The 143,026-nt window shown below is 46.1% G+C and overlaps 4 protein-coding genes, 1 long non-coding RNA gene and 1 pseudogene across 12 annotated transcripts in view; 2 read left to right on the plus strand and 4 right to left on the minus strand.

The window, feature by feature from the left end:
- Nucleotides 1-2,823: 2,823 nt before the first annotated feature.
- Nucleotides 2,824-3,768, minus strand: LOC309852083 (olfactory receptor-like protein DTMT; the record flags this gene model as incomplete). The annotated part of the gene is made up of 1 exon (XM_082708315.1): nucleotides 2,824-3,768. The coding sequence occupies one exon, from the start codon at nucleotides 3,766-3,768 to the stop codon at nucleotides 2,824-2,826; it is 945 nt and encodes a 314-aa protein (XP_082564441.1).
- A 5,917-nt stretch (nucleotides 3,769-9,685) lies between these two features.
- Nucleotides 9,686-36,796, minus strand: LOC309851081 (spermatogenesis-associated protein 22-like). Of its 4 annotated transcripts, none has more exons than XM_082705853.1 (10): nucleotides 36,726-36,796; nucleotides 35,023-35,441; nucleotides 23,102-23,215; nucleotides 21,202-21,330; nucleotides 19,296-19,356; nucleotides 19,069-19,164; nucleotides 16,059-16,392; nucleotides 13,604-13,733; nucleotides 13,063-13,160; nucleotides 9,686-9,925 (listed from the first exon to the last, which is right to left on the minus strand). In XM_082705853.1, the coding sequence occupies exons 3-10, from the start codon at nucleotides 23,142-23,144 to the stop codon at nucleotides 9,734-9,736; spliced, it is 1,083 nt and encodes a 360-aa protein (XP_082561979.1). In that variant the 5' UTR covers nucleotides 23,145-23,215; nucleotides 35,023-35,441; nucleotides 36,726-36,796; the 3' UTR covers nucleotides 9,686-9,733. The 4 variants fall into 4 exon arrangements, with proteins under 4 accessions (XP_082561979.1, XP_082561980.1, XP_082561978.1 ...); XM_082705854.1 differs by lacking the exons at nucleotides 35,023-35,441; nucleotides 36,726-36,796 and adding exons at nucleotides 23,318-23,503; nucleotides 24,590-24,660; XM_082705852.1 differs by lacking the exons at nucleotides 35,023-35,441; nucleotides 36,726-36,796 and adding an exon at nucleotides 24,596-24,681.
- On the plus strand, nucleotides 29,292-44,637 carry LOC309852221 (aspartoacylase-like; annotated as a pseudogene). The gene is made up of 4 exons (XR_014316596.1): nucleotides 29,292-29,674; nucleotides 33,047-33,241; nucleotides 39,526-39,666; nucleotides 43,157-44,637. The product of XR_014316596.1 is annotated as an aspartoacylase-like (transcript).
- A 5,685-nt stretch (nucleotides 44,638-50,322) lies between these two features.
- Nucleotides 50,323-68,412, minus strand: LOC309852222 (transient receptor potential cation channel subfamily V member 3-like; the record flags this gene model as incomplete). The annotated part of the gene is made up of 14 exons (XM_082708521.1): nucleotides 50,323-50,510; nucleotides 50,815-50,894; nucleotides 52,032-52,144; nucleotides 53,185-53,579; nucleotides 54,770-54,789; nucleotides 54,897-54,970; nucleotides 56,804-56,905; nucleotides 57,514-57,675; nucleotides 58,597-58,773; nucleotides 60,872-61,152; nucleotides 62,777-62,917; nucleotides 67,145-67,321; nucleotides 68,065-68,219; nucleotides 68,270-68,412. The coding sequence occupies 14 exons, from the start codon at nucleotides 68,410-68,412 to the stop codon at nucleotides 50,416-50,418; spliced, it is 2,115 nt and encodes a 704-aa protein (XP_082564647.1). The 3' UTR covers nucleotides 50,323-50,415.
- A 12,992-nt stretch (nucleotides 68,413-81,404) lies between these two features.
- On the minus strand, nucleotides 81,405-94,348 carry LOC309851085 (transient receptor potential cation channel subfamily V member 1-like). Of its 3 annotated transcripts, XM_082705860.1 has the most exons (5): nucleotides 94,212-94,348; nucleotides 91,144-91,466; nucleotides 89,584-89,711; nucleotides 88,921-89,036; nucleotides 81,405-82,312 (listed from the first exon to the last, which is right to left on the minus strand). In XM_082705860.1, exons 1-5 carry the CDS (start codon nucleotides 94,276-94,278, stop codon nucleotides 82,152-82,154), a joined length of 795 nt encoding a protein of 264 aa, XP_082561986.1. In that variant the 5' UTR covers nucleotides 94,279-94,348; the 3' UTR covers nucleotides 81,405-82,151. The 3 variants fall into 3 exon arrangements, with proteins under 3 accessions (XP_082561986.1, XP_082561985.1, XP_082561987.1); XM_082705859.1 differs by lacking the exon at nucleotides 94,212-94,348 and having other exon boundaries at nucleotides 91,144-91,795; XM_082705861.1 differs by lacking the exons at nucleotides 81,405-82,312; nucleotides 94,212-94,348 and adding an exon at nucleotides 86,330-86,396 and having other exon boundaries at nucleotides 91,144-91,802.
- A 45,214-nt stretch (nucleotides 94,349-139,562) lies between these two features.
- The window catches only part of LOC309851093, a 15,450-nt gene continuing 11,986 nt past the window's right edge, over nucleotides 139,563-143,026 (plus strand). Inside the window, exons 1-2 of one of the 2 annotated variants that reach the window (XR_014304626.1) lie at nucleotides 139,563-139,712; nucleotides 142,350-142,433. This is a non-coding gene — a long non-coding RNA (uncharacterized lncRNA). Of the gene's footprint in view, nucleotides 139,713-141,684; nucleotides 142,434-143,026 lie in introns of those variants that run through there. The other variant, XR_014304627.1, reaches the window with a different exon arrangement.

Below are 143,026 nucleotides of genomic sequence, written 5' to 3' on the forward strand. Positions count from 1 at the left end.
AAGGTTAAAAGACAGAATGATGTGAACTGTGTTTGGGAAGAAGTAGGTAAAAATCTGCATTCAATGATGAAAATCCAGTTTATCAGAGGTAAGCAGAGGGGCAAGATGCTTGAGTTTTAGTCAATATTGACCTGGGAGATCAGGGTATTATTTAAAGCAGAGTTGTAGTTTAAAAAAAAAAGCACATGACATATTAGTTGTTTAACAACTGGAGACAGAAAGATCAATTAAAGGCTTAAAAATAATGCTTCTTCAGTCACCTGGGAATAACAAAGAGAAAGACCTTGTTGGCAGGTCACTGAGACCCCCTTTTGCAGTGCAACTACATAACTCCACTTCTTTTATGTATTGAACCATTATTATGTCATTTTATTTAATTTGTGTATTTTTATTATATTCAATTAGCCAACATATAGTACATCATTCATTTTTGATGCAGTGTTCAACGATTCATTAGTTGTGCATAACACCCAGTGCACATCACAACATGTGCCCTCCTTAATATCCATCACCTGGTTACCCCTTCTCCCCAACCCTCTCCCTTCTGTAACCCTAATTTGGTTCCCAGAGTCCAGAGTCTCTCATGGTTTGTTTCCCTCTCTGATTTCTTCCCATTCAGAGCTCCCTCACTGCCCACATGATTCTCCATGCTATTCCTTATGTTCCACATACAAAGTGAAACCATATGATAATTGTCTTTCTCTGCTTGGCTGATTTCACCCAGCATAATCATCTCCAGTTCCACCCATGTTGATGCAAATGGTAGGCATTCATCCTTTCTGATGGCTGAGTAGTATTCTATTGTATATATGAACCACATCTTCTTTATCCATTCATCTGTTGAAGGACATCTCAGTTCCTTCCTCAGTTTGGATATTGTGGACATCACTGCTATGAAAAATGGGGTTCATATACCCCTTCTTTTTTACTACATCTATATCTTTGGGGAAAATACCTAGTAGGGGAATTGTTGGGTTGTAAGGTAGCTCTATTTTTAACATCTTGAGGAACCTCCATACTGCTTTGCAGAGTGGACATGCCAGCTTGCATTACCACCAATAGCATAAGAGGGTTCCCCTTTCTTCTCCACAGCCTTGCCAACATTTGTTGTTTACTCTCTTATTAATTTTTGCCATTTTAACTGGTGTAAGGTGGTATCTCACTGTGGTTTTGATTTGTATTTCCCTGATGGTGAGTGATGTTGAACATTTTTTCATGTGTCTGTTAGCCATTCGTATGTTTTCTTTGGAGAAGGGTCTGTTCATGTCTTCTGCCCCATTTCTTGACTGAATTTTTTTCAGGTGTTGAGTTTGACAAATGACATTACAGATAAAGGGCTGGTACCCAAGATCTATAAAGAACTTATCATGGCTAACAGACACACGAAAAAATCACTACAACATCACTAACCATCCGGGAAATACAAATAAAAACCACAATCACATACCACCTTACACCAGTTAAAATGGCAAAAATTAACAAGATACCAGCCCTTTATTTCTAATGTCATTTGCAAATATCTTCTCCCATTCCATAGATTACCTTAGTTTTGTTGACTCTTTCTTTTGCTGTGCAGAAGCTTTTTATCTTGACGAAATCCCAAAAGTTCTTTTTTGCTTTTGTTTCCCTTGCCTTTAAAGAGGTGTCTTGAAAGAAATTGCTGTGGCCAATGTCAAAGAGGTTACTGGCTATGTTCTCCTCTAGGATTTTGATGGATTCCATCTCACATCAAAGTCTTTCATCCATTCTGAGTTTATCTTTATGTATAGTGTAATAGAATGGTCCAGTTTCATTCTTCTGTGGCTGTACAATTTCCCCAGCACCATTTATTGAAGAGACTGTCTTTTTTTGCATTGGATATTCATTCCTGGTATGTCAAAGATTAGTTGACCACAGAGTTGAGAGTCCATTCCTGGTATCATAAAAACCATCTATGAAAAGCCCACAGTGAAAATCTCTCAGATTTTCCTTAAGTTCAGGAACACCACAGGGATGCCCACTCTCACCACATTTGTTCAACACATTACTAGAACTCCTAGCATCAGCAATCAGACAACAAAAAAGAAATAAAAGGCATTAAAATTGGCAAAGAAAAATTCAAACTCTCTCTCTTCACAGATGACATGATACTTTATGTGGAAAATCCAAAGATTCCACCTCAAAATTACTAGAACTCATAGAGCAATTCAGCAATGTGGCAGGATACAAAATCAATGCACAGAAATCAGCTGCATTTCTGTATGCTAACAATGTAACTGAAGAAAGAGAAATTAAAGAATCAATTCCATTTAAAATCGCACCGAAACCATAAGATACCTAGGAATAAACCTAGCCAAAGAGGTATATACAGTAGAAACTACAGATGACTTATGAAAGAAATTGAGAAAGACACAAAGAGATGAAAAAACTTTCCATGTTCATGGATTAGAAAAATAAACATTATTAAAATGTCTATGCTGCCCAAAGCAATGTACACTTTCAGTGGAATCCCTATCAAAATACAATCAACATTTTTCACAGAGCTGGAACAAACAATCCTAAAATTTATATGGAAACAGTAAGACCTCAAATTGCCAGAGGAATGTTGAAAAACAAAACCAAGGCTGGGGGCATCACAGTCCCAGACCTCAAGCTATATTACAAAGCTGTGATCATCAAGACAGCATGGTATTGGCACAAAAACAGACACGTAGATCAATGGAACAGAATAGTATGTCATTTAAACAGAAAATGTCATAGTGAAAAAAGGCCTGGGTCAATATTCTGATATTAATAACAATGTATCTACTTGATAAAACAATGTAAAAGTCCCTGGCTTTACCATTATACAGGCAAGGTAATTTTTTTCTTGAAAAGAACTCTTCCCAGGGCCCCCTTCATGTCCCTGTTCCTTAGGCTGTAGATGAAGGGGTTCAGCATGGGGGTGACCACAGTGTACATCATGGCCATGACAGTTTCCTTAACAGTAGAATTATTAGTTGATGGGCACAAGTAGAGACCAATAACTGTCCCATAGAAGAGAGACACCACAGAGAGGTGGGAGCCACAGGTGGAGAAGGCTTTGTGAATACCCCTAGCAGAAGGGACCTTGAGGATGGAGGACACAATCCGTGCATAAGACATGATAATGAGCAGGAATGGGATGACAAGAATGAGCCCTCCCATGATAAATATCACCAATTCATTAACTCGAGTGTCAGAGCAGGCCAGCTTCAGCAGAGCAGACATATCACAAAAAAAGTGGGGGACTTTGTTTTCTGCACAAAACCACAATCTGGCCATGAGCAGAGTGTGTAACATAGCATGGAACATGGTCAGCACCCAGGACAGCACCACCAGTGAGAGACAGAGCTTGGGGCTCATAAGGCTGGTGTAGTGCAGGGGGAAGCAGATGGCCACATAGCGGTCATAGGCCATGGCCACCAGAAGGAAGCTCTCTAGATCTGCAAAAAACAGGAAGAAGTACATCTGGGTCAAGCAGCCAGCATAGGTAATGGAGGAGACTTGGCCCTGCATGGTTTGTAACAACTTGGGAATGGTCACAGAAGAGAAGCAGATATCAGAGAAAGACAAATTGCTGAGAAACAAATACATGGCCGTGTGGAGGTGGGAGTCCAGGCGAATCAGGATGATGATGATAAGATTACCTAGGATAGTGGTAACATACATGGCCAGGAACAGGGCATAGAATAAGTCTCGCTGATCTGGATCAATGGGCAGGCCCAGGAGGACAAATTCTGAGATGACAGTTTGATTCTTTCTTGTCATGCTCTGTGTCCAGTATCTTTTGTCCATTATAAACCTGAATAAAAATGAACAATTTCTATGATACAAGATAAGTTGTTCTGCAATAATTGATTTCACTCTCATTATCCAGAACAGCATTCTGTAACCACAATATAACAAATCACTAAATCCAATCACTTTCAGACTTTTTTCATTTCTCACTCCTTACCATTTAACAATGGTTGTTAAAATGTCAAATGGTTGACTCTTCCCTCTCTTCTGAAACACTCTTATCTCTTATCTTCTGTGTGATAATCCTGGTTTTCAGCCCTTCATTCTCAGTAACTGTGATTGGTGTCCTCTATAACGGTATCAAATGTATCGGTGTTTTCTTGGGCCTTTCCCTAAATACTGTTCTCTTATAACACCACATATACAGCCCTAAAAGAATGGCTTATTCCCATGGCATAAATTACCATCTAAATCTCATTGATAAATCTCTATCACCTCAGAACCTATATCATCAATTGCGTAGTGATTATCTCTTCATATACAATCACAAGCATCTTTGGTTCAGCAGATCACAAATAAAACTCATGATCTCACCCTGCGCCCATCCCAACCTGTACCTCTACATCTCTCACGTAAAAGAAATCCAGGCACAGGTCATACACATGAGAGTTTTCTTTCCTTCCATGCTCTCTCATCCTCAATATCCAATCTGTCAACACACCCTAAAGATTCAGCTACATTAAACCTCTTTCTCATTCATCCATTCCTTATCTCAACCTTCACTCTCCTGACTGGGCTGACATCATGTCTTGTCATGAACAACCTCTTTTCTTCTTGCTTCCACACTTGAACATTTTCTCCTTCTGGACACCTAAGTGGCTCTGTCCATTAAGCATCGGCCTTCAGCTCAGGTCATGATCCCAGAGTCCCAGGACTGAATCCCACATCAGGCTCCCCACTCAGTGGGGTGTCTTCTTCTCCTTCTGACCTCCCTAACTCATGCCCTGTCTCTTTCACTCTCACAAATAAATCTTTATGAAAAACAATCTGAGGGGTTCGAAGTGGTGGGGGAGTGGGAGGTTGGGGGGACCAGGTGGTGGGTATTGGAAAGGGCATGGATTGCATGGAGCACTGGGTGTGGTACAAAAACAATGAATACTGTTATGCTCAAAATAAATAAAATTTTAAAAAATGTTAAAATAAATCAAATCAAATCAAATAAATTGGAGGTGGAAATAAATAAATAAATCTTTTAAAAAACAAACAACAACAAAAAAACACTCTCTCCTTCAATATCCTTCATTAATACTGTGGCATTCTAAGATGAAAATCTGAATCATCATTCTCCCTAACATCTTCATGGAATTCTCATTGCTCTTAAGATAAAAGTCAAGGGATACCTGGATGGCTCAGTCAGTTAAGCATCCACCTTTGGCTCAGGTCATTATCCCAGAGTCCTGGGATTGAGTACTGCATCAGGCTCCTTGCTCTGCAGGGAGCCTGGTTCTCCCTCTGCCTCTCCCACCTGCCCATTCTCTTTTTCATACTCTCTCTCAAATAGATAAAATCTCATTTTAAAAAGATAAAAAGCAAAATTCCTCTCAAAGGAACTGCACAAAAGATGCTTCAACAACTTGCTGACTTCCACAGCTTCACCTAGCCCCATAATGACACTCACATTCACCTCTCCAGAAATGCTGGGCTTGAAAGGCACAATTTCTTGCCACCAGTCTTTTCTACTTGTTGTTACCCCTGCCTAGCATCTTCCTCTCTCTGCTCCCTCCTCACCTGGTTTGTTCCTACTTACCCTTCAGCATATTATATGTCATTTACTCAGCTGTATCTCTCCTGGCCCCCTTCCCCAGACCAATAAGAACCTGCTACTATGTTTTCCAGGCATCCCATACTTGCCCCTCAAGCACTGAATGCCTAGGAGATTGGTTACAGCTGTTCTCCCTATTGGATGGTAAACATGCAGGAGAGGCCACGTCTGCCTTCATGACTGCAGAAGTGTCAGCACCTGGCACAGTGCCTCGATATAGCACTGTGTTATGTCCCATAAATATCCATTGGCTGTGCTTCAGGCTGAGACATGCATTCCTTCAACCTTAGAGACAGCAAACTCCTATTAGAATATTTACTTCTACTAAATCATCTTAGAACAAAAATTAATAACTTTCAACACTTTATTATAGAATTGCCTGACATAACCTTGTTACTCATGGAAAATTTGAACTTCAACTATGCTGCTCTTTAACCAAAATAGCTGACCCAGTATACATCCACACCGTCACTATTTCCTTTTGCTGTATCCACAAGATTCAGTGATATTGCTGTAAAAAAAAAAAATGAACCTGATGGATCTCAAGATTTAGTAACTTGGGGGTAAAAGGAAGAAATACAGGTAATTTCTGGATTTGAGATCTTATATAGCAATATTTATGAATATTATTATTAAAAAAAGACAAAATGTAACTGGTGAACTGATGTAACTGGTTTAACAGGTTACACCAGTGTAGCCAGTTATGTAACCATATGATGGTGTAACATCAGACAAAATATTTCTAGGGAAGTCTCAGGAGGCAGGGAGATGAAGAAGAGGAGGATTATCATACCTGAAGAACCTATCCTGCAGAATGTCATACAACATGGAAAAACAAGACTCTTGGATTAGAAGGACCCTAATGGATCAGCTCATTCACCCTTTGCCCAACCTACCCAGTATGCCTGAGGGTGACACCGGCACACTAACTTAAGGTCCTGTTTCCCTTTGTTTACTAAGACATGTTAGTGCCAGCTTTTGTAGTCATCACCTGTGTCTGCAACATCCCTTCTCAAATCTCCCATTCTATACATCCCTGGGCCTAAGGGGCCCTGGATCCCAGAGGAGTCTAGATCCTAAAGGAACTCATTAAAGACACAGAAATTACCCAGGACCCTTGCGACAAATGCTCTGAGTCCTGGAGCAGTGACTGATTACATCACTGATCATACCTCACTAATCTTTGGGGGAAGGTAGGGAAGGAGAGAAGTTCATAATATGGATGCTTAATCATTCCCTGTTTAGGGAATGGACAGTAGTCCCATGGGGCTGGAGCCTTCCTTTTGGAAGGTGAAGGAGGATGCTTGGAGAAGCCATAGAAAGGAATAGGGACAAGGCTATGAATTCCTAAAATATCTTACAGCGTAAAAGGCTTTATTGCGGGCAAGAAATCGTCATCAGTGGTCTTTGAAGAAAGTGCCATGAAAGACGTATGTTGGAAAAATTCCCAGGGTGGCATCACCTCTCACTACAACCCAGTTTCTCATAAACATACTCAAGGGGAGAGATAAACCTGCAGCTAATAAAGATTAGATCCCTAAAACCCAATCATATGCAGATGCATAGGAAGTACTGGAATAAAAGGTAACTCTCCCAGATCATTTCAATTTTTCCTCATGCAGTGATGGAAAAGAAACCCAGATTTTCATTCCATTGAGGTATGTTTAGCTTCTTACATCTGTAGGAAACCTTAATAGCACCCTGCCACCACTATCCGCATGTGTCAGATTACCTCCTAGTTTCCAGTTGTTTCTTACTCTGTATTGGTCATAAGGCCATAGCTAATATTTATAACTCCTTCTTCCATATTTCCTCTATCTGTATCACTGTAGCTACATGGTTTCTTTACATTCAACTTTCATTCCTTGCGAGTCCAAATCCTCAGTGTTGATGTCTTTATTGGGTCACTATGGTTTTCCATTATCTTTTACTAAGTAGTACTCTAAAGAACCTCCTGGATATCAGGCATGGTCTTTCCTCATTGTGTAGAGAAATCCAATTTTCTATTGTTAATTTAGATTTAATGACTCCAGACAGTATCATAGCTCCTTTCTTTGCCTGTTGATTCATTAACACAAATAAACGTAAAATGGCCAAGTGGCAGTCTCAGCTTCCCATAGAATAGAACCATTAAAGCAATCCTGGTAGAAATATTCTTTAGGAGATGTACCAGAAACTTCTTGTGCAGCACTTCAGATTCCCTCAGACATCTTTGATTCCAGCTACAGCTGCAGTAACCAGTTCTGCAGACTTTAACCAGCTTCACAGAGATATAATCTAACTATATTACTTCAGGCCTGCTCCACCTGATTATTGCATCTTGTCATAGGGTTTTTCTGCTTCCACAGGGTAGAATATCACAGGTAGCCAGTTTAATACTGATAATACTGATGTCAGGGAATCCAGGACCCATGTGTCAACCCTTAAAAAAAAACAAGTGGTGGGAGCTAAGGAATATACACTTCCCATTTTCACTACGCTGGACAGTTCTATGATGCATTTCAACAAGCCTTATTCACCAGTAGTGGTCAACTTAATAAGCCACCCCACCCCACTTATTGGTTGTCCTTTCTTCATTATTTATACCCTTCTGTCTCTTCCTGTGAGATAACAGTACCAAAAAAATACTAGCAAATAATAAGATTTTGTTTGCATTTTGAGCAACCCAGACTATAACAGAAAGTAAGATCACTAAACCAGAAGCCTAAAATTGTCGGGGTGGGAAGCAAAATTTTGTGAGGTCATCACTTGGTGTAATAATGACAAAAGTCAGTCCTGCTACCACCTCTTGATTCCCAGACCCATATATCATGGCTATGGGAGAAGTAGCACCATGTGTGGGTTCCTGGTTCATATTCCATAGAAGTATACACCAATCTTTTTGGGATGTGATATCCCAACTGGCATCACAACTTTGGTATAAGGCAGTAACTGTGAAGCCAGACAAGAACTTGCTATCATCCTCCTTCCATGTACCTTCCAAGGGATTTCTCCATCATAATTGATTGCTTTTGAAGCTGGAGACTATTACTCCCCTCCACTTATTCGTTTTATAGAGTGGTGAGCAATTGCGATCTTAAACATGAGGGCAGGGAGAGGAGGTAGGGAGGAAAGACCAGAGTGCAGATGCATTTTAGAAGGACAGATACAGGAAAATAGAGAATTAAGTGTAAATTATATATAAATATACAAATATATATTACATATGCACACTAAATATTTGAAATAATTAAATAAACTGCATAGACAGTTCTTACATAATTCTTTTTTTAATCTAGTATCTATTTTATTAGTATTTTTGGAAATCTATTTAAGACCAGTATTTTCTTTTTTTTTTTTTTTCCTGCTTACATTTTTTTAAAATTTCTTTTCAGCATAACAGTGCCCCAAGGCACCTCTTGATACACCCCTCCCTTCAAAGACATCTTCCCAAGGGCTCCAGCCTGCCTGATCTCTGCCTGTCCCTGTCTCCTCCAGGGGTCTGTCTTGTCTGAGCAGCTCCCTTTGATCTGTTAGGTCTTTATCTCAGGAGCTTTCACACCTGCTGACACAGACCTCCTCTGTCTCTGGCCTCCTCTGGAGTCCTTGCCTTTGATGCTGTATCTCTATGTTCTCTACCACCCTCTTTCTTTTTTTTTTTTTTTAATTTTTTATTTCTTTTCAGCGTATTCATTGTTTTTGCACCACACCCAGTGTTCCATGCAATACGAATTCTCCCTAATACCCACCACCTTGTTCCCCCAACCTCCTACCCCCTCCCTTCAAGACCCTCAGGTTGTTTTTCAGAGTCCATAGTCTTTCATGGTTTACCTCTCCTTCCAAGTAACAGTACTGATAGTGGGCACCCTTGTCTTATTCCTGATTTTAGTGGAAATGTCCCTATATTTTCCCATTAAGCTTGATGTTGGCTTTTGGGCTGACTCAAATATATTATTATATCATGTTAAATAAGCATCTATTCCTACTATTTTGAGGATTTTTACCTAGAAATCGTTGTTTAATTTTAGCAAATGTACCATTTTCATTAAAAAAAAAAACTCCACATTTAAAAAGATTGAAATGCTTTAATCAACAAATGAACTACAAAAAACAGCAGCTATAAGTATGGAGATGATCATTTAAACAATAAGAAAATGCATTAAATTATAATATTTAAACTTCCCTTATTACTATTTAAATTTCATTCATTGTATCAGTATAATATTTCATCTCAGCATCTACAATTTTAACAAAGGCTTGGAAAGTTTTTTGTTCAGAAACAGATGCTGGTCTAACAGAAACACATTTGAAAATATTTTTTTTCTGGTCATAGTTTCCAACACACCTATGAACTCGGCCTCTAGTCAGTCTTGGAAGTTCACGATCCTGTTTTTTAAAAAATAAATATCAAAGAAGTTATTATTTACTTCATCTGAATTTCAGTTTTTTAAAAAACTAATCATATGACCAACTAAATATGAATCACCCCCAAAAGCTGTAATTCCCTCAACCTGATTTAGGGCCCCACTGCCTGTAAGACCAAGATAGCTAGGCATATATGGGTGTCCTGCCACAGAAGAAAGACATTCACTTGAGTAGGGCTTCTTACAAGCTGGTAAACTATTGGTCTTAAAAGACTGAATAACTCCCAATGTAATGGCACATGAATTATTCACTTTATTAGACTGCTAGAGTTCCACTTCCAATAAACAGCAGATCAGGTAGTTCAGACCAACTCTCTAGCTAAGAACAACTCAAATAGGTGAATGAAATATTTTTAAATCTCCTCATAGACATTAGAGAGCTACCAATGCAGTGAGGGAATAGAAAGACTCCCATCTGGGAAAAGACAGAAGTCCAAAGTGGGGCTTGACATTTAGGAATGTTTCCCCTTGAGATTATCTGTCAAGAACAGCCAAGGCAGTTGAGAGTCTAAGAAACTGAGCAGAGGTTTTGACAGTCTCCTAGGACTGGGAGAGAAAAAAAGGAATCAGAGGCTCCCAAGGAAAAGAGATTCTGGTCACCATTCTCACTCTCACCCTTGGCCTAGGGTTGGTACCCAAAAGGGCTACACCTTTCATGGGACTAGTAAAATGGAAAAAGACCAGCAAGCATCAAATCTTCTGAATCATTAATTAAAGGTGAGTATTCTGGAATTCCCTTCACCAAATGGTCATAAAAAACACTAGGTATAAAAGGTAGCATTGATAATTGCTAAAAAGGCTTTATTAAAAAGCAGAATTTCTGTTCCTCAACAGCCATCACTATAAAAAGCAGGGCCCCGTGTGGCTCAGTCATTAAGCATCTGCCTTCAGCTTGGGTCATGATCAAGCCTGGCATCGAGCCCCATTCGGGCTCCCTACTTGGCGGGAAGCCTGCTTCTCCCTCTCTCAGTCCCCTGCCTGTATTTCCTCTCTCACTGTGTCTCTGTCAAATAAATAAATACATCTTTAAAAAAAAAATAAAAGACTGAAAAAGCAAACTATGGAGTATGAGAAAAAATTTGCAATACAAATAATGGACAAAAAATTGTACCCAAAATAGTCACACACAAAAAACCTCTGATAAATCAATAAGGATAAAACAATAATTCAATAGAAAAGAGCAAGAGGCCTGAAAAGACTTTACAGAAGAAGGTGTCTAGGTGGCCAGTAAACATACAAGGTGTTCAACCTCATTAGTTATCAGGAACTGCAGAAAAGTTAAGGTAGCACTAAAAACCTACATAGCTGAAATAAAAAAGACTGACAGTACTAAGTGTTGATAAGAATGCAGAAAAACTTAATTTGTCTACACTGATTGTGAGATATATAAGTACAAACCTTTGGAAAATTCTTTGGTAAATAACTACTATATTGGAACATACACATGAACTATGATGCAGTGATTTTACTTCTAGGTATATGCTCAACAGAAATATGTGTATATGCACAAGAGATATATACAAGACTATTCATAGAATATTATTCATAACAGCAAAAAATCTGGAAACTTGGATATCACCAACAGTAGAATAGAAAGCTAAATTGTTTTACAACAGAATATTGTACATGGAAATATAAATAAATAGACTATAGCTACACAAAATATCAGATGAATCTTACAAACATTGTGTTGAGGGACAGACTTTAAAGACATACCATATAATACTATTTACATAAGGTACAAAACTAAACAGATTTATTTTGTGATATTAAAAATCAGCATAGTAGTTCCTTTTATGTAGGAGAGAGGAGGTAGAGAATGGGAGGAGACACAGGATGCATGGAGTGACAGCAATGTTCTTTTTCTTAGCCTTGGTAATGTCCACTTTGTGATATGTCATAGGCACATCACAGAACTGTACAATTATGATTTGTATACTTTTAGGTATATGTTCTACTTCAATAAAAGATTGTTTTTAAGATTCTATTCATTTATTCATGAGAAACAGAGAAAGAGGAGGCAGAGGGAGAAGCAGAATCCCAGCTTGAGCAGGAAGCCTGATGCGGAACTCAATCCCAGGACCCCGGGACCATGACCTGGGCCGAAGGCAGATGCCCAACCAAGTGAGCCACCCAGGTGCCCTCAATAAAAGATTTTTAAACTTAACAGACTAGAGAAAAATAAGCATTAAAGATATTATAGAAATTAGTAATATAATCACTTTTTTTCATCTACTATGTGTCAGAAAATGTACATTCATATATTTTATTATCTAATCTCCAAAACAACCTTTCAGTAGGAATTGTCTTCCCATTTTACAGATTAAAAAAAACTCAGGGAAATTAAGCAGCTTACTCAAGGTCATAAAGCTAGTAAATAGTGGGGTAAAAATTGGAATCCAAATCTGATTTCAGAATTAATACCAAACTCTTCTACAAAGTATGTAAGTTTTACAAAATCTCCAGCCTCCTTTGTCACCTGCAGCCTTATTTGTCACCAAGAATCTTTCCTAAATCCCAGCCCACTCCCTGCCTTCCTCCAACTTCAGAACCACTGTCCTTCCACACTCTGTTGATTATCCATGCTCTCAGCTTTATGTCCTTGCATATGCTGCCCTCTTACCTAAGAATTCATTCCTCCCACCTCCCACACACTTTGGCTTCATTTATTACTCTTTATTTATTATTATTATTATTATTTATTACTCTTTAAACATGTAAGATAAGTTACTACATTCTTGAAAAGTCTTTCTCTGATCTGCGCCATCCTGTCTATTTTATAGCACACTGTACATACCTCTACCTACCACTTATACCACAATGTAATATTTATGTACCTCTTTCTATCTGAGAAAGAGAAAGAGCTGTTTAGCACCTGTATTCTACTTTGTATCCCTTGCATCTAGTACAGCACCTGGCACACAGTAGGTTATCTCTATTAGCTGAACAAATAAACTTTAAAGTCAGAATTAGAACCAAACAAAATGTTGAAAGTAATACCATATTGTTAACAGAATTTCTACTATGACGGAAATGTAGCCAGCCTTTGTATGTTTGGTTGGCACAAGCTCTGCAAAGAATATTTAAACAAATACTCACTATTTCATAAAATACACAAGGCAGAGTGTTTTTCCCATCTCTCATAAGGAAGGTCTTTGAATAATATGGACCAGGTGTAACAGCTGAATCGAGAACAGCTAAGCAACATTAAAATAGGGGAGAAAATCAGTGCTGGTAAAATGCAAATAAAATTTAACAGTGGGAACTAGTATTTAAATAACTATTCCTACACAAAGCTCTTCTAGTTTTATTTATACAATAATACAGACTACATCTTAAGCGGGAACCATATCTCTGAAACTGTTAAATATTAAGGAAAACTAAATTTCTGGCCCTATTCAACTCAGGAGTTAAGACAGAGCCTCTGTAACAATCTTTCCCGTTTTAACATTATGAATCAGAAGAATACTATCAAAAATAACTAAATACGTCTTAAGTCACACAAATCAATAACAAATTTAAGAAATGAAGAAAATCCTAATAAACCTTAATATCCCTTTCCAAATTTTACTTTTAAAATCCCCTAGGTATTCCTATAGACCTTTAAATATATTGTCCAAATAGTTTGAGGTTTACCTACCCAATATTTCAAAAAGAAGTACAGTTTTCTGTGCACGTTCACGCCAGTACTTCATGCTTTCAATAACTGCAGATATAATTCTTAAAGAATTATCTTTTTCCTTGAGCTTTAACTGAAAAAATGGCCTTTCCTTTTGAAAAATAAAAACATAGCATTAGAAAACCCTTTTTTTTTTTTACACTTATCTTAGCCAAAAGGCTGAGAAGCTATTCATTTTTTTTTTCCTTGTCATACTCCTTCACTTTCCATGTAAAGATCCTAGGTCCTTATGTATAGAATATATAAGAAAATATTGAAAATTTTAGTAGTTACTCCCTTAAATTAAAGACATCATTAGCAGTTTATAGGAGGAGAAACTAGGATATACTTGAAGACAATAAACCAAGAAGAAAATTATTTGTATGAACATTCACGCACTCATTTATTTATTCACTGAATATTTTTAGAGCTTTGTGTGCCAATCCTCTGATAAACACAGGTGCATAGAACACAGTTCCTTTCCCTAATGTGTTCACACTCTAACAGGGGAGCCAAACACACTCACTCGTTCATTCCAAAAGTACTTACTGGCATTTACTATGTGCCAAACACAGCTAATGAGGAACCACCACTGAACAAAACAGACAAGATACCTCACCAATATTGCCCTCTAATGGAGTATTAAGAAAATAAACAAATAAATACATAATAGAATGTCAGGAATTAATATATCCTATGAATTCAAGAAAAACAGAGTAAGGATAAAGAGAAATAGGAATTATTATTTTAAATAGGTTGTTAAGTGAGGGTGGAGGTAACAACAAAATATAAAGGCCCTAAGATGAGAATGTATTTGGCATTTTTAAAAATCAACTAAGAATAAAGTACGTCAAGTACTAATTTCAGGGGGCAAGAGGGTACTTTCCATTGTGAGGGTGGCAGTACATCAAAGAACACTTGATGGAACTTTTTTTTCTAACTACAGTTACCTTCCCTCCTCCTCCCCTTCCTAACCAAGATACGAATACCTCCCATAGAGAGCTACTGCCATAATGAACAATTGTTACTAAGGTAACTATCATTCTTTTGTACAAGGAAATATAAGGTTGAAAGCCACTGTGATATATGCTACATTAGTCAGATTTCTAGCAAAAAAAAAAAAAAATACCCCAATTGTTGAAAAGACTTCTTAACAGGTGTATGAGCAAAACAAACAGGGTACTGAAGCCCTCGAGACTAACAACAATAAGAGACTTCTATTATTCTTGGGCTGAAAAAACAAGGGAAAGAAATAAAATTATCACACCTGTGAAAGCTGGACTCATGGAAGAGCTGTACCATTTGGGGACAGCTACTGCCCACAATACAACATTTAAACAGGGAGAAAACAGGAAAACCCAACCTCTCTCTCTCCCTTCTGATTTCCTGCCAGTGACTCCCATTGGCTGACCCCTAACAAGAGCTAGCCTGGGGACTTCAGGAAGCTATACTACATAGGACAACTCAGCCTTCCAGAGCACCAAGTGTGGAGAGTAAAGAATCTTTTCTTTTTTTCAATTAATTAATTAATTAATTTTAAATTTTTTCAGCATAACAGTATTCATTATTTTTGCACCACACCCAGTGCTCCATGCAATCCATGCCCTCTCCAATACCCACCACCTGGTTCCCCCACCTCCCACACCCGCCCCTTCAAAACCCTCAGAGTGTTGGGCCAGGGTACAAGGAAAGGAAGGTAGTGAACAACCAGCACACAAAATATAGAAGATATTTACAAAGAACAATTAGAGCAAAGGGTGGTGAGAGGAGGAAGTAAGGCTGATGTATAGATATAGGGAAAAAAATAAACCAAAGCAGAGTCATATTAGAGTGCATATCCTGTTGAGAATTGTGAAAGGTCTGAAATGGCTAGTATATATTTGTAGATTATAGAGTATGAAGCTGGAAAAGTAAAATAAACTCTGGCTTGAAGTCCAAATCTAACCTGTTGTCTGTTTTTGTAAGCTTTTATTGGAACACAGCCAAGTCTATTATTTATGTATTGTCTATGGTTGCTTTCAAACTACAATGGTAGAGCTAAGTGGTATACTTGAGACAATATGACTTTAAAGTAAAAAAATATTTACTATCTGGCCCTTTAAAAAAAGAGTTTGCTGACCTCTTACAAAAAATTAGACTGACACATAAGGAACTGGGAGAAATTTCTGTAAGTAATGGATAAACTCTCATCATCTCAATAATGAGTCAACAGTGAGATTCAGAACCCGTAGGACACTTTAAGGCAACTATGAAAAGGAACAGTCATTCATAATCACAAAGAAAATATTTTGAAACCTTCACCTACACCAGGGACCAGGTATTTGTGTTAATCATGTAATGCATGCCATGAGATTGATTTTTAAATGCTCTTATCTCTGTAATTTAAGTATTTATCTCATATTTTTAAATGTAAATGATCCATATTATTAAAGTTCACCTTAAGACTACTTTTTTCTGGAATATCATCCAACACTTTCTTCTTAAATAAACTTTGTTGAAAACTTGGTTTAAATGCCTGTAAAGCACTGCTTTTGTCTAGACCTCTCATTGTGGAGCCAGGTATTTCTGACGAATGTGTTTGTCTGAGTACTTTGGCTTCTCTTTGGTGAGTTAAGTTAGGAGGTTCTGATATTCTTAATTGTTTCCCTTGCTGAGCTCCCCAACAGGAATTTATTCCATCATTTGCCACCAGGTTTGTTCTTTTGCATTGAGGCCTAACATCATTTCTGTCCGATGGTTTCCAGCTGGTATTTTTGCTGCCATCCTTGTAGCTGTAATAGATATTTTAAAATTAATATTGGTTTTTTGTTTCTATATACATCTTCTTTTAAAAAATTAATAGTGAAAAATTATGATTTATAAAGTACTTTGTAACTATTGACTAGTTGGAACATCCAAATACATTATCACAACAACTCTACAATAGATCATACCTCTCTTTTTAGGTGATGAAACCGAGGAAGTAACTTGCCTGAAGTTATACAGCAAGTTATTGTCAATCTGGAACCCAGAGAATCCTAGTCTCGCAACTCAGAGCTTAGTGTTATAAAGTATATTTTTTAAACTATAGGCTTTCATTTGACAGTGGTTGTCTCTGAGTGGTAAGATTCTGAGGATATTTGCCTGCTTCTTTATGCATTTATTTTTTAAATTTTCTACAATAAAATTTTAACAAGTTATGGCTTATAGGTGATTTTAAATCACAAGGAGAATAAATACAAGCAGTGTAGATAACTTTGATTAGAAATTTTATTTCTGGGTAATTTTCCTGAAACTATCACTGGTATTACAAGGGGGCAAATAATACAACTCATCCCTTATTAGAGAAAATAATAGAGGTTCCACAGTGACCAGGCACAAGTCCAGATTGTATGGGGCCTGAAGCTTGTTAATGTGGGCAGCCTTCTTAAGTAAATTGGGTGCAAAATTAGGTATGAAAATAAGGACAGGAGAAATCATGAATAATTTCAAACCTTTAAAAGTTGATAAATCTCACAAACTTCAAAATATCCAGAAAAAAAATTACTTGTATTTTTATTAATTAACTGTCTGATACACCTCTTTAAAATTTTTCCTACATTCACCACCTCTTCATATGACAGCAATTTTATTTTCAGTAGAGAGAACAGAAACCAAACTTCGCCTTTCTCCTCTCATGGCTATAAAAATTATGTTTATTATTCAATTTAGAAAAGCTTCTTTGTTTCACAACTCCTTATTTTTTTTTAAGATTTTATTTATTTATTTGACAGACAAGTAGGCAGAGAGGCAGGCAGAGAGAGAGGAGGAAGCCGACTCCCTGCTGAGCAGAGAGCCCAATATGGAGCATGATCCCAGGATCCGAACCAAGGGCAGAGGCTTTAACCCACTGAGCCACCCAAACACCCCTCACAGCTCCTTATTGATAATGCATTTTAACTTCTTCCCACATTTTTGTCTAGGAGGCGCTCCTGGCCTGGGAACAAGCCCTGGAAGGACCACAGTCCTTTGACCTTCCTGACTGAGCCCACACAAGGATGCTGCTTCAGCAGCCAATCTAGCTCGGCCACGTCCTCAAATCCCAACCAGACCATGAAAGGTACTAAAGCTGTAGTGGCTTCTAAAAAGGGAAGGGTAGTGTCTGCTTTGGATCCTTCTCTTTGGATCTAGGTGTTCAATGAGATCCCAAGAACAAGCTGTTAACGGGGGCTACATGGATGTGAAGATAAAGCAGAGATTCTAAACCTAAGCAGAGAACCAGAGCTTCAGCAGATTGTCAGCCACCTACCTGGGTTTTCAAATGGTTTTTGCTCCTGGATTATCTGTTGTTATAGTCCAACTGTCTGATAGATTATCTATGATTTCAAATTGGAATATCTAATACTGACTGCCTGTCCATATTACAATGTTACCTAATTCTCAAATGCCAGTCAGAAGGCATTTTCTTACAGCATCTGCAGCTGAAACTGTGCCTCTGAGGACGATCTCAAACCACTGAATGGCCTAGGTAATAAGCCCTGGTTCTAAAGAATGTAACTAACTGGTTCTGAGGAAACCAGCATGAGCAAAACTAATTTTAAAATATATATATTGTTTTGATGTACTTATTAAGTATTTTATTAATGTTTCTCCCCTTTAAAAAATATGGTATCTCGAATAAAAGTGAAGGTAAGATTAACTTTACAGGATTGCTGTAAGGATTATTAAAATAATGTACCATAGCACTAAACAAGACTGATAGAAGATATATGTTTGATGTTGTTTCTCTAATATTTTGTTCTCAAAATTATTTCCTTCGGTAGTTACTAGTTACTCAAGAATACTAAAATCCAACCTAACAAATAACCCATGTCCTTTCCCTAACTATTTATTTTTTCATCCTATTTAGGGATTAAACTTAGACTCTTACAGCAATAATCCAGGAGCATTCTCACCATCTTCCTTAACGGTCATCTTCATTTCCTGAGAACCTACCACTGTTTATGTACACACATTTTGGTCATCATCTTTCTTTCTTACTCTGTTCTGTTTATGGAGCTGACTGTCTTACTACGGTGAAATTCACCATTCTATTTGGTTGGCAATTCCTAAATATATCCAACACTAAAATACAGTTATTCCTGACTCTTTACCTACTGCCAATTAGATTATTAATGATCTGTAGCATGATGACAAATATAGGCAGAAATTTCAATGTAACGTGAAGAACGCTTTGGAAACATATTCACTGACAAATCTGCCCATTTTTAAAAAATTTGCCTATTTTTAAAGTCTTATATAGCATTTGTAAACTTCTTTTATAAAACGTAGCTAATACTGCTATGGGGTTAGTTACTATTTAGCTTAAAAATTTCCTAAATGTAATTTTGCCTGAGGAAGGAAGAGGAGAGGAAGGAAGAGGGAATGGAGGAGAGAAAAAGAGGGGAAGGAGAAGGGATAGAAAAAAGAGAAATCTTAAGTAAACTCACCTCCAGTGACTCTTGCTTCTTTCAGTATTTAATTGAATAGACTTAGACACAGAATCTTGACTTCTCAGAGGATGAGAAACTGAATGTGGTATTTGCCTTTCAAAGAAATAGGTCTTATTAAATATTAACAGTTTGTTTCCAAACTGAGAAATGTAAAATATACAATGAAGAATAACACCAGTCAGTAACAGACACATATAGTCAGTGGTATATATTTTTCCACCTACCCTGTGTTCACTGTTTTCACTGAAGGAGGAAACTCTGGATTCACAGCTTCCCAAGCCCAATCTCAAAAGATACAAATAGCATAGACAAAAGTAAGATATGTATCATTTTTAAAAAATAATCACTTCATATTTATTTAATAGGTGGAAAACTAAAAGCCTAGAGAAGAAAAGGACTTGGAAGATATGGGTATGTTCTTCAAACAGCACTTTATTGTGGAATTTGTCACAGTCTGCCTTATTAATTTTCATAGATGTCTTCCTTTCTCATTATATTTTAAACAAAGGTAGTAGTTTAATCTGTATCTTTTCCATGATCAGTTCTAGTGTAGTACCTTGTACTTTGTAGCATGAATTTAGTGTAATCAATGTTTCTTCAATTTTTTTGAACCCAACCCACAGCAAAAAGTACATCATAGCCCAGAATATATGCACACACACACACACGTACACACATGCATGGTGTACATGAGAGAGAGAGAGAGACAAAGGAGAGAGAACATAACAAAACTGAAATATCAATTTGTATCCTTACCATGTGTGATGCTCCTTGACATTTTCTATTCTACTCTATTCTCTTCTATTTCCTTCTTTAAAGATTGTTTCCCATCCAAACTAATGGATCAAGATGAAAATTTGAAAAACACTGATCTAGCGATATCTCTTACCCAATATAAGAATCATATTACATCTCTGACAGATTTTAATCCTGCTCAGAGCTTGGACAGTTCAGTATTTCAGGAGGATGAACATTTCCCTATGGAGGACTACATTCATGCTATTTATAAAAATACTTTAAATGTCAGAGAATTTTTTTAGATGGCAGACGATGATCAGATAAATGCCAATTTATGCACATCCATATGGATTTTTTCTTTTGTCAATAAAAATGAAAATAATATAAAATTCCTACTTTGAATTCCTCAAATGTGGAAGAAAAGAAAATAATTATAGATTTACAAGCAGACAAAGGCCTGGAGGGGTGAGGGAGAGAGAGGAAGGGAGAGAAATTTTAAAATTCTAGTTGCAAAATATCTTATTAAAGATTTTTAAGGTATCCTCAAAAATATATAAATGTATACAATCAGCATATACCAAGTATATTTCAGAATACCTGCCTGTCCGTGCCTTTTTCTGAAGAGGAATAAAAAGTCAGCAAACATTAAGACCTCTCAGCACCCACCACCACAGCTAACTGTTGCAGAGATGAGAGGCCTAATCATAAAGCTAAACCAGAATTTTAGTGACCTTACTTAAAAAGATGTGCTGAACCAAAGGCTGTCTTTAGAATTTAATCAAAAGATACAGAAGGCAGTCAACAGTGGACTCTGGGAACTAGAAGTAAAAGGCTATGTTAACTTCCAGCAAAGATAATTTAGTTCATGGGCTGGTTGAAGTTATAAGGAAGCCAACTGGATGAGAGAAATAAAGTAACAAATGAAGAGAAGCAAAAATGCTCAGAAGAGAAAAAAGCCAAGCAGTAGAAATTTTAGGCTTCTATCCTTCCTAAAGTCTAAATTTTCTCCCATTTTTCCTGTGTTCATGTGTACACAGATCCCAATTCCTGAGGCAACTTGAGTTTCACCACTCTTTATCACCACATGCCTAAGTTACAATATCCATAGATCTTGAAAAAGAAAAAAACAAATCTTTACAATGTGGGTTACAACTTCATTAGAACAAAGGCTTCAGATCTAAGATACTCCATTTAAATGCTAAGCCACCCTTGTAGACAAGGAAACTCAAACTACTGTACTGGAATGTTCAGAAAGAGCCAAGTAATCCCTATATTTGGATAGGGGAAAGAAGAAAAAAATAAACTTTCTATTTCCATTGTAATAAAATTAAAATGTTAATTTTCGATCATCTTAATTCCTATTTTTTTTAAATTTTCACCATATTTCCTTACCTGGTGGTAAAGGAGGGAAATCATAACTGTCAGAAGCAGTACTGCTACTTGGATCATTTGTAAGTGGATTGGATGTTAATGGCTGTCTATTCCTCTTCTTCTGATTGAACAATGGTACAGGCAAACAGCCTAAATTGAATGTACCAATAAATTAGTACATAATAGGCAGATAGATCTAGTTATAGAATAATTGTGTATAATAACAACTTTGATTTGTCTACTTCTATATGTTAATTTTATACTTATTACAGATCTATTTCTGTATCTTTGCATTGATTTTTACATTCTTTTTAAGGTCCCAAATAACCTCATTTGTCTCTATTAAAAACTCCTTTCCTGTTCTACATTAACTCTGATTTAATTTCACTTGTTTGGAAGTAATTCCCATCTCCTTCCTCACCCCCCAACCCTTTCTAAATCCACTTTTTGTTTTCCTTATTTCCTTTCTGTGCTTCTTATTACCATGCCAACTGGAGGGGGGCCCTTCAAATACAATAGAGGTGAGGGAGAACCAAACTCTGACCCATGCTTTCCAAAACCCTAACCACTCTTTGGACTGTGACAGCACACCCTTTAGGGCCATAGTTCTCCAACTTTAGTCTGACTAAGATTTACATGGAATTTTCCTTAACACGCCAGTTCCTAGACCCCACTCTCATGGATTTTATTTCAACAGATTTAGTTTGGAATCCAAAACTCTGAATTTTAAAATGCACTCCAGGTGTCTGTAATGCATATTTTCTGGGATCATTTTCTGAATGCTTAAAGTGATAATATTCAATCCACATGAGGATAAATAAATATTACGTCCAAGCCCTCTAGCTGGGAGGCCTGGGATCTCAAGTCAAGCCAAAAGTCAGAATTTATAAACACTAAAACTAGAAGGGATCTCAGACAAAAAGGGATCTGAAAAGCTTGCCTAGATAGGGCCCAAGGTTCCTAAATCTCAGTTCAGATTATCTTGCCACTAGAACATACCCTAGCTGATCTATCAACACGTATACTATGGAGAAAATATAGACTCTATGATAACTGTATGACAAAAGGCTGGGAAAATTATGTGAGCTCTGAAATCAGACTGCCTGAGTTTGAATCACAACTTCCAAGTATAAATTTGGGCAATTTCCTTAACTCATTCTGCTATTATGACATACACAGAGAAGGCGGGAAATATAGTAATTAAGAGCATGAACACTAGAGCCAGATTCCTAGGTCCAAATGCTGGCTCTGCCACTTCATTAATTACTTACTTAACCTCTCGGTGCCTAAGTTTCTCATCTGGAAAACAGGAATGATAATTATAATGCCTATCCCAGAGGGCTGGTGTAAGGAGTAAATAAATTAATACATATAATTAAATGCTAGAATACAGTACAGCTATCATAAATCACTATTACTGTCTTCACTGTGCATTATCACTACACTCCTGGTTCTCTTCATCCTTATCCTCTATCCTTTTACTAACTAATAAATCAGGAAAGCAGAAACGGTAGGGGAAGTTGTTAGGGAGATAGAAATATTTTAAATAAGAAAGTCACAAATACAAATAGAAATAAATCTATTTCTATGTTTTCAGCTTAAAAGTGAACAACAACTCAAGCACATAAAGTTTGTAGAAAGAATGCTAGGGTAAATCCAGGAATGTTTCATTTTACTCCTACCTCTGCCACTGAAAGTTTTGACTAAGTTATTTCATTTCCTTGGACCTAAAAAGTAAAGAGGCTAGACTATATGTTCTTTACCTAAAAGTAAGGAGGCTAGACTATATGTTCAATCTTTTTTAAAAGTTCCTTCCAAAATGTCCCATCTATAAACTTCACAAGGTTTACATGGTATATAAAGATATACAAAATTTAAAATAAAAATTCAATAAATAAAATTGAATATAATTGTTCAATACCTGCTGTACTTCGAGTTGAATTTTCACTTAGGTTTCTCTTCATTTTTTTCAATATCAAAGTCTGTAACGTTTCTTCAGCATTCCAAATTTACAAATGAAGTTGTTTGACTAAATCTTCACAGAAAGAAATTTGCAACTCAAATTGTATCAACAAAAAAAATCAAATTCTCAGCCTAGTAATTACTGAAATTAGGATTTAACACTATGATTTCAAACCTGATAAGGGAATCACTTTACAACACCTTTTCTTCCTGCATAAGAATTTGTAACAATCTGCTTTTCCAACTGTGTTTGAAATTGGTTAGGACTAAGGTGGCTATACCGCTCTTCCTAAACATGCACGGATTTTCACACACTCTACATAATGTATTCTAGGGCCAAGGACTCATAATAGCAACAGTTCTGAAACAAATTTATAAAGAGGGAAATGGACTACAACACTGACAAACTGGTATGCTTACAAGGCAACCAAAGAAACAAAAACAATTGAACTAACCGCATGAGAACAAGCTCTATCTCACTTTAAAACACTGTGGAGATCACTTGCTTTGGCCATTAATTTGAGACCCTGTATTATATAATATCAAAGACTAAAGCCACAAAATCCAGAATAATTATAACGGTAAGTTTCTATTCAGTGTCTACATAACTCCAACAAGTGAAAGAAGGTTTTTTGTTCTTTCTTCTACAACAAAGTATGTTGTAAATTTTTCCAGGTTTAGCGTCCTAATATATTTCAATCCCAATTGAATTCAACAAACACTTACCTATTACATGAAAAGGCAAAACACAAATGTAAACAACGTAATTTCTGTTCCTAAACTCGCTATCCAATGAGGAAAACAGACATGAATACAACAATGTAAATCGTACTGAGATAAACAGGAATGTCCAAATACCACTTATAGAAATAAAACTTGGGAAACATTAAGTGCAGAGACGGTTTCTGCTTTGTTTCCACATCCAGGGCTTGAAGCCGGATATAGCAAGCCCTTTGGAAAACATTCTTGAGGTCATTCTAGGAAGAAAAAGAGAGGTTGTGCGACTTTTTCTCCTCACAGAAATACCAAGGGAACTCACACACTGAACCAGAGAGGGGCTTACAAGGGCTATCACATTTCCGAATACCACGCAAACAAAATCAGCATCCTCCCCCCAGACCATGGAGTCGGGAACACCGAGTTGCTCGACCCTAACTTCTAACTGGACCCCGACGGCGGTTGACAGCGTTGATGAGCAAAAAGTATGTCCAATGTACACACGCACGCACACGCGCACACGCACCCTCCCCCCAGTTCCCCCCGCCAAAGCCCACTGTCTCGTCTCAAATGGCGACCAGGAGGCCCTATTATGGCTCCTCCTAGGCGGCCCAGTCAGAGGTAAGTTCTCTTCCAACGACCTCTACTGATCTGGGGACGGGGGGAGTTTGGTAACTAGGGATAATACAGTCTTTCCCTTCTTGACCCTCCAGCCAACACGACACGCAACTTCAACCTTCAGGTTCCTACGCCTCGAAAAACCGTCGTCTTCGGCCTGTTGCCTCCCGCGACACACTCCAGTCAGCTACCGCCCACTTCCCGGCCTCCGAAAAAGCGCGAGAAGTCGAGCTTGACGCAGACGCGCCGCCACCCGCGCCTCCAATTGCGCAGGCGCAGAGGTTAGCTGTGTTTGGGTTGTTGGTGCAAATGGTGTCCTCTGGCCCGTGGGCGATGAGAAGGACACATGCTCACTATCTTGGGAAGGAGAACGTTAACGCACCTCCCACTCACGTGGGGTACGTAGCACAGGAATGGCTGTAGGGACACACCTGTTTCTGTTCACTGCTGAGGTGTACCCAGGACTGGTGGCCCAACACACCCCCACCCCCACGCGCACGTATATTTTAGGTTCTAGACATCAATTTGTAAGATGCTGGGAGTTCACTTAGAAGTAACTCAAAGGCCACAGGCCTCAAAACCAGGTCATAGGGTTTGTTTCAACTCCCTTGGTCATAGCTGGGAATTAAAGTCGCTTGGCAGCCAGTGGGAGAGCTGAGGCTGGTTTGAAAAGAGGGCCCTGCAAATCCAAGTGGAGTCAGTAAGGTTGGGCCTGTGCTGTGCAAGCTCGGTGGAGAACTAGCACTTGAGACCGGGGGGAGGAAACGGGATGGTGCAGTGAGGGGCTCTGACCCTCACAGGATAGACGGTCCCTGCCTGGCCTCTGGTCTTGGGCAAGTTATTGACCTCCTCTAAACCTACATTTCGCTTCCCAATATAACTATTTAATTAACTGTCCTCAAAGTATTAAAATAGAGAATGAACAGTCCTGGCACACAGTAAATACTCAATAAACGTTAGCTTTAATTGGGTAACAGTTGCTATTTACTGAATGTTTACTAGAGGCCAGAAATAGTAATCCTAGCTCCACTTGGAGTCCAAGACATGTTTTGTTGTTAGTATAACTTCTGACCATTTGAAGACTGGGATAGGTGAACAGAAATGTGCTGAGGGTCTAGAGATGAAGGGAAGGTTATTGGTACAGGCCTAGGACTATGAAACCATGTGACATGTACAGTTGACCCTTGAACAGCACAGGTTTGAACCATGCAGGTCTAGTTACACATTTTTTTTTTAAGATTTTATTTATTTATTTGACAGAGACACAGCAAGAGAGGGAACACAAGCAGAGGGAGTGGGAGAGAGAGAAGCAGGCTTCCCACCAAGCAGGGAGCCTGAGGTGGGGCTTGATCCCAAGAGCCTGGGATCATGACCTGAGCTGAAGGGAGATGCCCAAGGACTGAACTACACAGGAGCCCCTATATATGGATTTTTTTAGAGTATGATATTGTACATGTATTTTCTCTGCCATGATTTTCTTAATAACATTTTCTTTTCTTGAGCTTACTTTGTTGTAAGGAGACAGTATATGATACATACACAAAATATGTGTTAATTGTCTCTTGTTAAGGCTTCCAGTCAGCAGTAGTCTATTAGTAATTTAAGTTGTTGGGGAGTCAGAAGTTATACACGGATTTTCAACTGCTTGGAGGTCAACACCCCTAACCCCTGTGTTGTTGGAGGGCCAACTCTTGTAAGATTAAGTCAGAAGAAGAATGAGGGGCACCTGGGTGGCTCAGTTGATTAAGGCACGGACTCTTGATTTTGGCTCTTGCCATGATCTCAGGGTTGTGAGATAGAGCCCTACATCAGGCTCCCCACTAGGTGTGGAACATGCATATGAGTCTCTCTCTCCTTCTCTCTCTGCCCCTCTCCCTCCTTTAAAAAAAAAAAAGAAGAAGTATGAATGCCAAACTAAGGAATAACTTTGAAGGAATAGTGTCTTCATTTAATCTGAAAAAGATTTCATACAATAAAATGTTTGAAAAGATTTGTGAGTTGTCAGGGTTCCAAAAAAGAGACCTTTAAAAATGACTAAAAGCTTTGGGGAAACCGATTTTTACCTTACAAACACACACACACACACACACACACACACACACACATCCCACACACACCCCAAAAATGGATTTCAAATTAAAAACAAATACTTTAAACCCACTATGAGCAACATGTGTGTTACGTCTGTCAGGACTACTGACATGGTCAATGTGGAATCTTTACTAGCAGTGTATAAATTACCTATATTATACTGATCTTGTTTTGGCTACATTGATTTGTTTTCATCTGGAAAGTTGGTCAGAATGCGTGACAGCAAGAGGGCCACAAAGGAAGGAAAAAATTTAAATAGTGAGAGTAGTTTGATTAATTACATGACTGCTGAACAACTGCATTATGAATGAGATAACTTCCTTGTAATATTGGAGAGAAGACCCTCCTTGTCCTCCAGTCATACTATTTTGTAAACAACAACTTAAATGTGTCTCCTACAAAATTTTTTGCATGCATTTATTGGATGACCAAGACTATGAAAAATTTATTCTCACTTTGTTTTATACTACATTATTTTACTAATAAATCAGGCACCATCACCCCTACAAAACATTTGTAGTGCTGGAAATTACTAGGCTTATTCTTTTAAATACTTCCGAACATTAAATATTCAACCTAATAGTGAGATGGTGATGACTAGAAAGGGTTCCACTTTGTATATCATCAGTTCTTTGAATTTTCAAAAAAGAATTAGACTAATAAAAATTTTTAGATTGTAGAGTTCAAAAATTGGGTGTGCTTTGGGAAACAGGGAGTTAAAAATCTTTCGGAAGTTAACTTGGTATAAGAGTATGAAAAGCCTCTGTTGCTCTAGTTCTAAGGAAATGCTCTCCTTTTTTTTCTAATAAAGCTTTCCGCAGAAGACGAACTGTACACAATAAACAAGGTAAGTATAGGACGGAATTGCTGTAATTCTTTAACTCTCAAAAAAGTTATTCATTTTGACATGTAACGGAAACTTCATTTGTGAACGTTAAATGTGCTTCAAAGTGTTGATCTATTAAAATTCCATAAAACAAGCCTCGAAATGCCAGTCATTTGTGCCAGCTACGAGTAACTAACCAAGGCAGCATTTCCAGAGAGACTAGGGCAAAGGACAGAACTAACCACAATCAGCAGAAAAGAAAGAAAAACATAACCAAGTGTTAATAATTCACCATAGTTACAACGCTTAAAACAAAAGTAAACAATACAACTATCATTTGTTAACATTTAGGCTTGTTTTCAGAATCTCTACACTGAAGTGTTCTGTGTAAGTTGATGTGGATAGAAAATTAAAGGCTACAGAGGCATTTTCTTAGGTTAGAATGGAAATTTTAATGTGTAAATTTGGATTTCATTATTTTGCTTTCTCTAGCTCTGTATTACAATTTTTTAAAGGAAGAACATAGGTATTAGTTTGTTAAATATTATGAAACAGTCACATTTTATATTCTTCAACATGTGTTTTGTTTATATGCTTGTTGTTTCCTGAGCACACTGTAGTAACTGCTTATGTGAATTCCAAAAGAACAAAATTAGAACTTTGGGAAAGTCCAAAAATAACAGGAAGCACCCTGTTCTGTAAAAAACACTGGGCTTACAATCAGAAAACTTGGGTCCCAGCTCGATTTTGTCCTGGTAGCTGAGGGACTTTTTCTTTAACACTGCAATGGGAATGTCAATACTTCACCCACCCTATCTTGAAAAGTGAATATATGAATAAACTGAGATAACATGTGGGAAATTTCATTATAAATCAAACTTTTCTTTGGTTGTAATGAATTTCTCTTGTTGTACTCCTATCAAACAATGTGGCATTACCAGTACATAATATTTCCAGTACTTGAACGTATTTGCCTTTCTGGATGATTGAACATGAAATCAAATCTGATTTGGTTCAGAGTCATTTTTCCAAAGGAATGTAATCATCTTAGTTCTGGATAGTTTCCCCTAATAAGGCCGCCTATTGAGTAACACATTCCAATGAAAAGTCTGTGCTGCCAGTAAGTTAGACTGTGTATTACAATAAACTCCTAATTTAGTTAGTATATATAGCATGCCATCAAGACATTTTCAAGCATTACAAAGACTTGAAAATTACCCCCAGTTGCTTTTCCTTTAGAATTAAGGCAAAAAATGAGGATGATTCCTAAAGAAATAGATGGAATTATCAAAAGCTCAATCAGAAAGAAATAAAAGCATACTTCAAAGTAGCTTTTTAAGTCCCAGGGATCATTTATTTGGTTCTTGTGTTTCTGACCATGAAAAAGCTACTGAAAGAATACTATTTCAGTAGAGGAGAAGGTCTCTTAGGATCTGTCTGTCTTTGGCTGTTTTTGGAAGTGAGATTCAAATGTCCTCCGATGATGAAATGGATTTAAACTTATTTCAGAGTAGAAATGTTTTCAAATGTGAGTGGAAACATAAATATAAAATAATAGCATGCATATTATGAGCCACTTCTTTTTTTATATATATTTTTAAATTCTTCATATTTTTAAGAATTAGAAAAATATAAACTATTTTTACTATCACAAGTAATTGTAGAAGCACCAATAGGTGACCTTCTAGCTGAAAGAAAAACAGAATTTTTGTATTAGTATGAGATGCTAATTTATTATTGCATTTAGATTGACTGACAATGTAAGGGAGTCAGAAGTTAAACAGTTGTGTCTAGTTAATCTCTGCATATTTTAATCCAAATATGGTAAAGGGCAGGGCTAAAGAAGGGAGTGTCCCTATAATAAACAGGGCTCTGAACTTATAACAGAATATTAAATTATACTCCACTCAGGAGAACTCTGCACTTTGCACTTTGGTTAAAGTCTCATTTAAATTTAAATTTCTAAACTTTTCTTAAGAAATTAAGTTTTATTTGATCTCCTCTTTTCTGAATTGCAGAAATCAGATAAAACTACTTGATAAACATGACTTCTTGTCATGTTACTAAAGATCCTATAAAAAAGGTTGCTATCTTTGGAGGAACTCATGGGAATGAGTTAACAGGAGTATTTCTAGTCAAGCACTGGCTGGAGAATGGCACTGAGATTCAGAGAACAGGGCTGGAAGTAAAACCATTTATTACCAACCCAAGAGCAGTGAAGAAATGTACCAGATATGTTGACTGTGACCTGAATCGAGCTTTTGACCCTGAAAATCTTGGGTAAGACTGTATTTTGTGTTGTATGCATGGGAACATGTATGGGTGTGTGTGTGTGTATGAAAAGTGGTACATGTGAGAGAATATATATGTGTAGCACATGATATACAAATCCGTACATATAATTGCTGTTATGAATAAGATCACTTTCACTTTTAATCATACTATACTATGAATTTCTCTGTGACCTAAACTGGGCATTCACATGCTCTCTTATAAACTTTTGAAAGCATCAGGCTGTTCTTAACTGATTTTCTTTTTAAATGCATTCTGTAAAGACTGAGACAAAAAAATAACAATGGTTTTTATTTTTAAGCCATATCTTTAAAGAAACAGATTTAATGGTCTTAAAATTTATTAGTGTTTGGCCACTACACTTGCATACATATTTGTTAGTTTTCTAGGTGGTCGCCACTATGTGTTTATACCACTATGTTTATGGTAGTACATAAAGTTCTAGTCAAGAATATTGTAACATTTCAATTAATATTTAATGAAAAATGTGAATAAATGCCCATCATCAAAAAAAAAAAAAAAAAGATCAGGCCACCCTGTGAAATGAGGAGTAGATGTACTGGCTTCAGTGGAGGATCACTGAGAGTTAAAGATACTTCACCTGCATGTTCTGAATTTAAATTGCAACTGGCTTATAATACATTGCACACAATATAAAATAATAATACTCTAGGTATTAGTTATGATACATAATATAAATAATAAGTATTTGCCTTTGTTTACATCTTTGTAGGTCCTAGTGTAGATATAGATATATAAGCCTCTTAGTATGATTTGCTTCTTATCACTTTCTTTTATTTACCTAAAAATATTATTAAACACCTACTCTTTATGGGGCACTGTGCCAGGTACCGTGGGAGTACAAAGCTATGTACAAAATGTTTTTGCCAACATCAAGTAAGAAGACTACTAAGATAGAAGACATGCAAAGGAACAACAAATACAGCACTGATTTATGTACTCATTTTCTAATAAAGACTAAATTCAGTTTAGACTTTCTTAAATTTAATCTCACAGTCAACCAAAAGATGGTTATGACTTTTAGTTCAAGTATGCCTCATTTTATGAAATAGATATTTTCTTTTTTTTAAGGTTTTTTTTTTTTTTTTTTGACAAAGAGATAGCATAAGTAGGCAGAGCAGCAGGGAGAGGGAGAAGCAGGCTCTCCCTGAGCCTTAACCAACTGAGTCACCCAGGAGCCCCAAGAAATAGATATTTTCTAGGGAAAATTATAATTACTTATGTTCTGTGAATCAAATAATATTTTTTACTGGCATATATTTTAATTTCAGGAATACTTTATCTTCATGACTGAGCTTATGTTGATACAAATAAGGTTTATCTAGTCACCTAAAATAGCTTTTAACTAACTCTTATAAGAATTTGTTGAAGAATAACTCTTTTAGGCAACTTCTCAAATAACTCTGAAATGAACAGGGGTGAGTCTTCTTCTTATGACCACTCGATAGTGTACATTTTCAATGAGAGCAGTCTTTTAAATTAAATTCATTTTCTAGTTCTTATACTTGAATACTCTTCAGAGGCTAGACAGTTCTCTGTCAGGGTGGTTATAAAACTTATAGATAAGCTAATTACATTCTCCAGTCTTCCCGCTCCCAAATCTGTTCCTTTTCCTGTATTTACCCTCTCAGTGATGTCACCAATACCCACCAAATCCCCTATGGAAATCAACTTGGAACCTTCCCCATGGAAGGAACCTTCCCCTTCCTCAAGCCCCTTGTCTAGTAAGTCACTAAATCTTCCCATTTATTCAAGTATTGAATATTTTGCAAATCTAATCTTCCTCTGCATTCTCACTTCCTTAGTTTATTTCTTCTGTGGACAGTGAAAGTAGCCTCGTAAAGAATCTCAGCATCTAGCCCTACTCCAGTCCTTCCTGCTATTCACTCATAGGGATCAACCTGATTGGCAAATCATTTTTTTTTTAAAGATTTTATTTATTTACTTGACAGATCACAAGTAGGCAGAGAGGCAGGCAGGGGGCGGGGAAGCAGGCTCCCTGCTGAGCACAGAGCCGATGCGGGGCTGGATCCCAGGACCCTGAGATCATGACCTGAGCCAAAGAAATAGTCATTTAATGTTGTCATATTTCTTGAGCTTCCTAAAACTAGAATTGGGCTACTTAAACTACACCAATTTAAACTGACTCTTGATTGAAGCTTAGGTCATGATCTCAGCATTCTGGGATAAATCCCCACATCAGGCTCCATGCTCAGAAAGTCTGTGTGAGATTCTCTTTTTCCCTCTTTCTCTGCTCCTCCACCCTAAAATAAATAAATAAATCTTTAAAAAAATGCTTATCTATCCAATAGGAACTGTGTTTGGCTGCATATAAAAACCTGAAAACTGGCTTAAATAAATGTTTTCTTTTTCACAAATAAGTGAAGAGGTGGGCAGTCCAGCAATGGTTGCAGTGGTTCAATAATATCATTAGTGTCACAGGTCTCTTCTGTCTTCCCACTGTACCATCCTTACTATGAAGCTTTTGTCCTCATAATTTTGGTTTATGGTCAAAAATGGCTGCTTCGTTTTTGACTGCTTGATTACATTTCAGGCAGAAATTACCCAGGTTCAAACTGTAGGTCCCTTGATGATACCAACAAAAATAGTCAGGGAACAGAAATAGATGGAATTACAGAGAAGTGGTTGAATTAAACCATTGTTTAATGAGGAATAATAAACTTACATCATCATCCTGTACAGTAAGAAAAAAAAAAAAGTATCCTAAAGAGTAAGAGGAGATAGAGACTCATTTGAGAATTCAATAAAAACTCATCCCAGAAAAAAACATATATATGCATATACCTGCAAAATTTTGCATTTTCTTAGAGCTTAACAGATGTTGTAAAGCTTGCTGTAGACCACTAGTGGTTCCCTGATCTCTATCCCTAATTAGATAACATGATCACCTAAGTTTGACTGTTTTTGTGCACTAGAAAATCAGTGAGAGGAAGAAGAAATTTAATGTGTGTTTAATGGTGTAGCCCCATAAAATAGCCCAGTGCACATAACTTTTTAAAAACTGTTGGTTAAATTAATGAATAAATTTTGTTCAACATTGAAGTCAGATGGTAAATTCTTTTTGAAATGTCTTTTCTGGGATCAGCCACATAAATCAACTATTATTTGTGAGCAGACCAGTGCACCATTACATAAAATCAAATGGAGGAAAATAAGGAATTTTTTTATTTATGAAGTTTTCAGGTAAGTTCCACTTCCCTTACAGATTTTTCATATTAAAGGTTTGGCAACTGTTTCCTTATATACTATGTTCTTATTAGATATTTATGTTATCTTGGTCACAGATGATGTTAATCTTTTTCTTTCTGCTAATAACAGCAAAACAATGTCAAAGGATTTGCCATATGAAGTGAGAAGGGCTCAAGAAATAAATCATTTGTTTGGCCCAAAAGACAATGAAGATTCCTATGACATTATTTTTGACCTTCACAACAGTACGTCTAACATGGATGCACTCTTATTCTTGAAGATTCCAGAAATGACTTTTTAATTCAGATGTTTCATTATATTAAGGTAATGTTAATGTTATTAATTTATATGTTAGTATAGTTCCTGTACTTTTAAGCCAGTTATTGGTATAAGACAACCAGAAAAGGATCAGGAGATGAGGGAGTGTCCAAGAGAGAGGAGGGAATGAGAAGGACACTAGAATAGAGACAGTGTTGACAAGCAGGAGAAAAGGTGAGGAAATGAGTAAAATAATAAATACAGTGAATAAAATAATGAGACCGTTGTAGATACATGTGTCTATAAAATTATAAATCTTTTATCCAGACAGCCACCAAGTCATAGGCTATTTGGTAAAATTAATACCAACGTTTAAATTGGTGTGGTTGAAGTAGTTCAATTCTAGTTTTAGGAAGCTCAAGAAATAGTCATTTAATGTTGACTAAAGGTCAGTGTTAAAAGGAGTGGCTCTTTTTATTTCTGCCTTTGTCTGCATTTGATTCAGATACCCCAGCACACATCTGTTCTTCTAGTACTTGATAAAGTTAATCATTTTTTTTTGTCAACCCTGTAGCCCTTTCAGTTAATAATTCTTTTATTCCTTTAATAAAACCTATCTTTCTTAACTAGTTTTACTGTAACTTGACCTAGTTATTAGTTTAATAACCAGGAAAAGTCGATGCCAGATCTTGAGGAAGAAAATTACCAGTTTACAAGGCAAGTAGCACCATTGAACCTTTCATATGGTCCTCAGTCTACCCTATCCTTGCTGTCCCAGAGCAGTTGATTCTAACAGACCAAGAGTGCTCGGGGATTCAATGTTCTTTAGGGAATCTACTCAGATAAGCCTATCCCAAATCTCAGAGTTTTACTTAAAGTTAATCATTTTAAGGCTCAGAAATTTACAGGATGAAAAATTCAGCAATCCAGTGCCTATAGCTAGAGAATTGCTAAACCACAGCAACACCAGAAATAATAACCTCTAATAATAAACTCTCTGTGTAATGGGTACTCTTCCTTCCAGAGTGCTAGTATGATCTAGCGAAAGAGTTTGACGCACAGAGCCGGGAGAACCTAGGTTTATAAGTGTCTTTTTTTTTTTTTTTTTGACAGATAGAGATCACAAGCAGGCAGAGAGGCAGGCAGAGAGAGAGAGAAGAAAGCAGGCTCTCTGCTCAGCAGAGAGCCCAATGCGGGGCTGGATCCTAGGACCCTGGGATCATGACCAGAGCCAAAGGCAGAGGCTTTAACCCACTGAGCCACCCAGGCGCCCCAGAACCTAAGTTTATAATCCTTGCTTTCTTACTCACTAACCTTGGACAAGATACCCCACTCCCAAAACTGTGCTTTCCTTGTTGTATAAAATGGGCATGACAGCAACACTTACCCATATGGCTGTTAAAGCCTTAAATGAGAAGTATTTAAGTATTTAAAGCATTTACCCTCAAACCTAGCATACAGTAAAGAATAATTGTTATTTTCATTTCCCTTGAGTTTTTGATAATAAGTAGATAGTAGTTCTGGATGGAGATCATAATGGAGCAATTCTTTAATACTTATCGAAGGGAGAGTCGAATGCTCTGGTTGCCAAGTGTAGAAGCAGCATGGCTGACATTGTCATCAAAACCTGGAGGAATTTCTTGAATTCTCACTCAGATAAGTGGAGGTGGGGGAAGTCACCCAACATCTACACAGACCTGGACTGTAGGGGTGGAAACAGAATTCATTATGTGATCAAAACAAAGCTAAATAGTAACTGTAGCCAATGGTTTATCGATCTTATTGAATCTTTCAAAAAACCAGCTTCTAGTTTCATTGATATGTTCTACTGTATCTGTGCTTCCTACCTCATTGATCTCAGCTCAAATCTTGATTATTTCCCTTCTTATGTGTGGAGTTGCTTTGACTTGTTGTTGATTCTCCAGTTCTTCAAGGTGTAGAGACAGCTGGTGTGTTCTGGATTTTTCAGTTTTTTTGAGGGAGAGTTGGATGGCTATGTGTTTCCCCCTTAGGACCACCTTTGCTGTATCCCATACGTTTTGGACTGAAGTGTCTTCATTCTCATTGGTTTCCATGAATTGTTTAAGTTCTTCTTAGATCTCCTGGTTGATCCAAGCATTCTTAAGCAAGGTGGTCTTTAGCTTCCAGGTGGTTGAGTTTTTTCCGAACTTTTACTTGTGATTGAGCTCAAGTTTCAAAGCATTGTGATCTGAGAATGTGCAGGGAATAATCTCAGTCTTTTGGTATCGGTTGACCATTGGCCACACTAATCCAAAAGAAAAGAGAGATATCCCAAATTCATAAAATTGTGAATGAAAAGGAAGAGATCACAACTAACACCAAGGAAGTAGAAGCAATCATCAGAAGTTATTATCAACAGTTATATGCCAATAAGCCAAGCAACCAAGATGAAATGGATGCATTCCTGGAAAACTATAAACTCCCAAAATTGAACCAGAAAGAAATTGACAACCTGAATAGACCAATAATTAGTAATAATTAAATGGGGCTGGTGGTAGGGTGATATATGGAACTCCACTATTTACTCATTTATTTGGTAAACCTAAAACTGCAGCAAAAAAAAGTCTTATGAGTTACTAAAATTACTTAAAAATAATTTTTTTCTTTCAAAAGAATATTTTTTAAATTTAAGTTCAGTTAGCAAACATATAGAACATCATTAGTTTTAAATGTAGTGTTCACCAGTTATCCCAACACTTCACACCCCTCCCTTCTGCAACCCTAGGTTTGTTTCCTGGAGGGAGTCAGGAATCTCTCATGGATTGTCTCCCTCTCTGATTTTCTTTAAAATTTAAAAATAAAGTATAATTAAAACCAAAGAGACCTGAAACTAATATAACACTGTATATTAATTATCCTGGAATTAAAATTTTAAAAACTTAATAAAATTTGAAAAACTTTTGGGGCACCTAGGTGGCTCAGTGGGTTAAAGCCTCTGCCTTCAGCTCAGGTCATGATCCCAGGGTCCTGGGATCGAGCCCTGCATCAGGCTCTCTGCTTGGCGGGGCGCCTGCCTCCCACCCCCCTCTCTCTGCCTGCCTCTCTGCGTACTTGTGATCTCTGTCTGTCAAATAAATAAATAAAATCTTCACTTGATCTTAGCCAAAATGCCGAGAAGCGATAAATAAATAAATAAAATCTTTAAAAATTTTTTTTAAATTTTTAAATATTCCTAAAAGAAAGAGAGATAAAATCCTATGGAAATAACTATTCCAGAAGGCTGAATTGAAACTATTGTGGAGTTGGTCATTATAGTGACAAGCCTGGAGAATAATAGTTCAGTGTCGTGGGGGATATAATGCCTTAATGTCAGATTGTGCATCCTACTTCAATCACAGGAATTTCTTTTCTGCTTACGAATCCTTTGACTCCAAAGTCATAAAGACTGAAAATCAGATTTTTACCACCTCTGTCTGAGGACAGGGTCAATAGCATTGAATGGACCTGATATTGGGAAGGTCACCACTAATTTACAAGACACCCTTCCAATAATAAGTGTGGGACTGCAGTACATTAAGAAATGATGTACCAGGTAGAAGGCCACAAACCTGAGCGAAGAAACATGGTTTCCAAATCAGAGTCCACAGAATCCGACTCCAGGGGTGGGAGTCTCCTAGCCGCCCAGTCGCTCTGGGACAGTTCAAGGACAGTTGCTCCAGAGTAGTTCGACTGTTTTATTGCTCTTCCATGTAACATTTCACTTGAGGAAAAGATTCTACAGTTCAGAAATGTTAAACCACTATAACTTTTTAGTTTGGTGGATTTTTAACTAACATGGAAAGAGCACAATTACCCAAAGAATTCTGACAAAGAGATAACCAACCACCTAGAGAAAAATCTCTAGAAATGTGCAGAAGAGCTCCGTCCTTGACCCTGTGCTACTCAAAATTGTCAGTAAGTTGGATAAAGATAGATGTGACATGCTTATATATAAATGAAAGGTGGCAGGAAGCTTTCAGGAAAATATTTGGGGTCAGAAGGTAGATCCAAAAAGTTCTGACAATCTTTAACAATTGTCTGAAGCAAATGCTTTAAGTTAAATACATTACAGGTACAAAGTTTGCTTTTATGTTAAAAAAAAAAAATCCAGGAGGTGATGTTCTCTCTCCTGCATTGAATAAACACCACTTGGGGAACTGTGAATAAATTCTGAGTCCATATTAGTGGTTAGCCAAGGAGTAAATTAAGAATGCTAAAAGGTTTGAAAACCAAAATAAGAGTAATCCCTGAGACACACACAGAACTTGAGTTTACAAAGTACCTTCACATAGAACCTCATGAATGTGACCACATAGGAGTAGTGAATAAGAGCATTTAGATCAGCAAAAGAAGACTTTATATTGGAGTTTTAGAAGTGTTATATTGGAAAGCAATTAGACTTGTTTTCTGTGACTGAGGGCAGAGTAGAATCAGGGGGATAGAGTTACCTACAGACATAAATTTCTAATTAACAACACTGGCCACACTTTGTGAAGCTGTCCGAGCTAGACTAAGATGACCACCAGTGGGCCAGAAAGAGATGGAGAATACTCAAGCACTGATGAAGTTAGGCATTTGAGCCTCCTTCAGACTCTGAGATTCAAAGTAGCAAAAACATGCTACTTTATTTTTACCACTTTTTCCTTTACTCCCAATGGACCTTCTGCTTTAAAGAGAGGACACCTGATAAGCTTCCATCTTCCCCTGAAAGGTGGGGTAGATTGTAAAAATGGCCACAAATTCTTTCCTTCTCTGCATCCATGTTCTTACAATGTGCTTTTTTAGATCCTTCTACCAAGAAATGAAGTCTATTTCCCTACCTCCTGAATCTTACATGTTTTGTGCCACAGAAGAAATTTGAAAGGGACTTGCCCTCTGGGGGTTGCTCTCTTGCTCCCCTTGCCAGTATGTGGATCAGCCTGGCCTAGTCTCTTAAATAATGGGAGATTATGAGGCAGAGAACTCAGACACCCTAGCTCTAGCCAATAGGCCTGTCGAATGCCAGACATGAGAGTAAGACCATCTTAGATCATCCAGCCCCCAGCTGACCTGCCAGCTTGCCACAAACACATGAGCAAGCCAGTCAGAAATCAGCAAGCCATGGGGTGCCTGGGTGGCTCAGTGGGCTAAAGCCTCTGCCTTTGGCTTAGGTCATGATCCCAGGGTCCTGGGATCAAGCCCCACATCGGGCTCTCTGCTCAGCAGAGAGCCTGCTTCCTCCTATCTCTCTCTCTCTGCCTGCCTCTCTGCCTACTTGTGATCTCTGTCTGTCAAATAAATAAATAAAATCTTTAAAAAAAAAAAAAGAAATCAGCAAGCCAGCCTAAACCAGACAAACTGCTCAAACAACCCACAGAGTCATGACTAAATTGAAGGTCCTTGTATGACACCATTGCGTTTGGAATGGTGTGTTAACCATTGTGTGTTAAGCAGCAAAAACTAACTGATACAGAAATGATCACAGGTTACCACCTTCCAACCCTGGCTGCACTTTCTGCTCTAAAGACAAAAGAAGGTTTTTCTTTGAGTTGCAACCATAGTGCACTCTGAGCCCTATGTTGGATGAAACTTCATCCTGTTTACTCAGGGTTGCCTGGTATACGTGTACACTACTTCTTTTCCAAGTTTCTGGGCTGTTTGATGTTGCTGCATCTTTGGAAGGAGGACCCCACTGTTGGCAGGTTGCCTGTTTCCCTGTGTCTCACAGTACTATTTAAAAGAAGGGCCTCAATGCTGAAGTCATCTGACCTGCTGGAAGTCCTCCTGAGGTTGTGTGATCAGAGAATGTCAAAGCTGGAAGGAACCTCCAAGATTAGATCATTCAAAATCTGCATTTGACAGGTGAAGAAAGTGACCCTCAAGAAGTTAAGTTTCTTGCTCAAGATTACACAGCTGGATTAAAGCCTGGGTGTCTTGACTTCCATCCCGGGCCCTTTTTCTCCCACACTGGCTTCTCAAGTCCTGTTATCTACTTCTATCCATTAGTGTCTTTATGGACAATATACCAATAGGAGTAGTTGGAGAACTTCTTTTGGTCAGATGTTGTTTATGAATATCCTTAACTAAAATGGTAGGTTCTTGTAACTGTCTTCATTTTTTGGTTGTTGTTGTTTTTCCTTTTTTTTCCAAGAGGCATTTTTAGGGGGTGGCTAGGTGGCTCAGTGGGTTAAAGCCTCTGCCTTCAGCTCAGGTCATGATCCCAGCCACGGTCCTGGGATCGAGCCCCGCATCAGGCTCTCTGCTCAGCAGGGAGCCTGCTTCCTCTACTCTCTGCCTGCCTGCCTACTTGTGATCTCTGTCTGTCAAATAAATAAATAAAATCTTTAAAAAAAAAAAAGAGGCATTTTTAGTCGTCAAATATACATATTGTTTTCACCATAGGGAAAGAATTTCCTCCATGTGCTATTGAAGTCTATAAAATAATGGAAAAAGTTGATTATCCCAGGAATGAAAATGGAGATATTGCTGCTATTATCCACCCTAAACTGCAGGTAACATTTGCTGTTTCTTTAAAGTATTCAAAATAATGATGCTCCACCTTCCGATAGAACTTTATAGTTTATAAACCATTTTACATCCTGTTCTCAAAAACCCTACAGTATAGGTAGGGTATTCAAACCTTCATTCAGTACATATTTACTGAGTAGATCCGTGCTGGCTCTGGGGGTACACAAATACTTTTGTGGTATTTACAAACCAGATATACTAAATGCTAAACTGTGGTTTAGAAATCAAGATAACCAGATGCTATAACAGAATAATGATGTAGGGAGGAAGGGGTCAGGCAAGGCCTCTCAGGGAAGGTGAAATTCCTGCCCAAGTGCAATGGGCAGGAATCAGTGTATCTGTTTTAACTTAAGAAAACAGGTTCACACAGCCTTCCACTTACGGAATGGATAAGTCACAGGGTAAAAGGCAGAACACAGGGAATATGGTCGATGCTGTTGTAATAGCATTGTACTCTGACAGATAGTAGCTACGCTTGGGGTAGGCATAGTATAAAGTATAAACTATGCTGTGCTCCTAAAACTAGTATAACGCTGTGTGTCAACTACATTCAAAAAAATTTTTTTAAAGAAAACAGAGGCTCAGAAGTTAGATCTTCCCCACAGTCTGTAGCTCTCCGTGGCAGATCTAGAACTAATGTTCTTTGCAGTTTGATCACATTGCTGCCACCTCCCTGCACTCCGTACTGAATAAGTTAGAGCAAAGCATTCAAATTTCTTCCTTCGCAATGTTTTCGGCCACATTCTTCACTCTCCTCAGAACCCTAGTATCTGTTCCTTGTCTGGCTTGATCAATTATGGCATAGTTAAGGGGGAAAAAAGGCTCTTCAGAGAGTTGAAAGCTGGGATAGGCAAGAAAAAGGTAGAAAAAAGGAGGAACAAAGATTCCAAAAAGCTAAAACGTCCATTCCCATTGTGAGTACCCTACTCACCCTTAGACATCAGAGATGGAGGAGACCTGGTGGATTACCTAATGTGGGGCTTTCAGCTCTGGCTACACATTGTCTTGAGAGCTTTTGAAAAATAATGATGCCAGGATCCCACTCAGATAATCTGATCTTGTTGGCCTGAGTAATCAAGTGGAGAACCACTGATCCAGTTCAGATTCCTATTTAATGACCCTAATACTAGTCATCCAGACTTACAACTTAAAAAGTAGCCTGCCCCAAAATACAAATAATTGGAACAAATTGTGCTGAGTGCCTTTGTGTGATCCAGGTAGACAGCAGAAGGAACCTTGGGCAGTGATTTAAAGGAAAGAAAAATAAAGAGTGAGGGAGAAAGAGGAAGTCCTACAGATAACAAAAATAGCAAGTCCAGAAACAGAGGCCAAGATGTTGATGTCCTAACTGACTACAACACAGGATTTTTTAAAGAACTTTTATTCCTCGGGGATCCTTGAATAGTACAAAAATCATCATGGGGAAGCCGAGAAGTGAGGCAGAGAATAGTTAACAAACAGGGTTAGTGGTAGGTGTTGAAAGGAAGGTTAGTGTTGTTCTCTGATGGCTCTGTATCCTACAAGGAAAAGTGATTCATTAATTATTGCAGAAAATATATTTGAATGACTAAGCCTATTCTGGGCCCTGAGATTCAAGATAGACAAAGTCCCCCACGGAGCGTCCATACCAAGCAAGGGAAAACACACCATGAATAAGTAAACAATACATAAGCCAGTTCATTTCAAATTGTAATGAGTACTATAAAAGAAACAAACAGAATAATAGAGGCTAGCAGATGGTTCCTATTAGATGAAATGGTCTGAAAGAGCCATCTCTGAGATGACGGCATTGAAGCTGGATTATGGACCACGAGAAGTCAACCACATGAAAAACAAGTCCAAAGGCCCTGGGGCTGGAAGAAACTTGGAGTGTTTGACGACCAGCAAGACCAGTGTCAGTGTAGAGTAGGGGGTGAACAGAGAGGACAGTAGGTCCTGGAGCTAGAGACACAGTCCAGGTTTTATGCTAAGAGTGATGGTTCTTAATCAGGATGTTTGCTGGAGTGACCTCAAGTGTGTACCCCCAAATTCTGGGAGCCCATTACAAAAGCATCAACACAGTGCTTCTCAAACTTAGACCACAGGAGGCGTTCCTGGGCGACCCAGTGGGTTGAGCGTCTCTGCCTTCGGCTAAGGTCTTGATCTCAGACTTCTGGGATCGAGTGCCATGTCAGGTTCCCTGCTCAGTTGGGAGTCTGCTTCTCCCTCTGCCTGCTGCTCCCCCAGTGCTTTCTCTCTCTGTCAAATAAATAAATAAAATCTTAAACAAAACAAAACTTAGGCCACAGTAGAATCACCTGAGGAGCTTTGAAAAATCTTGATTCCCAGGTCCCATCCTCGGAGATTCTGATTAAATTCATCAAGGTGGGCACCGGATATCAGTTAGGCTCACCAGGTGATTTTCCCCTGGCTCCAGTCTGGGTAGCCCTGCCTGACCTTAGCATCACTTGCAGGTGTGGCAAAGCAGCTGTGTCACTTGTTCCAGAGGCACATCTCTGGCTGCAAATCACTGGTCCAGAGCAACTTTTCACACGCTGTCCCACAGAGTCACCTGGGGCTTTGAAAAACAAAACCAGCCAGCAGGGAACTCTAAATAGTGAAGTGAGGGAAGGGGGTGATGGAATCATGCACCTTCATTCCACATTCTGTGCTAACCTGACTCTCTACTGTATACATCCCAACACATAGAACAGTGCATAAAAATGAGTAAGTTTTACTCTCTGTAGATTTTGAAATAACTGTTTTTAAATTAATGGCACCTGGGCCCCACCCTTGAAATTGTAGTTTTATGTATCTGTAGTTTTAAAATCTGCATTTTAACAAAATCCATACACCACCTGCAAACATGTCAAAGTTTGGGAAGAACTGGCTTAGGGTTCCTGTGGTGTGACAGCATTGGGGTTTGAGGGCTCAGAGGTCCAGATCCCTGGTGTGGGACATTTCAGATAACTCAGTTTTTACCACGGAATACGCTCACCTTATCCTAGATTTGCCCAGCCCACCCCCACTGTCTGTGCTCGAAGCCCATCCAAGTAGAATCCTTTCGCAGGCAGGCACAATGGTACCATTTTCACATCCCCAGCAGTATAATGTCCAGCATACTGAAGGGTCTTAATGGTATTTCCTAAATTTTGCTGAACAGGTAGAATATACACTTAGAGAGACACATGTTATTTCTGTCCTTTCATACTCTAAATCTCCTTGGCAACATTCAAGACAAACTTGGTATTGAGGCAAACTCTAATTATATGTATCAGTTATAAAAATTAAATGCGAACTCCTAAAACTGCAGCCCAAAGTAATGGTTCGGCCTCAGTTTAGTGAGATCATGGTGTGCTTCCTAACACATCTGTCCGGTATCTCCTTATTTATACGGTGCTGCAATCTGTTAGCTGTCTAGAGCCCAGCTTAAACCTTTAAAAACAAGGGAAAAAATCAAATGTAACTTATGTTATTTTAATTTTTTCCTGAGAGGATCAAGACTGGAAACCGCTGCACCCTGGGGATCCTGTGTTTTTAACTCTTGACGGACAGATAATTCCATTGGGCGGAGACGATACTGTGTACCCAGTGTTTGTAAATGAAGCTGCATATTATGAAAAGAGAGAAGCTTTCGCAAAGACAACCAAACTAACACTCAGTGCAAAGAGTATTCGCTCCTCTTTACATTAGGAATCACTTCTAACCCCCTGTGTACAGTATCTCTACCAGTCTGTAAGCTCTTGAAGGGCCGGATCGTGCCTTCTTCAGCTTCATACCTGTAGCACCTAGTCCAGTGCCTTGCACACAGTGGGCATTGAGGCAGATTTTCTGAATGAATGAATTATGAGTATCTTTAAAAGTATCATATTGCATAGGGAGCTTATTCAAAGAGGTGCATTTCTTATTTCTGCATAGCTCCTTATATATTACACTTGGATAGTTTAAGATTCTGAATAAAACCACCTTTAAATTCACATTTCAAAATTGAAATGGATATTATCTTAAAAAGTTATTAATTTGAGCATAGAATTAAACGTGTTTTCAATAATGTATAAATGCTACTAGAAACTAATGATGCAGACTTGGCTATTTTTAAATTTTTCACATTTGAATTAATGATAATATATTAAGTATCCCATCTGTAAAGTTTACCAATAGTTGTGATATACATAGGAGGTTTTTAATTGCTCTTTTGAAGATGAAATGTGAACAAGAAATGAGGGCTGATTAGAAACTGAATGGACCTCTGTCCACAGAAAGACAGTAACCCCCACACAGCATCGCTGCTCTCACATGGTTGCTTGTTCCGCGCTGACCTCCGGGAGTGGGGAGCCTCCTCCAGACATCTCACAAGCCCCTTGGGAAGCTAACATCCCTTCCCAAACTTGGGAAAATCTGGAAGAGGCATACTCCTCCAACTGTCCCTTCTCAGTTTGAAGGAATGCACTTGCCTTTGTCCCCAGCCAACACGTGAGGAAGTCTTAGGGCTCCTACAGCATAGGTGGTGAAGACAGAAATAGCAGAGGGCAGTGGACCCTAGTGGAAATGTGACCCAAACTCATGTCTCTGATCAAATGCGTTCTTTCAAGAAAGCGCCCATGACTGAAGTGCCCAAATCCCTCTCCTCTCTTGATTTTTCTCCTCAAAGTTCTCCCTCTCCCTCCAGCCCCTACAGGAACTGCGCCTGTCTCCTCTCTTAGGCCCCCACAGCCAAGTTAAAAAGAGTTTTTATCCTATGATTTGGACCCAAATGAACCCATGTTTATGGTTGCAAATATATGTACCAAAACCATACTAATATTATTGGAAACAAAGATATCTCATTCTTCCAGAGCAAACCCCATTAAGCCAATTTCAGTTTCATATTCAGTGTTTTATAAAGTGCAAGTAAACTGTTTCTAAATTTTTCAGCACCAATATTTTTGTACTTTGGCAAAATGATTTGTATTGAAATAAACTCTCTTCCTTCTGAATTCTGAAGTAAAAATTCAATTTATCAACGAGCTTTCATACATAACAAGTTTTACCAATCTTCCTTCCCCCACTGTGAAAATGCCTTCTGTTTTATGTCCGAGTCCAGTTTTTCTGGGTCAGTTTTTTCCAGATGTAAATGTTGACGAGAGTCCTTTAACTCTTCCATCAAATTTTAGTCACCTATAAAATTTTACCAATGCAAAGTCTTATTTATTCTGACTCAGTATTTACTGAATTCAGAGTTTCTAAATTCGATGTGATTTTTTCAAAATCTGAAGCATAGTGCTGTTTGGTTTTAGCCACTTTCAGTTTTGTTCTGTTTTGATTATTTCTAACAGTGTGCGCACTCAGTTTTTGCATTTGTAAAATGGGGGTGATCATAATAGTGTCCCTCTCTCGGAATTATTATAGAGGATAAGTGAGCTGATACAGACAAGTACGCAGCACAGTGCCCAACACAGAATAACAAGTTATTCAAGTTCAAATTCCTAATACAAGAGGCCTTTTATGATGTATTGTTCTCTCCCCCACAACCTCTCTAGATGTCTTTCAGGTCCTCTCTGTTCTAGCCCGTTTCACATTGTTCTGTTCCTGTCCGCCCTCACACAGACGGGTCCTTGCACTCAGAATTCTCTCCCTCCTTCCTCTACCCCTCACCCCCGTCGGCCCTCACTCTAGCTAATTCCTCCTCTTCCTTCAAAATGCCCCTTAACTCTCCTTTCATCTTAAAGGCTTTTTGGCCTGCCCCTTTGCCCCCCTCTGCTTTCATCCCATCTTGAAGACTTTACCGATATCTCTTCCAGTGTCTGCAATCTGTAAGTGCCCAGTAGCGTTTAGTCGCCTGAGTGTGCTTAAACATCCCTTCTCTACTGAAGTGTCTTCATATCCCACCAAGGTCCTGGCCTTCTTTCCTTCTCTCCCAGCCACTCCCCGAGTATGCCCATCACTCTCAATTGGAATTCACTTCATTGTACACTCTTCAGACATTACTGTGTCCCACAGGATGGCGGGGAGAACACATACCCTTTTAAGCCTGCAACCCCATCGCAAAAACAGAGGAATGTTCAGATTTCATCATTCCTCTCTGTAAAGTCTTAGTAGCTTCCTCTAAGCTTGATATGAAAGCTGAACATGTCCTATGTTCTCTGGCCTCTGCCTACCTCTCCAGCCCTATTTCATGTCACTTGTCCCTTTGTTCCCAGCAGATTGGCCCCACAGATTCCTCCAGCTGCATCAGGCTCCCTAGCACCTTAAGGTCTTTGCCCACATTGCTCCCTCTTCTAGAAACCCCTCCCACCCACACACTCCCTTTTCCTGGATAAGAAGTATTCTTAAATGTGACCCAGGCTAGGCTAGCACGACGGACTAGCACTAACTAGTAAACCTCAGAGAACCTGGACCCATGGCCCAAGAAAAAAACATTGTGACCTTTACATATCATTCCATGTCTCTCCAAGTCTCCGTTTCTCCACTTGTTAAATGGGGATATAACACTCATCAAACCTATAACACTGTGTTATTAAGAAAACCAGTGTGACAGGAAAAGCTTTATAAATAGGAAATATATCATCCTAAAGGCTTAAGTTGCAAAACACCTTTTGGAAGGTAACTTTGTACAATGTTGAGAACCATAAAACTGTTCATATCCATTGCCCTAGACATCCCACTCCCAGAATATATCCTATTAAGCGGGGTTTCCACCCTGTTTCTATCAGTCCACCCAGAACATTCCCATGGACAGCACATTCCTAGATTAGAAACTGAAGCTTATTTGAGTTAGGATGTAGATTACGTACAATTCCCATTTCTTTGCCATTCAAGAAGACACGTCCCAGTGAAGGATGCTGCTCTAGGAGTTATTTGGATTAAGTTAATAATCTACCCAAATGCAGCTGATCACTGATTAATAAATTGTTTGCAAGTTCTGCAACCCATCAAGACACAGCAGTGTCTTGGCATTCAAGTTAAAAACTGCCATCCTTATGAAATAACAAGAGAATTTTACAAATGACTTTACATATGAGTTGGCCAGTAATGATAGTAATATCAGTACCTCCTCACAAAGGTCCTGTGAAGTGGACAGAAGGGATTTATACTTTCTGATCTCTACGTGGAGCCATGGTTTTATAGCCACACTAAATAAATTGATAGGCAGCAGGACATGGTAGACAGAGCACTGCTTGGGGGTCATGAAAGCCTGAACCGCTGACATTTTCTGGCTGTGATACTTTGGGCATGTCATTTCAACTCCCTTAGTCCCTCTTTACTCAAACTGGTTCTAGAGTTGTTGCATGGTTCAGCTAGAGTATTGGACATCAATACACTGTGAGATGTAAATGCTGTTCCAAGGTGACCTGTCTCACAGTGTGCTGACTCTGTCCCTGAGTTGAGATCAGTATTTCAGGTCTTTCCTTTTGCCTTAAATTAAGCAACACTCTAGGATTCCTAGTTGGACTTCATAGTAGCATACGTAAGATAAAAGATAAACTACAATCATAGCAAGGCAAAATAAATATTTATTAGAAATCATGAAAGCATTTCTTCAATGGCACTAAAATGTTCTTACTCTATTTATGATTTCTTAATTAAACACAGATTTTCACACACACACAACACTAAGAACAAGTATGTGGATTAAAATTGACAAGGATTAGGCACATTCAATAAGAACAAGCTGTTAATTCTATGTTTGGAACCAAGATCACAGTATAAACATGTAAATCAGTGCAAAACTCAAGTATGGCTTACAGGCCAGGAATAAGGACCATCCACCTGGGCCCCGCCCAGAGCAAAAGGACACAGTTAAACCAGGCCTTGAGGAAGGAAAGGAACTTCAATAATACTGGGCTCTCTCAGGCAGGAGCCTTCTAAGAGCTTAATTACTTCACAGTAATTCACACCTTCTGCTACATCCCAGAGAGGAAGGTAAGCAGCATTTTTATTCCAGGTGCATTCATCACATAATGTGTAGAATAAAAGATTCCCCCTGAGGCAGTTTAGCCAAAGGAAAACTCCTAGCCAAAACCATTATCTGAGCATGGGGGATTCCATCCCTGGAAAAATGCCTATCCCTTAAATTACTGAAATGTAAATCCTGAAGTTTTAAGAAGTCCTGATATGCCAGTGGATTCGGTGTGATGTGGGGTGTGTGTGTGTGTGTGTGTGTGTGTGTGTGTATATGGTTTGTGCACACCTGTGTGCACACTTGAGTTTTAAACCTGTCCTGGGGATCACTGGGACAATGTAGACTGTCAACATGAATCATCTGAGCAAAATCCCTTAGGCCCCTGAAGGCAGGCTCAATATTACTGAATAACTATGTTGAAACTGTCCTGGGAGAAACCTGTGGCCCAGGAGCCAGAGCACTCTGGCTCCAGCAGTTCTGATGTGACTTCCCACATGGCTGTATGGCTTTAAGCAAGTCCACTTTCTTTTCTGGTCTTTAGTTTCCAGGTATAAAATAAGGGAACTGATTCTTTCAAACCAATGATCTTTGACTCATTGCTTCCTTTCGCCTTGGTAAGCCCACCCAGACTCGGATGACCTTGGCTGAAAGTCTTTCAGGGATGAATACGGTACAGACAATGCCCCGCCAACAAATTCCATCCAGATCCACAGATAACAGCTCTTCAGATGCGTGAGAGGAAGAAGGTCCCATTATTGATTTCCATTCGCCTCACCCCGCAGTCCTTGTTCAAGTGGGAAATGGAGAGCTGTGCAACTTCATCCATTCCTATCCAAATCAAAACAATCCTGGAGTTCCCAGATCATGGCACCATGGATCCCAATGGCTGCCCTTCAGACCAGGACATCTGCTCTGGATATTCACAAGTAGGGAACTCCAGACACGGGATGCTGACCTCCAGGCTAAAAGGACCTCACAGTCCATCTGACTGTGATCCTTAACAACATGCCTAATGAGTTCTGCTTAAACATCTCCCAATATCTGGAGCATTTGCTAGACTGGACGGAACCAAAATCTTTGTCCTTGAAATTTCCTTTGGCACTGTTTCTGCCCATCGGGAACACAGGTGCTCTTCCTGCCTCCAGGACAACCCTTCTCCCTCAATCATCTGTTTCCAGAGAACAGACCTCATCCCTGCTACCCCTGCTCACACTAGAGCTTGATCTGAGCACCACGGCTTAGAGCCCTGGTCAGCTTCAGCTGGGAGTACGGGGGCTGCAGCGAAGTGTGCAGGCCTCAGGCTCATCCTAGACCCACCCCACCTCTCTCATCCCCGGCTCATCAGGGACACAAAGGCCAAGTGTCCACTCACCCAGGGAAGCTGGCACACAGAGCAGCCCAGAGTGGAGAGAAGGGCCCAGAGTGGCCCAGAGTGCTTGGCTCACACTCCTCAGTTTGCCAGTTTCACTAGCCAATTGCCAAGTTGTCTAAAAGGCCAAATTTATTTTTACGCCCTTTAAAATTTAAACTCGTGGTCAATACCTTGATAATCCCGCCTCTAAAAACTCTCACATGAATCCTGACCGGATTCCCAAGGCAGAGCAGATTTTATAGTTGTTTAAGTTCCAGTAATCTGGAAGAAGTCTTCCATTCCCACTTCACCTCTGCCTCAGACTGACTCTGTGTAATTTCAGGGGGAGAAAAATCAGAGGATGAGGCTTTGAAAAGAAGCCCTATGTTTTGGCAAACACTCCTTTCTCACACTCTCTCTCTTCAGCCTCAAAATTCACAGTTAACAAAAACACTTAATACCAGAGCATTCTGGGTATTTGGTTAAATTCCTCCAATAAGAAGTACTGATATATAATAGTAACCTCTGAGATTTAAGACCATGGAAACAGAGCAGCTGCTGTTTCTGTATCAGAAGAAGCCCCGCTCCCAGCTGGGAGGCATGCATGACCGCAGGGCCAGAGCGAGGACAAGAGCCAAGCTCTTCCACCCAGGTCACAGCAGCCCACACAGGCCCTGCCTGGCATGTCTCATGTGGACTTTTGTGTCCATAAAGAAAAGCTTTTTGTCCCTGCTCTGGCCACGCTGAGGCCAAGTATATAATACTTATATCCAGCCCCAAATCCCCCAATCTGTTTCTCAGCTTTTAAAATCACATACTTCATCTGAAGTAACTTTCATTCAAAACTGAAATGTTTTTTCTCTATTGAAAATAAAAACCCTGTGTTAATTACTCTACTAAAAATGTCTCTTAGTTTGAGACAGTTCGAGCCTTGGGGTACCAAGGCACTCATTCCAAGGGTAGTTTCCTGTTCCCGGAAGGGTCCGGAAGGGCATTTCCAGAGCTCAGTCCCTTCGACCCTCAGGACGTCTGACTTAGTTCAGTCCTGTTTGTTCTGGGATGGGATAGGATCAAGAATGGCTTAAATTCAGGAGACCCAGTCCCAGTAAGGGAGACAGTGGGAAGTGAGGGCTGGGGCTGGCGGCTGTCGAGGAGATGTTGGCAGGAAGGAAGTTCTGCTCCTCAGGCCTCTGCCCCTTCCCCGCCACCCCTTTCTCCCAGCCAAGCTGTCCTGCAGTTGGTGAGCTCAGGCCTTCGCCCTGGTTTCAAGGACTCCTAGCCATGGGTTTACACAATCCCTTTGCTGAGTAAATAAATAAATAAATAAATAATCCAGGGTGTTTCCCATTCAAACAGACTGACAGCTGCCTCTTAGCTCAGCTACCACTTGGCATGAGGTTGCTTTCCACTTCTGGGCATGCAGTGCAAGGCCACGTTCTGCTGTAGGCCCTTAGCTCAGAGTCCAGGACCCAGACTGCAGCGTCAGACAGCCCAGGCTCACAGCAGCTCTGGATTTTGCTTCTACACCAAAGTTTCTGGAAACTCATCTATTTCATCAAATGCGTTGAGGGTGGTTTTGCTGTTGCTTCTGGAAGAATCTTGGATTTTGCCAAAATCTGCTTTCAAAACAAAACAAAACAAAACAAAACAAAACACCAAAATCACTATTTTAGCAAGGTGGTGCTCTGTAATGTGGGATTCCATGTCTAGCACACCACCTCATTCTTTTATCCCCACCTGATTGTTAAAAGTTATTCCTGCCAGGGATATAAAATGTCACAGCTGAAAGGGGCCTGAGAACCCATTTAATTCAACCTCCTATTTTGCAGATGGGGAAAATCAGGGCCCTCAGACAGCAGTTTGCCCATGGTCACGTGGTCAGACAGGCATGGCCAGCACACTTTGAGACAGCAATGGTACCTGTCCATCTCACGGGCCCCGGGTCTTCGTTGAGGAAGGAGACATGTGTTTTCCATTCAGTCCACTTCACCTCATTGATCCTGCAAGTGTGCGGTAATCATTCTCACTTCTCAACTGCACCTCATTATATGCAAACAACTAGCATGACATTTGGAGTGGTCTAAATAGCTCCCTTTCTTTCCATCCCACCGATCTGGGACTCCCACCTCACATTCTGTCATTCAGCAGTTTTGGGGTTTAAAACTCCCCATCTTCCCAGCCCTCAGGGATCAGTCCCCTCCCAGTGTGTGGGGCCCAGAAACTCAGAGAGGTGTCAAGGGGACATTTTCAGACCACAACAGCTGTGCCTTACTGCCGAGAGGCAGTTTATGGGGAAGGAGGGGCAGAGGGCCGAGGCTGAGATGTGACAGTGTGAGGATTAAACTTATAGAAGTTTAGAAGCTTAAGGTTCAACTAGAGTTAAGGTTGCACTAGGAGAATGCAGTTAGGGTTCAGATCCCAATAAGAGTGGGCAGAGTCTAAGGTGCTAGATTGCAACAGAGTCAGTGGTTTGGCTGAAGTTCGCATTCAGGGAGCAGCTCTAGAATCAGGGGCTGAACATTAGAGATATTCGTCAGGGTAAGCGTTATAGAGCTGGAAACAATGGTTTCCACAGCGTGGGACTTTCAGTCAGAGAAGCTGGGCACGGTGAGGTAGACATGGAAGGCATCCATTAGGTCAGGCAGTCAGCCAGAGGATAAAGTAGCCTCATCATCAGAAAAGTCGGTCGTGGCACATGCAGGTACTTTTTAAAAACGAAAAAGTTTGATATCTGTCCCAAGTAGCTGTCTCAGTCTCCAGTCACCCATGACAAACATGGCTCAGGTCGCCTGGTGTTCCATGAACCCACACAGGCTAGAGAAAAGGACAGAGATTGCTGGCTCGGCCAATCTTTCCTAAACAAGAGAGTGGACCGGCAGAGGCCACGGAGGCAGCTGCACGGGCAGAGACGGGAGCGGCCACCAGCAGTCTCCTTCCCTCTCCCTGCAGAAATTGGAGAAGCTTTGTCCCAGTGCTAACAACCATATAGGAACAAATTCCATGTTCTAAGGAGGCCAGAACCGACTGCAGGTGTGGTTTGGGAAACAAAGAACAGCACCATTTCTCTGACATTCACTGACTCCTCTCTCTTCAGCCCCCCAGAGACACCCACCAAGAGACCCCTTTCCCTTTGTTACCGCAAACACAGCCGGAAATCTTCCTCTGCTACTTTACATAGCTCCCCCATCCGGAATCTGCTCCTCAGCCACTCTGGTAACATCTTCTCAAACTCCAAAATCGTCCTGGCTCTCTGGGGACATACATGAGCCTATGCACATCAATGAGAAGCGGCCCAGGAACACAGCTCTGTATGAGTGTGCAGACACCCCCGCACACACACACATGCACACACACACACACACACCCCACCAAAGAGCCAGCTTCACCTCCAACTGGAAGCTTAATGCACAGATCCAAAGGGTCCAGCTAATCTACAGAATTCAAAAATGAAAAACCAGTAAGTTAGGAAAAGGTATTCAAATTACTTTAAACACAACATAAACTCTGTTTCTGGAAGTCCAGGAGCTTCCTAACTGAAAATGTTAGGATCCTGGGATCCCACGGTGAAGAGAGGTGCTGACATCGTGTAATCTTACCTGCATGCCTGGCTTGGAATCCCCTCACCGTTTAACTATCACTAATTTGTCAGATCTCTCCTGAATGGAATCAACAATCCAATTAAGAAGACCCTAATAATTAGAAACTTCCTCGTGACAAAGCAAAGCTTTTCTCCCTGTCATTGCCCAGGTACCTCAGTTCTGCCATCTGGGGCCACAGAAGGAAGCTGTCCCTTCACAAGTAGCTCCACAGATACCTGAAGAAACTCTTAACTTTTTCAACCCTAGTCCCAATACCATTTCTTGTGAGGCACAGTTTCCAAGTCCTCTCCTAAGCCTGGTAACCTGCTCTGGACCATCCTGTGGGTTACTGTCCTCAGTGTGTAAGACCCCCCAGCATGTAAGGAATGTTGCAGCCAGGATGGAGGAGTGCAGAATTGTCACCTCCATTGTCCTATGCCGCATACTCCTCTTAATGCAATCAAAGGTCACATTTCAACATCCACACATCACACCAGATTCTGAGCAGATCATGCCTTTAAGCCTGAGTTTTTCTCACCTGTGCTGCTATCCAGTCATACTGCATGGACCCTAGACTAAGATCTCCCCAAACCTGGCCAACCACAGGGAGCTGATGCAGATTCCCAGGTCCCTGGTATAGACAGCTGTCCATACAACGTGCTGAATGGAGTCCCCAGGAAGACCCTCATAGCAGGCGCCCTGCCAGGCTCACCTGTAGACGCCAGATGCGCTCACTCTCCTTGGAGACATTCTCCACGGTTTCTCCCATCAGGGCGATGAGCATGTTGAGGAGGAGGACGAAGGTGAGGATGACGTAAGTGATAAGCAGGAACAGAAAGAGGATGGGGTACTTGGAGTTCTGCTGTATGTTCAGGTCACCCAGACCAATGGTGAGCTTGAAGAGTTCCAGAACAGCATCACTGAAGCTGCCGTAGGAGCTGCAGTCCTTATTGTCACTGGGACACTTCTCAATCAGCGAGGCCAGGGCTGGGAGGACAGAAGAGGGTGTTCTCCTCTGGTGCTCTGGCTGCTTAATTACCCAACAGGCTCCTGCACACTTGCATGTACGTGCACGCCCCTCCCCCACACACCATGCAGGCCTACAGCCTCAGTGTGCACACACCCCCGCACACACTTTTAGGTTATATACATTTTAAAGTACAACATATAACAAACACACTGGGCCAGCATCAACTCCTAAACATCACTACATCATCAGTGATGCAGACATGTAGATAAAAAGCTCCATTGCTTAGAACATCAGACGGTCTCCATGATTATAAAATATCCAATGAGTTAAAGTTAGGACACCGGCAACCTTGCTTTTCATGTGCAGTGAAAAGCAAATGATTGGGTGATCGATGCATTCTAAACTGAAGTGAGGAAGCACGATGTATCCCTCCTTAACAAAACACCTAAGAAGCTGAAAAGCAGGGCAATGCATTGGTCCCTTTTGTCTGTACTAAAGCCAGTGGCTGAATAAACAAATGCTTCACTGGAATTCTCGTATTTTCTCAAAGGTGGAAGACTCCCATGAGGGAGATATCATGGGGTCCAGCTACTCACTGCAGTATCTGGGCACCCCACTTGCCCACAGGGATGAAGAATTCCATGTATGCCTCTAGAAGGCAGGTGCATACATAATAAACACCTAGGTATTTGGAAACACTGGGCCAAGATTTAAGGTCCTATAGACCCAGCCTCCCTAATACTCTGAGGCAGGACTTTGGTGGGATCTGCAGAGCCGAAGAGCCCAACATACTTCATTCCAGACTGCAAGTCCCATTTCCTTTGCATGGCAGCAATGTTGAATCAGCCTCTGTTCCTTGAGAGACAGGAGTCCAATAAGCCTCTGATGTCAGCTCGTGACCTCATTCAGAGAGGCTGCTGAGCTGGGCTCCCTGGCCCCATGGTAACCACCCCTGCTCTAGCATAAGGTGAAGATGACGGGGTCACTGGGGCTGGCTCAGACACCACCGAGGCTTGGTGTGAACTTGAGTAACTCATTTCCCTGCTCTGGCCTTTGGCTTTTGTGCCTATGGATGAGACTTGATGATTTCTCTAGTGCTTTCCAGCCCCGATCTGCCAGAGTCCAAGATGGCAACCTCTAGACCCCACAAAACTAGGAGGAACTGGCCCAGACCATCTCTTCCTAAAGAAGTAAACCACTACTAAGCCTCTTCCTGCCTTCTCTGCCACACCTGCCAGGGTGGAGACAGTCATCACTGCAACCTGATGGTGGGCACTGTGCTAGGCTCTTCTGGTCCTCTCCATGGGTGTCCATGGGCTTCTCTCACACGAGACTATGGCCAAATGACTGGGACATGGTAACATGGAAGTGTGGTTCCAGAGGACACAGCGGCCACCATACAGGACTTCGGCCCTGCCTGTGCAGTGGTGACCAAATGGGGCAGACCTACTTACAAGACAAAGTGAAACCAGGCATCAGAGAGAATGGACTGCAGATCTGAGGGTCTCAGCAGGAAGATCGCGATGCCCTGAGGCCAAAAAGGAAAGAAAAGCTGCACCCCCGCATGCCTCTCACTGGAGGATCTGAGGAAGGCAGTGTTTCCTCGGGACTGAGACTCGGTGAGGGGGAGGGCATGAAGGCCAAGCTAGAGCCCGGGTGAGAAATACCGAAGGGGACCTATGCCCGGGAGCAGAGGCATCCCAGGGTAGGAGTGGGTGTACCCCCAAATCCTCTCACACCTCTCACTCCCCCCACCTTATCCTCACCCAGACGCTGCAAAGCAGCACAGTCACACAGTTCCCTGCCATTGCCCAGACACAGCCTAGCTTCTAAAGCCAAAAACAAGAAACAACAGGTGTTGGTGAGGATGTGGGAAAAAAGGAACCCTCTTGCACTGTTGGTGGGAGTGCAGACTGGGGCAGCCACTGTGGAAGACAGTGTGCAGTTTCCTCTAAAGTTAAAAACAGAAATATCATCCAGTAATCGCTCTACTGCGTATCTACCCAAACAATACAAAAACACAAAATCAAAAAGATACATGCATCCTCATATTTACGGCAGCATTATTTATAATAGCCAAACTATGGAAGCAGCCCAAGTGTCCCCTGATAGATGAACAAATAAGGAAGATGGGACATATATACAATGTAATATTACTCAGCCATAAAAAAGAATGAAATTTTGCCATTTTCAATGACATGGGTGGGGCTAGAGAGCATTATGATAAGTGATAGAAGTTAGAGAAAAACAAATGCCGTATGATTTCACTTACATGTGAAATTTAAGAAAAGAAACAAATGAGCAAAGTGAAAAAATCGAGACCGGGGCACCTGGCTGGCTCAGTTGGTAGAGCATGTGAAACTTGATCTCGGGGTTGTGAGTTCGAGCCCCCCATTGGGTGTAGAGCTTACTTTTAAAAAAAAGAAAAAATAGAGACAAAGCAAGAAACAGACTCTTAACTATGGAGAACAAACTGATGGTGGCCAGAGGGAGGAGGGGAGGGCCTGGGGGAAACTAGGTAAAGGGCATTATGAGTACACTTGTGGTGCGTACTGAGTCTTGTACAGAACTGCTGAATCACTATATTGTACAAAGGAAACTAACATAACACTCTAAGTTAACTACACTGAATTAAAACTAAAAATTTTAATTAAAAGACAAAAAAAGATATGGATTAGTTCTCCTGCCTCTGAGCCCTTTAATGCTGCTCCCCCTGCCCACTCGGTAATGACCTTCTCTCCAGTGCCCTCGTGCCAAATCCTGCCCTTGCAGACTAAATACCATCTCTGCTTTCATGCTTTCCCTCCCTGTCCTCTCCCCAGGTAAAAGTCATCTCTCTTCCTCTGAGTGCTGGTCTGAACCCCACACAGGGCCCTTTACACCATCCGTTTTAGGATCCAGATGTTTGTGCCCATCTGAAATCCCCCACAAGACTGTGAGGTTAAAGAGCACCAACTCCCTCTCTCCCTCTCACCTCCCCCAGGGCTCCACGTATAGCAGGTGTTCAAAATATACCTGTCGATTCCTTGTTTGGGTGGTTGACAAGGGACTGACTGATAAACCCAGAGGAAGGGCTGGGTCAGGGAGAGAAGTGACCGAATGTGTGGATGGAGGGACAGGAGGACGGGTCACTGAGTGGCTGGGAGGGTAGATGGCTGATAGAGGGATCGAGGGGTGGACAGATAAAGCAGGTGGGACAGGCCTGCCTAAGAAACTAATTTCGGATCTACAAAATCTAAAGCTTAGAAAGGAAGTACTCCTCAGAACCCCCCCTCCCCATAGTCAGGCAGAGGAGGGTGCATTAAAGCCAGGCCTGTGGTCACTCTGCCTTGCCTTGCAAGGGGCTTAGTGGGCCACTCACCTCTTTCACAGAAATGCACATGGCCCAGATGAGCACGAACATCCTTCCTAACAGCTGCAGCCACCCCATCTTGTGCGTCAGGGCCAAGGGGTGCGGGAGGGCCTGGGAAGAAGGGAAGGAATGGATGGGAGCAAGACGGGGACTTAGGAAGGCCCCTCTGCCTGTAGGGTTCACGCTCAGGTGCCAAGACCACTAGTTGAGTTGGAGGCCAACGCGAAGCCCAAGCTCGGTACAATGGGAGACAAGGAACGGCAGCTCTGTGCCCCTGTCCCCACCCACAGTTGGATCCAGAACTCAACAGTCCAATCCATGCTAACGACCGCTCACACCTCATGGCATTTGTTCATTCCAGAACCCATTCATATCCAGACACTTAGAGGACACTCAAAGCTAAACCTCTGCCCCGTGTCATGAATGGAAAATTGAGACCCACAGTGGGGGAGTCCCCCCTCCCATTTCTGTGACCCTCATGGCAGAAACACCCAATGAGCTCTAGATTTAGGTGGAGCCTGGGTCTTCCAACCTTCCAGATTTCCCCACAATTGCTGAGGACCAGAGACGTATTCAATTCCCTGGAAGTTGTGAAGGATAACAACTGGGGAACGCCGTGCAAATGTCATTCTGGGCCTGTTTCCTCATCTGCACATGGGACTCTGCAAGCTCTTGGAGCTCTGACCACTTCACCCGCCTCCCTCCAGGGGCCCACGTACCTCCTCTTCCCGGGGCCGGTAATAGGAGACTAGAGTCAGGGTGATGTTGTAGAAGAAATAAAAGCAGAATGACAAGAAGAACATGTACTTGGCAAACTTCTTCCACTTCATATGCAGCAGCGTGTGCAAGGAGGGCTCCAGGGTCAGCATCTCATGCCGGTTCTGGGGGTAGAACACCACCCCCACTTTCAAAGGGCCCTCGTTCCAAAAGGGAGCTCTGAGTCAGTACCACCCCTGGCAGAAGGGGCCAATCATTCTGTCCCATGAGCTGGTTTGGCTGGAAATGTGGGGAGAGTCATTTCTGGCTCCTGTAGCTCCTTCCCAGTGCCCCCAGGCAGCTCCCAAACCCCACAGGAGCTGGGCTTCCAGTGGGAGGACCCACTGCTCAGTGGGGAGCAAGACCCGCAAGGGGGAAGGGCCATGGCTGGAACCAACTTGGCCCCTTCACTGTGTAACCTTAGGAAAACCCCCAGTACTCCCAGGGCCTCGATTTCCTCATCTACAAAACTGAAATCAACTAAATTGTCCTACCAACCAGTAGGCTGTGAGGGTTCAGGGAGACCACAGACGAGGCAGGCTCCAGTAAGCATGGCTCTTGGTAACACGGGGATGATGATGGTCTAATCTGCTGCCTCAATTCCCTCCCAAAAACTGAAAACCTCTCACTGCTGATCCTCTCACTTCCCCTCCAGCTTCAGTGATCTTCGCCCCAGTCCTTGCCTCCTCCAGGAAGGCCTCCCTGATTGCTGCAGCTGTGCCTTCTCTGTGGGTAGGGGAGATTATAGAACCATCAGGGAAGAGAAAGAGAAACAAGATGGAGAAGATCAACAGGAATCATCCCACCCGCCATCTCACACTGCCCAGGATTCTGGGGCCAGGAGACACCCACCACAGAAGTTTATAACGCAAGGTTAGCTAGGAACAAGTAAACACAGCACCGGCCCTAGCCCTGCTCTTTCTGTGTTGACTCTCCCCACCAAGGTAACGAACTGGAGGACTACAGACATGTCCAGCTAGTGCCGTAGGTCTTCCCATTTGGCCTGAGGCCCAGCCCCTCGTCCCCAGCCCCCCTGAGAGACCCACATCAAGGTTGGTGTTGTAGACGATGATTTCCAGCACCGAGTTGTCTGTCGTAGTGTCCACGTTGGTGAGGTCGTAAAGTGAGGACGACACAGGCCCATATGCCCAGTCCGTGAACTTCCTGGACAGACTCCGGAGTGGCTTTTCCTTGATCTCACGACTGAGGATATACTTCAAGATCTGGGGACAGAAAGAGGAACAGCCATTGAACAGGGCCGGGAAGATGTTCCCACCTGGATGGATTGAGCCCCCCTCTGCACCTGCCACCGTAAGCCCCCAGCTCGGCTTCTACTGCAGAACCCGTGTGAACCTCACTGCCTTGCCTAGTTCACCAGGGACGGAGAATACAAGGGACAAAAGGTGCAGAGGCCCTTTGCAGGGTGCAGAAAGCTGCACAGTAAGATCATAAAACCTTGTACCAGTTGGGGACCCCATTCAGTGAAGCATCTGAGAACTGACAATTTTCAGAAATAATTTCTATTTGACCTGGATGGGAGAAGAAACTAGAAGTTTTTCCAGCTTCCCTAGCCTGGTCAAGACCATTCCAGCTGAGGCTCACTGTGGGCCATACAAGATGCCAGCCTGGCAGAGAGGCCTGAGAAATCCACTCTCCAGGTGACCCTCAAACTCTGGTGCACAGTAGAGTCACTTAGGGACACTCGACAATCCCACAGCACTGACTAATTCAGTCCAAAGCTCTGTAGGTGGGACCCAGATATCTATGTTTTGTAAAGCTCCATGGGCAGTTCCAAAGTGCAGGCAAGGTGGAGAGCCACTGCTCTCCAGTTCACTCCTTTCCAAAACTGGGGCCGGAGCTTCCTGGGGCACCAAACCAAGACCCAGGAAGAGGGTTCTGTTCGGGAGAACAGTGTCAGAGCCCTGGTTTCACACCACCCAGTGGGGTTCCCATCTCATCTCATATGGGAGCCTTGTCCTCACAGTCCAGGCAGAGAGCCTCCAGACACAGGGCCAGTCTCCCCATCCTGGGCCCCAGCCTCAAAGAGCCCCAAGGAACAGTCTGTGTCTAAGCATCTCTGCACCCTCCACTCCCAGCATAGTGGCCAACTTGGGCAGCATCCAGAAAGGTTTTCCAAAGAACACTGAATGAAGAAGAGAGAGGGCCAGGAATGGGGGTGTCCCTTCCCCAGGACTGGCCACGGGGGAGCACATTATCCTCTAGAGAGTCAAATGGTCACAGGGCCATGTTCCAAGCACCACAGCGCATGCCACAGCAGCTATCAGGAAGCTCTGCTTGCAACCCTCATCTGACGCTCTTCAAAGCCCCCCACAAACCGTGTTCCTGGGGGAGGGTAGGAGACGGTAGGGAGGGTGGGAAGGCACACAATTTCTCCTTTGTCAAAGCCAATCTCCAACCCTTCCTTCCCCCACAAGAGAATGAAAAGGTCCCTTGTGGTCCCCAGCCCTGACCACTGACACTGGGCCCAAGGCCCTCAAGGCCCCCGCCTCCCCTGTCAGCTGCCCTGAGGCGGACACAGCTGTGATTGTTCAATAGCCCCCTGCACCCACCCAGTCCTCTCACAGCCTCCCAGGAGCCTCAGTCCACTCCTAGGGCTTGGACACATGGAGGCTGAAGAGCAAGCTACGCCGGGCCTTACCCTCGGGCCCACCTGAGTCCTGACCTTGATCTCAGACCCAGCTGTGACTCCAGGCACCCACAGCGATGGGAGCCCGCCTCAACCCAAGTCTTCACCAAGGTTAAGCCTTGAGCTCCTCAGCCACTCCACACAGGGCACAAAGGGCCACAAACCACCACACTTCCTGCTGGGGACCTGGCTCAGAGTTTCAACATGACAGACAGAGAGAGGTCTCTCCAGACTCAGGCAGCTCACTGGCTCTGGAGGCAGAGCCGGCATTCTGGGGCTCCTAGCCTCCTGAGAGAGGCTGAAGGCCCTGAGGGTCTTCAGACATAGCTTTGGCTTGTGTGCCTGCCTCACCACACAGGAATCCTCTGTCACAAAGCCTGTGAGGTCCCACATCACCACAGCCTTCAAGTTCCCCCACTCTGACCCCAGATGGGAATCCCAGAGCAAGGCACAGAAATACAGAGTGTCAGGGACTAAAGTCCAGAGGGGGCTCCCATGTGACATATTTCTGTGTGGTCACTCAGAACAAACCCACCCCAGGCCACAAATGTACTTCCTAGACTTCAGGCTGACCTTTCCCAGGCCACGGTACAATCTGTGGGGTCCCCAGAAAGGCCAAAGCACCGGCCAGGAGCCTCCCTGCCCTCCTTCCCGCCCCCCACCCCGGGCCCTACCTCGGCCTTGCCCATCTTGGCAGCCAGCTGCAGTGGCGTGAGCCCGTCCTTGTTGTGCATGGTCTCCAGCTCCCACGTCCCGCTCCTCAGCAGGATCATGTCGTACATGCGCTTCACAAAGTCGTTCTGTGTCTTGAAGTCCTCAGCCACTGTCACCAACGCGTGTAGGATGTTGTTTCCCCGTGAGTCCTGCGAGGTGATGTCAGTCTGCTCATTCTCCATCAGCAGCTGCACAATCTCAGGCTGGTTGGTACACGCCGCCAGAGCCAGTGGGGTCTCGCCTGGGGCAGTAGGGAGCACTGGACCTCAGTTCTCTCCTAGACCTGCCCGGTTTCCGCAAGCCCTAGGACTGAGGCCCACGTCCCCAGTAACCCGGGCCTCCCTGTAATTCCCGCCATCTTCTGCCTTGTACGGGAAGAGTGGGGAGACCAAAGCTGGATCACTGCCATTATCTCCTAACTGATCTCCCTACTTCCATCCCAGGCCTCCATCACTATCCCCAGCATAGTAGCCAGACTGATCCTAGTGACACAAAAGACTCACCTCACCCAGAATAAAAGCCCGGTTCCCAGCAAAAGACCACAGGCCCTGCATGTTCAGACATCACTTCCTCTCTTACCCCACTCACTCCTCTCTGTCCACAGTGGCCTTGGTCCTCTTCCTAGAACATGCCAAGGCATTTTTTCCTACCTCAGGGCCTTTGCAGAGGCTGTTCCCCTCGCTTGTAGTACTGTTTCTCAGCATCTGCCTTGGGCATCTCCACACTTCTACCAAGTCTTCACTCAAACATCACCTTTTTAATGAGTCACCCTAACTGCACTATTTAAAAATTAAAATCCACTTCCCTGCACTGGAACTCCTGACCCCCTTTCCCTGACTTGTTGTTTATATTTTCATAGCACTTATCATTTTCTAAGATATTACATAGTGTTATTATGTTTATTATTGATCATTTTCCTCCAGTCTAGAACATAAGTTCCATGAGGATGGGAATCTTTGTTTCATTCACCGATACATTTCAAACACCTAGAACGGTGCCAGGTGTGTATAGTAAGTGATCAATAAACGTTTTTTTAAGAAAAGAGAAGGCAGGTGACTCATACATGGTCACACAGCAAACCTGGGATGGAACTAGGACCGGACAGGAGGTCTCCAACTGTTTCCCTTTCAATCTCCATTCTGTTCCCTCTCTTCATCCCACGTGACAGACATTTCCCAACACTGGTTCCAATAGGGTCTAATGTTGGACAATGGACTGTACAAGACCCTGTCCTTATGGCTGCTCAGACCCAGCTAGTCCTACAGATAAATACCAACCAAAGAAACAAAAAAACACCCAGAAGAGTAAACAGGTCAGTGGTTGCAGCCAAGGGCTGGAGTGGGTAAAGGGGTTGACAAATTTGTGGGGGCAAAGTTTCTGGTGTGATGGGACTATTTATACCCTGCCCTCATGGTGGTGGTTAGTCAACTGTATACATTTGTGGGGCTGAACAGAACTATCCATTAAAACGGGTGAATTTCACTATATCTAAATTATGCATTACAATCTTTTTTTTCTACCCAGAGTATCCTAACCCCAATTCCTTTTGAACTCCCTCATTTGTCAGTCAGGGAATCTTCCTCTCTGACTCTTGACTGCGTGTTTGCAGTCCTGGAAAGCATTGGGCGCAAGGGCAGAGGCAAAGCTGAGTCTGCTCACGTGGGTGCCCACTCGCGCCCCCTCCCCAGTTCAGAAGGCTCTATCCCAGCGGCCTCCCCGGGCACTGTCCCTCTGGGCCTGGGGCGGGTCCACTGGTCCACGTGCCGAGCGGGCAGAAACCGGCAGTGGGGGCTCCAGGCCAGCCCACCAGCACCTACGGGGACGGGGGTGGGTCGGGAAGGCCGGAAGGGGCGGGCAGCACCCACCAAAGTAGAAGCCCTCGTGTAGGTACTTGGGGTTGAAGAAGACCCCCCTGGCGTGGGCATTGACGTCGGCGCCCGCCACGATGAGCAGCGCGGTGATGTCTCCCTGCCGCCGCTCGATGGCGATGTTCAGCGCCGTCTGCCCTGCGAACGGAGTGGGGAGGGAGGAAGGGGGCGCTCAGCGGCTGGGCCCTGGGGGACAGACCCTCCCTGGCCCCCGAACTCCCCGCCGAGCGACAGCAAAATACTAGCTGCCTTCCTGCTCCATGCTCCAGTGAGACTTCAGTGCTACCTTACTGGGAGTCGCAAGGGCTGGGGGACCTGGGGCGGGGCGGGCCGGGGCGGGTGGGGGGCAATGGAGACTGCTTAAGCCAGGTTAGAACTTTATCCTAAGTGCTGTGGGAAGTCACAAGTCATTGAAGCAGGCAAGGGACACGACCAGAGTTTTGAGTTTTGCACATGTGTATTTTCGGATCACTCTAGATGCAGAATTGGAGGATGCATTAGAAGGAGCCCAGACTTGGCAGGAACCGCCACTTCAGTGGAGAAAGAGATGATGAGAGCCAGAGACCCATGGGAGAAAGTGTCCTCAGAATGGCCTGTGGGGGCTGGGGAAGAAGGAATGACTGGCCTAGGAGCTGGGAGAGTGGTGCCACAATGACTGAGGAACAGAACAGGAGAAAGCAGCGGGAAGGGGCTGGAGGGACATTAACCCAGATGGTGGAGTCTGTGGACTCTCCAGATGGAAGGCTCTGAAAGGCTGGGGCAGGGGATAGGTCTAGGAATGTCCCACCAGAAACAGCATTTTCCAAAGAGCTGCCACCATTCCATATACAAAAATAAATTCCTGGTGGATTAAAGAAGTAAGCGTTTAAAAAAAACAAAAATTCATTGATAACTAATCTTTTCATAAGGAAGAACTTCTTAAGCAAAACCCAAAAATGCAGAAACAACCACAAAGAAAAAACTAACATGTTGGCTCACAAAGAAAAAAATTTAAGGTTTCCGTAATTCAGAAGACATCGTAAAGAAAGTTAAAAGGCCAGTGATAGGCTGGGGAAAATATCTGAGACATAAATAGACAGTAGGTTTTGTAAAGTTCCTAATATATTAAGACCACTTACAAATCAACAGACAAACAACTTAAAAGAAAACTGAGAAAAAATTAACAAACACCTCACAGAGAAGAAAATACACATGGCCAAAAAAGAAAGTGAAACATGATTGGAATCACTGATAATTGAGAAAATGAAGTTAGAATCTAGCAAGTTAACACTTTTCTACTTTTCACTGACTAGATTGGCAAAACAAAACAAAAAACAAAGCAGAACCAAACAAAAATAATAATTTCCAGTGTTCGCGAAAGGTGAGAGAATGAGGGAATGAATACTTGGTATTTCGAGGAGAATAAACTAGTATCTTTTAGAAGCAAATCTGACAATTATCATTACAAATTTTAATGTGCATGCCTTTGAACACAGAAAATCCAATTCAAAATTTTCCTAAAACATGTGCCCTGAGCATGGGGTCATATGCAAGAATATGTACTGTGATATTTTCATAGTGAAAATTGAAGGAAAAAAAAAATATATATATATATATATGCATATATATATCAACAGGGGAATACAGAAATTAACCACAGGATAGCCACACTCAGACTAGGCAGGAAAAAAGGAGGCAGACTCGCATATTCTGGGATGAGAAAGTGTTTAAAGCATAGAGTTTTAAAAAAAAATGCAAGGTTTAAAACAATACAAACAGTATACTATTGTTCTATGTTAAATAGATACATGAATAAACAAGCATGTTTCTATGTTCACGTGTACACATGTGTAAAAAGCCTAGGAAAGTCCTCAAGGTGTACACAACATAGTTATTTCTAGAGAGGAGACTGGAAAAACGGCCAAAGGGGTTTGTTTTAACTTAATTAAATACTTGAATTTTTTATGTTCTAAGGGTATTTATTTATTTTTAAATTTTAAAAAAGATTTTATTTATTTATTTATTTAGAGTGTGTGCAGGGAGAGGGGCAGAGGGACAGAGAGACTCTCCAGCAGACTCCCTGCTGAGCCTAGAGCCCAATGTGGGACTTGATCTCATGACCCTGAGGTCAAGACCTGAGCAGATGTCAGTTGCTTAACTGACTGAGCTACCTAGGAGCGCCTTAATGGGTTTTTAAAATCTGGAAATGTAGGTCCTTCAGGTCTGGAAAATATTTTTGTATAACTCCTTTGACCATGGACTCCCTTCCATTTTCTCTATTCTATATTTCTTCTGTTGGGCTTCCTAGGTAGATCTTTTGCTATCCTTATTTTTTTTTATGCTCTCTTTTGCATACCTTATTTATTTATTTATTTATCTATCTATCTATCTATTTATTTATTTATTTCCTTTCTCAAAGGTTTCCTTGACTCTATCTTCCAAACCCTCCTGTTGGCTACTTTATTTCTGCTGCCATATTTTCTTTCTTTTTATTTGAATGTTTTACAATGAAACTCTATTCATGTGTTATTTATGTAATTAAAAATAATTATGCTGAATGGATATATTGATGGATATAAAATCACTCATTATATTAATCTCAAATGCATGTTTAAAATTTTTAATAATAATTTTTAGTTGAATACATTGCTTTAAAAAAGGCAAATTTCTGAAGGCGTTTAACAAAATGTTAAAAATAATATTTTAAAAGTTGCTTTTGGATCCTCTTAGCAGCATAGGAAGGAAATATTAGCCCCTGACAGATGGAGGAACGAGACTCAGAAAGGCAAAGTAACGTGCCCAAAGTGAGGAAAAATGACTCCCACTCCCCATGGTGTTGTAGCCCCTCAGCCCCCAGTGGCGGGGAGCACCCACCCAGACACTGGAGGGAAGGTATGAGCAGATACCATCAGAGAGAATGGGGAGTTGGCTTCTGAGAAGTCAGAAATAAATGGCTCTTCCCACCATGCAGAGAGAGTGCTCACAGCCCCCAACAAGGCCACCAGCAAAAGACAAAGTCATGAAAGAAGGAAGTGATAAGGGAAGGCTAAGAAAGAAAAAAGGAATTGCAGCCAGGGCAGCAACGCCTTAATAGTAACCTTCATTTATTCACTCATTTAAAAACCATTTATTAAGGACCTCTTATATGAGACACCAAGGGGCCCAGGGAATTCACTATGGGCAAGACAGACTCCATCCCTGGCCTCAAGGGATTTCTATAACATGCTTCTAGAAAGAGGTGTAAGTGTCTATATACTGACAAGAAGAAAGAAGGGGAGAGAAAGGGACTGAAAGGGGGGAAGAATCAAGACAGGCAAGCTTGAGGCACTGACCTAAAACTCTTTGGCTAAGGACTAGTATCAGCTCCCTAGTGACAGGCTGAGAACATTATACACAGCTCATCTAGTTTCTCTCTTTCCTTTGGCTACCAGGGAGCTCAGCGTGCAGTTCAGCACTCAGCTATAGCCATCTTCCCTGGATTCCCTCTCTTCCAAGGAACGGTGTTAGTTTTCACAATCCTTTACTTTTTCTTGAATATAACAAAAATGCTTGTGAACATCTGGAGTATAAATAAATAAATATTTTAAAATGACTTCTTCCCATGAGAAAAGTTGAGGGCCCAAGACAGACCATCCCCTGCAAAGAGCAATGTTCAGCACCCCTTGGCATGTCAGCAAGATAGCATCTGGTCATTCCTGAGCTCATCATGTTTGCACCTTATTAGAGATGAACAGGATGTTTACTGAGTCCAAAAACTCCAGTGAGGGCATACCTTACTGATTGTTCACAACAGATTTGCTGGGCAGGGAAACATTATCCCAAATTTGGTCTTCTGCCCCTTTCTAGTCCACTTAACAGAGAAGCCACAAAATTGAGACCCAAATGAGTGATAATGATGATGGTGAGTCTGACAGGTGTGTGGGCCTCGCCCAGCTATCCGACAGCATCTCTGGCCGGCTTCCCATTGCCCTAATAGGCCAAACTCGTTCCCATCTTGGGCTTCAGCCCTTGCCCTGCTCCCAGTCTTCCCCATCATGCCAGCCTCAGGTCAAATGTTCCCTCCCTGCGGACCCACTCTAAAGCTGCCCATACCCAGTCACTTCAGATCATCTTCCTAGCGTTTTCCATCTAAAATTACTTTATTTAAAGCAGTGGCCTGCATCTGTCTTGTTCGTCACTGCACCCCAGTGCTGAAAACAAGGCCTGCCTGGCCTGTGGTGGGCACTCGAATCGCTCTACAGATCCAAGGATGGAGGCGGAGAGAGCCTGCTATGTGGTACTGAAGCACACTTCGTGCTTTGGGTCCACAGGGACAGTGGGGGGCTCCGCATGGCTTGGTTCCCACCCCACCCCATGTCCACATGGCACCTCCCACAAGTAGCATACCTTCGTAGGCCTCCTCTGTGTATGCAGCATTGATGAACCTGTCCAGGATGTCATTCTCCTCCGCAAAAGCCAGCAGGATCCGCACAATCTCCTTGGTGTTGGGGTTGATGTTTAACAAGGCCTTCATCAGGCAGGTCTTCCCCGTGTCAGAGGCCGTCAGCTTGTGCATGAGGAAGTCTGCAGGCAGGGTCATGGGGTGAGCTGCGGGAGGGGCCCTGGCTGCCCCCAGGCCTCCCAGCCCTGAGCAGGGGGGGCCAGGATGTGGGGGCTGCAGTCACCCATGCTGTGCCCTCCACTGGCCTCCTGGAGCCTGTGCTACCTGCTCCCCTCCTCCCTCTCCAACTCTTCCCCCCGTGAGGCCTTCTGCTCTCTGCCTTCTGCACCTGCTACTTGGAGGGGGAAATCTCACCCACTGCATGTCTTCCCACTGTCCACCTCAGTGCTGACACCCGAAATCTCCAGCCTGCCACCTCCTGGCAGCCTGCAAATAAAGCTTATCACCTCCCTCTAACAAGCTACTCCCAGTCCCCCAGACAACGTGGGCCCCACCAGCCAGCAAGACGCCAAAGGCACTACCTGGGAATGCTCCCTTTCGCTCACTCCCTTTGTCCTTGGCTCCAGACCAGATCCCCTGCTGAGGAGCTGGTCACCTTCCCCCGGGTCTGCTGCTGTGATCCCGCATTGCCTGAATAGTGCCCTTCTCCAGTTTTACACCCGCCCTCCATGCAGTAGCCAGACATGACCTTCGCCTGTCTAAGCCCTTCTGTGGCTCCCCAATGCCCTCAGAGTCAGGTTCAAAGTCCCCAGCCCAACCTTCTGGGCTCCTCACATGCCCCCCTCATGGGTTGTTGTGGGGAAAGGTGCACAGCAGGAGGCAAGCCCCCAGCCCCACACTCTCTCTGCTAGAGCCAGGCACTGACCAGCCACGTCCAGGCCACGACGCCGTTTGCAAAGTTCCTGCAGCTCCCCCAGCAGCTCCAGCAGCTCCTCCACGCAGCCCTCTGACACGGCTGCAAAGATGCGCTGCTTCAGCCGCTTTTTCCTCCGCCTCTGCTCTTCCTTGGCCAGGTTTGCACTGAGGCCAGAAAGTATCTCCAGTTCACCACATGGGTGCCACCAACCTACTCTCCCCCTCCTCCTGCCAGGGCCGCTGTGCCTGCACAGAGCTGCACCACAGCCGGGTCCATGGCCCCAGACACCACAGCCGCAGCTCCACAGCCAGTCACCAGGCCCCAGACGTCTTCCATCAGCGCCCCGGGCCCTGGCATCCGTGTTGCCCCCTGCAGGCTTCCCTCTGAATCCAAATGCAATCACAGTTTTTCAAACTATATATTTGGATACACATAGCAAAGATGACTAGAAAGGACAAATAATAGTGATTATCTTAAAAAATATGAGATGAAAGGAAGGAAAATCCCACTTTCATCTTTGGCAGTGTTTGAATTCTTAAACTCTGTCTCTCCCTGCCCCCACACTCCAAAGAGATAGCCATGGCAATGCGTATTTTTTTGTCTGTATGTGTTCTTGCAAAATGCACATGGTGTTTCATGGTTTGGGTGCATGTATTTTTAATTCACTTGTATGGGACTGTGTTACAGTTCTCGCTCTGCTGCAGACTGTTGTCTGAATATTTTATAATGAATGGGTAATACTTCTTAGAGTTTATGAAATGTAATTCTCCCCCCACAAAAGAAAATTCCTACATGCCACAGCCATGGGCCCAGACATTTGTCCCAGCCCCAGGAATGGAGGCTGCTTTCTCTTCCCTGGGTTGTGATGCCCGTGCCTCTGTCACCCACCTGGTGGACACAGAGGGTGGAAGGGAATGGCCAGGCTTACCTGGGGCTGTTGGGATTGGACGGGGTCTCTGTCACATCGTCCTGAGGAGACTGTGGTGAGTCCATGTCATCACAGTTCCCAGAGAGGCTGTGGGGGAGTGGGGAAGGAAGAGAGAGAGACAAGTTTAAAAGAGAGAGACAACCAGGCCTGGCCATTAGGCCCCGAGTGAGTCACTGCCCGTACTGGACTGGAGTAGGGGCAGGCATGGGGGCCAGTACTCACCACTGCCGGATGTTGGAGTCCATAGGCTTGGAGAAGACCGGGAGAGAAGCCTTGGAGACAGTGGGGTTGGGATCGAACCCTTCTATCTCCAGGAAGAAGTGTGCACTATGGGGATACCCAAACAAGGCCATTAGAGTGGGACAGGGACTGTCCACCCACATGCCCTCCACCCTGAGAGTGACCTGCCACATAGCACACTCCCTCTTGGCTGGCTCCACACTAGGCTCCATCCCTCATGGCTTCGCTCAAGCCGTGCAGCTGCCCTCTCAAATGGGTACCATCCCAATTATCCACGCTTGACAGGTGGGCGTGTGGAGGCTCTGAGGTGAAGCTACTTGCCCAAGCTCACACAGCAAGCAGGTGGCAGAGCTTGGATTCGAAGCTGGGTCTGGGTGACTCTTGTCACTAAAAATACCGGGAGACGAGTCCAGGGTTCTCTGCTGGGGTGGCCTAGCATCTGAGGGGGACTTTCCTGTCTGCAGCTTCCCCCAGGTGCGAGGACTCACCAGAGATGGGGGACATGATAACAAGAGCTACAATTCCCCGTCATCTCCCGCAATAGCCCCTCTGGCCTCAGGTCTGAAGAAGAGCCCTTGCAGGAGGCAGTCCCTCGATGCTGACATCGACAAAGGCCTTTCCTGGCTGCCAGGGCATATTCGACCCCCTTTGATCATCTCTTATACAGTTGTGTCAGCACAGAAAACAGACCTAGAGCTAAGAGAGCACGTAAAAGTTCAGAGGACAAGACTAAGAATCCTCGTCAAGAAGGAAAACTCAGGAGACCACTTTGGACAGTGGACATGAGAAGTAGAGGGCAAGTGAAGGGCACACTTTCTCCCAGGCCTGGAAGAGAGTTGTGGGCCCAGGGCCTGTGACCTGACGAAGTCCCAGGGAAGGGGACAGACTCTGGCCGCTCAGAGGCGAGACACACATCCAAGATATGACTCCCGAGCCAGACACCCACAAACAGAGACAGGCATGCTCACAGAACCCACAATCACACACTCAGGGACAAGCCCTCCCATGACAACCAGGATGATGAGCACCAGGACAAGGGCCAGTTGCTGCGATACCCGCCACCCCGTGGCTGCTGCCACGTACCTGCTGGCCCTGTGACCTGGCCTGGGAGAGTGGCCTCCTGACCAGCTGCTCTTTCTCCTAAGTGCTTTTGCTGCCTGTTTCCTTCCCACGCCCAGGAGGATCGACATGCCCCCTCCCTTTCTCGTAAGACCACCGAAGAGCTCCCAAAGTACAGTTCCAGCCGTGTCAAGTTCAGAAGGGTAGCAGGGAAAGGACTTGGCCCCATTCTGTAAATGAGGGAACTAAGGCCCAGGATGGAGCAGCAGATCACCATGGATACCCTTTTACCCCAAGGATAGAAGCCACGTTGGTCAGAGAACTGACTCGTGATTCCAGGCTCACAGTTTATACCATTATCCGTGCTGCTCTCCTCTCGGCCCTCTGGACCTTCTTCCAGCCAAACTGGTTCTAGGGATTAGCTGAAAGTGGATACTGCCCAACATAGCCCACTTCCCCAGATGGGCAGGCATGAGCGAGTCCTGGGTATTCCAGGGTCTTCTAGGGTCTTCTGGGACTTTCCCAGGCAAGACCCGGGGCTCCCTCTCCTCTCCTCCAGAAACAGACGAGACTGGAAGTCTCAGAACCAGTCCAGAACTGGGGCATAATTGGGGTGGGGAGGCGGCACTGACTGGCACATTGGCCCTCACCCTCCTGTCTTCCGCCCATCAAGAGGAACTTTCTGATCTGAACTAAAATCAAATCCTTCTTCCAAAAGAGAAGTACACCCCTGACTGGGAGCCCAAAACCTGGGTTCTAGTCTGGCTTTGCCTCAGCCTCTGCCTCCTGTGTGACCCGAGGATGGAGAGTGGTTGGGCCAGATGATCTGGACTCTGCAGCCAGGACTGCTCTAAATCATCCACAAATGGACTGTGTAGCTAAAGTGGGCATCAGAGGTCATCCAGTTGGATCAGCACTCCCAGCATCCCTGAAGTGCCCCAGAAATGCCACCCTAAAGCTATTCTTACTTGTCTAGTCTCCTTGGTATACATCTACTTAACAAATATTTATTGAGCACTTACCGTATGCCCAACACTGTTCTGGGAGATGGGGATTAGATGGTGCACAGATGAGCAAAAAACCATTTGAAGAGCTATTGTTCTGGTGGACTGTTCAGAACTGGTCCCAAGGATTGGACCAGGGACCAGGGCATAGCACAATGAGGTCATTGCTTTCCCTGCTCCAGATAACACACCCGACCTTCAACTATAAGATCCTCAATGGGAGGAAATACACTTGCAGTGTCCTTAATTCTCCAGAACCCAATACTTGTTCCGACACTTGGAAGACTTAACTGAACAGGGGAGTAGAAAATGGATAGATAATGTGTAAAAGGAAGGGAAAATGGCTCATCAGATAGATGGACAGATAAGTTGGAGGGATGAATAAGATGGTTAGAAGGCTGGATGGATGCATGAACGGCTGAGGAATGAGTAGTTGGGTGGGCAGATTGGCAGATAGATACAGAGGTGGGTGGAATGACCCAATAGACTGACAAATGAGTATAAACCTCAGGTGACTCCTACTGGGCTCTCTGTTGCCCAAAGCTCTCATCTTTTTCTCAGCCTTTCCCAAGAAGTTGAGGAAGGGTCCTTTGCCTTTCCTCCAACTCCTCTCCTTCTCAAGGTCTCCTCCCAGAGTCCATAGGGGGCCCCCAGGGTGGACCAAAAACCAAATCATGGCAGCATCTATCTATTCCAGGCCTGGAAACCAAAGGGACAGAGGGAGTGGAGGAAATGTATTCTCATCTTACCACAAAGTGTCCTCATTTGTGCTGAGGGACTGTGCTGAGCCCCCAGGACACTTACTCATCAGTTCACCCACTCTGTCTCTGTTGCACCGACCCACCTACTTAACTCAAAAACTACTAATATGCTCCATGTAGGAAATGTGGGAAACGGGAAGGAAGAGATGACCCTTCCAGGAACCTTGTCCTCCGAGACAAGGGAAAATCCCCAGAAGCAGGGAGAGCAGGTAGAAGAAAAGCTTCTACGGCAGAAGGTGAGGACTACGTCAGAGGAAGTCTTCAGTGGCTAGGAAGGAGAGGGGTGAAAGTCAGACTGGAAAGATCCCTGACCGTGAGCAAGGACCCAATTCCTGGGACAAGGAGCTGTAGACCATGACAGTCCATCCCACACACGCCCTAATTGCCACTGCACATACCACATTTCACCTGCCACAGTGACAGATGGTGATGTCTTGGCCATGTGACAGCCTGGCTTCTAACCCGCAGCATATGCCGTTTGTTTATTCCTACCTTTGATCCAGACCAAAGGACACCTCACGAGTGTTGTTAACTCAGGTGAGCACATAGCTCTCCACCATCTCTCCTTCATTTCTGTCCCTTTGAAGACGGTGAACTATCCCCTGAGCATCTCCGGGGCTGGGAAGGAGGCTGTGTGACCAGCTACTTTGTACCCAAAATTGTCCAAGTGCTCTTATCTCCAAAAGGCCAGCTCCTCCATAACCTTCATAAGCCCATGTCTACCTCAGGGCATTTGCCTTGCTCAGGATTCAGGAAAGACGCCACAGTGGCAGCTGCTCATGAGAAATAGCATGATGGCTCAGGAAAAGCTCCGAGTCCAAAAATCTCTCCCTACTTAGATTACTTGGTATCTTCAGTCCCACCATTACTACAGATTTCCTTACTGGTCAGACTGGCCTTCTTTATTTACATTGAATTTTTTCTTTTCTTTTCCTTTCCTATCTAGGCTGAGTCCTATACTCAGTTTTGAGGGAGATGCTCAAACCTTCAGGGAGAAGTAGGCACTTGAGGGTCCACAAGGAGCCCTTGGGTAGAAGGTGCTACTGCTTCATGAGATGAAGTTCACATCTCACACCCAGCCCATTGGCTGTGTGAGGTAGAGCTAAGTATGAGGCTAAGTTCATGAACAGGGAAAGGCTCAGAAAAGGCAGCTTGACTGTGGGAAGATCCTGGGATTTTCCTGAAGCCGTGTTCACCATCTTTCCCTGAGGTCCAAAGCTCCCCTAGGAATGGGAGAAGGCAGGGAAAGGGAAAGAGAGGCAGGAGGGTGGTGCTTCATGGCTTGGATCTGGAATCTCTGCCCTTATCTAGACAACTAAGGCTGCCCCCATAGCCCCAGGTCTGCCCAGTTTTCTCTCCTGCACTCCAGGATGGAGCCTCCGCCTGCACGTTCCTCGGGCACTTCTCAGACGACATTCACACCTGAACCTGGCTTGTCTCTCCTCATCTTGCTCCTCCTCTGACGTGCTCATGTCAGAGATGGCCCCATCAACCCTCCCATTAAATGAAGGGGATGTCTCTTGTTTTCCCTTGTCCCTCCCTTCTCATAGTTGATCCTGCAGACCCCATGATCCTGATAAACTTCTGACCTGACCCCCTCTTCCCCATCCCTGGTCACCCAGGTTCAGACCTTACCAGCTGTCACTCAAGCTTCCCAAGAGCCTCCTTGTCATCTTCTTGCTCCCAGTCTCCCCTCTAATCCATCATCCACATAGATCACCCAGACTATCCTTTCCAAAATGCAAATCTCACCATGCCCTCTATCTCACATAAAATCCCTCTGTGGCTCCTGACTGCCCTCAGGTTTGTCCGAACTCTTTAACCAACCCCCAAGACCCAGCCCCCATGGGACTCATGTTCTCCAAGATTCTACCACCCATCCAGCACTTCAGTTACACATTTGCTCACTGGTCCCTGCCCCAAGCCTCCATCTGGGGATGCCGCTGCCCTTCCTCTCCACCTGCCATTACCCACGTTAAACCAACTCATCCAGGAAGTGCCCTGAGAAGGCCCACAGTCTTCTCAGATCCCTTCTCAGAAGTTGGGACACATCTCACATTCTTCTGGGTGCCCTTCTCACAAGACTGTGAGTAGGGAGGGGTATTCTTTCTCTCTGTGTCTCAGCCTCCCCAGCCTGGGCCCTGGTGCACAGAAAACTTCAGTAATTATTACTCAAAAACAACAGACAGAAGGGAAATCACCATTCTCACCTCTGGCCCAAGCAGGGGCTGGGGCTGGGGCCAGAGGAGGCAGGGCAAAGAAGCTAAATCACATCCGGGCCACCAAGGTCCAGTGAAGACACAGCTTGTGGTGAGGAGGGCCATTTGGGCTGAAAGGGGTTGGGCAACTGTCACGGAAGCAGCTCAGGCGCCAGAGATGACCCTGGAGAAACACTCCCGCGCTTTGCTTCCTCCACATCCCCAGCTGGGAAGTAGTCGTAACCATCCCAGTCCTAGTCAGCTCCCAGGGGCCCCTTGGAGTGACAATAACAATGACCGTGATGAAGATGGAGCTCCAAGTAACAAAAACACCATCAGCACGTGTGTGCAGGATGCCAACTGCCTGCCGACAACCCCAGCAAACCATCACCCTATGAGGAGATGCCTTTGCTTCTTGCCCGTTACACAGGTGGTGTTTAAGAGCTTGAACACCCTGGATGGGAAATTTGATGGGAGGGGAAAGCAGTTGGCGTATGTGAAAAAAGCATTCATTTGGGGATCCGGGTTGCCTGGAATGTCCATGCCTCTTTCTCCTCCTTGTCTCAAGGATGGCTCCAGGGATCCCTTGCATCCCCGAGAAGCCCTCCTGAATATTACTGCCTCAGCACCTCTGATCCCTTCAAGGAGGCCTCCCTGATTCTTCCCATTGCACTGGCTTCCCTAGCTCAGTCCCTGAATATGTAGGGCTATTTCCCCACCCTCCCCCATTTATACCTAGCCGGATACCAGGTCACCCCAGATGAGACAGTCTTGTGTCAACCCCAGGCAAGGGCTGCCTGAGGATGGGCATCAGAATCCCTCTTGTGCCCTCACAACACAGTGCCGAAGCCTGCCCGTCCTACCTCTTCTTGGTGGGGGTGATCTCTGCTGGCCTCTTCTCCTGCAGGACGGCAGGGTTCCCACTGGAGACAGCAGCTCTTCTGCCCATGTCTTTTGAGAACTCTAAGGGGACCTTAGAGGTCTCTGTGTAGAGGAAGGACAATCTGGGCAGAGGGGACAGCCTGAGCAAAGACCACAGGTCAAGAAAGATAGCAAGTGGCAAGAGCTGGTGTGGCTGCAGAGCCCGGGGAGTTCTAGGGACCACTGATGTGAGAGGCTCCAAAAGCAAGGGGGGCCATGTTATGAGGGCCTGAAACACCAGAGAGGAGTTGTAGCTGGTCCCAAGGGCAGCGGGCATGGGAGGGTTTACACAGAAGACAGACATGTTAGCGATAGCAGACTATGAAGGATGAAGAAGACTAGCACATGGAGCTAGGTGTGAGCTAGCTGGCAGAAGGCCACTGTGGGGGCGGTATATGCCAGCAGCCATGGAGAAGGGTGGGCTGGCCATATAGGATAAGATGGACAGGACCAAGGGTTCGTGGATAAGAGGTGACTCTGCAGTCAACAGGGGGCCATCCTCAGCTTGAGCAGCCCTCAGAGAACACCCTCAGGGTCCTGGAGATAGGAACAAGGGACAGAGTTCCTCTAAGAAGAGCCTAGCTAGGCGGAGTAGAGCTGGGGCCACTGGTAATCCTGGCCCAGATAGGAAAGCTTCCTGGAAAAAGTATCCAGAGCCGTTCGTTATCAGATGGCAGTGAGGTTTGGAAATGGGACAGCTGCCCTCCCCAAAGTCAGCAGCCCTGGGAGAGGAGGAGTTATCCAGGGGAAGGCTTTGGCCTTGGAATGCAGGGAACTTGAGGTCAGAGAGATGAAGTCTCCTACCGAGAAAGAATCATGAGCATGTAGGTCCCTGACTGTATCCGCAGTCACAGGATGAGGAAGGGTGGGCTTTAACTCCTTCCTCAGCCAGGACTGGTCTATGGACAGATAAGGCTCAAAGGCCGAGCTAAACCGAGACTGAGGCAGGGGGTTGAGAGGGTGGTGGAGGGCATGTCTCTTACCCTGGGCCTCTGTTTTCCCTTCTGATGAATGAGCTGAAAGGACCCCAGGACCCTAGAGCGCTCACCCATGACATCCAGCCGCTCCATCCTCCCAGCACTGGGCCCATGAGTTGGGGCAGCCATGGGGAAGCTGGGGCAGGAGAGGGTCAAGAAAACTCTGGGCTGGAGCTATAATTAGTGGAGATAATTAGCTCCCTGAGTCACCCCATAAACTCAGGATTCTCACCTGTGGGACTCTCTCACTGCCTTGCCTTCCCTCCCTGGGTTTGGCCTTCCTCACCGGAGAAGTGCTCCCAAGCCGTGATACTGACTGAATGGCCTTTCCCGGGAGACAGGCCAGACCTGGGGCCCACAGGGAGCCCCTGGAGCTGCGGGCTCTTCCTCTGTGAGGTGCCTGGGCCTTGTCTCTCTCAGGCTCTGGGGGCTACCTCATCTCATCCCGAACGCCCCCCCTCACTTTCCTGCACTGGAGAGCCACATCCCGGGGTCCACTAGTGGTGACAAGAGTCTCGCCTTTGCCCCTAGGTGGTTGTGAGCCCTTCCCCCTCCCAAGATCTCCAAACCTCAGGGAAGTTTCTTGGGTCCATCAGAACCTGGGCTCTGCACTTACTTCCCAGGCCAAGAGCTCACACCTCACTTTGTTTCTCCTGCTAGAAATCCAAGCTTCTTCCCAACCCCTCTCCCAAGGCCTGTCAGCAAAGGGCAGATGCGACCTAAAGGACCCCTTGGGTTCTCACTCCGGGGTCCCCTAGGACCTTGGAGAGTGCTGGCTGCCATGTGTGGTGAGGACTCCCCTGATGAGGTCTGGGTGGTGGTGGCTGCCTTTGCTCTGAGATCATCGCATGTCCTGGGCCCAGGGACCCCCGGAGGGACTGCGGCTGAGGCGGCGGGAGGCTCTCATCCTAGGCAGAGAGAGGGTTGAAATGAGGCGTCAGAGGCAGAACTGGCTGGGCCACCCGCCCTAGGCGTCATGCAGGCCACACCCACCAGCCTAGCTGCAGCGCCTGCCCACCCACACGCCCTGCCTGAGTCACCCCACATCCACACAGCAGCCCAGCCTAGGAGAAGGCAGGGGAGGCAACAGGTGCCAAGGCCAAAGTTTTGGTCCCAACTCTTTTCTCTCTTGTAGTTGATGCTTCCCATCAAGGGCCTCAGTTTCCCCAACTGGGAAATGGGAATTACAACTACTTTCCAAGGATGCTGTGAAGAGTCAAAGAGAACATGTTGGGGGGAGAGCCTCATGAATGGTCAAGGGCTCTGCCCTGAGCCCTGGGAGGAAAGGCCACAGCTGAGCACGGGCTCGGTCGATCCTAGGGTAGCCAGGACCAAAACTTGGTATCTGTCCTTCAAAGTCTGGGATCAGATCCTTGTAGAGACAAAGGAAGTCCCCATTCAAAGACTACCAGCAGGGGCACCTGGGTGGCTCAGTTGGTTAAGCGTCTGCCTTCGTCTCAGGACATGATCCTGGAGTCCCAGGATCAAGTCCCAAATCAGGCTCTCCGCTGAGCAGGAAGTCTGCTTCTCCCTCTGGCCCTGCCCCCCCAACCCCCCGCCCCATGTTGTCTCACTCTCTCCCTCTTTCATTCTCTCTCTCTCTCAAATAAGTAAGTAAAATCTTTAAAGACAAAACAAAACACCACTTACCACCAGAAACTATTCACTTCAGACCTTGGTGTCAGACAACCTCACCCCTCTCTGGCTCTATGATCTTGAGCAAGTCATTTCTCCCATTTCCTGTCTGTGAAATGTGCATAATAAATCCACTTTGCAGGGACACCTGGGTGGCTCAGTCAGTGAAGCGTCTGCCTTTGGCTCAGGTCGTGATCCCAGCGTCCTGGGATTAAGTCCCACATCAGGGTCCCTGCTCAGTGAAGAGCCTGCTCCCTCTGCCTGCCACTCCCCCCACTTGTACTCTCACTCCCTCTTCCTGACAAATAAATAAAAATCTTAAAAAAAAAAAAAAACCTTAAATCAATCAATCAATCTGCCTTGCAGAATTATGTGAGAAAACACATAGAATGGACTTCAACAAGACCCAGAGGACAGAAAGAACTCAATAAACAGCAACAGTCATTAATTCTGACTGGTTTTGTCATCCCAGTCCCCTCCCCCAGCAACCACCTGGGCCACCTGCCTCCAGGCCAGATGTTGGGGAATATTCTACACCCTCCCTCCTCAAGCAGGCCAAGGCTGTGTAGGGGGCGGAGCGAGGCTGGGGCAGCCCTGACTGTCTCTTGTCACTCAGGAATCGCACACCTGTCCCCTTGGGCAGACAGGATTGGGAGGGAGCAGGAAGTCTTGCTGACAGAGAGGGCGCCCATGACTGACGCAGCAGGGATTTCCCCAGCTGCCCTCTGGGGCCAGTCACTCCATCCCTCATCACCACAACCTTCCAGCCTGGGCAGAGGCCAGCGGCAGACTCAGTCCTCTGACCATAGGGCAGCAGGACCTATGCCAGTAAGGGACAGGAAACCTGGCTTCAGGACCAACAAATGTGGGCTGCTTTGGTGGTTTTACATCAAGTGGTCCTGAAGTTCCCACAAACATTGCCTGAAACTCCATCATGATAGCTTGACCTTGGATCAATCATAGCCTTCCTTCTAATACTCAATTAATTTCCCCTTCTGAATCAGCCCCTTGTCCCTCTTAGCTCTACTTCTCGTGGCCTCAGAACGCTAGGGACGTGGCTGTTGTCAAATTTCAGCATTTACATTTTGCCTGGTGTTGGCACTTTTTCTCAAAGGCCAGGCTGGAACCTCTCTAAAAGACCCCTGTCCCCACCCAAAGTCCCACACTGTGCCCGGCAGGGAGTTTGCTGTTTGTGAGATCAGGGACCAGATCGCAGCAGTCAGAGCCACTACCCACCCCCCACCCTGCTCCTACCCCAAATACAAGGAAACAGCAGCTCCTGCCCCTTGAGCTGGCCGACCTTCAATCCCATTTAATGCAGCACATCGTGGGATCCCACAGTAGGATACAAGGCAGACAAGCAAGGACCAGCACAGGATTCAGTACTGGAGAAAGTGGTCTCCACCCTCAAGAAACTGTGGGCCACACAGGACACAGGCTCAGGCAAGAACCATAACCCCACTCAGCAAGTTGTAAGGACAAAAAGGGCTTGGGTCACTGAGGAGGAAGGAAATCTGGCCCATGGGGCAGTGGGGGATGGGCTCAGGGAAGGGAGAGCATTGGGGCTACACTGGGAATGAGGGAGGACCTTGTACACGGGGAGAGCAGCAGGAGCAGAACTGGGAGGCAAAAGATCCTGGCACATTCAAGGAACCATGACGAGCTTGGGTGAATGATGCACAGCCTCAGTGGAGTGTCAGACAGGAGCTATGAGTCGGGCCACAAGCCACTGAGTCAGCTCTGACCTTTTCATCACAGGAGGCTGCACCCGTCCAGCTTTATGGGGTGCAGGGCCCTGTTGAAGATGCTCGTACCCATGTGGTCAGGGAGGGAAGTGCCCCAGCTCAACCGAGTCAGCACCTCAAACCAAAGGCAGCATCTTGGCCAGCGGATCCCCTGCCCACACTTGCCAGGGCCGCAGATGAGCTTGATACCCACCCTGTGTTTGGGGCCCACATGGCACAGTGGCAGGAGTGTGGATCCAGGAGTCCGGCCTCCTCCTGCCAAGCCTGGAGCCCCATAGAAGCCAGCATTGCCCGCTCAGCCCTGGCCGCCACATGGGTGACTTCCAGTGCTTGGTCACAGCTGCACCAGTGCCTGGGCACCCAGGAGGACAGACCAACTGGCCTCCAGCGTCCAGCTCCTCTTTCCCTGGAGCAGCCATGGGCCCTGCTGTGCCCACCCTTCCTCCGTGACCTCAGCTCCTTCTGTGACCATGCAGAAAACAGGAGTTTAAATTAAAAGACAACAGTGACAGGAGGAACCATCTAAATGGGCTGTTTTGGGGAAGCAAAATGTCAAGGGCAGATGCAGCCTGGGGCCTGGAAGGGATGTGGCAGGGAGAGGGAAAGGGCAGCTTCTACACTTTCCTGCCCCAAGCCTGCTTCCCAGAGGCCCAAATTTTAGGCAGCCCCTACACATCTGCCAGCATACCCTACATGGCCCCCATCTCACCAGACCTTCTGCCCTGGACTATAAAACACCCCCAAAGTACGTACTAGACAGGAGTCGAGAGCACCCTTACCTCCTCCCCACACCTCCCAGGCCTTGCAGATATCAGACCCTGGTGGCAGGTGCACAAGCTCTCCCTTCAAGAAGGAGGAGTAAGAGAAGTGGTCTCTGTGGGACGAGTGCATGCAGGGATGGGCCAACACCTTGATCTGCCCCAGGAAACACTCCACGTAGTGCAGTGAACAAGGAGGGAAGCCTGGGAGCCAGGCAGATCTCCATCAACACTCTCAGGCCTGAGCAGATCCCCCCAGACTGTGGTCAAGAGAGGCTGTCTGCGTCCTGGCAGGTCACAGCTCACCCCAGGCTAGGAGAGCTGAGCAGCCTCCCCACCTGGGATTCTGGTTTGTGGCTCCTCCTGCCTCCACGTGTTGGAGGGAGGGACATGGGGACAAAGGAAGCTAAAGAGACAATGACAGATACAAAAGAGAAAAGAATGGGCTAATTACATGTGTGTCCTTCTTTAAAGAACATGGGTTTAGGGGCCCTTGGGTGGCTCAGTGGGTCAAAGCCTCTGCCTTCGGCTCAGGTCATGATCTCATAGTCCTGGGATAGAGCCCCGCATTGCGGGAGGGGGGCGTCCCTGCTCAGCGGGGAGCCTGCTTCTCCCTCTCTCTTCCTGAATCTCTGCCTACTTGTGATCTTTCTCTCTGTTAAATAAATGAATAAAATCTTTAAAAAAATAAAAAAAGAACACGGGTTTACACAAAAGATTATACTCACTCATTTTAGAAAAGAACAACCACAAGATTCCTTCCAGCTCAGGTTAAGTCTGAAAGTTGATCTAATCTGCAGAAACTTGCAAATATCTGACATCTACATGACATCTCCTAGGAAGGCCTCCAGGAAAAGAGAGGGGTGCCAGGCCCACAACAGGAAGCAAAAAGCCCTCACATCTCTGCTCCCCAGGGAGGGACTGGAATGCCCCTAGCCCATTCTATTCTCTGCCAGATAGCCTTGTGCCACAGTTAAGTTCCAGGCTTTGGAGTCAGACCCAGGCAATGCTGTTTACTGGCTGTGTAACCTTACTAACTGTCCCAGCCTCAATAGCAACACGCACACACACACACACACCCCATAGCCAACTAGCTATGGCACAAAGTTCACACTGGATGTGATATTTGTTTATTTATTTATTTATGTGATGAGTGACAGGATGCATGGAGGTGGAAGTAGGACCACTGCGGGGGAGTAGGACTACAGTTGTTACAAATGGAAGACCATGAAAAAATTCTTGCCACATGCTTTTAAGACACGTGCTGTACTTTCATCTGGACAGCAAAAGAGTTCTGTTTGGGGGGACCATGATGTATCACATAGAACGAGGAAGTCACTCTGGCAAAACCTGATTCTGGCAGAGCTGGAAAGAGGGCCAGCCTTCCCCCACCTTCTCTGAGATATAAATGACACCCCCCTCAGCCCACTCTGTTTCGGAGGAGGTATTAAACACAACACAGAGAACAGCTGCAGCAGTTTACATCAAAGGACATGTTTTGTTTTGTTCCAAGAGGTGTTTTCCTGGGCCTCATTTACATTCACTCCTAGTCATATAAAATAAAACAATGGCATCACATATGTCCACACGAGATTCATCATTCATGATACCTAACGAAGTTAGTAAAAATATGAGAGCAAAATAATTTCCTGGTGGAAGACTCCCTTGGGGACAGTGAGGCTGGATGACTAGCTCTCCCCATGCACCCAACAATGCTTCCCGTAGCTTGTGCAGAGCAGGGGAGGAAAGTGCCTGGGCAGGCACAGGCCAAGCCAGGCTGCTGAGAGGGCCCTGTTGTTCCCTCCACAGTGAGATATTCTGAGGCCCAACAGTGTTAGGAGTACCCTAGAGGGGTCCCTCACTTTTCCCCTCAAGCAACAGGATCCTTGAAGACCTCAGCATCTTCTGGCTTGAGGGACCCTGCAAAGTGTCTCAGATGAACTTCCTCTGGTTGAGCAGAGGGCCTTTCTCTTGTACTTGCATCTCTTAAAAGGGGAACCAGGGCAAAGTTCTTCCAGTTTCTTCCTGAAACTAAAGGGTAAAACATCATTACTGCCTTGGATGCAGCACGCAGAAATAAACACTTATTTGTTGGCCTTACCAACTTGTAGTTCTCTTAAAGGAGACCCAGACATTTTGGTCCTTCCTGAGACACAGGGATAGCTGCCATTTCCTCTTCCCTTGCCTGCTTAAGGAGCCTCTTCCACTCTGGAAAATCCTAAATCCTCTTCCTTCCCCTCACCCTGACTTGCAGGGACCTCATCAGAGTCTATTGCTTGCCTTTCCCAGTCTCCATCTCCTCCCTGCCCACATGGGAGGGAGGACAGATCTCCACAGAGCAACACTGTGGTCAGCCCCATGGTGGCTCCACATCAGGTTAGCTGTAGGCTGATGAACCAGCCAGAGAATCAGGATCTGGGGACCAGGACCCACCAGAGCATAGCATATTGGGAACAATGCCAAAGAAAACATGGTGACATTAGGTCTTAAATGGGGCTCTACTGTGTGCACAGGGAGCTCCTAAAGAGAATCCAGCTGTCACTCCCAAGGCCCCTCCAGCTTCCCAGCCACCTAGGCAAACTGACAACCAAGAGGGAAAGCTGTACATGTTTCCCTCCCACAGCCAAGCCCTCTGGTTGGCCACCCTGGGTCTAATCTCTCTAGAAAACCAGCCTCGATTCTACCTTCTATACCTCCTACCCTCAGGCCGTAATTCAGGTTCCTCTGCTGGTGTCTAACACTGACCTCATGTGAAAGGCATCAGGAACATGGGAAGCTAGGCCCACCATGACCACTCCAGCCAAATTCTCCAGGTCTTGGTGTTTACCCCAGCCTGCAGGCTGATGTTGGCCTGCTCCCAAGCATCACCTGCTAGATAAGAACCCAGGCATTGAAGCAGGACTTCATGGGGGTATAGGCCAGGTCTCACTGAGACACAATCTTCTGGCTGGATCAGTGTTGGCAACATGCAGCCTCAGAGACTGCTTGGCCCAGCCCTAGCTCAAAAGCCCTGAAAGGAGGCACAGGGCTCCCCATGCCCACTTCCCACAGCCCTGATGCCAAGACTCTCTCAAGTGTTCCCCCCAGCTCAGCTATTAACTGCTTTCCTCCCTGGCCTTTCTATCATGTATTCCTTTGCCCCTTCCCAATCATATACACTCTGTAGGTAGGAAAGTTCCTTGTTATCTGAATTGTATGACTATTCATTACTAAAGTGTACACTCCTACAAAGTTGTACCAAAAAATCAAAATCCTCAGGAAATATTCACTAATTCATTATAAATGTGAAATCAGGAAACCTCCAACCACCTCCTACCCCAATCCAAGTAACAAGAATGTGTATATCCCCGCTACTTCAACAATATCTTTGTTAATACACAGTGAATGTGCAATGTTATAAACAGCCAACAATGTCTTGCAAACACAATGCAAGTTAACCACAAAGTACAACAGCAAATCTTTAAAAGATGGGAGGTTTCATGAAGTCAATAAGATTGATATTGGAAGACTGCTCAAATTATAGGCAAAATCATCTTTGAATGGCTCTGTGGTAAAGTTAGATCAATAACAATTGTAGAGATAATCAATAAGTACTATGGCATGACACAGGAAGTGCCTCTAATGAAACTAGTGTGAAAATCACAGGATTGCAGAAAGCTCTTGATAAAAAAGATGTCTACTTCTACCCTGATGGAGTATGTAGTGCTGAGCTACCCACACTGCTGTAAACAACCATAAAGCAGGAAAAAATATTTGCAGTAAATGTTTTCAGGCATAGGATACAGACTGAAAACTGCAGTTGCTGAGAAAAAGTGAAATCCACAAACGGAGCCCCATGATTTCCCTGATGGTTTGCATAGGGACAATTTCTCTGACTGTGGTGTAGTGAGCTGGAGTCTAAGCAGACCATGGCAGTACCTCTGAACTAAGGAAGAAGAGATTGGGGTTTTAGACAGCTGAAGCAGCTAGAATCTGTGAGACAGGGCACAGAAGAAGAGGAAAAAGAGAGATGTGATGGTGGAGGTCTAGAAGTCTCTGGGCTGGGGGCTGGAGTGTACTTGTATAATGTGAGACTGCATAAGGCTTACCAGGCACTATAGGGCTGACAGTGGGATAGAAACACTGGAAGCTGAGCAGTACTCAGTGGGGAGACCTCCTTAATACCTTTTTTCTACTCTGAGGATCAAGTTAAAACACAGAAATGCCCTACTTACTCTACATGCCCTAGAGTAAGGTCTACCCAAGACCCACCCTAACAAAGCCTAAAACCAAGTCCTGGCAAGAACTTCAGTGGAAACAGTTTGGAGGTTGAGTCCCACAAGTTTGATGGAATTGGAAAATACCTTGGCATTTCACAGATCTATCATTATAAAGTTTAAAACTAAGTCTGCACAAGTTCAGGGTGATTCGCTGAATAATTGAACTGCCAACTAAAACAAAAATTTAATCAGGGGTCTCTAAAATATATTATCCACAATGCCCAGTTGACAATTAAAAGTTACTAGACATGCAAAGAGACAGGGAAATGTGACTCACAGTAAGGAGGGAGAAAAAACAGTCAATGGAAACTGTCCCCAAGATGGCCCAGATGGGGGCACCTGGGTGGCTCAGTGGGTTAAGCCACTGCCTTCAGCTCAGGTCATGGTCTCAGGGTCCTGGGATCGAGTCCCACATCGGGCTCTCTACTCCGCAGGGAGCCTGCTTCCCCCTCTCTCTCTGCCTGCTGCTCTGCCTACTTGTGATCTCTCTCTCTCTCTCTCTCTCTGTGTCAAATAAATAAATAAAATATTTTTTTAAAAAAGATGGCCCAGATGTAGTTGGCAGAGAATTTAAATTAACTATTGTTTATATGTTTAAAAAAAATTAAAAAAAAACAAAGGAAAATAGGATCTTGGTGACAGACCAGCTAGAGAATCTTAGGAAGGAAATGAAAATCATTTCAAAAAAAAAAAAAATAGAAACTTGAAAACCAAATAGCATAATACTTGAAATATAATAGTCACTGGATGAGCTTAATCATAGTTTGCAGATGGCTGAGGATAGGATCAGTGAACTTGAAGACAGAACAATAAAATTCTCAAATTTGAGAAATAGAAAAAAAGATCAAGTAAAAATAAAGCCTCAGAAACCTGTGGGACAATATCAAACTACCTAAAATACATGTAGGGATGGGATAGCTGGGTGGCTCAGTAGATTAAGCCTCTGCCTTCAGCTCAGGTCATGGTCTCAGGGTCCTGGGATTGAGCCCTGCATCAGGCTCCCTGCCTGCCTCTCTGCCTACTTGTGATCTCTCTCTGTGTGTCAAATAAATAAATAAAATCTAAAAAATTAAAATACCACCCAGGTGTGGGGCACCTGGATGGCTCAGACGCTTGAGCATCCGACTCTTGATTTCAACTCATGTCATGATCTTGGGGTCCTGGGATAGAGTCCTGTGTCAGGCTCTGCACTCAGCAGGGAGTCTGCTTGAGGTTCTCTTTCTCTTGCTCCTTTTGTCCCTCCCCCTGCTCTCTCCTTCCCTCTCTCTTTCTCTCTCAAATAAATAAAGTTAAATAAAATAAAATATATATTATTAGAGTCCCCCCCAAAGTAGATAGGGACAATGAAGCAAAATATATGTAGAGACTCTGATGTACAGATCCAAGAATTGCAGGTGAATCTTAAACAGGATAAACCAAAAAAACAAATCAAAGCACGTTTTACTCAAACTGCTGAAAACCTAAGATGAAGAGAATATTTTGAAAGCAGCCAAAAAGAAAAAGACAAATTACATACAGGAATGCAAATAATGAGCAACTTCTCATCAGAAACAATGGAGGCCAGAGACAGTGGAGAAAAAGTTAATGTTGGAAATTTTTTTTAAAAATAGGGAAAAAAATTTGTTAACCCAGAATTCTGTATCCAGTGAAAATATCCTTCAAACATGAGACTGAAATTCACATTTTCAAGTAAACAAAAGCTGATATCAAACTAATTGACAGGAATAGAAATTAGACAAGTAGTTACCTGGGATGGGGAGGTCAAAACTGATTACAAAGAGGCATTAGGGTACTTCCTGGCATGATGGAAATGTTCTATACGTTGAGTGGGTGGTGGTTCCCTGAGTAGATATTTCCTGAAACTTACCAAACTATACATTTAAAATGCGTGCATTTTACTGTATGTAAATCATATCTCAATAAAGTTGATTTTAAGTTTTTAAAATAAAAAAAGAGTCTATGAAGCAATATCAAATATGAAAGATGCAGTATCATTCTATCAGGCAAACTGATCTGAAAATAGTGCCCTTTCTCCCATCCTACCAAAGAAAAACCCCAAACAGTCAACATCTGGTTCATTTCTTTGTTCAAGAATTACCAGCAAAATGGTAAAGTAGGTAGTTCCCAAAACTTAGACCACCACAAAAATATCAAAAAACAAACAAACAAACAAACAGACAGAAACCTTGGAACCAATATTGTCACAACTCTGGGAAACAGTCCAAGGTTTATAGCAAAAAAGAAAATCATGAATCAATTAAAAAAAATCAACATGGAAATGGTTGAGAACTAAAACTATAGAACTCTTATAAAAAAATAGGGAAAAATCTTCAAGACATTGGATTTGGCAATAATTTCTTACATATTACACTAAAAGAATAGGTAAAAAAGAAAAGAATAGATAAACTGGGCTTCATCAAAAAAAAAAAAAACTTTTATATCAAAGAACAACTCAGAGAATCGAAGAAAACACTGGCAGATGGTATACCTGACAAAGGATTAATATCCAAAATGTATAAAGAACTTCTATAACTCAACAACAACAAAACAAATTTTTAAATGGGCAGATTGCTTGAATAACCATTTCTCCAAAGAGTACCTATAATGACAAATGAGCATTTGGAAAGATATCCAAATAATTAGTCATTAGGGAAATGCAAATCAAAACCACAATAAGATACAACCGCACATCCATTAGGATCGCTACAACCACCACCACCACAACAAAAACCCACGAAACAGCAAGTGTTGGTGAGGATGTGGAACCCTCATGTTTTGCTGGTGGGAATGTACAGAAACGCAGCCACTTTAGAAAACATTCTGGCAGTTCCTTAAAAAAGTTAAACACAGAATTACCATAGGATCCAGCAGTTTCATTTCTATCCAAAGAACTGAAGCATCTGACTCTTGATTTCAGCTCAGGTCTTGACCTCAGAGTCATGAGACTGAGCCCCACATCCACACTGGGTGTGGAGTCTGCTTAAGATTCTCTCTCTCATACTTGTTAGGTTTAAAACTATGGACTGGGAATCTTCATGTTCCTACATTTCAGCAATAAACTATAAGCCATACTTTTGTACAGAATAGACTAAAAAAATTCATGAGAAGCCTGAAAAAAAAAAAAAAGATTTTCTCTCTTCCTCTTCCCCACACCCCCTTTCTGCCTCTCTATTAATTAATTAATTAATTAATTAAACACCTGAAAGCCAGAAGTCAAACAGAATTATGTCCACCAATGGTCACAATAGCCAAAAAGTGGACACAGTCCTTATGTTGATTGAAAAGATGAATGGGTAAATAAAATGTGGTATATACCTACATGGGATATTATTGACCTAGAAACAAAAGGTGTGTTCCACTTATACCAGGTACCTACCCTAGGCAAAAGAGACAGAGACAGAGACAGAGACAAAGAGACAGAGACAGAAAGCAGAACAGAGGTTACCAGGGGGTGGGGGAAGGAAGAAATAGGAGTAATCATTCAATAGGTAGAAATAGCTTTCTATTTCCAGAACATTTTCATTATTTCAAACAGGAAATCTGTATCATTCAATAGGTACAGAGTTCCTGTTTGAAATAATGAAAATGCTCTGGAAATAGAAAGCGGTGAAGGTTTTATTACACTGTGGACACAATTAACACCCATGAATTATACACTTTAAAATGGTTTAAAATGGCAACTTTTGTATTACACATATTTTACCACAATTTTCTAAAAGCTAAAAATGAAGAATTAGTGCACAATTATAACTCAAAATCTGTTCAGTACAAACCACATTTGCTTCATTTTTAAATAAATGTCCTCAATTAGACCTATAATTTAACAAGTACTATTAAATGTTTACCATTAACTGTTAAAAGGACTTTTTTTTTTCCTGGTAGTGACTTTCTGCAGAGCATTTCTGCTCAAGGTATATATACCCTTTAGTCTTCCCATTCTTCCTCTGCCTGCCTGGTTGTGTTCATGCAAGGTGAGTTTTTGCCTGTACCTGCTTGTGTCCCTAAGAGTCACACAGCTGAACATAGACACTGGGTGTGAGGATTGAGAAGAGGAGACAGGGCAGCCCACAAGGCCAGCTGTCCCAGATGGCTGTATGTGGGATCAACTGCTTCCACTGAGGCACTTGAGGACAGATGCCTGGGGCAGGGTACTGGCAGAGCTGGTGAACATGGCCATGTGGCACAGTCAGCTGTGCGGGAATGCGTGAGAGTACAAAAGAGTGCCTGTGACAGAGCATATGCAGGTGCTTGACCCTTGGTGCTGTTCCAGAATCCAGGCTGTGGGGTGAAGAAGGCCTTCAAGGAGCAAGGAACCCCAAGGCTTCACTTGCCCAACATCAGGCTCCCTCCATGTCACAGCATACTTCCCTCATGCCTCACCTCTGCCTGACCACAGGGAGAAGCTCAGGGTGCGCTTGATGCCCTCACAGTTGCCTGGGTCTTCATTGATGATACCTAAATTGGTGTTCCAGGTGGTCCAGTTGACCTCATCCACCCTGTAGGGCAAGGAGACAAGGGAGCTAGGAGCTTATGGCCTAAAAGCCATGCCTAGCTTCCCAGGTTGAGGGCTTAGTACCACAGGCCAATCCCAAGAAGCCCATAGACCAGGATGGGGAGACATAGCTGGTAGGCAGGAGGGCTAAGAGGGGCCTGCTTTTTGGATACCACCCCCAAAGCTCTGTTCTCTGACCACATCATGAGGCCCAGGGACTTTAAATTCTGGATTCCTGCTTCTGACCTTGATCAGTGGATGACCCCTTTCGACACTTAATTTTCCTGTAGGTCTCCTAATGCCCACAGCTGAGCCTTGGGGTAGCCCATATACCTACCAATAGCTGGCTTTGGGAGAGTCCCCTATGTTCATGGCTGGTCCCAGGAAGCCCTGAGGCAGGTTTCTGTATCCACAGCTGGCTCCAGATGAGTCCCTTATGCCCACAAAGCCCCAAAATGTCCTCTGTACCCATAGCTGGCTCTGGGTAGATCCCTGATATCTATAGCTAAGCCCCTGAACTCCCTAAGTTTGATTTCCTGCCTGGGCATTACCTGAAACACCACCTGTAGTCATCCTTGCCATCAGGTGTGTACCCCACTTGCAACAGCTTGTCTGAGTGGAAGGCCTTCCTCATGCATTTAAGGAAGCTCTTCTCTGTGTCCAGGATGGTGATAGCTCTCTGTGAGAAGACACAGACAACAGAGGGGCAAAGGGCTTATCCCGGGGCTTCCCCTGGCTGTCAGTGGGGCTTCCAAGATCAGCCTCTCCAGTCCCAGTCCCAGTGCCCCTGAACGGGACCTCTAGTGTCTTCTACGTCAAGCTTGTTTTTGTAGCTTGGCAGGTGCACACTCCAAGCTCAGCCCCTCCAGCCCAGACCTGCCCAGGGACAGCTGCTGCCTGCCAGGTCCAGTCAGGGCAGGGCCTCCCATAAGTGAGGTAGAGTGTCCAGCCCCGGACTCTTCCCTGAAGTGCTCACAAAGGGGCAGACAGTGTAGTAGTTAAGAGCAGGGCCACAAGATGGGGCTGCTTGGGTCGAATACTGACTATGCTACTTATTACAGATAGATCCGGACTTACAATGGTTCAACTTAATGATTTTCAACTTCACAATGATACAAAAGCAGTATGTATTTGGCAGAAACCATACTTCAAGTTTTGGACGTGGATCTTTTCCCAGGCAAGCAAAGTATAGTATAATCCTTTCTTGTGAGGCTGGGAGTTCCCAGTCAGCCACGCAATCACAAGGGTCAACAACCAGTATACTTACAACCACTCTGTACCCATATAACCATTCTACTTCTCACTTTTATTATATTAGTCAAAAAATTTCATGAGACATCCAACATTTTATTATAAAATAGGCTTTGTGTTAGATGATTTTGCCTAACTGTAGGCTGAAGTTCAGTGCTCTAAGCACACTTAAGGTAGGCTGGGCTAAGCTATGATGTTCAGTAGGTTGGGTGCATTAAATGCATATTTAAATTATGGTGGTTTGTTGGAAGGTAACCCCATTGTTAATTGAGGAAGATCTGTAGTTATCTTGGTCACACATACCCAACTTCTCTATGCCTCAGTGCCTTTATCCAAAAATGGGAACGATAATGGTAGCCACTTGATGGCATTGTTGTGAGAATTAAATGAAAGCATGTAAATCACTTAGAACAATACCTGGTATAGAGTCAATGTTACTTAATAAGAATGACAGTTTATTATTTGGCAGGAGAGTAGATATGGATCAGGTGCCTCAAAAACGCAGCTATTAGAGCCCCCCCCATTCTAGCTGTTCCCCCCAAGTATGGTCTCTGATGCCCACCCTAGACCAAGCTTCTGTGAGGTGGGCACGCCCTGGGGCTGAGCCCTCCATCTCCTGCCCCTGGGGACTGTCTAACCACAGTGTCTGTGAACACCAGTTGGTGATGCTTGGGAGGGAACCCCAGAAGGAGGGGCCAGCAGGGAGTCGACTGGGGGAGATGCTCTTGCTTGATCCCCCAGGGCTGCCTGGGGTCTCTGCCCTTCCCCAAACCCTGCAAGGGGTTAGCACCTAACTGTGCTAAGCAGCAAAGAAAGCAGCAGACATCCTCCTGCTGGACACAGCCCACCCACTGACCCACCTGTAGCTTCCAGATGTTCTTGCTTTCCTGCACAATCTTGTTGACAGTCTCACCCATGAGGGCGATGAGCATGTTCAGCAGAAGAATATAGGTGAGAATCACGTAGGCCAGCAACAAGATGATGAAGACAGCCTTGAAGTCATAGTTCTCTGTGAACTCCAGATCACCCATACCAATGGTGAACTTGAAAAGCTCCAGACATGTGGAGTAAAGGCTGTTGTAGGAGCTGTCAGGAGGCCGGCAGCCTAGCCCTCGCCACCTGTGCAATGTGGACTCAGCTGGCACAGAGTTATTCTTCCCATCCTCAATCAGCGTCACTACCACTACAGGAAACGGGGAGGGACAGGTGCAGCTGAATGCAAGCCAAGACAGAACCACCAACAGACACACCCCATATCCCAGGATGGGTCTGCAGCAGGAATGCTGCTTGACCATGGAACACTTCTTTATGAACTTAAACACAGAAAACCACCTGTTTCTTCAGAACTATCAGCCAACTGTTGTAGTATAGCTGATGCTTGAACAGCATGGATTGGAACTTCATGAGTCTACTTATACACAGATTTTTCTCAATAAATACAGTATAGTACTGTAAATGTATTTTCTGTATGATTTTATTAATAACTTTTTCTTTTCTCTAGCTTACTTTATTATAAGAATACAGCATGTTATGAACATATATATATAACATATGAAATATGTGTTAATCAACTGTTTATGTTATTGGTAAGACTTTCAATCAGCAGTCGGCTATTATTAAAGTTTTGGGAGAGTCCAAAGTTATTTGCAGATTTTTTAGCTGTGCAGGGAGTTGGTGTTCCTAATCCCCCTGTTGTCCAAGGGTCAACTGTATACTGTTTTGTTACACTAAGAGTTTTATCATCATCTTCTAGGGAAAAAAAACTGTTAAATATGCAAATCTATATATACAATGTGAATATAGTCACCTTTGTGCAGCACACAACCTGCCTGACTTTACATATCAGTTCTGAATCCACACCCAGCTTCTCAATCACACTCTGTCTGCCTGTGTACCTTAGTCTGTGACCCAGAGCTAACTCATTCCAGAATGATAGGGACTAAGCAGCTCAGAGCAGAATAGCCTCTTGCAGCACACTACACCTTTCTTTGGGAAAAATAATCTGGAGTCTGACAGCTTTCATAACAGTTGTGCCCCATGGTTCCTGCATAGCTGGTAGCCATGAACCCACTTGGCCAAATCCCTTCCCATGGGTACCGACAGACCAGGGCCTTCAGTCCAGGTGCTGGAGCCCACACCCATCCCTATCAGTCAAAGCTCCCAGGCAAAACTGTCCATAACTCTGAGACAGAGATTCCAAAACAGGCTCTGGGATGGGGACAGGGGACAGTGTGCATGTGAGCCATGTAAATGCAGGACTCAGATGAGGATCAAAGCAGAACCAGGTGCCCAGAAATGCTGTAGATGTGTCAAGAGCTCAGGAACCAGCTTGGAGAGGCTCCCAAAGACGATTGCTCAGACAATCTCAGCATCAAGATAGATGGTAATAGTTAAGATTATGACCCATTTAACAAAGTGAGAATCCATGAAAAAGAAACAAAAAAAAAAAGAAAAAGAAAAAACAGAAGAGAATCTGTGAGGCCACGATGATGTAAATAATAAATGAATGCAGGAGAATGGAAAGCTCCTCCCTACAATAGAACGCCAGCTAATAAATGTAGGAGGAATGACAGAGTTAAAAAATCATCATCTGGCAACTATTAGGATTAAGTGATTCAAGTGAGAATCATCTGTTTTAAGTTTGATGAGAAACAGGATATTTACCTAGTCTCAAAGCATCTCCTCACAAATTACTTATTGACTCTTTCACTTATGGACTCCTCACAAATTACTTATTGACTCTTTCCAAAACGAAAGATAATTACTTGACAGTAATCTAGCAGACCCATCAAAACCAAGTAATTAAAGTTAACATCACTAGAAATGGGCTAAACGAACATTGTGGGACTCCTGATACAATGGACTGAGGAAGGCACATATTACTTCCTTGATATTCTGATTTAAAAAAATACATACCTGAATCTAACTGTGAGGAAACATCAAACAAACCCAAACTGAGAGACATTGTAAAAACCAGCCTTTATTCATTAAAAATGCTAAGGTTACAAGACAAGGAAAGACTGAGGAATCACTCCAGATTAAAGAAACTAAAGAGACTTGACAACTACATGATCTGGGATTTTCATTTCTGTAAAGGACATTATTAGGACAATTGGTGAAATCTGAATAAGGCTGGTAGATTAGCTAGAAGCACTGTATCAGTGTTTTATTTCCTTATTTTGATCATTATACACTGTTTTATGTAAGAAAAATATTCTTGTTTTTAGGAAATGCAGACTTTATCCAGTGGTAAAGGGCTGATCGTGTCTGCACCTTACTATTTTTTTTAGTATGGTGGTGGTGGTGGTGTGCATGCACGTGTGTGTGTGTGTGTGTGTGCGTGTGTGTGTGTGTAGCAGAATGTGATTTTTAAATGTGGTAAAATTTGGGGATTCGGGGTAATAAGTAAAGTTATTTACATTATTCTTACAAGTTTTCTGAAATTCCTAAATAATGTCAAAATTAAAATTTAAAAAGGGGCACCTGGGTGGCTTAGTCAGTTAAGTGCCAATTCCTGATTTTAGCTCAAGTCATGATCTCAGGGTTGTGTGGACAGGCTCTGCCCTGGGGATGGAGGCTGATTAAGATTCTCTCTCCCCCACTCCCTAAGCTCCTCTCCTGCTTTCTCTCTTTCTTTCTCTCTCTCATACTGAATTAATTAATTTAATTAATTAATTTAAAAATTAAAAGTAAAAATGTAAAAAAAAAATTGAAGCCAAATGCAGCTATACCTCTAAAATTGCTTACAATGTTTTATTAATTACATTTCCATGTTCACCTGCTCATTTCTTGTGTTCTTTATTTTCCAACTCTCTCAGCTACAGACACATACCCCAGTGGGCCTCTCCCCACCCTGCCCCTGCAGAGTCCTCGGAAGCTGAGGTGAGCAGGTTCTCTGCCCACCACCAGCCCTGAGCAAGCCCATTACCTGTGGAAAACCCGAACAAGAAAACAAGGTAGACAAACATGAAGCGACACAGGTCTCTCAGGATCATCTGCAGGAGAGAGCAGGCTTGTCAGAACCAAGTCCAGTCCCAGGCGAGGCCAAGGGAGGGGTCAGGCCACCCCGCCTCGACGCTGATTGCGTCCGCGGCCAACCAGCCGGGCGCGGAAACCCCGACCCTGCAGGCCCGTGACTGAGGAGGCCCCCCCAGTCCCGCCGGGCGCCGCCACTGGCCCCCGAGGCCGACACCCGACACCGCCCTCTCCCCATCCCTTTCCCCGCGCCAGAGCCGCCCGGGGACTGACCGGACCCCTCTCCCTTCCCAAGCACCCCGGAGCTCGCTTTTCCCCACAACCGCGTCCCTCCCCGCACCCGCGAACCCAGGCCCCTCTCGCCACAGAGGGCGAGGGGGCTGCAGCGGGAAGCGGGGCGCGGGCAGGCAGGGCGCGCGAAGCGGGGGGGGGGCGAGAGCAGGGGCGGGGAAGGCGAGGAGCCGAACCCGGGCCCGAGGCCTGGGCGGGGGGGCGGGGCCCGGAGGGGAGAGACACGGAGCGGATGAACGGCAGGGGCAGAGCAGACGCCCGACGGGAACCGAGAGAGAACCGTCCAGGGCGGGCGGCGGGAGGTGGCGGCCGGCGGGCGCACCGCGTGAGCCCAGGCTCTCGGGCGTGGGGGGCGGGCCGGAACCACCCTGGAAGGCGCCACCGGGCTGGTCGCCGCGCTGTGCGTCCCTAGACGCGCTGAGTCAGTATAATGAACCAGTGTAATGAATACTGGTTTTCTGAAAATAAATAATTAAAAAAAAAAAAAACAAAATAAAACCTCAATTTTCACCTTAAAAAAACCACACACACACACTAGTCACTAGACTGTGTTCCTTGATCTGGGACTGGAAAGCAGCTGCAGGCTTTCTTGCCTCTTTGGTTCTTGTGCATTTGCTGGATTAACGTAACTCCAGGACCTGCAGCAGGTCCACACATCTTTAAGGAACACACCAAGCCTTTTGTTTTTACCATGATATTTCTCAGCAATGAGATATCAGAGGACATGGCTAATTATTCAAACCAGGGTGGAAAAAATAACCAAAAACCCACTCAAAATTAATTTTACTAAAGATCCAGTGAATTGAATCATATAAATAAAATTGGATCATATAATTAATTGAATCCTATAAATAAGAATACAGAATGAATATCTTACTGAAATTACCAATTTTAAGCTTATTTTCTCCATGTATATCGCATTATTTACTAAATTCTGCGTTCACAAAAATACATGTAGTGTTCAGACAGAATGATATTTGAAAGGGAAGTGATCAAAATGTGTCTCAACTAGTCATCACAATTGACAATTGCCACCAGGAATATGGCTTCTTCACCCAACTGCAGGCAACAACTGGACATTTACTAATTAGCATTTAATGTGCAAAAATAAAGCTGTTCTCTCAAATGTAATGTGAGGTAGTTATGAACACATCTTAAACATTTTAAGATTCCTGAATAGGAAGGAATAGACTGACCCATAGGAAAAAGGTCATTCATGTTTCTTTTCTTCTTCTTTTTTTTTTTTTTTTTTTTTTTTTAGATTTTATTTATTTGAGAGAGAAAGACTGAGAGAGCATGCATGAGAAGGGGGGAGGTGTACAGGGAGACAGAGAGGCATACTCCATGTCAGGCAGGGAGCCTTATGACTGGGGCTCTAGCCCAAGACACTGAGATCCTGACCTGAGTCCAAGTCAGGTGTTTAAAAGACTGAGCCACCCAGGAGCCCGCGTCTCTTTAAACGGAGTAATTACAAAAAAGTGTTTCCTTTAAAATTAGCTAAGGGGCAATAACGTCTGTTTCCACCAATGTTATTTGCTATTGTGCCAGAATGTAGGTGAATGCAAAGTTAGGAAACAAACAGGAGGAATCAAAGCTACAACAGTGATGCAAAAACACGTTAGGTCCTTTTTTATTTCCAGCTTGTTCAATCAAGGTCATGTTAGTGAAATGTAGCAATAGCTCATTTCCTCATTACTCTGCACTGTGCTGTCTAATATATCAAATGATTCACATGTCCTCTAGTACTGATATAAAATTGCTTTGTGTCTGCCTTTGCTAGCTTTTAACTACTTGCACAACTTTCAGCGGACATGAGCAGTAATCTCTGTTGGTCTGTATCATAGGAGGCATGCTGTGTATGTTTAAACTTTAGATCCTGCCTTTTCCACTTCTGTGAGATTTCAGAAGTACTGAAATATTGGTAAGGAAAATCCTAGATTTCAATACCGGGAACTGTAGATTCCCCTGCTCTCACAAGGGAGCTGAGCTATCACTTTGCAAGGACCTTACCGAGTATCCACAGATGGTGAACAAGTTTCCAGTCCTCCCACAGGACCGCTCTAGGCATGGACAGTATGTGGCCCGCAGAGGGGCCTCAGGCCAAGCGCACAGCTGCCACAGGTGGACCTCAGCAGTGGGGCGGGCTCCGTCCTGCTGTGACCGGCCTCAGCTGAGGAGTCCGTGAAAGGACACCCCCTGCCTTGGGTGGGTGGGCTCATGGCAACCCTGAAGCCCTGGGTGGAAGGCAGGGACACTGGGGGATTTCGAAACGCAAGAGCCGTACATCTACTGCTCTAGGAGAATGCTTGCCTATCTTCAGGAGAATTCCAAGTTTGCACAGAAATGAATGGAACTTTTGGGAAATGATGGAAGGAATGACTGCATAGTTAGCTTTGAGGTCTGATACGATGTGATACAACATTTCTTATTGTGCTGCTGGGCTCCATGGGGCCTCTTGCGATCAGGGTAGCCGGGAGACAAGATAGTAGGAAAGAGTCTTTTCAAAAAAATGTTTCCCTCATGAAAGTTTATCTTCTGGGGCGCCTGGCTGGCTCGGCAGAGGAACCTGTGACTGGGTCTCAGAGTTGTAAGTCTGAGTCCCACGTTGGGCTCAATGCCTTGAGAAATGCTTTGATGGGACAAAGGAGACCCACATTTAATTTTAAAATTAAATCTTAAAAACAAAATATGGTCTAGAGGATGTACAATGAAAAGTAAAGTCTCCCTTGTTCCCACCCAGAAGTAGCCAGGGGAGATGGCTGGCACCCACTGTGCCCCCATTTCTCTTCCTCAGTTCAGCCTTCAAGCCCAAGAGATCTGTGAACCCCCCAAGTGTGGGGAACGAGGGAGTGGACCCCTCCACAGCACCTCTGCAGGCCTGATTCATGACCCGGGTGATGACCCAACAGAAGCTGTGTGAGTGCACAGGGGTTCCTGCACGCGCGCTCACTCCTCAGGCTCCAGGTTCTAGAGCTGTGTCCTGGCAACAGGCCCCACATTGTGCTCTAGGCCTTCGGCTGCGACTTGGCAGCTGAAGGAGAGCGCTGCGAGCCTAGTTCGCTATCCTCAGTGTCTAGCCTTACCTGACTGCTCTATGGGAACCTCCTTGAGCAGGCCGTGCCCCTCCCCCCATCCCCGGGCTCTGCAGGGCCCCCACCTGGCTCCCTGTGGCCACAGACAACTCTTGGTGCCCAGGGCTCGACCGGCAGTCCACGCCCCGGGGTCCAGTCGCAGGCGGTCCTCCACGAGCCGGCAACCATGCTCACTCCTAGCAGCTTTCTCCAGGACCCTGGAGACCCTGCGCCTTCTTTTCCTGGGACTCCTCACCACCTTCTGCAGGTGGGGCTACCGGCTGAAGGCGATGCTGTCAGCTCCTGGATCGCAGGTGTCCTGCCGCTGCAACTGCGAGTCCATCGTGGACACGGTCACCCCCTGTGTGCTGCAGAGGCGGTTCGTCACCGGGCTGCGGCCCTCGGCACCCAGTAATGTCCATGATGTCTCCACAGCGGAGCGGGTGGGCAGAGGCCCCAGTCGGAGCGGCAAAGGGTTGGCCCAGGCCCAGGGTCCTCACAGAAAGGGCCCTCAAGGCACTGGGACCCCACAGAGGGCATTTAGTCCCCTGGGGGTCCACGGAGGCCTCTCTTCCTTTGTGCCCAGGCCTGGGCCTCTGCTGAGAGCCGTCCCCCAGGAAGAGAGCTCAGAAGACCCATACAGTAAGAAGTCCCCCAGCTCCCATAGGAGCTCCTGCCCCACTCGAAATGCCATCACCAGTTCTTACAGTTCCACCATGGGCTGCTACCCGGTGCAGAGGAGGAGGGGTCTGGCCACAAGTCAGGCTGCGTGGCCCCCGAGGTCCCCCAAAAAAGTCAGCCAAAAGAGCCCCTTGTGTCCTGCCGGAGTGCCTGCACTTCGCCAGAAGAACCAGCCGGAAAAGGATGCCGATACCACCAGGCAGAAAACAACGCCGAGGAACTGCTCATCCCCAGCTGACTGTTCCAGGCCCGGAAAACGCAAGGTTAGTCTGCTGCCACACAGGCGAGGGAAGCCTCTGAGGCTGCCGTCACCCCCTCAGCCGGGGTTTCAAGTGACTGCTGAGGACCTTGACCGGGAAAAGACAGCTGCTCTCCAGCGCATTCAAGATGCTCTTCGAGGGGACACAGAGGCCACCTGCAGCTGTAGCCCAACTTGCCCATCCAGTGCCTTGGCCCTGCCTGCTGCAGTGGCTGCTCCCCTGCCAGCCTCTGACTCCCAGGTCACCTCCGGTTCTTCCTCAGGTTCTTCCCAGCCTCTCCTCTTGGGGTCTCACCCTGGCTGCAGTGGGAGCAACGTTGCATCTACCCAGGCCCTCTTGATGCAGCCCGGGGACAACATGGTCTCAGTCACAGTCCCCACAGGGCTGCCTGCGCTGCCTGGGGGGAGCGGCAACCCGGGATCCACTGCCCAGGCCCCATTCGGGGCTGTTGGTGGGCAGTGGCCCGGAGCCAGCCCCCTTCACAGCTCTCCCCCCCATGGACAGCCGGCAGCTCAGGCTCCAGTCCCACTCCAGGCCCTGAGCACAGCAGTAGTCCAGCTGACCTTGGGCAGTGGCACTCAGGCAGTTTATGTGGTTCCCTTACCCGCATCTGCCTCCCGGGGCACCCGTGCCAGTGCCCAGCCAGGTTCGGCTACCTCCCCTGCTGTACTCGCCCCTGGCGCAGCCGCTGCCCCTGGCTTGACAGCAGCCCCCCAGGTGCCTGGCGCTGTGTCCCATCCTGGGCGCATTAGCCAGCAGCCCCGCCCCCCAGGGGGCAGCACAATGCTGGTCCTCATCAGCATGGGGTTTTCCGCAGCACCCCCAGGTTTTGGGAGAGGTGATGGTGTCCCAGATCTGTGCTCCAGGTTTGGGGCTCTGAGCATTACAGCAGGAACGAGCAGGGCCCCAAGCGGCTCACAGGGCTCCAGGGCAAGCCTGGGCCCAAACACAGGGGGCCACCCACGCCAGAGCACCCTGTCGGGGACCGCTGGAGCCGGCACGACGAACCAGCCTGTGTCGGGAGCCCCGAGTGCCCCTAGCTTCAGTCACATCCCCAGGCACCAGAGCAGGAAGAGGTTCAGATCAGATGGCATTAGCTCTGCCAGCAAGGCCGCCTGCGGGGATGGGGGCGTCCTGGCCTCTCTTTCTAGTGGCCCCACCTTTCTGGTCAGCAAAGCCCAGACCAGCCTTGCCACCAAGACCCCCTCATTCCCTGCCCAGCGATTCATTAGGTGCAAAAGAGCTGCACCCTGCAACAAAGCATTTTCGTCCACATCACAGCCCACTGCCTCTGCCTCTGGCTTGGCAACTGCCCCCCAGGTGCCGGGCGCCGTGTCCCATGCTGGGCCCAACAGCCAGCAGCCCGGCCCCCAAGCTGGCAACACAATGCTGGCCCCCATCAGCATGGGGCTTACCGCAGCACCCCCAGGTTTGGGGAGAGGAGATGTAGTTGCAGATCTGTGCTCCAGGTTTGGAGCTCTGAGCATTACAGCAGGAACGAGCAGGGCCCCAAAGAGCAGCCTTGCCACAACGAACCCCTCATTCCCTGCCCAGCACCGGAGAGGACGCAAAAGATCTGCACCGGGCAACAAGCCATTTTCCTCCAAATCACAGCCCGCTTCCTTGGAGCCCAAGAGGCAGAGGCTCGGCTGAGCCAATATCTTCCTGGAAAAGTAGCCGGTGTTGCACTTCCTTCTAGATGACACCGGTGCAAGACTAGTGTGGAATGGGAGACACAAATCAAGCCTGGTCCTGGAGCAAAACCGGGCTCCCAGCCTGCCAGCCAACGTTGGGAAACTTCCCAATCCCTGAACCAGCAGTTTGAAGGAAGGTGGGGGCTTGAGGCCTCATCTGTGATCCCAGGGGGCATGGGCCTTGGGACAGTACATGGAGATCCGTGTCCCTTTGGCCTCCAGTCCCACAGCTCCTGGGACTCCTGCCGCTGCCCACAGATTTCCCCTCCCTTCTCCCCATGTTCTTCGCAGAACCTTTAGGTAGTGTTAATTTCATTAATTAAAGCCTGTTCTAGTTTCTCTGCATAGCTCTCCTGAGTGTCTTCTGTGGGTCAAGTGGGCAAAAGTTGGGGGCCGAATGGGTGCTGGCATGGGAAGCCCGACACCATCGTTTCCAGGTTCCCGTGGCCCAGCAGAGCGGGTAGGGCAAGAAGGACGGACCCTTGAAGAGTGAGAGTAGGTTTTCCGTTTCGGGCATGGGCCTGGGAGAACACTGGTCTGGGGAGGGCAAAGTGGGGAGACTCACCCTTGTCTATTGGAAGCGCTGCTCCTCTCCCACTGGGGACCCCACGGAATCTTTTTGCTTCACAGCCCTAGGGCAATGTAAAGACACTCCTGGCCTAGAGTATGGGTCTGGCATCAAAGATTGTGGCTCAGGGCACAGGACAGCTTTGTGACAGCTCCCTGAGCGCTGAGTGACTCCCACTTCACACAAGCACCAGGCCTCCCTCCGTGCATCTCTCCCCTCTGCCAGGCATTTGGGGGCCCCTTCCTGATGGCACTGGAGAGAAGAATGAGGAACAAACAAGTCACCTGGGAGAGGGAGGGAGCAGGGACCACGCTGAAAGGATTGTCATCCCCCAAAACTCCTCAGTCCCATATTTATTAGATACAAGATCACAACCAACAAATGAGGAAGTTATACATTAGTCATGAGTCTTGTAGGTCAACCAGAAGGAATGGGAGGCCTACGTCGACCATAGTCTTGTAGGTAAACAGAGTAGGCTGTGCCTGGCCCAGCGGCTTGGATTTTTGGCTGAGCAAGTGCACAGAAAGGGATTATTCTAACAGCAGGCTTTCATGAGGCAGGGGAGACAATGGAAAAGGGAAACAGGCGATGTTCCACCCTGAGCTGCTGGGCTTCAAGGACATGTATCCTCCTCTCCACTGGTGGCCTGCTGCTAGTTCAGGTTTTCTCAAGGTCATCGTCAAGCATGCTTGCATGACCAGTACCATTTCTCATTAGTGATATTTTAAGCAGCCTATCATTCTGAGGGACGGTTACATTTCCCCCTTTTTGTTAATGCAGAAGCAGCAAAATCCATTTTGCAAGTTCTCGAACCATTAAGTCATCAGAAAGATTTCCGTGAGCATCTGAGGACTAAGCATAAAATGATTATAGCAATAAAAAGTGTCATCATTCCACCTATAATGCCGGCACCAGTGTTTTGATCCAAGCAAAGGGGTTTACATCAGATAGAATATTATTTTTTTTTAAAGATTTTATTTATTTATTTGACAGAGAGAGATCACAAGCAGGCAGAGAGGCAGGCAGAGAGAGAGGAGGAAGCAGGCTCCCTGCCGAGCAGAGAGCCTGACCCAGGACCCTGAGATCATGACCTGAGCCGAAGGCAGCGGCTTAACCCACTGAGCCACCCAGGCGCCCCAGATAGAATATTATTAATCCTTTGAGTGAAACTCACACTTGGAACTGATTGTAAGGATCACAGGGAATGCCCTGAATAGTATCTTGAAGGTGTTTAATATCCACAGTTAAATTACCACCATCATGACTACTAATATGGGTCTGGGATGTATCACATAGCACAGCATGGCCTGGAACTTGAGCATAAGTAGAAGTACTTTACTGTGACATTTAGATATAAGCAATGTGGCAAGTCTGTGGGTTTCCATGATATTTCTATATCCATCATTTTCATATATTCTCTTCTCAATTTAGTTAATGTCTAAATCTGCACTCTCATTCTATCAGTCCTATTTTTTTTTCCCCTTGAGATGTCTTTAGATTGAGATCCACTGTTTCTTGGTCAAATAAATCATTTGAATTTTTTGTTTAATCATCAGTTAAAAAGGATTTTAACTCTCCCCGGTGCAGGTTTCCTGTCTTCATAAGAAAAATTTTAAAATACCCACCTGCCTTATTAAGTTGCTAATTTTTATCTGAATTGCAACCCAGATTTCCTAATTTAAATGAGAATTGGTTGAACAAGCATTTTTTCATTTCATTTCTCATTCAATTTTTCATTTCATTTCATTTTTCATTTGCAAGCGGTCTGCTCTTTGGGTTCATCTACTTGTTGTTCTGCTCTGTTTCTCCTGTAGCTAACACAGGATGTGGCCTCTTATCAGTCCACTTGGCAAATAATAAGGGCTTCTCGTGGCCCTGGGGGAACATGGCAAACTACCCGAAGCCTCCCTTGGACAGAGCTGTGACGATGCAGATCCACGATCTGGACCACAGAGTGGTGTTTCCATTCACTGGGGCAGGAATTGCGGATCTGTGTGGTCTAAAGTGTTTAGGTCAGAAAGGGCATCTAACTGGAATCCTCATTTCCCAAAGAAAGGAAGGAGTTAAATCAATGGAACTAAGTTAGGAGGAGGAATTGAATGTGTATTAGTCGGCATTCTCCAGAGAAACAACTAACTATTTACACCTACATCTCCATGTCATCTCCCTCTAGAGGGATTTATTAGAAACTGGCTCACATGGTTATGACCCAGGCAGAAGAAGACCAATGTCCCAGCTCAAAGACAGAGGGTTAGAAAGAGGGGCTTCTCCCTTACTCAGCCTTTTTGTTCTGGCTCAGCCAGTTGGATGAGGCCTGGCAGCATGGGGGTGGCAATCTGTTTTACTTAGTAACCGATTCCAATGTTAGTCTCATCCAGAAACAATCTCATAGGCCCGGAGCAAAGTTTCACCTGATTGGGCACCTTGTGGTCCAGCGAAGCCAACACAAAAAATGAACCATCGCAGCATATTCCACAAGAGTGAATGAAGCTTCTGGGTCATGGGGAAATGATACCAAATGAGGTCACGGAGGAAGAAAAGAGAGATTCCCATGTAGGAGGCTGTGCCAGTACATTTGAAGACCTTTTAAGTGCTTTAAAATTTCATGGAGAGCTTTATCCACATTTTCCATGTTCTAATCCTTGTGGCATCGTTGAGAGTACCTTCAAATCTGGCTTCTAGTTAATTAATTCCTCTGTATTTGCTTAGCCCTCTAGCTGAGTTTATAATTTTAGTTATTTCATTTGTCAATTCTAGAAGTTTCGCCTGGGTTCCTTTCAAATGTCTGGATATTTTTGGTAATCTTTCATCTTGATGTCAATACTTTCTTTTGAAAATATACAGAGTCTGTCATTTGCTGTATGTGGTCTTTGCAAGCTTTTCTTCTCCTTCTCCTGCCCCTCTCCTTCCCTCCCCTCCCTGCCCCTGTCCCATCCTCCTCGTCCTCCTCCACCTTCTTCTTTGGTTCACATTCTTCCTGCTGTGTGGGTTCTGATTATTTCCTCAAAAGTTTTTCAATAAGAATATATTAATGCCTGGCTTTAAAGCACATTCCTGTAGAGTAAATTTTATACGTATTCCTCTAGGTACCTCCAATGCGAGTAGATGTAGTAACCTCACATTTTGACTTAGATTTTTCCATCCAGTGAATTTCAGTTTGTGAAAATTAATAAAGGTAATTTATAAATAAAATGAAAGGAAATTAATATGTAAGGGCTTAATTGTTCATGTTAAAAATAACCATGCTTTGGGAGAGGAGTGGTTTCCCAGTGCATTTAAGGAGATGACCTTAAGCATCACATCTTGCAACCTGGAGATCTTGTCTACTGGAAAAGAATTCCAGAAAAAAACCTTCTTCGAGTCCTTTGGAAAGGCCCATATCAGGTCTTGCTAACCAACCCTGTGCTGCCAAACTCCAGGGAATAGGCTCTTGAACTCACGTGGCACATTGGAGGAAATCTCCAGATTCTGTGGCACCTGCACACCATGCGGTGACCTAAAAATACAGATTTCCCAGCACTGAAGTGGATGGCATCTCAAGAGACAGCTTTGCCACGATGCCTGGACGAGACCCATGTACCTTTTCTCACCCTTGCTTCCTCTCTCCTTCGTGGAAAGACAGCACTCCATCCCACATTTACCAAACCCTTGCATTTTTGTTGTTGTTGTTGTTATGATCTCTCAGAAACAGCCTCCTCATAATGCCATGACAAATCAATCTTTCCCCTTGTTTTTGCTGGAGGGCAGAGATTTCTGAATCCACAAGTCTTTCTTTATGTGGAACCAATGACAGACTCTGGATTCTTAGCCACATTCATGGTCTCCGCATTTGCACACTTACAGGATGTATTATTGGATAACGTTGGTTTCTAGACAGTACTTTGAGATAATACAATTCTAATGCAGCTTTGACATATTGCTGTTTTGCAAATAGTTGTCCACCTGTTGTGTCATGTCTATACCTGTGCTGCATCTTCCCGAGAGCACTCGGTTAATTCTCTTACAGGCCGCTTGCAGGGCCCGATATTCTGTTTTCATGGCTGTTTGAAGCAGGGACTCCAGGAGGCATGCATGGCTCTGGGTTGGCCTCCATAGGGAGAACTGTTCTCTCCTAAGTCACAATAAGTGCCAATAACTCTTTTCAGTTGGCTACTTTCTGACCTAGGGTCCTGATTTAGAACCACAGTACAATTTGGAATTTTCATGTGAATTTTTTATTTCTTAAAGACTTTCTTTATGTATTTATTTAAGAGAGAGAGAGAGCATATGCAGTGGGAGCAGCAGGCAGAGGGAGAGGGAAAAGCAGACTCTTCTGCTGAGCAGGGAAGCCGTTGTGGGACTCTATCTGACCCCAGGACCCCAGGATCATGACCTGAGGCGAAGGCACATGCTTAACTGACTGAGCCACCCAGGGGTCCTGGCTTTATTTATTTGAGAGAGACTGCATGTGCTAGCTCTTGTGCGAAGAACAGAGGAAGGTGCAGAGGGGGAGGGAGAGGGAGAGAGAGTCCCGAGATAATGAACAATCACTCAGGACAGGACAGGAACTACTTACTGACAACAGGATAGTGAGTCAGGGGGGCACCTCCACCCCCCTGCATTTGGCAGAGACTCAAGTCAAAGGCAGGCAGAGGAGCGGGAAAGTTGGGGTGGAGGAGCAGGACAGGAGCTGACAGAAGGGGGCCGTTCTATGTCATAGACCATATCTGAAGAGCATATCTATTTCCCCTCTTGGTCTAAAGTTCGGGGTGTGTGTGTGCAAAGTTGGGAGCAAGAACAAGAAAAGCTATCTGGGGCCAATCAATGCGGAGATGTGGCTTGGCTTTCCAGGAGGGCCTCTGCAGAGCTTGTGGGTCCAGTCCTGCCTGGTTCCTTGTCAGATTTAGAAAGTTCCGTAGACTGGAACCCCTCTCTTAAGCTCTCTTCAGACAACTGAACACCTTCTATGGATAGAGAAACTGTATTTCATAACAACTATGATCAGTACTGTACATAATTACAATAATGATCAATAATAATTATGATCATCTACATATCATTCATGTATAAATATTAATATGTATGAAATTATATAATCTATATATCACGCTTATGGCATGTATGTAATTATACACATTTATAATAAATATAACAATTGATAAACTAAATTAAAACATAATAAAGTAATACATTAACAAAGTATTAAATAATAAAAATTTTATGATAAAAATGATTGAATCACTGGGAGCCAGAGATGATCCTTTTCCTTATTGTGAGCTGATGGCAGTGCTTAGGCTGACAGGTTTAATTTATGCTTCCTTAATGGGGTACTTTCTTTTCTTTTCTTTTTTTCACTCCACAGGCGCCCAGGGGGTTCCCCCTCCTCCCCAAGGCCAGACCGCCCCGACCCTAGGCAGAAGGGCGACCCCCAAAGGGTCTTTAAACCTCCGCGCCAGGACGCGCAAGGTACCTGGACAGGGGGTGGGGGAACAGGCGAAGCAGGAGGGGGGACACGAAGACACAGGACACCCCGCCTCGACGCCTATTGCGTCCGCGGCCAAACCGCGGACAGCGGAAACCCGGACGCTGACAGCCTGTGACGGGGGAGGCCCCACCAGTCCCGCTGGGAGCCGCCACTGGCCCCCAGAGGCCGACACCCGACACCGCCATCTCCCCATTCCCCCCCCCCCCGCCAGAGCGACCGGGGGCGGACAGGACCCCTCTCCCTTCCCAAGCACCCCAAAGCTCGCTTTTACCCACAGACGCATCCCTCCCCGCACCCGCGAACCCAGGCCCCTCTCGCCACAGAAGGCGAGGGGGCTGCAGCTGGAAGTGGTGCACAGGCAGGCAGGGCGCGCGAAGCAGGGCGCGACAGCACGGGCAGGGAAGGCGAGGAGCCGAACCCGGCACGAGGCCTCGGCGGGGGGCCGGAGGGGAGAGACACGGAGCTGGGAACCGCAGGGTCAGAGCAGACGCCCGACGGACCGAGAGAGAACCATCCAGGGCGGGCGGAGGGAGGTGGCGGCCGGCGGGCGCCCCGCGTGAGCCGAGGCTCTGAGGCCCCCGGGGGTGGGGGGCGGGCCCGAACCACCCCCGGAAGGCGCACGGGGGCCGGCTGCCGCGCAGCGCGTCCCGAAACGCGCCGAGGGCACGGTGCTGGCGCAGCGACCGGGAAGGACCGGCGCGAGGGCGAAGACAGCGGCGCGCGCGTGCACCCCTCCGCAAGCCCTTGACCCGCCCTCCAAGGGGAAGGCGGAGCGCGGAAGGGCTGAGACCAGGGACAAGGCAGGCCCGCCAAAGGGGCGCGGCAGGGGGTGACGCGGCGCCAGCCCCAGATGGAGAAGAGGGGCAGGGGAGCCCAGAGGGGACACGGGGGGGGGGCGGGAAAGGCGCTGCGCCATCCCCCCCCCCCCCTTTCATCCAGGCGACAGGTCGCTGTACTCTACTCGCTTCCAGGCTCCATTCGCCTATGGGCGGGGCTCCACTGGCATCTGGGCTCCTCCTTCCCCCTGACTTCTTGGAGGATTAAGTCATGGTTGCCTTTGTAAGGTACATGGACTGTTTTAATTATGGGCAATAGGGTTTTAGAAGGCAAATTAGGCAGGAAAATCAAATTAAAAATTTAAGCTTCCTTAATTTGGTCTTTTCTTTCTTTTTTTTTTTTTTTTCACTCCACAGGCGCCCAGGGGGTTAGCACCTCCCACCCCCCAACACATCAAGGAACGCGAGGCACACGCACTGCGCCATGGGGCCGCCGGGTAGCCCCCTCCCGTCGGTCGCGCAAAGACGGTGGCGTGGCACAGCAACCATGGCCCCGGGGGTGCGGTGGGCGGCGGAGTCTGGGGGAGAAGGGAACCCTCCTCCCCACGGGCCCGACCGCCCCGACTCTAGGCGGACAAGCGATCCCCAAACGGTCTTTAAATGTCCGCGCCCAGACGCGCTAAGTACCTGGACAGGGGGTGGGGGAATAGGGGAAGCAGGAGGGGGGACACGAGGCCACAGGCCACCCCGCCTCGACGCAGATTGCGTCCTTGGACAACGCGCGGGGAGCTGAAACCCCGACGCTGCCGGCCCGTGACGGCGGAGGCCCCCGCAGGCCTGCCGGGCCCCGCCACTGGCCCCGGAGGCAGACACCCGACACCGCCCTCTCCCCATCCCTCTCCCCCCCCACCAGAGCCACCGCGGGCGGACCGGACCCCGCTCTATTCCCAAGCACCCCGGAGCTCGCTTTTACACACAACCGCGTTTCTCCCCGCACCCGCCAACCCAGGCACCTCTCGCCACAGAAGACAGGGGGCTGCAGCGGGAAGCGGGGTAGGGGCAGGCACGGCACGCGAAGCGGGGGGCGAGAGTAGGGGCAGGGAAGACATGGAGCCGAACCCGGGCCCGAGGCCTGGGCGGGGGCCGGAGGGGAGAGACACGGAGCGGGAGAACAGCAGGGTCAGAGCAGACGCCCGACGGACCAAGAGAGAACCATTCAGAGCGGGCGGCAGGAGGTGGCGGCCGGCGGGGACCTCGCGTGAGCCGACGCTCTGAGGACCCCGGAAATGGTGGGCGGGTCCAAACCACCCCTGGAAGGCTCCACAGGGGCCGGCCGCAGCGCGCGGGTCCCGAGACGAGCTGACGGTAAGGTGCGGGGTCAGCGACCGGGACGGACCAGCGCCGAGAGCCAAAGCAGCGGCGCGTGCCTGCACCCCTCCGCAAGCCCTTGACCCGCCCTCCGCGGGGAAGGCGGTGCGCGGGAGGGCTGAGACCAGGGACAAGGCAGGCGCGCCAAAGGGGCGCGGCGGCCGGGTACGCGGCGGTGGCGGGGAACGCGGCGCCAGCCTCGGATGGAGAAGACGGGCAGGGGAACCCAGAGGGTGCACGGGGGGGGCGGGAAGGGCGCTGTGCCATCCCCCTCTCCTTTGCTCCGGGCCACCCGCCGCTGTTCTCCACTGGCCTCTGGGCTCCACTCGCCTCTGGGCATCTCCTTTCCCCTGACTTCTTGGATGAGTACGTCATGGTTGCCTTTGTAAGGCCCATGGACTCTTTAATTATGGGCAATAGGATTTTTAAAGCAAATTAGGCAGGAAAAACAAATTAAAAATTTAAGCTTCCTTAATTGGGTTTTCTTTTCTTTTCTTTTCTTTTTTTCACTCCACAGGCGCTCAGGGGGTTCCCCCTGCCCCCCCCCCTAAATCGAGGAACGCCGGGCACACGCATGGCCCCACGGGGTCGCCGGGTAGCCCCCTCCTGACGGCCGCGCAAAGACCACGGCGTGGCGCAGCAACTGGGGCCCCGGGGGTTTGGTGGGCGGCGGAGTCTGGGGGAGAAGTGAACCCTCCTCCCCACCGCCCTGACCCTAGGCGGACGGGCGACCCCCAAAGGGTCTTTAAACCTCCGCAACAGGACGTGCTTGGTACCTGGACAGGGGGTGGGGGAACAGGCGAAGCAGGAGGGGGACACGAGGCCACAGGCCACCCCCGACAAGACTCCGATTGCGTCCTCGGCCAAGCCCCTGGGAGCTGAAACCCCGACGCTGCTGGCCCTTGCCAGGGGAGGCCCCCTCAGTCCCGCCCCGCGCCGCCACTGGCCCCGGAGGCCTACATCGGACACCGCCCTCTCCGCACCCCTTCCCACTTCCAGAGCCACCGGGGGCGGACCGGACCCCTCTCCATTCCCAAACACCCCAAAGCTCGCTTTTACCCCGCACCCGCCAACCCAGGCCCCTCTCGCCACAGAAGACAGGGGGCTGCAGCGGGAAGCGGGGCATGGGAGGCAGGGCACGCGAAGCGGGGGGCGAGAGTAGGGGCAGGGAAGGCGAGGAGCCGAACCCGGGCCGAGGCCTGGGCGGGGGGCCAGAGTGGAGAGATATGGAGCAGGGAACAGCAGGGTCAGAGCAGAGGCCCGACGGACTGTGAGAGAACCATCCAGGAGGGGCAGCAAGAGCTGGCGGCGGGCGGGCGCCCCCCGTGAGCAGAGGCTCTGAGGCCCCCGAGGATGGTGGGCGGTTTCAAACCACACCTGGAAGGTGCCACGGGGGCCGGCCGCCGCGCCCCGGATCCCGAGACGCCCCGAGGGCACGGTGTGGGCGCAGCGACCCAGAAGGAGCAGCGCCAAGGGCCAAGGCAGCGGTGCGTGCTTGCACCCCTCCGCAAGCCCTTGACCCACCTTCCGCGGGGAAGGCAGCTCTCTGAGATAAGGGACAAGGCAGGCGCGCCAAACTGGCGCGGTGGCGGGGTGAGCGGCGGCGGCGGGGGACGGGGCGCCAGCCCCGGACGAAGAAGACGGGCAGGGGAGCCCAGAGGGGACACGAGGGGGCGGGAAAGGCGCTGTGCCATCCCCCCCCCTTTCTTCCGGGCCACCCGCCTCTGTTCTCCACTGGCCTCTAGGCTCCACTCGCCTCTGGGCACCTCCTTCCCCCTGACTTCTTGGAGGATTAACTCGTGGTTGTCTTTGTAAGGCCCATGGACTCTTTAATTATGGGCAATAGGGTTTTTAAAGCAAATTAGGCAGGAAAAACAAATTTAAAATTTAAGCTTCCTTTACTGGGTTTTCTTTTCTTTTCTTTTTCACTCCACAGGCACTCAGGGGGTTCCCACCTGCACCCCCCCCCAAACACACATATCGAGGAACGCAGGGCACCTGAACGGCCCGACAGGGCGGCCGGGTAGCCCTTTCCCGACCGCCCTGTAAACACCGTGGGGTGGCACAGCAACCAAGGCCCCGCGGGTGTGGTGGGCGTCGGAGTCTGGGGGAGAAGGGAACCGTCTCGGCGCCGGGACGCCCTTGGTACCTGGACAGGGGGTGGGGGAACAGGCGAAGCAGGAGGGGGGACACGAAGCCACAGGCCACCCCCGACTCGATGCGGATTGCGTACTTGGCCAAGCCGCGGGGCGCGTAAACCCCGACGCTGCTGGCCCTTCTCGGGGGAGGCCCCCCCAGTCCCCCCGGGCGCCGCCACTGGCACTGGAGGCCTACATCCGACACCGCCATCTCCGCATCCCTTCCCACCCCCAGAGCCACCAGGGGCGGACCGCACCCCTCTCCATTCCCAAACACCCCAAAGCTCGCTTTTAACACAACCGCGTCTCTCCCCGCACCCGCCAACCCAGGCCCCTCTCGCCACAGAAGGCAGGGGGCTGCAAGGAGAAGCGGGGCAGGGGAGGCAGGGCACGCGAAGCTGGGGGCGAGAGTAGGGGCAGGGAAGGCGAGGAGCCGAACCCGGGCACGAGGCCTCGGCGGGGGGCCGGAAGGGAGAGATACGGAGCGGGGAACAGCAGGGTCAGAGCAGACGCTGGACGGACCGAGAGAGAACCATCCAGGGCGGGCGACGGGAGGTGGCGGCTGGCGGGCGCCCCGCGTGAGCGGGAGCTCTGAGGCCCCCGGGGGTGGGGGGCGGGCCCGAACCACACCGGGAAGGCGCCACGCGAACCGGCCGCCGCGCCGCGGGTCCCGAGATGCGCCCAGGGCACCGTGCGGGCGAAGCAACTGGGAAGGACCCGCGCGAGGGCGAAGGCAGCTGAGCGAGCGCGCACCCCTCCGCAAGCCCTTGACCCGCCCTCCGCGGGGAAGGTGGGGCACGGGAGGGCTGAGACCGGGGACAAGGCAGGCGCGCCAAAGCGGCACGGCTGGGGTGGGGGGGATGCGGCGCTTGCCCCGGACGGAGAAGATGGGCAGGGGAGCCCAGAGGAGACACGGGGGGGAGGGGGGCGGGAAAGTCGCTGCGCCCCCCCCCCCCCATTCATCCAAGCGACCCGCCGCTGTTTTCCACTCTCATCCGGGCTCCACTCGCCTATGGGCGGGGCTCCACTGGCATCTGGGCACCTCCTTCCACCTGACTTCTTGGAGGATTAAGTCATGGTTGCCTTTGTAAGGCCCATGGACTCTTAATTATGGGCAATAGGGTTTTCAGAAAGCAAATTAGGCAGGAAAATCAAATTAAAAATTTAAGCTTCCGTAATTGGGTTTTCTTTTCTTTCTTTTTTCACTCCACAGGCGCTCAGGGGGTTCCTACCTGACCCCCCCACACATCGAGGAACGCGGGGCACACGCACGGACCGACTGGGCCGCGGGGTAGCCCCCTCCCAATAGCCGCGCAAAGAACTAGGCGTGGCGCAGCAACCACGGCTCTGGGGGTGCGGTGGGTGGCGGAGTCTGGATGAGAAGGGAACCCTACTCCACATGGGCCCGACGGCCCCGACCCTAGGCGGACTGGTGACCCCCAAAAGGTCTTTAAACCTCCGGGACGGGACGTGCTAGGTACCTGGACAGGGGGTGGGGAATAGGCGAAGCAGGAGCAGGCACACGAGGCCACAGGCCATCCCCGCCTAGACGCCCATTGCGTCCTTGGCCAACCCACGGGGGGCAGAAACGCTAACGCTGCCTGCCCGTGACGGGGGAGCCCCCCCAGTCCGGCCGGGCACAGCCACTGGCCCCTGAGGCCGACACCCGACACCGCCCTCTCCCCATCCCTTTCCCCGCGCTGGACCCACCGGGGGAGGACCGGACCCCTCTCCCTTCCCAAGCACCCCAAAGCTCGCTGTTACCCACAACCCTGTACCTCCCCGCACCCGCCAACCCAGGCCCCTCTGGCCAAAGAAGGCGAGGGGGCTGCAGCGGGAAGCGGGGCCCGGGCAGGCAGGGCGCGCGAAGCGGGGGGCGAGAGCAGGGGCAGGGAAGGCCAGGGGCCAAACCCGGGCCCGAGGCCTGGGCGGGGGGCGGTCGGGGAGAGACGCGGAGCGGGGAACGCCAGGGTCAGAACCGAACCGATGCCCGAGGGACCGAGAGAACCATCAAGGTCGGGCGGCGGGCGCCCCCCCCCCCCCCCGCGTGAGCCCAGGCTCGAGGCCCCCTGGGTGGTGGCCGGGCTCGAACCATCCTCGGAAGGCGCACAGTGACCCGCCGCCGCGCCGCGCGTCCCGAGACGCGCCGAGGGCAACGTGCGGGCGCAGGAACCGGGAAGGATCCGTGCCGAGGGCGGTGGCAGTGGCGAGCGCGAGAGCGCCCCTCCGCAAGCCCTTGACCTGCCCTCGGCGGGGAAGGCGGGGCGCGGGAGGGCTGATACCAGGAACAGGGCAGGCGCACCAAAGGGGCCGGGCGTGGGTGTAAGCCCTGCCAGCCCCTGACTGAGAAGACGGGCGGGTGAGCCCAGAGGGGACACGGGGGGCGGGGGGCGGGGGCCGGGGAAGCGCTGCGCCACCCCCCGCCATGTCGTCAGGGCGACCCGCCACTGTTATTGACTCGCCTAGAGGCTTCAACGCTTCTGGGCGGGGCTCCCACCCGCCTCTGGGCGCTCCTTCCCCCTGACTTCTTGGAGGATTAACTCATGGTTGGCTTTGTAAGGCCCATGGACTCTTTTAATTATGGGCAATAGGGTTTTCAGAAAGAAATTAGGCAGGAAAATTAAATTAAATATTGAAGCTTCCTTAATTGGGATTTCTTTAGTTTTTTTTTTTTTTTTTTCACTCCACAGGCGCCCATGGGGTTCCCACCTGCACCCCCCACACACACATCGAGGAACGCGGGGCACACGCACGACCCGCCGGGCCGCCGGGTAGCCCCCTCCCGACGGCCTCGCAAAGACCGTGGCGTGGCACAACAACCACGGCCCGGGGTTCGGAGGGCGGCGGAGTCTGGGGGAGAAGTGAACCCTCCTCCCACGGGCCCAACTGCCCCCAACCTAGGCGGACGGGCGACCCCCAAAGGTTCTTTAAACCTCCGCGCCTGGACGCCCTAGGTACCTGGACAGGGGGTGGAAGAACAGGCAAAGCAGGAGGGGAGACACAAGGCCACAGGCCACCACCGCCTCAACGCCGATTGCGTCCTTGGCCAACACGCGGGGCGCGGAAACCCGACGCTGCTGGCCCGTGACGCGGGAGGCCCCCGCAGTCCCGCTGGGCGCCGCCACTGGCCCCCGAGGCCGACACCCAACACCGCCCTCTCCCCATCCCTTTCCCCCCGCTAGAGCCACCGGGGACGGACCGGACCCCTCTCCCTTCCTAAGCATCCCAAAGCTCGCTTTCCCCCACAACCGTGTACCTCCCTGCACCCGCCAACCCAAGCACCTCTCGCCACAGAAGGCGAGGGGGCTGCAGCGGGATGCGGGGCGCGGGCAGGCAGGGCGCGCGAAGCGGGGAGCGGGAGCAGGGGCAGGGAAGGCCAGGAGCAGAACCCAGGCCCGAGGCCTGGGCGGGGGGACGGAGGGGAGAGACAGGGAGCGGGTAGGGGCAGGGTCAGAGCAGACCCTGGACGGACCGAGATAGAACCATTCAGGGCGTGCGGCCTGAGGTGGCGGCCGGCGGGCACCCCGCGTGAGCCGAGGCTCTGAGGCTCCGGGGGTGGGGGGCGGGCCCGAAACACCCCCAGAAGTCGCCACGGGGGCCGGCCGCCGCGCCGCGAGACCCAAGACGCGCCGAGGGCATCGTGCGGACGCAGTGACCGCGAAGGCCGGCGCCTAGGCTGAAGGCAGCCGCGCCAGCGCGCACCCCTCCGCAAGCCCTTGACCCGCCCTCCGCGTGGAAGACAGGGCGCGGGAGGGCTGAGAGCAGGGACAAGGCAGGCGAGCCAGAGGGGGCCAGCCCCAGTGCCAGAAGTCGGGCAGGGGAGCCCAGAGGGGAAACGGGGGGGGGGGGGCGGAAAGGCTCTGTGCCATCTCCCCCTCTTTCATCCTGGCGACCCATCCCTGTTCTCCACTCGCTTCCGGGCTCCACTGGCCTATGGGCGGGGCACCACTGGCATCTGGGTGCCTCCTTCCCTCTGACTTCTTGGAGGATTAATAAATACACTTTCACATTTTATAATCTTTACATTTTTAAAAATAATTTGTCTTTCTTTGCTTTCTTAGAATTTGATGACACATTTTTGTTTTATATTTGATTTCTGATTATTTACTGAAGTCTTTATTTGATTATGTTGCCCACAATCTTAATGATTCTCACTCACAGTATCTTGTCTTGTGCATTTCGTACATATTTCTTGAAGCTTTATTTGTAGGGATTTCTGAAGGCCTATATTAAATATGGGTTTCACTAGAAAAAAAACTGTCCCATTTCTGCCACCAGCCTGGGATTTTTACCAAATTTTACCAAATTCTTCACATGCATGAGTGCATGTGTGCATACGTGTGTGTACATGTGTTTGGCACCCCATGTAGTATGAGTTTTGATTGACATAACCATGTCATAACTGGCTCATGGTTATTAATTTTAAGAGAAGATACCCTCCAGTATCCCATGCAGAGTCTACAGATAGGCAGTTTTATTTGTCTTCCTTTGGCAAGGATTGTGGACTGTTGAGGGCCTGGTCATTGGGATAGTTTGCTTGGGCTTTATATTACACTGGGTACGTATACTTTGGAGTTGTATGCAGAAGTGCCTTATATTATATTTTGCACTTATGGTGACCCCTGGGACTTTGTCTTCCCCATATCCTTAAACATCAAAAAAACAAACCACCAAATATACTCAGAACAGCACATGTTCTCAAGATAAAGACAGAATTGGGGCTACTTTCTTTGTTCCTCTTTTGTTCTGAGTATTATTAAGTTTTTACTAATTTTTACAAAATGAATGTAGACATCAATAATTTAGTTCTTTTAGCAAAAGTCACTCACAGTAACTGGTGCTCAAGAAATACTTATTGAAGAGATGAATGAATGATTTCTCAGGTCCTCCTATGTTAGACTGATGGTTCCTCCAAGCTGTCACAGGGAATGGTAGAGAACCAGATCCCTTTCCTAGAGAATATTTCTCTGTATCAATATTTTTTCTACAGGGCAGCACAGAACAAGAATTATGAAGGAAAAAGAAACCCTCTTTCCCATCTTGCCTTTGCTAAAAGAGAAACAGAAAGAAAGAAGGGAATAAGGAAGAGAAAATGGAGGAGAGGAGGGAATGCATGGAATGCTTGGTGGCGGAACTGTGAATCCTAGGCTTCTCTAGTTAGGGTTTATTCATTCATGAGGATCTTTTACATTTCTCTTTCATATCTGGAACTATTGCCAATTCTTGTACAGATGTTCCTGCACATCTATGGCCATAAATGAATGTATTGTGACTCTCAAGGGTTTCCCAACCTCACATTCTGATCTCATCCCGCATGCAAGTACTCCAATGGGCTGAAGGAGGAATCTAGAGGTTTACTGAAGAGAAGGTTAAACAAAGATCGACCAGTAGAGGAAAATACTTCCTCTGAGTTCTCTAGAATCCATTTCAGGGCCCTGCTACTTGTCTTTGAATGCTTTTTTCTCTAACTGCTCTTTTGCATTAGATCTTTCAAGAGAAATATGTTTATCCCTTCACCCTCTGGCCTGGCTGGTCTGAATCAGTGAAATCATTCCATGTCTCAGAGCCACATTAATAGAAACATGGCTGTGGATAGTCTGGTTCTTCCATAAGTCACCATGCTTTTAGAAGCACTTAATTATCTCCCAAGATGAATTATGTGACATCCTGTAATGGGACCTAAATATCAGGACCTGTGACCTTTCTCAAGGTGAGCACCATCTCCTCACTCCTTCCCTCTCTTCAAGCCAGCATCTTAACCTCTCCTAAGGACTGTGGAGCACTAATGTACACACCACACACTCCCAAAGATCAGAGCTTGACTGGTTTTTCATCCATGCATGTTTCCTGCAATGAAGGAACGCCTTGCAAGAGCCCTCTTGGGCAGAAATGGCAAGATTTCTGGAGACACGAAAAGGCTCGTTAATGGCTGCCATTAACAAGCAGAGCACGAGAGGTGAGTTGATGGAATATGGCCTCCTTGCTTAATGGAAGCTGGTGACTGACACTGTCCACAGGAGAAAAGAGAGTGTTAAGTGGATGTCTAGAATATGGACTGCTCCACAAACTGAGTGGTACTAAAGGCCAGTGTGCCGCCATCGTGTTTGCGGGAAGACTTTCTTGGACTTCCTCCTGACATCATACTTCAATCAAAAACTTTTTGCACAAAATGTCACTTTCAAAGTTGCGGTTTGGGGAGAAAAAAAAAAGTGTCTTTATAAAAAATTCATGGCCACAATGATCTGATAATGCAGTGTTCTGATACCAGCAGATGTTTTGTCTAACATGTTCCGAAGCTGTACTCTGTGCCTTCATATCTTTCATTTCCAGTTGCTATCTGCTGACTGTGGGATGTCATGTACGTACCCTATAGCTATGCTCAGCAATTCGCATCTAACACCACCGCGCCTAATGAGCTTCACAAGATGCTTGTCGCAGTAACTCCATACTTCCCTAACCATATGGAACACAACACTCTAAAGCCCATAGACACTTTTTTTTTAATTACAGTTCAGATCCTTAAAACATAAACTGTGTGATGTCTAGTGAATGTGCGTGAAGAGCGCTGAAAACAAAGTTAACACTTGTTCACATCATCTGTTACAAATGTCCAATTTGGGACAATAAATTTCCTCGGAACCTGTTCTTTTGCTGACTCGTTGCTTTATCTTTTTTCCTCTTTCTCTCAGGTCGTTTTTTTTTATGAACTATGCATATGTATTAAATGGGATTTGTGTCCCTAGATACCAATTTGCATAAAGTACAAGCCATCATTGGTTGGAGAGAAGCAAATTAGTTCTCTGGCAAGATCACCCTTTTTTTTTTTTTTTTTTAATTTTAACAAACCACAGGCAGAGGCTGTTAACAGCACTTAGCCAGATATGCAAAGTATCACTTTTCTCAAAAGCAGCTTGATCAATGAGGGGGAAGAGAAAAAAATTGAGAGGTGATATTATTCAATTAAGTCCCCTATGAAGCTGACCTGAAACAGAAATGCCATACCTGTTCGGCCACCTGTCCACCTGCCCGTAAGATGAGCCTCTGCATTTCCCCTTCGGTTCAGATCAGGTATTCAAGTCTTGAGGGGGAAAAAATCAAGAGACTAAGTTAGCAAAGAAGTGAGACCAACTCAGCAGCTTTTAAAAATAAAACTAATCTCGCAGTTTTATTCTCTGCTTTTCAGAAAACTCACCGGTTTGGATTTATTTCTTTTTCGAGTTGCTCTTGTCATTCTTTTCTTTGTGGCTTGATAATCGAGCAACTCTCTGTCAACAGTTCTGCTTATAATTGCTGACTCAAAATGTCTTGTAAACTGCAAGTAGGACCCGCACCCCCCACCCAACCCCATCTCTGCCCGTCACTGAAGGCAGCTTTTCTCTAACACAGGAGGGAACAAGTGTGGAACGTTTTGGATGGGGCCCCAGCATCCAGGTCCACACCAGTCCGCCACTCACTCTTCCCACTGCTCTTGTCGTGTACACCTGTGACAACTTGGCAATTGCCTGGGTGATATCTCAGAGACTTGCAAATTCCAGCTTGTCTGTCTGCTAAGTAGAGCTGTGCAAGTTTTTGCTAAATAAGGAAGCAAACAGCTCTCTCAGCCAAGAATCTCAGAGGACGTATGGGGGGTGGAAGTTGGGAACCTTAGAAATAGCTGGGAATAAATGACACTCTCCAACTTTTGACAAACTTGCCATAGAAAACTTCAGGAGACTGTGGTCTGACTTAGATGCACATTTCAGTTAAGTTTCAGTTCCAAGGGCTTTGATATATGTTATAGAATAACTGAATTTTTAAGATGAGTTTAAATCATTCCAGCCAGCCTCCGTGTAAGTGTTTTACAGGTAACAAATATATGTTCTAGTCACTGTAATCCCTAAAAATAAATGAGGAATTTTTAGTAAAGTCTGCTTCCCCTTTTAGGAAGGGGTACTCCATTATTCATCAAAGAGAAACAAAGAGACTGAAATATGTTATTTACCCGCATTGTTTTGTCTGGAGGCCAAGCAAAGATAGAAACAATTGAGTGAGAAGCCAATTTAGTGATAAAGGGGTGTATGCTACTACCCATGATATCTCTGGTGAAGACAAAGAAATGACCAAGATTTACCATTCAGGAGTCAGAGACTTTGTGAGTGAGAGTGCATATGTGTGTGTGTGTGTTTCCCCTCACCCCAGTGTTCCTAGTGCCTAGAAAACTGGTACTTATGAAGTGCTCAATACCTGTTTGTTAAATGAATTAATGAATGGCCGAGTTGTGAATTAATGAACACATAACGGAAGTGGGCTGTGCACAAGAAACTATTAATATCACTAGAGTAAAAGATCAATGAAAGTCCTGTCATATATGAGACCCTACTCTGAATTCCATCTTAGAGACATTTTGGAGTGCCTGGATTGCTCTAGGAAATAAACAAACATTGCTTACAGAGTCTGGGAGGTAATGGTTATGGAAATTGTATGATTTTTGGAATAGAAACAAACAAAATGATTCCACTTACTAATGCAGTGAACTTCGGTAGTTACTTAATCTCTTTGAGCTTTAGTTTCTTCTACTGTGAGATAGGGAAAAAAAAAAAACCTGTGGCACAGGGATGTTTTGATGATTAAATGAGATTAATCAATATCAAATTCCTAATACATAGAAACACTCACCGACTGTTGGGTTCCTTTTTATTTCTCTGCCCCTAAGAACTTACAGTCTAATTCTACTTTCTGAAATGAACACATTAAATATATCTCCTATAGAGGAAAATCTTGGAAGATTTGGAGAGGAACACAGAACTACTTCTGAGAAGAAAAATGCACAAAAGAAGGAGCTTTATGTGCCCTATCCTGTCTCTTGCCTGTGCACATGCTGTTCTACCTGCCTGCAACACCTTCCTTTCTTCTATTCACCTAACCAAATTGTATTCAATTATCCAATTTCTAAGCCCTCAGGGCTTAGGAAACAGGATTTCAGAGCTCATAGTGGGCTCAAGCATTGTTTGTTAAACCTCAAAACATAAATATTTCTGTTTTACTGTGTTCTATCGGTTGTCTTTTGTTGTATAACAAATAACCTTAAAACATAGTATTTTGGAACAGCAGTTGTTTCTCATAGGCAGTGGGTTAGCTGGATGGTTTCCCCGCTGGGTTCGCCTAGATCCACTCCCACAATTGCATTTAGCTGGAGTGTTGGCTGGGTTGAAAACTCTAAGAACTTTGTCTGGAGCCTCTTGATTCTTCTTCATGTGGTCTCTTCCCCTCCAGGAGGCAAGATGGATTTCCTTCGATGGCAGTAAGGTGACCATGGGAACTATATGGCCTTGTTAAGGACAAAGCTCCAGAACTTACACAAAGTCATGTCTGCCCCATTTTATTGGGCAAAATAGGCCACAAGGCCAGTTCATATTCAAAGAGGTCAAGAAGGAGATTCTGCCACTGGTTGGGAGATTTGTCAATGCTACACCACAAAGAGTTGTACATACTGAAATTGGAGGTATTTGTGGCCATTAAATAATCAACCTCAGGTACTCCTTGCTTTGATATTGAGGATTTGCATCAAAATTCTTTTTATCTCTGACCCCCATTTTGAAGGCCTATCCTGATAAACTGTCTAGCTTCAAAAGACCTTTTGGGCACCAAATCCCTATTTCTAGGTTTTGCATACTTAAAGCCATTAATTGCACTCTTCTAAACAAAGGATTGTCAAATCATGTTTCATACTTTCCTTCTTACGACAAGGGGAAGGAACAATAGATTATGTTCATGCTGTGTCATATTTTGATATGCTACCTTTCAATAAAGCCTGCATTAAAAGGAAGAAAGATCTCAACCTAACTTAATACCTCAGGAACTAGAAAAAGAACAACAAACTAAACCCAAAGTCAACTGAAGGAAGGAAACAATAAATATCAGAGATAAAATAAAGCAGAGAATGAAAACACAATAGAAAAAAAACAAACCAACAAAACTTTTTTTTTAAATAAACAAAATCAGCAAACGTTTAGTTAGACTAAGAAAAAAAAGAGAAGATTAGGATAAATTATATCAGAAATGAAAAAGGAGACATTACAACGGATGTCTCAGAAATCAAAAAAGATTACAAAGGACTGTTAGAGTAATGATTTGCAAACAAATTGGATAACCTAGAAGAAGTGGACAAATGTCTAGAAGCATACAAGTAACCAACACTGAATCTAGAAGAACGAGAAAACCCCAAATACACCACTCATAAATAAGATTGAAGTAATAAAAACCTCCGCAAAAAAGAAAAGCTCAGAACCAGATGGCTTCATGGATGAATTCTACCAAACATTCAAAGAAAAATTAATCTAATCCTCTCAAATGCTTCCGGAGAATGGAAGTAGAGGGAATACTCTTAAACTAATTTTATGAAGCTAGCATCACCCTGATACCTAAACCAAACAAAAACACCACCAAAATGAAAACTACAGGCCAACATCTCTGATGAACAAAGATACAAAAATACTTAATAAAATGCTAGCAAACTGATATGCAGAGTCAATATAATCCCTGTTAAAATTCTGATAGCATTTTTGAAGAAGTGGAAAAAGCAATTTTGAAATTATTATGGAACCACAAAAGAGCTCCAATAGCCAAACCAACCTTAAGAAAGAATAGAGGTGGAAGTGTCACATTTCCTGAATTCAAATTATATTATAAAGTATAGTAATCAAACAGTATGGTACTGGCATAGACACATAGACCAATAGGACGACAAAATAGAGAGCCCCAAAATAAACCAAAGCATATACAATCAACTAATTTTCAATATGGGCATTAAGAATACACAATGGGCCAATGATAATCTTTTCAGTAAATGGAATTGGGAAAACTGGACATCTATATACAGAAGAATAAAACTGGATCCATACCTTAAACCAAGTACACTAATCAACTCAAAATGGGTTAAAGACAAATATAACACCTGAAACTGTAAAACTCCTAGAAGAAAACATATGAAGAAAGCTCCTTGACACTGGTCTCCCAGTGATTTCTTAGATATCTTAGATATACCAGAAGCTCAGGCAACAAAAAACAAGAAACAAAAATAAAGTAGGACTACATTAAACTAAAAAGTTTCTGTACAGAAAAAGAAAAGATCAACAAAATAAAAAAGGCAACCTATGAATTGAGAGAAAATATTTGCAAACTATATACCTAATAATTAATGTCCAAAATATATAAGGAACTCATACAAGTCAATTGGGGGAAAAAACAAACCAAACAAACAACCTGATTAAAAAAAATTGGCGAAAGGATCTGAATAGACATTCTTCCAAAGTAGACATGCATATGACCAACAGGTATAAAGCATTCCTGGGACACCTGGGTGGCTCAGTTGGTTACGCATCCTGCTCTTGGTTTTGGTTCAGGTCATGATATCATGGGTCATGAGATGGAGCTCCTTGTGGAGCCTGGTGTCAGGCTCTCCTCACTCAGTGAGGGGTCTGCTTGAAGATTTTCTCCCTCTGCCCATCCGCCCAAATGCATGTGCCCTCTCTCAAATAAATAAATACATATTTAAGAAAAAAAAAAAAAGCTTGCAGGGTGCCTGGATGGCTCAGTCGGTGTTAATTAGGTACCTTCAGCTCAGGTCATGGTCCCAGGGTCCTGGGATCGAGCCCCACTTTGGGTCCTTGCTCAGCAGGGAGCCCGCTTCTCAACCCTGCCTGCTGCTCCCCCTGCTTGCTTGCTCTCTCCCGCACCCCTCTGTGTCAAATAAATAAGATCTTTTAAAAAAAAAAAAAAGCTTGCTTTCCATCACTGATCATAAGAGAAATGTAAATCAGAACCATAAGTTATCACTTTATACCTGTTGGGATGTCTATTATTTGAAAGATAGCAAGTGTTAGGAAGTGGAGAAAGGATAACTCTTGGACATTGAGTGGGCATGTAAATTGGTATGGCCACTATAGAAAACAGCATGGAAATTCCTCAAAAAACTAAAAGTATAACTACAATATGATTCAGCAATTCCACTTTTAGGTATATATCCAAAAGAATTGAAATCAAGATCTCAAAGATACATCTGTACTCCTATGTTCATCAAGCATTATTCACCATAGCCAAGATAAGGAAATTACTTCTGTTGCTGACTAATAAAGAAAATATGGGATGGATATATATGTATATACACAACAGATTATTATTCATATGCAACATCATGGATGAACCTGGAATGTGTTATGCCAGACACAGAGAAATAAGCCAGACACAGAAAGAAAGAAAACAAAATAAAACACTACATGATCTCACTTATATGTGGAATCTAAAAATTGGATGTCCATATGCAAAAAAGTTGAATTCATGAATTTCCTAAATTCAAGCAAATAAATCTAGAAACAGACCTTACAATTTTACAAAAATTAACTCAAAATGGGTCATAGGACTAAATATAAAACACAATACTGTACAATTCCTAGGGAAAAAAAATTAGAGACAATTTATGTGTGATCAGGTTTTAGATATGCCACTGAAAGCATAAATTTTACCTTGTTAGAATTAAAATTGTCTGCTCCACCAAAGACCACATCAAGAGAATGCAATGACAAGTATCATAGACCAGGAGAAAATATTTGCAAAAAGCATATCTGATAAAGGAATTGTATCCAAATTATACAAAGAACGCTTACAAATCAATAATAAGAAAATGACCCAGTTAAAAGATCTGAATACTCAGCTCACCAAAGAAATTACACAGATTGCAAATAAATATATGAAATGATCCTCAATATCATTGTCATCAGGAAATTGGATTCTGAATTTTGCCAAATTGTTTTTCTTAATCGATTGAAATAATCGTATTTTCTTTTTTAGTTCATTGTTGTGAATCACAGGGATTGACCCTTGAATGTTGAACAAGCCTTACACTCATGAATTAAACCTCACAAGGTCATGATGTATTATTATTCTTTTATGGCTTGCTGAAATTTTCTTTCTTTTTTTGTTTTTTTTTGCTAATATTTTGTTGAATACCTCTGTGAAATACATTGGTTGACAGTTTTTTTTATTTCTTGTATTATTTTTGTCTAGCTTTTTATATGGGGGTACTGCCTCACAAAATGAGTTGGAAAATGTTCCCTTCTCGTGCATTTTTTGTGAAATTGTGGAAGACTCTACAAAATTTGTATTATTTTTTTCTGAAATATTTGGTATGCTTTATCAGCAGAGCCATTTGGTACGAGACTTCTCTTTGCTGGAAAGTTCTTAATAATGAAGAATTTTCATTAATTGACACAGGGATATTCTAGCTATATAGTTTCTTCTTGAGTGAGTTTTTGTATTCATCTTTCAAGTAATTGGCCCATTTTATCTAAATGGTCAAATGTTTAGACATAGAATATTTTTTAGCATTCTCTCTTTATTTTAGAATCCCTTCTTTCCTTATCATCTGATGGTCTGTAAGTGATATTTATTTTTATTCCTGATATTGTAAATTAGTATCTTCTCTTTTGTTTCTGATATTGAAAATTGGTATCTTATCTTTTCTGTCTGACTTAGATTTGTCATTTCTGTTTCTTTTCAGCAAACCAGCTTTTGGTATTATTGACTTGTTTGTCTCTATTGTTTTTATCTGTTTTCAGTTTTGTTGATTTCTGTCCTTATGTTTATAATTTTCTATCTTTTGCTTGCTCTGTAATTTGTTCTTTTGTTTCTGGCTTCCTAAGGTGAAGCTTAGATGGTTGATTTGAGGCCTTTCTTCATACTCACATAAGCATTTAATGCTATAAATTATGCTCTAGGCACTGTTTTAGCTTCATCCTAAAAAAAATTAGCTTCATCCCCACAGTCACATTAAGTTCAAAATATTTTATATTTCCACACTTTTCAGAATTTTTTGGTTTTTTATTTCCTTATGATCAAAGAATATATTTTGTGCAGTTTTTCTTTCTTTTAAATATGTTATGGTTTTTTATATGGTCCATAATACAGTTGGCCTAGGTGTCTTTTTTTTTAATGTACATTTAACAAGAATGTGTGTATTCAGCTGTTTTTAGGTGTAATGTTAATAAATTAGCAACTATATCAAATCAGTTAATATTATTGTTCGGGTCTTCTGTATCTCTGTTAATTTTCTGTCTATTTGTTCTATTGATTGGAAGTGGAGTATGGAGTCCCCACTATAATTGTGGACTTGACTGTTGCTCCTTCTTTTACTCTTATTTCTTCTATCTCTCTTTGAATTCATCATATTTTTCTGGTTTTTGTTTTTCCAGTAATTTTGGGATTTTGCGTTCTGAGACTCCAGGTGTCATTAAAATTGGTGGTGAATGTTGACTCTTTTTTTTAATTTTAGTAGGTTCAGATGATAAAGCCTTTCTTGCCTTCTGTGGGTGATGGTACCAACATGAATAAGATATCACAGCTTTTGCTATGTTGCTTTAGATATGTTCTATGCGTGCAGCAGTTAGTCTGGGACTTGGTGTTGATTTATATTACAGTTCAGTTCTAAAGACCTTTGCTGAGCTGGTTTGTGTCTACTACACAGATGCACAGCTTATGGAGGTAAGCCCATGACTTGTGTCAGTTCCTATACAGAGGAAGGATTTATCTTTTCCAGCTCTGTCTTTAAGATTTTTCCTACACATATTAGTGTTTAGGGAGGATTTTCCCTTCAGAGGTTTCACTATCTCACGTTTAGGTCAAAGTTGGGAAAAAGTTTAGAAAATCACCCTGGTTATGGTCATTCTTCAAGCTTTGCTCCCTCTCCAATTTGTCTGCTATTGAAAACTTTTCAGAGTCCTCAGCTAGTTGCTTTTTAAAAATGATGTCTAGGGACACCTGGGTGGGTCAGTTGGTTAAGCGGCTGCCTTTGGCTCAGGTCATGATCCCAGCGTCCTGGGATTGAGTCCCAGACCTTGCTCAGCGGGGAGCCCACTTCTCCCTCTCCCTCTGCCTTCCACTCTGCCTGTGCTCACTCTCTCTGAGAAATAAATAAATAAAATCTTTTAAAAAGATAAAAATAAAAATAAAAATGATGTCTAGAATCTTGAGTTGTAATCAGTTGGAGTGATAAGTATCATGGGCTTACTCCATTTTGGGCAGCACTAGAAGTGCCAACCTGGTTTTAATAAATTATAATAATACATGGGTACTCATTGAGGAATTCTTAACAGTCTGAGGATTATGTTTTGGTAAAATGCTTTGTTTGAAAATACATATGTAATAAGTATCAAGAAATACAGTCTCCAACATGGCACCTGAAATTCAATAACTGTCTTAGGAAAAGGCTTTAGAGGTAACTGCCATCTAGCAGGGGTTCAGTGAATGTATTTTTTATTACAAATAAATACGGATAATTAAAAGACACAATTTGTAATATATTAATAAAAATGTTTACACAACAGAAACACCCCATTGAAGGGTTCCTTTAAGCAATAAATTAATCGAAAAACTTAAAAAATAGACTTTGATCTTCCCAGACACGTATATGTTATGCAAAATCCATTTTACTTGAATTAAAGGAAATTTCACTTCAGTCATCAATCATGTCCCGGCAAATCTGCCCAATTATTGATCTTAGTTGTGAAAACCTTGAGACGATAATGCTTAATTGTTTGCTTTGCTTTGAAAATTGGCATCATCGGGTTCTTCTTACGTTGAAGAACTGTGAAGTCATCACACTTCTAAAATCTGATGTTCAGCCTTTCTGGTTTTATATCATCATACTTCAATAATGGGTCCTTCTCTCAGGGCAGAGTTGGATTATCTCAGCTCACAGAATCTGATGAAGAAACCAGAATTACCAGTTTTCAGTGAGAACTATAGTTGTCTCTCTCTCTCTCTCTCTCTCTCTCTCTCACACACACACACACACACACACACACACACACACAGAGTATATTTCCACTGGCTTGAATGATCCATCCTGTTCTTATAAGCTGATCTATAAAGGAACCACCATAATCAGAAGGTATGCTGTTGAACAGGATATCAGAACTAGGAGAGTATATCGATATAACTATTTAATAGCAGTATAGTCCTATATACTCAGGCAAATTCTCATTCCACTACCTAATAACTGAGAGCTGGGCACATCATTTTAACAATGTTGAGAGGGTAGGTTCTTATTTTGAGTCAGCGGGAGATCAAATAAGTGAGGCATCAAATATCTCATACTCCTAATCAAACAGTACAAATCCTACCAGGGCTACAATCAATTACCAGTATGTCCCTATATGAACCATCAGCTATCAGCCATTTCCCTCCAAACAGATAACAAATATGGTGGAGAATTTTTTTTTTAATTCTTCTTTATTTTGTCCAACCCTGGATGAGACAGAACTTAGAAAGAAATATGGGAGACATAAAAAGGAGCAACCCACCCCACCCACACATACATACACTCATACGTATAAACCATCATTAAAAATTTTGGCTTTGGGGCACCTGGGTGGCTCAGGTAGGTTAAAGCCTCTGCCTTCGGCTCAGGTCATGATCCCAGGGTCCTGGGATCCAGCACCGCATCAGGCTTTCTGCTCAGCAGGGAGCCTGCTTTCCGTCCTCCTCTCTCTGCCTGCCTCTCTGCCTACTTGCGATCTCTGTCTGACAAATAAATAAATAAATAAATAAATAAATATATTTTTTAAAAAAATTTGGCTTATAGTAGAGGGAAGGAGAGACGGGTATAGATCCTATGAAAACATAGGAAAAGAAACAAGATAATGCAGAGTTGTTGAAGACGAGATAAAAAGAAAACTTCAAGAGGAAGAGACTAATCAACAGGGCATGTAATCAATCCACTATTCATGGTAAAGATTGCAGAGAGTATTGGCCATAAAAAGGCCTCTTGAACTTGGAAGTCAGGTTTGAGAAAGCTCTTTGAGTAGAGTGCAATGGATAACACATAGCTTTAGATGGTGAGAATAGGGAGGCTGGTCAAAGGCAAACTACTTATTTGGGGTGTCTGGTAAGAAAAATAGCAAAAGGGGGACTTAGAACATGAACTTTGAGAGAAAATTCTTAGTTTTGTGGCACAAATTCCAAGGCTTATCATTAGGAGGAAGGGAGGTCTACAGATGTAAAGAAGTAGTGGTGCGATATAACAACTATTTATCAAGCACCTACTAGGTGTCTGATATTGTTTTCAGTGCCAGAGATACAGCAGTGAAAGAAAGAGGCAAAGATCTCTGCTTCTCGTGATTTACATTCTAGTGAAAATATCCAGGAAATAAAAAAGTGGAATATGTAATTTTTTAGATGCTGATGTGTGCTGCAGAGGAGAAATATTCCCAAGTGATGCTCAACCTTGTGAGGAGGAAAAATGCCTCTCCCTCCAAGGAAAAAAAAAAAAAGAAAAAAAATAAAAATGTCAGATGAACCTAGAGAGACACTCCTAAAAAGAAGTGGTTGAGGACAGTTGAGTCATTTTGCACAGGAAAGTGGCCTTTTATCTCTGCTTTTGCTTCATACTTCTCTTAGCATATATTTGTCAAGACTTTGCGGGGGGGGGGGCCCTACTTCCCTACTAGAGGTATGCAGGAATTAACACATGTTGGAGGACTAACTATTGGCTCCTTTATTATGAATGGTGATTTAATTCACAGTAACCAAAGTAGTGCTTTTTCCAAATACACATTCATTAGCTGTCATACGTCACCTGCACCTACCTATCAACTAGCACATTTTACTTCATTATGTCATTTTTTAGTGACAATCAGTGTAGCCTTAATTGTCACAAAAAGCCCTAATTTCAAGGAGGAAACCATGTTTCCATTGTGTTTGAGAACAAGTTTATGTATGTAATATGGTTTCTGTGAGTATAATTAAGTGTAATAGGGGTTAATTTCATGTCCACAACCCCCCTTTCCATATTTGTAGATGGTATATTCCTTTCAACCATTGCTTACAGAGTAATACCCAGGTTTTCGCTATGGGTAGGGAACTCTGCATTTGTGGCCTCAAACATAATGGCACCTAGAGTTTGAATAGCTCACCCGAAGCCACCCAAGATATCGACGTCTTACTCATGGTCTTCGTAGGTTCATTTTCTAGAGTAGTTGGCAATTTCAGAAACAATAAGGCAGCCCTGAAAAGGGTCTGTGAAGGGTCCATAAAAGGGGGGAGATTTTTAGAAATCAAAACAAAACAAAACAAAAAAACAGATTCATTCTGCCTAAACTACTTTCTGTCTCAGGAGCCAAATTCTACCATTCTTCTTTGGAGCTCTGTTTGTCCAAGATTGTAGTGTCATTTTCCAGCTTTCATCAGAGACAGGCAAATACTCACTAATGCCTTAATCCAATATTTACCTGATTCCCCATTTAATTCCATGAATTGCAATAGAGAGATGATGCAAACTATCTCCACATTTGAATTCTTGCATGTAATGTGTGAACGAAGTCCCAAATTCACTACCACTCCCTAATTCTGCCCTCTGTTGTGGTTGCCTGAGACTCAGGAGCCCCACAGCACCAGTGACTTGAGACCTTGCCGAAGTTGCACTCTTAGTTACAGAATGTGGTTTTCCACCCCACCACGGGCAACCTCCAGCTTTAGTCCCCTTTGCTTCCAGCTCTTCCTTAGCACAGGACCCTGGCTGAACTTTCCTCTAACTGCCTGGTGCCTTCTTAAAACAATCTTTCCCAACTCCTCCTTGGCCTGAAATATTCCAAAACATCACTTCTGGGAATCCCAATCTGAGATTCTTCCTCACTTTTTATAGAACCGTGAAGCTACCAGTACAATTTAGACAGCGCCAATTTTATCGGCTTTCATTCCTTTAGATTCTTCTAGTTGGACTAATTTCATCCCCTCCTCCACACCAAGCTCCCTTCCCAAATCCATATTCACAGTCTCCTCAGTGAGAGGTAAAGGGCATCAAATCCTAAAGGTTTCTTCTAAATTTCTCCATTGCTCTTTGCCAACAGGAGGAAGCTATGTTTCTTCTGGGTTTGCTAGTAATGGGATTTTTCCCCCCTTTTCCTTAACACAGTTCTATAATTAATGCATGTTTCTTTGATTCTACATTTATATTTAACACATTTTAAAAGGTACAAAATTGTTTTAAAGATGCTTCTTGTTCCCTTGTGATTATTCGAGTACAGAGGAGCCATTTAAGGATTATGAGAGGAACTCACAGCAAGGAGGAGTAAGCTATTGACAGAGATTCCCCAGAGTAGAAGCCATGTGAAAGGGAAGTTCATGAACTTGGAAACTCTTGCACCACCTGCTGGTAATTTAGGAAAGCAATTAAATGCCAGATGTGGACTGACACTGTGGCATTTGGGAACAACCACACTCCTATCATCAGAGTCTGAAGGACTGACAGAAGCATTGCCTGTGCTTAAACTTACGGAAAACTTAGTTTTGGCATCTCGTGCCCCTGGAAAACTGGCTCATTTTGAAAAGAACCCTTTCTCCTCTTTCCCTCAAGCCCCTCCAGCCATACCTCAGCCTTGGGAAAGCTTCGGTTCTCTGGATGCCTCTCTTTTCACTCTACTCCAACATCGCCTCTTTGGCAGGTCCCTAAGTGGGCTCTTTCTCTCCAGCTCTTGGAACTCATTCCCAAAGAATAATGTCTACTTTGTTGCTGGTTGAAAGTTCCCTCAGACATTCACTATATGCGAAGAGACAGAGGCCTGGGTGAGTTCTATGGCTTACAGATCACGGAATGGGAAGGCCTGAGGAGAGAAATGAAGAGAGCCAACTAGAGCAAGGGCTTTCCCCTTGCACCTAGGATGCCCTGAACTGCCTCCTTCAGCTGTCTCAATGAACACCCAGCAGTCACTACACTGATAAGGAAGCTACTCAAAGCTACTTGGCATGTGACATTTAATCATTGACCATGACTGACTGTTACTCGGTAACTCTGAGATTTAAAGAATCCAGGTGATTTCTACAGTCATGGTTTTCAGTCCTTATAATACATAAAAAAACATTTCCGGAGTGTGTTACATTCGTAGATTTCTGGGCCCTGTCCCGGAGATCCAGATTGAATAGGTCCAAGGAGGGCTCTAGAATCTGCAGCTAACAAGGCCTCCTGGTGGCTCTGAGACTCAGACCACACTTCCAGAAACACTAAGAACAGCCAGGAGAGTAAAAGATCTCTCATTGTTTCCATTTCCAAAAATTGTTTTTCCAATTACATCCTCTGTCCTTTTATGCCATCCTCTTTATTGTAGCGGTTATACAAGAAAAGCAGGATTACTGTTAGAAAATTAGAAAATTAAAATTAAAATTGAATAACATAATCGAAACTCATACCCAGACAAATAACCCGTGTTAAACTGTTTACATTTTTTGTGTATTCTTCCTCAATTTTTGTACACACACACACGCACACACTTTATAGGTTTATAGGTTATTGTATTCATTTATAAATATATCAGGAATGTCTTTGCATGTTGACAAACCCATAATACCTTCAACGTCATTTTAATGGCTATTCCATTAAACAGATGTATGGTTGTTTAGTCAGTGCCCTAGTGTTGAATATTTAGATTTTCCCCAATAGTTCTATCCTCATAAGCAAATCTGTGATCAACATTTCTATGCATATGCCTGCTTGTCCAATTGTTTCCTTAGCACAGATTTCTTGTGGCAGAATTGTCAAGTCAAAGGTAATACATTTTAAGGCTTCTGATAAATTTACTATATGCAAAGTATTGCAGATATTGCTAAATGTCCCCTAAGAAATGTTTCCTGATTTACCCTCCCAGCAGCAGTTTATAAAAGGGAAGAAACACACCCTTGACAATCTAGATATTATAATATTGAAAAAAAAGAACTACTACCCATATGCTCTGATATAAAAAATTATTTTTATTGTTTTAATGTGCAATTATTTGACACAAAGAATGAATTTTTTAAACTATATATTTGCCAGTTTGCTTTATGAGCTGTTTATTCACATTCTTTGCCCACTATATTCTTGCAACACTTGTCTTTTTCTTTTCTTTTTTTTTTTTAGATTTTTATTTATTTATTTGACAGGCAGAGATCACAAGTTGGCAGAGAGGTAGGCAGATAGAAACAGAGGTGAAAGCAGGCTCCCCGCCGAGCAGAGACCCTGATGCAGGGCTCCATCCCAGCACCCAGGGATCATGACCTGAGCTGAAGGCAGAGGCTTTAACCCACTGAGCCACCCAGGTGCCCCACACTTGTCTTTTTCTTACTAACCAGGAAGAACTGTTCATATATTTAAGTATATTAACTTTGTTGGCTACCCATTTGCAAATATATTCTCATATATTTCTCAAAACTTCATATTTGTATTTTTAACTCCATAGATTTTTGTTACACAGATACTGTTGATATTTATGAGGTTAAATGTATGAATTTTTTTAGAAATTTATAGAATTTCTGTCTTTAATTTCATGTAGAAAGACCTCTCCAAAATTATATAAATATTCACTTATATGCTCTTTCATAGTGGAGTGAAAAAAAAAAAAAGAAAAGAAAACCCAATTAAGGAAGCTTAAATTTTTAATTTGATTTTCCTGCCTAATTTTCTTTCTAAAAACCCTATTGCCCATAATTTAAAAAGAGTCCATGGGCCTTACTAAGGCAACCATGACATAATCATCCAAGAAGTCAGGGGGAAGGAGGGGTCCAGATGCCAGTGGAGACCCGCCCATAGGCCAGTGGAGCCTGGAAGCGAGTGGAGAACAGCGACTGGTCGCCAGGATGAAAGTGTGTGGGGGGGGGGGTGGCGCAGCGCCTTTCCCGCCCCCCGCCCCCGTGTCCCTTCTGGGCTCCCCTGCCCCGCTTCTCCGTCCGGGGGGGGGCGCCGCCTCCCCCACCCGCCGCGCACCTTTGGCGCACCTGCCTCGTCCCTGGTCTCAGCCCTCACTTGCCCCGCCATCCCAGCTGAGGGCGGGTGAAGGGCTTGCGGAGGGGTGCGCGCTTGCGCTGCTGCCTTCAGCCTCCGCGCGGGTCCTTCCAGGTCGCTGCGCCCGCACGGTGCCCTCGGCGCGTATTGGGTCGCGCGGCGCGGCGGCCGGCCCCCGTGGCGACTTCCGGGGGTGTTTTGGGTCCGCCCCCCACCACCCGGGCTCTTAGAACCTCGGCTTACGCGGGGTGCCCGCAGGCCGCCACCTCCCGCCGCCAGCCCTGAATGGTTCTCTCTAGGTCCATCTGGCATCTGTTCTGACCCTGCCGTTCCCCGCTCCGTGTCTCTCCCCTCCGGCCACCCGCCGAGGCAACCGGCCGGGTTCTGCTCCTCGCCTTCCCTGTCCCTGCTCTCGCGCCCCGCTTCGCGCGCCCAGCCTGCCCGTGCCCCGCTTCCCGCTGCAGCCCCCTCGCCTTCTGTGGCGAGAGGGGCTTGGGTTGGCTGGTGCGGGTTGGGACGCAGTTGGTGGTAAAAGCGGGCTTTGGGGTGCTTGGGTAAGGAGAGGGATCCGGTTCGCCCCCGGTGGCTCTGGCTTGGCGGAAGGGATGGGGAGAGGGCGGTGTTGGGTGTCCGCCTCGGGGGCCAGTGGCAGCGCCCGACGGGACTGAGGGGGCCTCCCCCGTCAAGGGCCAGCAGCGCCGGGGTTTCCGCGCCCCGCGGGTTGGCCGCGGACGCAATCGGCGTCGAGGCGGGGTGGCCTGTGGCCTCGTGTCCCCCGTCCTGCTTCGCCTGTTCCCCCACCCCCCTGTCCAGGTACCAAGCGCGTCCAGGCGCAGAGGTTTAAAGACACTTTGGGGTTCGCCCGTCCGCCTATGGTCAGGGCGGTCGGCCCTGTGGGGAGGAGGGTTCCCTTCTCCCGAGACTGGGCCGACCACCGCACCCCTGGGCCGTGGTTGCTGTGCCACGCCATGGTCTTTGCGCCGCCATTGGGAGGGGGCTATCCGGCGGCCCCGTCGGGTCGTGCGTGTGCCCCGCGTTCCTCGATGTGGGGGGGTGCAGGTGGGAACCCCATGGGTGCCTGTGGAGTGAGAAAAAAAAAGTTAAGAAAACCCAATTAAGGAAGCTTAAATATTTAATTTGAGTTTCCTGCCTAATTTCTTTCTGAAAACCCTATTGCCCATAATTAAAAGAGTCCATGGGCCTTACAAAGCCAACCATGACTTAATCCTCCAAGAAGTCATAGGGAAGGAGGCGCCCCGAGACAGTGGAGCCCCGCCCACACGCGAGTGGAGCCCCCAGGCGAGTGGAGAACAGTGGCCGGTCGCCCAGAGGAAATGGGGGGGATAGCGCAGCGCCTTTCCGCACCCCCGTGTCCCCTCTGGGCTCCCCTGCCGTCTTCTCCGTCCGGGACTGGCGCGGAGTCCCCCCACGCCCCGCCGCGCCCCTTTGGTCTCTGTCCTTTGGCCTTGTCCCTGGTCTCAGCCCTCCCGCGCCCGGCCTTCACCGCGGAGGGCGGGTAAAGGGCTTGCGGAGGGTTGCCCGCTCGCGCGCCGCTGCCTTCGCCCTAGGCGTGGGTCATCCCGGTCGCTGCGCCCGCAAGTTGCCCTCCGCGCGTCTCGGGACGCGCGACGCGGCGTCTGGTCCCCATGGCGCCTTGCGGGCCTGGTAAGGGCCCGGCCTCCACCCAGGGGGCCTGGAGCCTGGGCTCAAGAGGGGCGCCCGTCGCCTGCCCTGGATGGTTCTCTCTCGGTCCGTCCAGCGTCTGCTCTGACCCTGCCGTTCCCCGCTCCGTGTCTCTCCCCTCCGGCCCCCCCCCGCACAGGCCTCCGGCCCAGGTTTGGCACCTCGCCTGCCCTGCCCCTGCTCTCGCCCCCCGCTTCTTGCGCCCTGCCTGCCGTGCCCCGCTTCCCGCTGCAGCCCCCTGGCCTTTTCTGGCGAGAGGGGCTTGGGTTGGCCGGTGCGGGGAGGGACTCGGTTGAGGGTAAAGGCGAGCTTTGGGGTGCTTGGGAAGGGAGAGGGGTCAGGTCCCCCCCCCCCCGTGGCTCTGGCGGGTGGGAAGGGATGGGGAGAGGGCGGTGTGGGTTGTAGGCCTTGGGGGCGAGCCGCGGCGCCCGGCGGGACTGGGGGGCCCTCCCCCGTCATGGGATGGCAGCGTCGGGGTTTCCGTGCCAGGCAGTTTGGCCGCGGACGCAATCGGCGTCGAGGCGGGGTGGCCTGTGGCCTCGTGTCCCCCCCACCCCCGCTTCGCCTGTTCCCCCACCCCTGTCCAGGTACCAAGCGCGTCCAGGCGCGGAGATTTAAAGACCCTTTGGGGGTCGCCCGTCCGCCTAGCGTCGGGGCGGTCGGGCCCGTGGGGAGGAGGGTTCCCTTCTCCCCCAGACTCCGCCGCCCACCGCACCCCCGAGGCGGTGGTTGCTGCGCCACGCCACCGTCTATGCGCTGCCGACGGGAGGGGGCTACCCGGCGGCCCCGTTGGGCCGTGCGTGTGCCCCGCGTTCCTCAATATGTGGGAACCCCCTGGGCGCCGGTGGAGTGAAAGAAAAAGAAAAGGAAAGAATAGAAAATCCAATTAAGGAAACTTAAATTTTTAATTTGATTTTCCTGCCTAATTTGGTTTCTAAAAACCCTATTGCCCATAATTAAAAGAGTCCATGGGCCTTACAAAGGCAACCATGATTTAATCCTCCAAGAAGTCAGGGGGAAGGAGGCGCACAGATGACAGTGGAGCGCCGCCCATAGGCCAGTGGAGCCCAGAGGCGAGTGGAGAACAGCAACGCGTCGCCCAGATGAAAGGGGGGGGGGGGGATGGCGCAGCGCCTTCCCCGCCCCCACGTGTCCCTCTGGGCTCCCCTGCCCGTCTTCTCCGTCTGGGGCTGGCGCCGAGTGCCCCCCACCGCCGCGCCCCTTTGGCGCGCCTGCCTTGTCCCTGCTCTCAGCCCTCCGCCGCCCAGCATTCCCCGCGGAGGGCGGGTCAAGGGATTGCGGAGGGGTGCGCGCTGGCGCGGCTGCCTTCAGCCTTGGCGCGGGTCCTTCTCGGTCGCTGCGCCTCACGGTTCCATCGGCGCGACTTTGGTCGCGCGGCGTGGCGGCCGGCCCCCGTGGCGCCTTCCGGGTGTGTTTCGGGCCCGTCCCCCACCCGAGGGGGCCTCAGAGCCTCAGCTCACGCTGGGCGCTTCCGGACGCCACCTCCTGCCGCCCGCCCTGTATGGTTCTCTCTTGGTCCGTTGGGCGTCTACTCTGACCCTGCGGTTCCCTCCTCCGTGTCTCTCCCCTCCGACCCCCACCCAGGCCTCAGGCCCGGGTTGGGCTCCTCGCATTCCCTGCCCCTGCTCTCGCCCTCCGCTTCGTGCGCCCTGCTTGCCCTTGCCCCGCTTCCAGCTTCCCGCTGCAGCGTCCTTGCCTTCTGTGGCGAGAGGGGCTTGAGGTGGCGGGTGCGGGGAGGTACACGGCTGTGGGTAAAAGCGAGCTTTGGGGTGCTTGGGAAGGGAGAGGGGTCCGGTCCTCCCCGGTGGCTCTGGAGGGGGGGAAGGAATGGGGAGAGGGCGGTGTCGGTTGTTGGCCTCGGGGGCAAGTGGCGGCACCTGGCGGGACTGGGGCAGCCTCCCTCGTCACGGGTCGGCAGCATCGGGCTTTCCGCTCCCCGCGGGTTAGCCAAGGACGCAATCGGCTTTGAGGCGGTGGTGGCCTGTGGCCCTGTGGCCTCGTGTCCCCCCTCCTGCTTCTCCTGTTCCCCCAACCCCTGTCCAGGTACCTAGCGCGTCCCGTCGCGGAGGTTTAAAGACCCTTTGGGGGTCGCCCGTCCGCCTAGGGTTGGGGCGGTCAGGCCCGCTTGGAGGAGGGTTCCCTTCTCCCCCAGACTCCGCGGACCACCGCATCCCCAGGCCATGGTTGCTGCGCCAGGGTCTTTGCGCGGCCATTGGGAGGGGGCTACCCTGCGGATGTTCCCCAATGTGTGGGGGCTCAAGGGGGAACCCTGTGAGCGCATGGAATTTAAAAAAAAAAAAAAAAAAAAGGAAAGAAAACCCTATTAAGGAGGCTTAAATTTTTAATTTGATTTTCCTTCCTAATTTGCTTTCTAAAAACACTATTGCCCATAATTAAGAGTCCATGGGACTTACAAAGGCAATCATGACTTAATCCTCCAAAAAGTCGGGGGAAGGAGGCAACTAGATGCCAGTGGAACCCCGCCCATAGGCAAGTGGAGCCTGGAAGCAAGTGGAGAAGAGCGACGCGTCGCCCAGATGAAAGGGGGGGGGGATGGCGCGTCGCCTTCCCCGCCCCCCCCCCTTGTCCCCTCTGGGCTCCCCTGCCTCTCTTCTCCGTCTGGGTTGGCGCCACGTGTCCCCCACCGCCGCGCCCCTTTGGCGCGCCTGCCTTGTCCCTGCTCTCAGCGCTCCCGCGCCCCGCCTTCCCGCGGAGGGCGTGTCAGGGGCTTGCTGAGGGGTGCGCACTCGCGCGCCGCTGCCTTCGCCCTCGGCGCGGGTCCTTCGCGGTCCCTGCGCCCGCAAGTTGCCCTCAGCGCGTCTCAGAACGCGCGACGCGGCGTCTGGTTCCCGTGGCGCCTCCTGGGGCTGGTTCGGGCACGGCCTCCACCCCGGGGGCGTCGAGCCTGGGCTCACGCGGGGCGCCCGCCGCCCGCCCTGGATGGTTTTCTCTCGGTCCGTCCAGCGTCTGCTTTGACCCTGCAGTTCCACGCTCCGTGTCTCTTCCCTCCCGCACCACGCCCAGGCCTCGGGCCCGGGTTCAGCTCCTCGCCTGCCCTGCGCCTGCTCTCGCTCCCGGCTTCGCGCGCCCTGCCTGTCGGTGCCCCGCTTCCCGCTGCAGCCCTCTGGCCTTCTGTGGCGAGAGGGGCTTGGGTTGTTGGGTTCGGGGAGGTACACGGTTGTGGGTAAAAGACAGCGTTGGGGTGCTTGGGAAGGGAGAGGGGTCCGGTCCTCCCCTGGTGGCTCTGTCCCAGGGAAGGGATGGGGAGAGGGCAGTGTCGGGTGTCGGCCTTGGGGGCGAGTGGCGGCGCCCGCGGGACTGGGGCGGCCTCCCCCATCATGGGCCAGCAGCGTAGGGCTTTCCGCTCCCCGCTGGTTAGCCAAGGACGCAATCGGCTTTGAGGCGGTGGTGGCCTGGGGCCTCGTGTCGCCCCTCCTGCTTCGCCTGTTCCCCCACCCCCTGTCCAGGTACAAGCGCGTCCCGTCGCGGAGGTTTAAAGACCCTTTGGGGTCGCCAGTCCGCTTAGGGTCGGGGTTGTCGGGCCCGTGGGGAGGAGGGTTCCCTTCTCCCCCAGACTCCACCGCCCACCGCTCCCCCGGGGCCATGGTTGCTGCGCCAAGCCACCGTTTTGCGCGGCCGTCGGGCCTTGCTTGTGCTGAGTTCCTCGATGTGTGTGTGGGTCAGGTGGGAACCCCGTGAGCGCCTGAAAGTAAAAAAAAAAAAAAAAAAAAAAAGGAAAGAAAAGAAAACAAAACACAATTAAGGAGGCTTACATTTTGAATTTGATTTTCCTGCCTAATTTGCTTTCTAAAAACCCTATTGCCCATAATTAACAGACTCCAAGGGCCTTAGAAAGGCAATCATGATTTAATCCTCCAAGAAGTCAGGGGGAAGGAGGCGCCCAGAGGCGAGTGAAGTACCGCCCAGTCGCGAGTGGAGCCCCAGGCAAGCGGATAACAGTGGCGGGTCGCCAGGAGGAAAGGGAGGAGGCATGGTGCAGCGCCTTTCCCGCCCACCCCCCGAGTCCCCTCTGGGCTCCCCTGAAGGTCTTCACTGTCTGGGGCTGGCGCGTCGTCTCCCCACGCTGTGCCCCTTTGGGGCGCCTTGTCCCTGTTCTCAGCCCTCCGGCGCCCCTCCTTCCCCGCGGAGGGCGGGTCAAGGGCTAGCGGAGGGGTGCGCTCTCGCGCCCATGCCTTCGCGCTCGGCGCTGCTCCTTCCCGGTCGCTGCGCCCGTACGTTGCCCTCGGCGCTCTCCAGACGCGCGGCGGGGCGTCCGGTCCCCTTGGCGCCTTCCAGGATGATTCCGGCCCGCCCCCCACCCCCGGGGGCCTCAGAGCCTGGTCTCACGCGGGGCGCCCGCCGGCCGCCACCTTCTGCCGCCCGCCCTGGCTTTTTCTCTCTCGGTCCTTCGGACGTCTGCTCTGACCCTGCGGTTCCCTGCTCCGTGTCTCTCCCCTCCGGCCCCCCGCCCAGGCCTCGGGCCCCAGTTCCGCTCCTCGCCTTCCCTGCCCCTGCTCTCTCTCGCCCCCCCGCTTCGCGCTCCCTGCCTGCCTGTGCCCCGCTTCCCGCTGCAGGCCCCTCGCCTTCTGTGGCCAGAGGGGCTTGGGTTGGCGGGTGCGGGGAGGGACGCGGTTTTGGGTAAAAACGAGCTTTGGGGTGCTTGGGAAGGGAGAGGGGTCCGGTTCTTCCTCGGTGGCTCTGGCGCTGGGGTAGGTTTGGGGAGAGGGCGGTGTCGGGTGTTGGCATCGGGGGCAAGTGGCGGCGCCCGGCGGGACTGGGGGGGGGCACCCCCGTCCCGGACCCGCGGCGTCGGGGTTACCGCGCCCCGCGGGTTGGCCGCGGACGCAATTGGCATCGAGGCGGGGATGGCTTGTGGCCTCGTGTCCCCTCTCCTGCTTCGCCTGTTCCCCCACCCCCTGTCCAGGTACCAAGCCCATCCTGGCTCTGAGGTTTAAAGACCCTTTGGGCGTCGCCCATCTGCCTAGGGTTCGGGCGGTCCGGTCCGTGGGGAGGAGAGTTCCTTTCTCCCCCAGACTCCGCCGCCCACCGCACTCCGGGAGCCGTGGTTGCTGCGCCACGCCACGGTTTTTGCGCGGCCGTCGGGGGTGGGCTACCCTGCGGCCTGGTCGGGCCCTGCGTGTGCCCGCCTGCGTGTGCCCGCGGAGGCGGCACCCCAATAAGGGGGTCACTTCGCGGAGTAGACAGGAGGCGGGGAAATTTAGTTTTCTTTTGGCAAGGAGGATTTTACCAAACAGCTCATACCTAGTCTTCGGAAAGTCAGAATGGCAGGTGCCACCAATGCCGCTTCTTACGCCTTGGCGCCTTGGGAATACGTTTGTGGAAGGAGCTGAAGACAGTGGTTGAGAGGGAGGAAGGCTAATTTCAGGACAAGGGCCCCAGTGGTTCCTCTCCCATGCTGACCGCCAGGGGGCGTGCCCGCCAGCGCGAGACAGAGCCTTGGACACGTGACCACCGGCCGGCCCTCCTGCTTTACTGTGCTGGCCCTGGCGGCGGTTACAATGGGGCGGGGCTTGGGTGACAACCACAGGGAGGGAGCGCTTGGAGGAGAAAGCAGTGGCCACTGGAGGCTGGGGAGGTGACCTAGGGGTCCAGGTGGGAGGAGGGCCAGTCCTTTGAGGTCCTTGGAGGGCGCACTCTGTGAGTCGGGGTTGGGGGGGTCCTTGTGTGGGAGGGCCTGGTGGCCCTCAGGGGATTGGGGATGCTTGGGGGCCAGGTCAGCCTCAGAGAGACCTAAGCTGGAGGAAGGACCTGTGCCTCTGTGTCCCCCTTCCCTCCCCCACAGACCCCTGCACTTTCCTCCCCTCCCCTGGGCCCCGCATCAAGATGCGCTGACAAAGTTTGCAGTTGGAGCAGGCCCCCTACTCAAGGCCCTGGGCCTTGAGTGTTTTTTCCACCTGGAGGAACTGAGCATTAGAGAGGTCGGCCTCTTTCCAGCGGTGTGAGCCCATTAAGTTATTTCAACTCCCAGAGCCACAAATTCCAGTTTGTCCGAAGAAATGAATGAGAGACTATGTTAGAAGGCTGTTAAACTGTAAACGATTGCTGCCTTTCTCAAGCCCTCTGTGGCAGCTGCACTGAACGTTTTACATAGGTCATCTCAACCCCAGAAATTAGGGTTCTCACTTTATCCTGCCTGTGAGCAAATAGGCACTCTGAGGGAACAGCCACTTGCCCAAGGTCTCAGAGCAAGTGAGTGGTGGAACCAGGATTGCGTGCTAGGAGAGGCCGACTGCAAAGCCCACACTTTTAACCACTAAGTCGCTGCTTCTGTCCTTATTTACATGATTAGAATTGTTGTAAATGCCTGGGTTATCTTTCGCTTGCCTGTGGGAATATGAATGTATACAAAGTGAGTTACAGAGCTCTAAAATTATTCCTGGAAAGATGAGAGGCCCTGACATCAATATGCTTCCGATTAGGTATAGGTTTTCCCAGAAGTATGAAATTCTTTTTATTCCTGTGGAAAGGAACCAGAGCTGGTATTGCGCAGTTCATTGATAGGTTCATGTACTAGGAAATTAAAATGGGAAGCAGAGTGAACTGACGATGGTTATGGTCAATATTTCTCTAAAGGAAATTCCACAAAGAATGTCAGGTGCAGGGGAGATACTTACACAGTCAGTCATGTCAAGAACTTCCCTAGTAAGTAGTAATTTTAAGTCATTCATCTATTCTTTCATTCATTCATTCAGAATCATGGAATACTCACCATTTGCCAGGCTATGGGGATAATACAAACAAGACACAGTCCATTCTCTTAAGGAGCTCTAGGGTGTGTAGGGAGGCAGACTGATACCTGAGCACCATAAAACAGTATCCTAAGGGCAGTGATTGAGAGATGCATGGGAGATATTTAAAAAACAAAAATCAAGGACACTTAGCCCAGCTAGGCGGATGGTCAGGGAAGGCCTCCTGGAGAAGGTGTGCAGGGGAGCTGACAGAAAGCGTTCCTAGGGGTTAGTTGGAATGCAATTGTCTTAGAACACAATCAGCGTGATTATAATAATGTAGGCTCTCCCTGCGAAGGAGAACTCAGCTGTGGTCCAAGAAGAAGAGTGACTGTGACTCGCCCATCCTTGGAGATGACCAGGGCCACTTAGAAGAATGGTTTTGCTGTGTGGTTCTGCTTATAGGCCAAGAATAAACCTGGCACATGCATGAGTATAAAGTATAAAATGTCCCAGGCTCCTTTTTATTTTTTTAAATTATTATTATTTGTTAAGATTTACTTATTTGACAGAGAGTGAGAGAGAACACAAGCAGGGGGAGAGCAGGAGAGGGAGAACAGATGCCCCACTGAGGAGGCAACCCAATGTGGGGCTCCATCCTAGATCCCAGAATCATGACCTGAGCCAAAGGCCAATACTTAACTCGCACACACCCCCGAGGCACCTTTTTGAAATAGTTCATAGTTCCAGTGTGAGAGGAACACTAAGTCTGGCTGAGTAGGAACAGAAAGAAAAGTAAAGGAGGGAATGAAGCAGCTATACACTGTATTTGGGATCACAATCTTCTTTTATTTCTTTTTTAAGAGAACCCTTGGAGAGTGAAAGGATGCATTAAAATCAGAGCATTTGGAAACAAATGAGCCTTTAAGAGACTTGAGCTCAAAAGGAAAATATCTTGATTTGGATCAAAGCGGTTCCAAGGAACCAGAGATTAGTTTCCCTGAAACACAGCCCTCAAGCGGGCTTGGGGAGAAAATTGATCAGATCCTCAGGATGAACTGGGATGGTAAAGGAGAGAGGAAAAAAAGATGATCAGACTTAAGTGAGTGACAAGAGGAAGAATTCCAGTCCAAAGCAGAAATCCCGGAGAAATCACTGGTGCTACCAGCGAGGACATATTGTTTGGAAGGGATGACCGCGCCAACGTGTATCCTTTGGAAGGGAGTGTAACATGGATTTTAGTGTCCTCTAGTGCTTTAAAAGCATTGTGAAACAAGGGGATTTTATGCATATGGAAGAAAAAATACCACCAGAAATATCCTTTTGAACTAATAACAGACTTATATGTTTTAAAGTTCAGTTCAGCGCTCTGGAGGGACATGTGTGACAGAAGTGCTGCCTCTGGGCCTGGCATCTGGGTCCGACAGTGTTGCTCCCCAGGCAGGAAATTCCAGACGTGGTTTGTCTGTTACATAGGGTGCCCTTTCTTGTGGGAGACTCAGGACAATCTCTCCCTCTCCTCCCCATTCCCCTTCTTTCTCACTTCCTCCTCCTGCTCCTCCATTCCTTTCCCCTTTCCCTCCTCTCCTCACCTCTTCTGCTTTAGATGGCCTGATGCTTCTTCACAAGCTCCTAAAACCATTACGGGCTCCTAAAACTGCACGTTCGGAGATGGACCAGAAAGCAAAAGGTATGGGAAAAGTGAAAGCCACTGAGAAAGGCACCAGGGGGTCGACTGCCATCTGCCTTTGCCGCACAAATATCACCATTTACCAAGAGAATAAGAGGAGGAGAGTTTTTCCCTTCCTCCTCCGTGTGCCACTGAAAATTGCTTCCTAGGATTCACCTCTATTTTTCCCTGTAGATTCTGCCTTTGGAAGATTTGTAAGTGATCGGATGCACGTAAAGTGTTTAATGTAGTTCCTGACACACAGTGAGCACTGGACGGGTGTTCACATCTGGATGATGGTGGTGGTGGCGACAAGGATGGTAGCGTTGATGAGGATGATGGCAAACACCTAGTGGGAGATGCAGACAAATGACAGCCTCGTTTCTGTAGACTGGGTTTACTTTGAGCAGTGGAGTTCAAGGTCAAAACTTGGGCTTGTCCAGCCTGAAAGATAGAACAAGTTTTAGAGACTGTAAAGACTTTTGGCTTGTTTAGCCAGCCAGCACGACATCCAGGGATATCTCTAATGAGAGCAAGTGTCCTACATGCCAGGGGTTTGGGTCCCCTGTTAGCCTTGGGCTCACTGCGGAACTCAACTCTTCTAGACCACCTCC

This window comes from Mustela nivalis (genome assembly GCF_964662115.1).
Source record: "Mustela nivalis genome assembly, chromosome: 17".
NCBI lineage: Eukaryota > Metazoa > Chordata > Mammalia > Carnivora > Mustelidae > Mustela > Mustela nivalis.

What these genes read in the sequence shown, in the direction of transcription:
- LOC309851081 (XM_082705853.1), bottom strand. Translation starts at nt 23,144, where the DNA reads ATGAAGAGAAACCTAAGTGAAAATTCAACTCGAAGTACAGCAG. An exon ending in TTCAACTCGAAGTACAGCAG is followed by an intron (nt 21,331 to 23,101) that starts GTATTGAACAAT and finishes CATTCAATTTAG; the next exon opens with GCTGTTTGCCTGTACCATTG. An exon ending in ACTTCTTTTTGAAATATTGG is followed by an intron (nt 13,161 to 13,603) that starts GTAGGTAAACCT and finishes AATGTTGCTTAG; the next exon opens with CTGTTCTCGATTCAGCTGTT.
- LOC309851085 (XM_082705859.1), bottom strand. Translation starts at nt 91,578, where the DNA reads ATGGTCAAGCAGCATTCCTGCTGCAGACCCATCCTGGGATATGGGGTG. An exon ending in AGAACATCTGGAAGCTACAG is followed by an intron (nt 89,712 to 91,143) that starts GTGGGTCAGTGG and finishes GTCTTCTCACAG; the next exon opens with AGAGCTATCACCATCCTGGA. An exon ending in CTCCCTGTGGTCAGGCAGAG is followed by an intron (nt 82,313 to 88,920) that starts GTGAGGCATGAG and finishes TTTACCCTTTAG; the next exon opens with TTTCAGGAAGAAACTGGAAG.